This window comes from Lepidochelys olivacea, assembly GCF_965140295.1.
Source record: "Lepidochelys olivacea isolate rLepOli2 genome assembly, chromosome: 16".
Classification (NCBI taxonomy): domain Eukaryota; kingdom Metazoa; phylum Chordata; order Testudines; family Cheloniidae; genus Lepidochelys; species Lepidochelys olivacea.
Window position 1 is genome coordinate 6,864,352 of NC_140426.1, and position 111,282 is coordinate 6,975,633.

Here is a 111,282-nt window from a genome sequence, read left to right on the forward strand (position 1 = left end):
ACCAAATTGAGTCCCATGAATGAGCTCCCAGCCACTCATGAACCAATAAGGAGGCTTCAGTCAACTTCCCCCCAACTCCCCAGTCTTGCACCCCAGAACTCTACCTTCTTGCCCTGGTCAGAAGCCTGGCCAGTGTAAGCTCATTACCTAGTTTGCCACTTTGTCAAAGGAAAGTGGACATGCACCAGCCTTTGTAATCTGAGCTGAAATTTCCCCAAGCACTTCAACCAAAATACACTGTTTTAGGTTAAATATAAAACAGATTTATTAAATATAAAAAGATTTTAAGTGATGATAAATAGCAGGCACAGAGCTCAGAGTTGGTTACTTAAGAAATAAAAGTAAATTTGCAGTCTGTCTCACCCTGTCAGATGGTACAAGCAGGTTACAGTTCCTCAATACACAGGCTGGGACTACCTTCCCGCCTGGCACCAAACTTCCCCAGTTCAAAGTCTTTGTCTTCCAGACGTGCTTCCAGGTGTTGAGATGGGGGAGGAGGGGTGGAGCAGAAGGCCAAGTGATGAGGTCACTGTCTCCCTTTTTATACCTTTTTCCAGCTGTTAGAAAGCTCCTCGCTGTGACATGGAGGTCAGTCAGTCCCCACTGGTCAAGCCATCTCCATAGGCATAGGTGCCTTCTCTAAAGAGCCTCTGGGATAGGGAATTGTTTTCTTGATGGGCCATTAATGCTGTCTGGGCCCTCCTTTGTCGCAACTGAAAGGCTGGCTGTGGGTGTTCGCAACTGCACAACATATTTCAGTAACACACATAGCAACACTTCATAACTTCACATACAATAACAGTACACACAATTCAACAGGATGCTAATATTCAGCAGATCACGACTTTTAAAATGATACCTAACAAGGCATACTTTGTACATAACACATCATTATATCACAGTGGTGAATATGGGAGTTCCAGGGTGTTGCTTTGAGGTACAGCCTGTAACAGTGATCCTCTAGTCTGACCTCCTGTATAATACAGGCTGGAAAACTGCCCCAAAAGAATTCCTAGAGCAGAGCTTTTAGAAAACCATCCAGTCTTGATTTAAAAATTGTCAATGTTAGAGAATCCACCACAACCCTTGGTAGATAGTTCCAGTGGGTAATTACTTTCACCGTTATAAATGTATGCCTTATTTCCAGCCTGAATTTTTCTAGCTTCTACTTCCAGCCACTAGACTGGATTTCTCTGCTAGATTGAAGAGCCCATTAGTAAATAGTTGTTCCCTATGTCGGTACTTACATAGGACACGCTGGGATCCTGTTTTTATGAATGCAGTCACACTGCCCAATTACCTCCTCAAGTGCAGGTTAAAGGTGTCCATGTGCCTTCCTCTTGTACCCCCAAAGTCCCTTGTTTTTGGCCCGAGTCAGGATGAGCCCTGTGCTCCTTTCCTGGCTCCAAGCTGTCTTCATGTACTCCTGTTGACACTATATGCAAAATGGGCTGCCATTGTGTAGCTTATATTGCTTAATTTACATATGAACCTAGGTAGACTGGTGAATCTACATCCCTTTGTCTGGCAAAACCAGTTTGTGCAGCCTGCCTGGGACACAGACTCAGACATATTTTCAGTCACTGTACAGAACTCCTGACAGTTCATGAGCACATAGATTTTGCACCCATTGGGGATCAGTACAATACAAACTTTTATTAGGCACCTCATGGGGCCCTTTGTGGAAGAATACAATGGCAGCAGTGTGTTGGGAGTAGTGAGTTTGCCAGGCCTGATGGGAATTGCTGTAACAGACCAGTGAATCCTTTGCCAGGTGGCTCATAGGGTAGCGTTACCATACGTCCCACTTCCCCCAGACATCGCCTCTTTTTTGAGTCTCCGTCCTCTGTCCGGGCGGATTTTTCAAATCCCAGGCAATGTCCGGGAATTTTGCAGCGCAGACCCTGCAGCTCAGAAAGAGCCCCAATTGGCCTGCTTCCCAATAGATCCCTCCCTTCCCTGGCAGCTGATTGGCCCATTCCCTTGTAGCCATGGCTGCTGGCTCCCGCCCACCCAGGCCCTGGCTCTCAGCCCTGGGGAGGGGTCCTGCAGGGAGGCGCCGACTGACGGCTGTCTCTGCGTCCTGGGCTTGCACCAGCCACCATGAAAGGGAGCTACACTGCCCCCACCTCCAGTGAGCACCCCTGCCGCTCCCCCAACCGCACCCCGCTTCCGATCCCTCCTCTCTCCCCGTGGTGTCCTTTGTTGGGGAACCTGAACTCTGGTCTCCCTACCTTAGGGTCCCAGACACCCCACCCATCTTCTCTTTGCCATGAAGCCAGTGGGAGCCATGCAGCCTTCTCCCTGATCGCCGGTCCACCCGCACTGAACACAGAGGTGCACGGCCCAGCGGTTCACTCCCCAGGTTCCTGCCGGGAGCTGCATGTCTCAGGACGCCCAGGCCAGGGACCAGTGTAGGCTCCTGGTGGCCTAGCAAGCTTTGGGCGGCCTTATAAGGCAAATGGAGGTTGAGAAGCCCCAGCCTTGCCCTCCTGTGAAGCCCCCTGGCCCCAGGAGAGAATGTGCAATGGAGGAGCGAGGAGCACGTCCGCTGGCCCTGGAGGGCTGCGCTCACCACACAGCCCAGAACACAGCACGCCAGCGACCACTCATCACTCAGGTTTTGCTGAGGTGGTGTCATCACGATAGGGAGGTTCCAGCAGGAAGGAGACCAGAGGTCCTGGCATCAGGGGAAAGAGGGAATGGGGGCACACAGAGGCCCTGGCAGAGGGGGTCAAGGAGGGGGTTTGCAGGGAGTATCTGAAATAGGGGGGATGGGAGGCTGGCACCCAGGGAGTTTACAGGGGGGAATAAGGGGGATGCAAGGAGCCCCTGGGGGGAGGTATGTGCTTGGCTACCAAAGCCCCAAAGTGTGTGACCCTCTAGCTCTAGCATCTTTGTGTTTGGTAAGAAGAGGGGCAGGAAGGGCCACAGCTGAGTCAGCACTTCGGCAGGGTGGCACCCAGAATATACCTGCACAGATACAGGTGAGCATGTAACAGGGACTTCCATGCAGCCAGGAACAACCCCGGGGAGGAGGGAGGGAGGGAGAGAGGGGGCCAGTGGAACTAGGGATGCAGCAGCACCCCCGGCATGAAGTAATAATGGGAATCGCCTGCCTGGCATCCATCCTGCCCAGGGTTTACAGCTTTGGGCCATGGCTCTCAGCGCCCCACGATAAAAGCTGCCCCAGGGTCCAGCATGAAGCCGAAGTCAAGCCGGTTCTTGGTGCCATCGATCAGTTTGCAAACAGCCAGCAGGTGCGACCTGGCTAGCGCCCACAGGGCATGGCCCCTCATGCAGCAGCAGGCATTGGCAGCCCTTTGCTGTGGCCATGTCCCATTTCCCCGGAAAGCTGCCCTCGCTGTGTGGTGCTGGCGTAAGAAGCGTTTAATCTGGGGGCAGGGTGTGTGGCTGGGTTTTTGTTTCATGTTTTATGACATGACGTGAGCGTTAGGTCTCTGCGCACTCCTAGGAACGTCCCACTCGGACTGGTCTATGTGCCGGGTCTGCTACCTCTTGTATCTTATCTGGCCACATCTTATTTAGAGGACTCCAGTTCTATTCTACAATATCCAGGTTCTTATCCCATCATCGTCATTGCACTGCCTAAGCACCTTCCAGCTGTGCGTGAAGTGACGTACCTGCACATCTGTCACGTGGGCCGTTCTCACTCCTCCTCTCTCCCGGGGCATTGTGTGTGCAGTGCAGTGTTTTGGTAGGTAGGGTTTGTTGTTGCTGGATTTTATAAATATGTTCAGGCTGCTCCATGTTTCCGTTGGTGGTGGCTGGTCTAAGTCCCTTGGAGTGGGAGGTGGGGAGGTTTGAGACGGTTGGTTCCTGCGGGAGTTTCTTCCAGCCCCCAAGAAAGCTCCATCCTGCACGGACAAGCTGTGCTCCGTGCTGTGAGCTCCAGCAGGGACGCACAGTTCCTAGCAGGTATTGTGCAGCTGGCTGCAGTGTTTTGCACTGGTTTGAAAGGCATGAGGGGTATTTTCCAGGAATACTGTTGGTTGGGTTGGGATCTGTCTAGTTAAAGCTATTATGTAGGTGAAAGCAGAACTTTTGGATCTGAGCCAGTCCCAGAAATGTGCGTGATGACCCACATGTTCTCCCCCTCTCCATGTTGCTCGTGATCACAGAGGTTAGAAGAATGGTGTGGTGATTTTCCAGGGAGGCTGAGAGCTCTTCAGAGTACGTCTGTCCAGGAGGCTGCTTCTGTAGGACTCCCACGTCTCTCTTATACACAGTGACCAACTGGGGCTTTATCGTTCAGAGCCGACGGGTCTGACTGTTGCTCCTTAGGTTCCTCCTGGGCAGCTGAATCTTCTCAGTTCAGTTTCAGCTACAGACATCAACTGGCATGTGTTTTTCCAGCCAGAACCGGTGTGGATGTGGTGTGACAGCTGGAGGCCACTGTTCCCAGGCTGCGGTCTTCTGTCATTAGCTCTGTAGCTGGAGACAAACAGTCTGAGCGCAAGACTCTGTCCGGCTCCCATCAATTTGTGGCATCCTGAGAGCACAGGGAGTGTACTGGGGCTTGGAGGTGTGTTACCGGATTGCCTGGTTTCTTTGCTAAGTGTCCAGTGTTTTGCAGCCAGAGCTGGCTCAGGAAGGCCTTGCTCATCTTAGCACCTGTGAAGGACACTGATTTGGGAGGCTCTGTGGCCAGGGCCGGCTGTTCCATGCCCATGCTGGGTGTGTGGTGTCTGAAGCTGATGGGTGGCCACTTGGTGGCACTCAGGACAGCTGATGTGCTGGAGCCTTTGAGTTGGCTCTTTTCCCTGGCCCTGTATCGAGGGGGCTGGCTGGCATTTTAGGGACAGGTCTCTGATGGACACCCATTCAGTGATTCAGATGACCCCTGCCAGGGGAGAGACAGAACTGATCATCAGTTATACTCTTCAGAGCCTCTGCCTGGCAACCAGAGATGAATGTGGAGCCCTGTCCTCTCCCCAGAAGAGGCTGGGGCAGTGCTAGGGGGCAGGAGATCATTGCCAAAGCAGGAGAGTTTCTTTACTACTCCCCCTAACATATTAGTGCCTCCTACTGGGGGTTAGTAGTGCTGCAGGGTGACAGCTCCAGGCCATGCCCGTTCATTCCCTCCACACCCACACTCATTCTGGCCACGCTCACTCACTCCCATGCTCCATGGTCACCCACCCCTCACCAGTCTCTGATCCACCCCTGCACCACAGGCCAAAGGCACTGAGGTGCCTAAAGATGCAGCGAGGAGCCTAGTGGGATTTGCAAACACACTTGATCAGGTTGAGCACCCAACTCCCTTAGGTGCTTCAGTAAATCCCACTAGATGCCTCTGCATCTTTAGGTGCCTGAATACCTCTGTAAACCTGGCACCAAGTCTTCCACTGACCTACCACAAGTCCACAGACCCAGCTAGACTGCCTGGGTCTAGCCCAGAAGAAGCCATTGTGGCCAGCTAGTTTGGATGATACAGTTCAAGGGAGACCTGCTCAGGAACTCGTAGACTGAGGCCAGAAGGGACTATTGGGATCATCTAGTCTGACCTCCTGCACATTGCAGGCCACAGACCCTTATTCACTGCCTTTGAAGCCTGTGGAGCTGTGAAGAGTCATTCTCCGAGCCCCGCAGCTCTCCTCTTGCAGGTCTTAGAAGTTGGGCAGGACTTCCTTGTCCTTCTGCATGGGTGGGGAGATCTTGGGAGATCCCTGCCCCCTTAGCACTCCAGGCTACTCCTCTGGCTCAGGACTCCACCCTGGGACTGGGGGTTGTCAATTATTTTTTTGTCAGGGTCCAAATGTCTTGGTCAAGGTATAGTCAAGGTCCACACTCCAGAGACAATAACACAAAAACAATAACAGTAACTATAATAACAATAAAGAAAAAGATTTCAGGGTCCATTCAAAAGCATCAGGTGATCCAGATTTGGCCCATGTCTGCCTATTGACCCCTGCCTGGGACGCACAGGAAGTGACTGTGTTTAGCAGTGATCCATAATCCCTTGTGTGACTATGTCAGTGGAAAGAGCCAGGGTGATGTACTCATGTCCATGAGGCTGATGAACTACGTCCCAGCCCAGCAGTAACTAAGGAGGGTGCTAACCAGCATCTCCCAGCTAATAACAGTTTTGAATCAGCGGGGCTGGATAATTTGCACCCCACACTCCTAAAGAGCTGGCTGAGGTCTGAGGAGTTCTCTGGCCCACTGACATCTCAGAATACCAGGGCAGAGTACTAATCTCACACTGGCAAGGGGAAGTGGGATGGCCAGTTAGTTGGATATCAGTCTCAGGCTAAATAATGGAAAAGCCGCAATGGGAGTCAGGCAATAAAGAATTAAAGGTTGGGGATAGAATTAATGCCAGTCAATGAGGTTTTATGGAAAATGGGCCTTCTGAATCAAACCTGGTTGCATTTGTGATGCGATTACAGCTTTGGCTGATAAAGGGTCCTGCAGAGATGCAATAGACCCGGACTCTTGTATGGCATTTGGTACTCCAGGTGGGGTGCTGGAACAATGTGTATAGTGCGGGTGCTGAGAGCCATTGAACCAAACTGGAAACCCTGTGTATGATGGAAACCACTTGAAGCCAGGGGGTGCAGCAGCCCCCCCAGCACCCTTAGTTCCAGCACCTCTGACTACATGGCATTCAGAATGAAGAATTAGCACCATTGTACAATGTCAGCAAAGCCCAGGTTAAATGGGGACGAACAGGCAAACTGACAGGTCTCAAGCGGTAGATGTCAAGGGCTCAACACAGGGATGATGGGTGGCACTGTTTGGCCTGTCAGACACTAGCTGATCTAATGATCTCTTCAGACTTGTGCCTCTCGAAAGAGGTCAGTAATATCCAGGCAAGAAGAGACTCCTCGGATCACAGTCCCCTGGGGCAGCGCTCATGGTTTGCTCTGCTACCGGAGAGCAGCTGCCCTGGGGTACTAGACAGCGAGAGCATGGAGTAGTCTGGGAGTGGGGCAGTTACGCAGTGAAACAACTATAAAATTAGCATGACTTAGAAACAGCCATGGCCTGCAAGGTGTTAGAGCCTGGCCTCCCTTCACCCTGGGGGGTGCTCTAGCCTGGCCTCCCCATGCCCTGCAGGGGACGCTGTGGGTGCACTAGCCATGTGCTCGGGGCCAAGGAGATCAGAGAACTGCTGGCATTGGGAATGATTCCAAAGACCAGCAACATCAAGGGAGTCGCCTCCCCCTGGGGAGGCCAGCGGGGATCTGCCGTATCCGCCCCCCACTCTCCGTTTGTTCCCCCTACAGGGTGGAATGAGGAAGAGTTGCCCAGGATGAAGCTGGCAGCTGACTCTGGATGCCTGGGCTGCCTCAGCAGGGCGTGGGCTGGCCCAGGGAGAGGCTGCAACCAGCCAAAGGGTGCCGGGGAAGGGAGCACAGCTGTCACTAGTACAGCTCCCTGAGCAGAAGCCCTGGTGTGAGCCCAGGTCACAAGGAGGCAGTGCACAGGTCACTTCCTCGGCACTGTGGTCATTCCCTGCTCCCCACCCCTCCTGGGGCTCCTGGGCAGGGCCCCTGGCTACTCGCCTAACACCCTTTGCCATTTGTGGGGAAACTTCGGGGGCTCGGCCCTCATGGCCGCAACTCTCTGGGCTGCTCGCCATTTCCCTTCCGTTATGGGCAGTGCAGTGCGATTGGCAGGGGCCTCCCTTGCTCTCTCCATCCCTGCAGCCTGCACCCTCCCTTGAGCCGGGCAGAGGGAGGGAACTGCTGCGAGCCGTAGAGGGTGCGGCTGGCAAGGATGGCTGCGGGAGGAGCCAGGGGAGATCGGAGCCAGTGGGAGGGGCTGGGCTTCTGTCCTGACCCAGACACTGGCCTCATCCCACTGCTGTTGACAGCAGGGGAGTGCAGCCTCACGGAGACCTCTGAAATCTGCCCCACATTGTGTGTACACCTGGGCTGGTGCAGAGCTGCGCTGCCCTGTTTGCCCACCTGGATACCACCTACTGCTCATGGGAGGTGCACCTGGCCAGCTGTTTGAGAGAGGGACCCCAGGCTCGGAGTCCTCACGCCACCGGAGCACCTTCTACAGCCTGAACTCTGCACTCGCTCTAGCCTTAGCCTGGAAATGTCCTTTACAAACGCTGTCAGATATTTCCCGAGAAGCTTGCAAATGGCCCAGAAATCCCCCAGCCCAGCTTTCCCCGGGTCTCATCTCACCCCACCACTGGTTTCTACATAAAGTAGGTGGACACTGAGCAGAATACCAGAGGCCTCGATCCTGCAGGCAGACCTGATTGCGAGCGAGCGCCATATAGCTCAGCTTCCAGGATCAGGGCCTAAATAATTCCCCCATCAAGCTGTGCACCCCGTCCTCTGTGCTTTGTGGCTGGCTGGATCTGTCTACCTGCCCCACTGAGGAGGGGCTCCAGTAGAGAGCCCAGCCATCCTTCGCCCTCAACCAGCTGTTCCAGGGCTGGGCTCAGCTGGGCTGCTCTGCCCCCTGCTGGGCAGGCTGGAGGCTACAGTGCAGAGTGGCTCCTGGCTTAGCGGGTTTGAGAGCAGGGGGGCTGGGGAGGGGTCACAACCACCAGCCTCCCACCCAGTACCACCAGCTGCTCACCTGCCCCTCCTTAGGTAGTACGGAGGGGGGACCAGGAACCCTGGGGCTGCGTGGTGAGAGGAAGAATCTTTATTGGGGGGTAGTTCTGGGGGGCAAGGGGCCGTGGAAATGCAGGTGCAGGCTCAGGGAGACCTTAGGACAGAGGGAGACGGGGAGAGAGGCCCCGGGAGAGGGGAGCATGAGGACAGTACTGGGGAGACCTCAGGGTGAGAGACGTGGAAGGTACGTTGGGAGGCAAAGCTGGGGATTGCGGGGACTGAGGCAGGGGCTTGGGGGAATCCTGAGCCATAGGGGCTGGGGATCCAGGAGAGGCAGACGGGGCTTGTAGGCAGTGCGGTTTGCAGTGGGGTGGAGGGAGGGAGTGTATACCGTAGGGGTCACACGGCACATGGGAAGAGATTTACCCTGCAATGGTTGGCAGCGACTCCACTGCCTGCTGGAGAGCAATGAATTGCGGCATCCAAAATCAGAGCCCACCCCTGCCCCGCTCCATCTCTGCAGCAGAGTCCCGGAGGCAGAGCTTGGTGCAGGCTGGCGTGGGGAGGGGGCACACGGTGCTGCCCCATGCCCAACCTGTGCCCTGGCTGTTCGCTCAGGCATGCTGAGCTGGACGGTGCCTTCCCTCTGCGAAGCCCCGTTGCAGCAGTGGGGCTAACTGCTGAGGGAGGCCCACGGACCGAGGGAGGGGGTGGACGAGCCATGGGAATACGTCTGTCACTAACCCTAGTGGGAGAGTTCTCCTGCAGCCGCTACAGCGCCCACCTCGCCCCCGGGCACCGCAGGGCACGGGCCATGGGCACCTGAGTCCCACTGTGGAGTGCGGATGGGGACGAGAGGGACACGGCAATTGCCCACGGACACCCACATGTGAGCAGCGTGACCTCAGGGAGGTGGGGAGCAACCAGCCCTGCTGGCCCCTGGGCAGAGCCTCCTGGGGAGACACAGGTGATTCACGGGCTAAAATCAAACAGCAACAAGAGCAGGTGACTGCTGGGAATGGGGCTGGCTGCCCAGGGGCTGCACTGAGGGGCAGGGCTTCCTGCTGAGGGGTGGGAGTGGGGGGACAGGGCCTACCTGCTGAGGGGCAGGGGTGGGGGGTTGGGCCTGCCTACTGAGGGCAAGGCGGGGTGGGGACAGGGCTGCCTGCCGAGGCCAGATCTGAGCACTGTGGCTGGGCCTGTTTCTCTGACCCCACTTGTTCTCAGAGAGCCCCACAGCCTGCAGGGGAAGGACAGTGGGAGTGGACAATGGCTGGCAGCTTCCTCCAAGCTCAGAGAGCCCATCCCCGTTCCAGGGGCTGCGTGCTCTGGGGGGCAGGTGAGCTAGACCCAGAGAGCATTGTCCTACTGGGGAGCTGCCCCCCTTGGGGAGAGGTGGGAGGCCTGGGGGAGACTGGGTGAGTGAGCTGCTCAGAGGGCGTGCTGGGGGGCAAGGGCTATTGGGCCAGCGACCTTCCCTCCACAAGCCTGGGTGCCGCAGCTCAGCTGGCCCAGCGCCCCGTCCTGCTGCAGAGGGGCAGTGCAGACAAGAGCCGTGCAGGAGCTGGGCCCCTAGGAGCTCAGCAGCCGGGTTGCCCTGGTGGGGCTCCCTGGGGGAAACCCTCATGTCAGTGACGGAAGCTCACCCACTTTGGGAGGCTAGACAGGGCCAGGGTGCCCTGCTGCCTGCCCCAGGGATTCCTGTTTTGGGCCCAGGCCCCAGGGATGCAGGGCTAATCTAGAGCAGAGCTTTCAGCTGGCCATGGGGCACGTGTCTCAGAGAGGAAGGAGGCACCTAGGGTTTCTTTCAGTCTGGGCTCCCAGGCCAGAGCCCAGCTGGCTGTGTCTGCACATAGCGCAGGAAGACGGCAGCGCTGCTGGGACCCCGGGCTGCCTGCTCCCACTTCCTGGCCCCTTCCAGAGAGTCAACTACCCCACTGGCTGCTCCTGTTGTAAAGGTCAGGGGGCAGGAACTGCACGAGGCGACCAAGGAGCCTGCTCACCTCTTCCCCAGCCCTGCCCCATAGGCATTCCAGGAGGGGCACTTGCTGTGCCCAGTTACCAACAGTCTGCTGCTCCGAGTAGGGCCCGAAATGCCATCTGCCGAGCTGAGCTGTGCGTGCAAATGGCAGCAACTAGCTGCTGGGAGATCTAGGGCAAGGCCTGTCGCTAGGGGCTCCCAGGCTCGTGCTGGCTCAGAGTGCTGCCTGGCCCAGCTAGAAGCAGGGACCCAGCCCCACGCTGGGGGAGCCGGAGGACAGATCGGGGAGTGGGAGCCAGTTCATTGCACCATCTAGGCACTGCCTTGTGCCTGCCACTGCTTGGGCCATAGAATCGAGCTGTAGGACCCTGCTTGGCTCCCCCTGTGGGCAAAGGGACCAGCTGCTAGGGAACAGCTCCGGAGAGACGAAATCCTGCACCCATCCTCCCTGCTGAAATATTAATGCGCTGGTGAGGCCTCCCCAGCCCAGCTCCCTCTGGCAGTAGCTGCTGCTTCCAGAAGCGGAGACTGTGCGTAGGGAAAGCACATCAGCCATCGCAGCTGGCTAATCCAATTAAGAGAGCGGAGCCGCTAGTGAGCAGCCATTTGCTATATATAGGCACAAGCCAAGCCTGCCCCTAGGAGGAGCTGGGTGGAGTGACTGCTGCCCAGAGCCGGAAATGTCAGCCAGTCACCCCTGGAACTGGCATTCTGGGTAACTGCTTGTTCCCAGCTCTGCCCTGTGACCCGCCAGCTGAATGCAGCATGCTCGGATCCAGATTTGTGGGGCTGGGTTCTTGTCAACGCTCTGTGCTTCTGAGGGTGCCGATCTGTAGCTGCCCAGTCTTGCCCCTGCTCAGCCGCTGAGCCGAGCAGGCAAATGGAGGCGACTAGCTGCTGGGAGATCTGTTTACACTGGCAGAACAGGGAGTCCCAGGGTGTGGCTGCACTGTTAACAGCTGCTTCCTGGCTGGGTGGGTCTGTCCCCACCCAGCCCTCCTGCCTCTTTGCGTCGCTTGCTCCGAAATGTGCCTCTCCCAGGAGTGATGGCCAGAGATGGAGCTTTCTTTCCTGGCCTCAGTCCCAGGATGGGTCACGGACAGGAGGGGATAGTATCGAGCCACCCTACCTGCCTGCCATTGGTTTTCCTCCCAGTCTCCCAGTGCCACTCTCCCAGCCAGCTTCACCCACAGGCACTTGCTCCTCTTTTGCCTACCTCCCACCCTGGTGTCTATGTTGCCCCTCACCCACTTGGCCTGCTGCCCAGCAGTCCTGCCCTCCCTCCATGTGCCCTGGTGTGAAGCACCACCTCACTTCCAGCCCATAAGCCCAGTGTCCCTGGTAGGGTTGCCAACCCTCCTGGTTTTGCTGGGAGTCTCCTGGAATCAGGCTTGATCTCCCAGAGGCTAACAGTCCGGCGGTGCAGTGGGGCTAAGGTAGGCTCCCTACCTGCCCTGGATCCATGCCACTCCTGGAAGCAGCTGGCATGTCTGGCAGCAGCTCCTAGGCAGAGGCACGGCAATGGGGTCTCCACGCACTGCTCCCAAACCCAGCGCTGACTCTGCAGCTCCCATTGGCTGGGAATGGGGAACCGAAGCCAATGCGAGCTGTGGAAGTGGTGCCTGCAAGCAGGGACAGTGCGCAGAGCCACCTGGCCGCCCCTGAGCCTAGGAGCCGGACATGCCATTGCTTCCGGGAGCCGCCTGAGGTAAGCACTGCCCGGTTGGAGCCCTCACCCCCTGCCCCAGCGCCCTCCTGTACCCAAACCCCCTCCCACACCCCAACTGCCTGCCCTAGCCCTGAGCTCCCTCCCGCACCCAAACTCCCACCCAGAGCCTGCATCCCGCACCTCCTCCTGAACCCCAACTCTCTGCCCCAGGCTCAGCCTGGAGCCCCCTCCCACACTCCAAACCCCTCGGCCCCAGCCCAGAGCCCGCACCCCAGCCTGCACCCTAACCCCCTGCCCCAGCCCGGTGAAAGTGAGTGTGGGTTGGGGAGAGCAAGCGACAGAAGGAGGCTGGAGTGAGCAGGAGCAGGGCCTTGGAGAAGGGGCGGGGCAGGGGCGTGGGGCAAGGGAGTTTGGGTTTGTGCGATTAGACAGTTGGCAACCCTAGTCCCTGGCTGCACATGCACACCCAGGGAGCGAACGGTTCTGTGCAATGCCCAGGGGCCTCTTGCCTTTGCCACTGGAACAGCAAACAATGGCTGAGGCTTTTCCCAAACCCAGACAGGGCTGCCGGAGCTTATGCCACGAACCCCCCCCAGGCCTCTCCTGCTCTCAACCCAGGACTACCAGCCAGCCCTCTGGCCCCTGGGGCTGCATGCATACTTCCTCGGTGGTAAGGTCAGAAGTGACCATCCGGATGAGCTGGTCTCCAGCCCAGCATCCTCCTGCTGCAGGGGTGAAGGTCTCTGCTGCTGACTCTACAATGGCTGAGGTCTAAGACTTCTTCAGCTGCCAGGTGCCCAGACACAAAGATAGTGGGCACATTAGACAGAAGGCAAAGGGCATAGGGTGGGTGGATAGCCAGGGGAGAGAGGGGGTCTCTCGGCAGAGCTGAGCTCCATATGCCTGCCAGCTTTTGTGCTCTTTCAACCCCCTGCAAAGCCCTCTCCCAGAACTGCGAGCTGTGCTCGCCCCCTGAGCACCGGTGCAGCAGGGGCTCCATGGGTATGTATGGCGAGGCCACAAGCATTGCGCAGCACCCCACTCCTGGAACGCACCGCGAGGGGCACTGGGCTCAGCGCTGCTCTCCCAGCTAGGGTTGCCAGGTTTTTGACCAGAAAGTCCAGTCGAAAGGGGACCTGTGCAGTGTCCAGGCAGCAGTGCTGCGATCAGCCTCTGCCACAAGGAGGGCAGGAAGAGAAGCAACTATGGCTGGAGGAGGAGGGATCCTGACAATGCACGTTGCTTGGGGAGCAGGGTCGGCAGCTGGGCTTGCCACCTGTGATGGCCCATTCCACCTCCTCCGCCTCCCAGGGCCCCAGCTCTCTCTGGCCCCTCGTCCCACGGACAGACACCCCCCCACTTCGCTATGTCCTGGTTGGGCAGGCAGGCAGGCTCTGCATCCGCAGGTGGCAGGTGAGTCCCGGGGAGGGGGTGTAAGCGACCTGGGAGCCTGTAGTATTCGGTTTTGAAAAAATGGAAAGTTGACAATCCTGCTCCCAGGAGGCAGTGCCCTGTGTTTTGGGGAGTCCCATGAATGTTCCCAGCAGGGGTGGGGAGCTGCAGTGGGCCAGGAGCCCAGCAGCTGCTTTTGGTTTTCAGAAGAAGAAGAGCTCTGTGTGCCTTGAAAGCTTGTCTCTCTTCCCAACAGGTGTTGGCCCAGTAAAAGGTATCACCTCGGCCACCGTGTCTCACTCCTGTGCTGGAGTAGACTATCCCTGCCTCAGGGAGGAGGCTCAGGAGACTACATGTCCCAGCATGCAATTCTTCATTTAAAGGGAACTGACAGCACTGCATGCTGGGACTAGTAGTCTCTACAGGCTGCTCCTGCATAGTAAAGGTGAGGAGGTTGCAGACTGACTTTTGCAGCCTTGTGGGGTGCACCGTGGGCCCTGGGTTAGGATAGGCCAGTGCTGGTTGTATTCCCGCCCTTGCCTCCAGCTGTGCGGAGCGAGGTCCAGTTTGGGTGGGAGTGCCTCTGCTGGTATTGTGCGTGCGTATCTATGGGCATGCGAGTGTGTGTGCGTGTCCACATGTTGGGGTGCACGTGTGTATGCATGTGCACATGTCTACATGGGGACACGGTCCCGCCCTGCATCCCCGGGGACAGCCTTCATGGCTGGGAGCTGCCAGGGCACAGGGAGAGCTTGTCAGGAGCTCCTGGTGCAGGGCCCCAGCATGCAGCCTGGTGCCTGAGGAACTAGCTGCCCTTCCTGTGAGGGGAATTTCCTGGGTGCTGGGGGCCCTGAATGGGAGATGCAGTGGTAAGTGGCTCCAGTCCTTGGCAGGACACACAGTGCGGGAGGGGTAGTGAAGGGGTGTATAGCATGCTGGCAGGGGGCCTCCCGCCCCTGTAGTGGCTGGTCCATTGCAGGATAAGAGCAGGATGCTGCTGTCAGTTAACAGAAGCAGGGCTAGAGCCACCAAGGCAAAAAAAATGATTCGGGGGCTGGGGCACATGACTTATGAGGAGAGGCTGAGGGAACTGGGGTTATTTAGTCTGTGGAAGAGAAGAATGAGGGGGGATTTGATAGCTGCTTTCAACTACCTGAAAGGGGGTTCCAAAGAGGATGGATCTAGACTGTTCTCAGTGGTGGCAGATGACAGAACGAGGAGCAATGGTCTCAAGTTGCAGTGGGGGAGGTTTAGGTTGGATATTAGGAAAACCTTTTTCACTAGGAGGGTGGTGAAACACTGGAATGCGTTACCTAGGGAGGTGGTGGAATCTCCTTCCTTAGAAGTTTTTAAGATCAGGCTTAACAAAGCCCTGGCTGGGATGATTTAGTTCGGGATTGGTCCTTCTTTGAGCAGGGGGTTGGACTCGATGACCTCCTGAGGTCCCTTCCAACCCTGAGATTTGATTATTCTATGATAAGGGATGTAGGCGTTGCAACACTGAACATTTAGGTGGCCTCCTCAGCCCCGAGTGAGGTGCCCTGGATTGGGTGTGGTGGGGAGGGGCCTGGCTCAGATTCACAGGGAGCAGGAGTATTTTTGCGCACAAAGCTATAGTTCCCTCAGCTCTTCTCATGGCAGGGATGAGTGAGCCCTGCAGCCTGGGCCATGGCATCTCCTCCCCCCAGCCCTTAGCTCTGGACCCAGCAGCTGCCACATGCAGTGAAAGTGCTCTCTGCTCAGCCGGCTGCTTCGTGCATTGTTAATGCCCTATAACTCCAACCTGCCAGGTTTCAGAGTGACAGCCGGGTGAGTCTGTATCCGCAAAAAGAACAGGAGGACTTGTGGCACCTTAGAGACGAACCAATTTATTTGAGCATGAGCTTTCGTGAGCTACAGCTCGCTTCATCGGATGCATACTGTGGAAAGTGTAGAAGATCTTTTTATACACATAAAGCATGAAAAAATACCTCCTCCCACCCCACTTTCCTGCTGGTAATAGCTTATCTAAAGTGACCACTCTCCTTACAATGTGTATGATAATCAAGGTGGGCCATTTCCAGCACAAATCCAGGGTTTAACAAGAACGTCTGGGGGCCGGGGGGGTTAGGAAAAAACAAGGGGAAATAGGCTACCTTGCATAATGACTAAGCCACTCCCAGTCTCTATTTCCTACCCACCCCCCTCCCAGACGTTCTTGTTAAACCCTGGATTTGTGCTGGAAATGGCCCACCTTGATTATCATACACATTGTAAGGAGAGTGGTCACTTTAGATAAGCTATTACCAGCAGGAGAGTGGGGTGGGAGGAGGTATTTTTTCATGCTTTGTGTGTATATAATAAGATCTTCTAAACTTTCCACAGTATGCATCCGATGAAGTGAGCTGTAGCTCACGAAAGCTTACGCTCAAATAAATTGGTTAGTCTCTAAGGTGCCACAAGTCCTCCTGTTCTTTTTCCAACCTGTCAGGTGCTCATCCAGCGAGATGGCTGGGGATGCAGCACCCTGGGCAGGCTGGGTGCTCCCCTGGCAGCACATGGGCTCCCCAGCACAAGGGGCAGCTGTGGAGAAAGCCTGCTGAGAAGCCGGTGACTGCGGGCAGTGCACGCAGCAAGACGGATCTCAGCAGAACTGAGTAGCTTCCTCTCCCGAGTGCCACGAATGTGATCTGTGCTAGATCCTGGCACGGAGGGGAGCAGGGACTGGCCCCAGTGCCTAGGGTGACATGGCACCTAGGCTTTACTTTCCCCAGGCAGGAACCCAGTGCGGGTGGGCTCTGAAGGGCTGGCTGAGGCCCTGGCCAGGCAGTGGAACAGCAGGAGATGTTAACGGAGCAGCTGCTTCTCCAAGTTTGTGGCTAAACAGGAGTTTCCCAGGGAGCCCATGGCGGGGTGGGGGGATGCCTCTGTGTCACTCGGGTGGGAACATTAATGAGGAGCTGGGCACTGGACCCTGATTGTGCATGGGGAAGGGGCTGATCAGTGGAGCTGTCCCTCATTCCTTTCCCTACATGGTATGCCCGGAGGACGACTGGCCCTGCGCTACCCATGCAGATTGTTGTGTCCCCTCTGCAGGGAACGCAGTGACTGCCAGAGCCTGTGGCTGCCCTGCCCACTGATGCCGACACAGATGCTCTGAGCTTCATGGAGCCCAGCACCCCAGGTGGCCGCCTCACCCTCTCCGTCCCCTTAGGTACTGTCCCCTTTTGCTGGCCAAGGGGGGAGGAGTTGGCGGTCACTCCAGAAGCCCTCGGGGGCAGAGGGGAGCCGCAGCAACGCTGCTCCAGGGGGCAGAAGTTGCTGGACAGGATCGTAGGTGTGTCAGGGAAGTGAGACCACTGGCACTGTCCAGGTAAGGGAGACGGCTCGGGATTATGGTGCCATGAGACGGCAAGGGGATGGGCACAAGCAGCTGTCTGGTGCCAGCTCATGCTACAAGACAAAGCAGCCCTTCTAACCACCTGTGGGTCAGAGTGCTGTGCAGAGCCTCGCTGTAACCTCCCCTGGGCTCAGTACCCCTTCCTAGCCCCCTCCTGAACCTCTCCAGGCCTGGCCATCCCCCTTTCAGCTGGCAGAGTTCAGCAGGAGCTCAGCACTGGCCCATCTGGCCGGAGGGAGCTGCCTGTTCTCCCAGGGGCTGTGGAAATTCCTGCTGGAAGCACTGGGAACTTTAATCTTGCGCCTGGCGGTGTGATCAGACGTGGCTTGTTCTGCAGATCCATGGGTTGCGCTCACCTAGCCACGCCATGCAATTCTGGCAGCTGCTGCCCTGAGTCCCAGGCTCAGCTTGGAGCTGGGCACGTCACTCCTGAATGGCGCTGCTGGCTTGGCTCGCTTCCCAAACCCACTCACCGCTGGTCTGTGTCCGACCTTGTGGAACCACAGCCCCAGAGGAACTGAGGGATTAAAGGGGCTTGGATCACGGCCAGCTCTCCCTGGGGCATGCTGGGCCTGCTCTCAGAAAGGCTACAAGGAATGGACTTCCCGGGGCTGGAGTGCTTGGGGACTTTGCTTAGAGTTTTTCTTTCTCCTCCCCTCAGGGGATGCAGGAACTGGCTTCTCTCTCCTGAGAATGAGCTGTGGATAGATGTGTGGACAACAGCAGCCATAAACCCCCAGCTGCTTGTCTCTGCTGTGAAATGGAGCCTCAGGGGGTCGGGCTGGCTGGACCTGGGCCCCTGTGTTTATAAATCCAACCCAGGGGCCAGATTCTCCAGGACAGGAATCCGAAAGTGCCCCTGTCTCCGAGGAGCCATGAGAACACTGCCCTCTCTTGTGCTTTGCAGTCACAAAACTGCTGGGGAGGAGAAGGACCAGAGACCTGGTTCTCCACACCCTCAGGGCAGGGAATGCACTGGATGGGCTGTTCCTCCTAAAGACAAGTTCCTGTGCTTTCCCAGCCTGCCTGGCTAGAGCCAGGGTCTCCGCTGGAAAGAATGTCCGTTTCTTCTCTGCGTGAATCCTCTGCAGACAGGAACAGCATGTTAACAATGCTCCCAGCTGGTCTGGAAAAGGGAGGAGCTGCCCCCAGGGAGCCAGCACATTGCAGGGTGTCCGACTTGATGCCATGGAGATGGGCAGAGTCTGCCAGTGCCTGTGGTCCCCTGGGGAGCAGGGTCTCCGCAGCACAGGGTGGGCTGAGTGGGCGGGAACATAGGGATGCTGCCGGGTTTGAGCTCTGGGGAGTTGCTAAGGCTCAGACCCCACCTTGCTGGCACTGCCTTGCTCCTCCCGGCACCCACTGCAGCTCTAGGGGAGCAGGCATGCTGGTGGGGAGGGGTGGCACAGACAGGGCCCTGGGGGCAGGGGGGGAGCCCTTCCTTAGGGGAAAGGCAGCTCCGCTTTGTTACAGGATTAACCCTGGAACGACTGGCTGAGGGCTGGGGTGTACCAGGTGCCTCTCTCCTGCACCTGTGTCCAAGAGCTGGGCTAGGCACAACACTGACAGCTGGAACCAGCCAGGTTTTGACCTAGGGCTGGGGGTGAGGGCAGCCCCTGGAGTGAGGCAGCTGGCCTGGCTGGGATGAAGGCACTTGCCACAAACCACATGGCACCAAGGCACCTTTGTCCCAGGCTGTGTCCATGGGTGGGGCCTGCACTGATCTAACCAGCACCACGGCCAGCCCTGGATGGCTCACATGCGACACTGTGCTGTGGCTCCAGCAGGGGGCTTGGCCCAAGGCTGGAATTGCTCCATGAGGGTCCCTGGCCTGGGTTGCACAGCAGCTCAGACTGGATGGGCACAAAGTTCCCCTCTGTCCTCTACCTGTGAGTTCCCAGGAGCTCATCTCCCCCAGACTGATCCCCCCTCCCCAAAGCGTCTGTTTGCTGCAGTAGCTGGCTGGTTCCAGGCCGGTCGCCTGCCCAGTGGCCCTGCTGGCCTCGCATCCCTGCCCAGCTGGCTCCCTGTGCAGGAGCCCGCCAGCCCCGCGCAGCAGGGCCCATAGCGACAGGGAGGGCCCAGTTCTGAGTGGGATCCAGCGCTCAGGCAGAGGGGATGCCTGTACACATCCCAACAGGAGGCCACTCTCCGTGAGGCCAGCCTTGCCTGGGGGCTGCTCTCTGGTCGTGGCAAGCTGGAGCTCTTTTGCTGTGTAACCTGGGCCCAGCGGGAGTGCCGCCCTAGGCTGGGGGTTAGGAAGGCTGAAGCAAGGCACAGCGGTTCTGGGCAGGTGGGCCCCTGCGGAGGTTCCCGTGCTGCGGGCAGAGGGCTGTACTCTCACAAAGCCCTGGTTGCACAGGGGCGCTACCAATGGTGCAGGGGCATGGAACAGGCCCTGCTCTGACATTACCGTGCCCTTGCGGGAGAGCCGGGCAGCGCCGGCTCCCTTATCTCTGTGCAGGGAAGGGCAAGCAGGAGCCTGAAGGACACAGGCAGGGACTGGTGCCTGCGGAGGCAGAGCATGAGGCCAGCAAGCAGCTGGGGGCCAGGCAGGGCTGCTCCAGGTGTTGGCTCTGCGCTAACTGGCCCTTCTGTTGCTAAGAGCCATCGGTGCCACCTGGAGTGACCCTCCCCCCACCAAGGCACTGCAGAGGGCTGGGGGAGGGGGCACCTGATGTGACCCACTGGCTGCAAATGTTTAAACCAAGGAAATCAACAGCAGCCCATCAGAAGCCAGGATTTTCCTGTGCACATAGTAGAGTGCCGGGGCAGCTCGCCCTAAAGGGACTGTAAAAGGGCCCCGGCTCAGCAGAGCTTCCCTTCCCCAGGTGGATCAGGCTCAGAGCTGTTCCTCCCCCTCAGGTGATCTGAGGGTCGGCACTGGGGGGGCATAGAGCAGGGACTAGGGGAGGGTGCTGGGCTCATGCATTAGCATGAGAATTGTGAGATTCGGGGAGAGCATCATCTGTTCAGCCCCAAGGTCTCCCAGTGCTGCTGTCCCTGCCATGGGGCAATTGGGTCACGTGGATTGCTGGGGACCAAGCCCCTCTGCCTGCTGCATGCAGGAGGAGTGCCCAGCTGTACAGACAGGTAGAATAACCAGCCGGTCCTGTGTAGCAGCAGACAACGGGCTGGGAGCAAGACCATGGACACGGAACCAAGAGCTGCTCTGCTTTACAGCCTGGTTGCATCAAACAGCCTGGGTTTGTTAGGACGGGGGGTCTGTGGCTGGCAGTGTCCCAGACTGCACTGAACACGCCATAGCCCCTGGCCCTGTGAAGTCAGTTGCCTCCCAGCTGGCAATTCGGCCCCCTGCATGTTGGGCACCGCTCAAGGCTAGCGCACTGGCCTTCCATGCTTGGTTTAAATCCTTCCTGGTCACCCGGGCAAGGAGTTTGGTGGATCTCAGTATCCCTTTGCCCAGATCCCCAAAGAATTCAGTATGGTGGGCAGTGGCTGGGAAGCAGGAGCTGGTACTAAGGAAGACCAGAGCAGGGATAGAGGGGGCTGTAGGGTAGGAGGAAGGGGCAGTGGTGGGGGGAGGGGGAGGAACCCAAACTGGGCTGTGGATGAGGAGCACAGGGAAAGCTTGCAGAGCACCCACCCCTGTGCTGCCAACTGCAGCCAGTCCCTTCTGTCGCACTCACGGGCTCTGCACTCAGACAGATGCTTCTCAAGTCAATCGTTTGTATTTTCACAGTCTGAGCTTGAGGAAACAGAATCTTTTGACTGAACAAGAGAGGAAACCAGGCACGAACCACCCCTGGCCAGCCCAGCCCTGCCTTGCCGTGAGCTCAGTGCGTCTGCCCCACCTCTGCTCCCATGACACTGACTGATGTGGGCGGGCTGCAGGAGCATGGTACTGTTTGCCCTGGGTCACAGCTTAAACTCTGCGTTGGGACTGGCTGGCCCCGTGGCCTCCATTTCTGCTCTAGATTTGTCAGAGCTTGGCACCTCCTGCCTTTAGCGCATGTCTGGACCCTTTTGTGAGCAGAGAATCCCTGCCCCTCTCCCTGTGCACGGGCACTGGCATGGAGTGCCCAGGGGGGCCCTGCTGGTCCTCTACTTCCTTTTATTTAATACTTCCTTTTATTTAAAACAAACAAAAGGAAGTATTTCTTCACACAATGCACAGTCAACCTGTGGAACTCCTTGCCAGAGGATGTTGTGAAGGCCAAGACCATAACAGGGTTCAAAAAAGAACTAGATACATTCATGGAGGATAGGTCCATCCATGGCTATTAGCCAGGATGGGCAGGGATGGCGTCCCTAGCTTGTTTGCCAGAAGCTGGGAATGGGCGACAGGGGATGGATCACTTGATGATTCCCTGTCCTGTTCATTCCCTCTGGGGCACCTGGCATTGGCCACTGTCGAAAGGCGGGACACTGGACTAGATGGACCCTTGGTCTGACCCAGTGTGGCCCTTCTTATGATCTTAGCAGCAGCTGTGGCAGAAGCCCAACCCGGCTGGAAGGGCTTTCCCTGCAGCCCAAAGGGGCAAACTGAGGCAGGGCTAATGAGGCCTTGCCACTGAGCCCAGCTGTCTCTCCTGGCCGGCAGAGCGGGCCTGAGCACGGGGATGCTGGCCAGGACACCAGGGCTCTCCCCGGGGCTGAACACCTGCGACTTAGCCCTCCTGAGGGGGGTAGGAACACCCCCAGGGCCGCCCCCTCCGAGCCCCGCGCCTGCACCGATCGCTCCCCGCGCTCTGGCCTGGCTGCAGGGGCCCCCCGGGGTGGGGGCGGCTATTTGTCCAGGATGAGGAAGAGCAGCACGAGCAGCCCGATGGGCAGGAAGATGAGCAGCAGGCTGAGCGTCTCCGCCGCCAGCAGCGCGGCCAGCGAGAGCAGGTAGCAGCAGCGGCAGCGGCGCCGCAGGCCGCCCAGGCCGCTGACCAGGCAGGGCGGGTAGCGCAGGCAGGGCAGGCAGCCGAACGTGCGGCTGGTGTGGAAGCGCACCTGGAAGCGGTGCTCCAGGGCCCCGCAGAGCCCGGGCCGCCGGGGCGGCAGGGGGGCCGGCGCGGGCGGCGCCAGCGCGGGGGCCGGCGCGGGCTGGGCGTGCAGCAGCAGCAGCTCCTCCTGCAGCTTGCGGATCTCCCACTCCAGCATGGGCGTCTTCTGGCGGCACAGGGGGCAGCGCACGCGGCCGATGTCGGCGGCGCCGGCCCGCTCCAGGATGGCGCGCAGGCAGTCGCGGCACAGCACGTGGCTGCAGTTGAGCAGGGCCGGCGAGTGCCGCCCGCGGTCGTAGGGCTCCGTGCAGATGGGGCACTCCTCCTCGGCGCTGCCCGCTTCCGGCGCGGCCTGCTCGCCCGCCCCGGCGCGGGCGAGGCTCCGGCTCCGGCTGGGGGTCCTTTCCAGGCGGGGCTGCCCCTGGGGAGCTGCCGGGCTGGGGCTGCTGCCGGCCGCTGGCAGCGGGCTGAGTGGGGCTGACGCCGGGCAGAGGGGCCCCGCTACCAGAGGCGCGGTGCGGGGGCCGCAGGCAGCGGGCGCTTTGCGCTGGTCCAGGAGAGGCTCCCGCGCTCCCTCCTCGCCCCCCAGCTCCGGGGGCCCGCTGGGCGCCTTTCCCGAGGGCCAGGGCGCGGCCCCCGGCCGGGCGCCCCCTTCGCCTCCCCAGGCCGCCGGCTCGCTCTGCCCGGGGCGCTCCGCATCTCCCGCCTGCCCGGCCGCTTGCTGGTCCGCGGCGGCCGCAGGCGGCAGCTCGCCGGGCACGCCGAGGGGCGCCGGGGCGAGGGGCGGCTCTGCCCGCAGGACAGCGGCTGTCATGCCGGTGGCCGATGCAGGGCAGCTGTGGCCGCTCGCTGGCCCGGGACTGCGTCCCACGCGCCGAGAAGCGGAGCCGTCCCGCCCCCGGCTCGGCCACCGCCCCCCCCCGGCCCGGGGCCAGCCTCGCCGCCCGGCTGGTTTGGCGGCTCCACGGCCACGCCTCTGCTCAGCTTTGCTCCCGCCGCCCTTCCCGGAGCTAGCCCCAGCCCCCCGTGGGGCCGCAGCGGCTGGGACCAAGGGGCCCCCCGCTCCCCTGGGCTCGCCCTGCAGCCCGGCTGCTCTCCAGCCCTCGCCCACGGACCACCTGCGCTTGTCCAGGGGGCTGTGACTTCCCCCCCCGCCTACGGCTCCAGCCTCTGGAGCTCTCTGGCTTTGTGTCTGTCCTTGCTGATCTTACAGTCCCGCTGGGCGGCCCCCCTCGCCAGCCTGCCCCTGCCTTCCTCTTCCACATCCTCCATGGAACTAGGTCTGGCTTTGACCTGCCCCCTTCCCCACATTGCAGCCCTCTCCTCTGGGTGCCAGGCCTCAGGCCCCCTCGCAGTGCTCTGCCCACGGGAGGCTGCTGGTCCAGAGGCACCGTCTCCGCCATCACTAACCCTCCTTTAGGTCTCCAGTGCGGCACTTGGCTCCTGTCGCTGGAGTGGGGTGAGTTCTCCTCAGTCACTAGGGAGTTAGCCACGTGGTCTGACAAGCTCTGCCAGGCTGTGCTCTGGGTGCCCTCTGGGATGGGACACCCGTGCTGGAACCATGAATGCTCTGAGGACAGCTCACAGCCCACAGATGCGGCCCAGGGTCCACCCAGCACAGCCAGGGCTGCTGGGGCAGTGATAACAATGAATCAAAGCAAGGACTGATTGTCTCAGGGGCCAGGTGTCCATGTGAAGGGGCAGTTGCTGCAATCACCCCTTTGTCAACAACAGACACGCCAAGGCCTGAGTAGATGTGGAGAGGGGCTCCCCTCTTCAGCCCCAGGTCACCCCTGCAGGATACAGGGGCTCCAGGTCTGTCAAGCCAGCCCTTTTCAGCACTCACACTGGCTAACTGAAGGGGTGGGCAAGAGACCCAACCAACACTTCACTTCCTACAGGCCCTACCTCTAAACCAGCGGTTCTCAAACTGGGTTGGGACCCCAAAGTAGGTCGAGACCCCATTATAATGGGGTCTCCAGGGCTGGTGTTAGACTTGATGGGACCCAGGGCCAAAGCCAAAGCCTGAGCCCCATTGCCTGGGGCCAAAGCCCAAACCCCACCGCCCGGGGCTGAAGCCAAAGCCCTAGGGCTTCAGCCCTGAGTAGCGAGTCTCAGGCTTTGACTTCCCCTCCACTTCCACCCCTGGGCAGTGGGGCTTGGGCTTGGGCTTGGTCTCCCCTGCCCTGGGCAGTGGGGCTCAAGTGGGCTCAGGCTTTGGTCCCTGCTCCTGGGGTCATGTAGTAATTTTTGTTGTCGGAAGGGGGTCGCAATGCAATGAAGTTTGAGAACCTCTGCTCTAAGCAAAACAATACAAGTACAGAGTGATGCAGACCTTGGAGAGGTAACTATCCCTTGTATCTGCTGTCCCTGTGGCCACGGAAGGCCCTGCTGATCCAGGGTGGGAGCCCGCATGGGGATGACATTTTCACTCACTTCCCCTTCCTGCCTGAGAACATGCACACCCTGGCCCAGGGCAGCAGAGAGACCAGCTCAGAGCTCGTCAGGCTCCCAGCCTGGGGTCTGACTCACATCCAGGGAACTAATTACTGTTTACAGGGTGCCTAAGAATTTCAGAGAGCCAGGGGAATGGGAAAGGGCATGGCACCGGAGACACATGGAACCAGGCAACGTGGGGCAGAGGGACAATGGCAAAGGGGCCACAGCCAGAGAAAGCCAGCACCCACCTTGCTGAGTACAAGGCAAGTGTGTTTGCAGGATGCTTGGTAACCCCCTCCCCACTAACACTGGCCCCTACTTCTCCAGCTCTCTGCTAGTGCGGTCTCTAGTTACTGGTGGTAATTGGTGCTGTTTGGACCCGAGAAGGAGAGATTACTTATCTGTACAGTAACTGGAGTTCTTGGAGGTATTTTGTTTCAATGGGTGCTCCATGACAAGATGTGTGAGCATCCGTGCCCTCTCCAGTTCTTGTCAGCAGCACCTGTGGGTCCATGCCTGCATCCTTCCTAGACATCCTCATGCTCCAGCACAAGAGTATAGAGAGAGGGGTGAACCCACCACCACTCCTGCTCCTTCTCAGTCATGAAACCCAGAGGCAGAACTCCAAAGCAGAGAGGGAGGAGGATGGGCAGTGGAGCACCCATAGGGACAAAACACGCTGAAGAACTTCAGCTAAGATAAGTAACCTCTCCTTCTTCCTCGAGTCCCTACGGGTGTTCCACATCAAGAGATTCCCGAGCAGTGCCTCAATATGGAGGAGGGTGCTGAGGAGGTGGTTTCAGTAGAGATTGGAGATCAGCATCGTCAAAGGCCGCAGCTGCCCTGAAAGCAGTCAAGACTGCACAGTGCTTGGAAAACGTGTGCGCATACAACCACGTGATGGCCCTGCAAATGTCTGTGATGGGTATGTTCTCAAGTAGGCCTATGGAGGTGGCTTGAGCCCTAGTGGAATAGACAGTCACCCTAGGGCAGGGGTTCTCAAACTTCATTGCACCACGACCCCCATCTGACAACAAAAATTACTACACAACCCCTGCGCGGGGGGACCGAAGCCTGAGCCCACCCGAGCCCCACCGCCATGGGCATGGGAGCCAAAGCCCAAGTCCCACTGCCCAGGGCCAAAGCTAAAGGCTGAGCCCCTTCGCCCAAGGCCAAAGCCCCACTGCCCAGGCGGGAGGGCCAAAGCCTGAGCCTCGCCACCCAGGGCTCAAGCCCTCGGGCTTTGGCTCTGGCCCTGGGTGGTGTGGCTTGGGCTTTGGCCCTGGGTCCCATCAAGTCTAACGCCAGCCCTGGCGACTCCATTACAATGGGGTCACGACCCACAGTTTGAGAACCGCTGCCCTGGGGGGATGCACCCCAGAAGCTTTGTAATATGCCAAAACGCATCCCAAAACCCATTCTCACAATCTTTGAGTGGAAATCAGTTCTCCCTTCATTTTTTCTGTGAAAGAGAAAATCTGGGAGAAGCACTGAAGAGTCATACTGAGAGAGAAGGCAAGCACTCTATACATGCAGAGTATGAAGAACTTCTAGCAAAGTTATGAATTTAAACTCGCAGGCTCATCTTTTGAAAGTGTTGTTGACACTAAAAATCCTGGACTGAACAGAGACCCTGGATTTATGGCTTATTGCAACAATCTGTAACCCACTAACTGGATGTGGAAGCTGCGGCATGTACATGATCCTGGAGGGGGTACCTGAAAAGAGTTTTGTCTGCACGAAGTGCCGCCGGATAGAGCTGATGGAAGAAAAGATCCGAGGATTGGAGATGCAGGTGGAAACTCTGGTTGAGTTTAGAAGGGGGTTCGAGCGGAGACATGAGGCTGAAGAGAAAAGCTCAGACTTGCAGATGGAAGCAGGACCAAAGAACTCTGAGGGGATATTGCTGGGTGAGGAAAGTGGACAGTGGAAGCATGTGACTAAGAGAACCAGGCAGAGGAAAAGATGGGCTAGTGAAAGAGAAACAGAGCTCAGGAACAGGTTTGTGGAGTTGGAAAATGAAGAAGGGGCAGAGTAGGTGGTCACTGAAGGTGAGAGGGTAAGGAAGAAGAGAAGAGCAGCTAGTCCTATAGGAAGAGGGAAAGAGTCAGTGGAGATAACAACACCAAATATAAGCCCCAGAAGGATATGGGATGGGTTGCAGAGGATTGCAAGGGACAATAGGAATCGAGAGGACTTGCAGCCAGAAGGAACAGGGGATAGACTGGAGAATTGCACCATCACCAGGAAGAGGCAGGTCTATGTGATTGGGGACTCCTTACTGAGAAGAATAGACAGGACTGTAACAAGAGCTGATTCAGAAAACAGAAGAGGATCCTAATGGGAGAGGGAAAGAATCCACTGATTGTCCTTCATGTGGGAACAAATGATATGGCTAGATTCTCGCTGGAACGTATCAAGGGAGACTATGCCAGGCTGGGGAAGATGCTTAAGGAAATCAAGGCTCAGGTGATCTTCAGTGGGATCACCTGATGCGGGGAGGGTGGTAAAGCACTGAAATGCATTACCTAGAGAGGTGGTGGAATCTCCTTCCTTTGAAGTTTTTAAGGTCAGGCTTGACAAAGCCCTGGCTGGGATGATTTAGTTGGGGATTGGTCCTGCTTTGAGCAGGGGGTTGGACTAGATGACCTCCTGAGGTCCCTTCCAATCCTGATATTCTCTGATTCCATCATTCTGCCTGTTCCTAGAGGGCAACAAAGGTGTGACAAGATTATGATGCTCAGATGGCTTAGGCACTGATGCTGTAAGGAGGGCTTTGGGATGTATGGCCACTTGGAAGCACTCATGGAGAGAGGACTGTTCTCTTGGGATGGACTTCATCTGAGTAAGGAGGGAAATAGACTTCTAGGATGGCACAAATGATCAAGAGAGCTTTAAACTAGAAATCCGGGGGAGATGTCCAGGTAATCTCCACGCTGGATTTTAACACTGAGAGGGAAGAAAACAAAATAAGAAACGATAGAGCTGTGGGTAGGAGAATGGACAAAAGGAGGAAGGGTACCATACATACCAGTCTAATAGGTGATACTGGCGGTAGAATGTCTGTGCCTAATCAGGTACAGAATGTGAGTGAGGCCAAACGGCAAAAATGAAGATGTTTGTACACCAATGCGCGGAGCCCAGGTAACAAAATGGAGGAACTAGAGCCAGTGGTGCAGGAAGTGAAACCAGGTATTCTAGGGAGAACAGAAACACGGTGGATTAATAGTCATGACTGGAGTACGGGTATTGAAGGGGATGCGCTGTTTAGGAAAGACAGAAATAAAGGCAAAGGTGGTGGAGTCGCATTGTCTATCAAGGATGAGGTAGACTGTAAAGAAATAAGAAGCGATGGAATGGATAAGACGGAGTCTGTCTGGGCAAAAATCACATTGGGGAAGAAAGCTACTAGGGCCTCCCCTGGGATAGTGCTTGGGGTGGGCTACGGACCGCCGGGATCCGATATGGATAGGGACCCCTTTAATGTTTTTAATGAAGTAAATACTAATGGGAACTGCGTGATCATGGGAGACTTTAACTTCCCAGATATAGACTGGAGGACGAGTGCTAGTAATAATAATAGGGCTCAGATTTCCTGGATGCGATAGCTGATGGATTCCTTCACCAAGTAGTTGCTGAACCAACAAGAGGGGATGCCTCTTGTCAGGTCGTGACGATGCCCTGCTGGACAGGGAACTGAGTCTTGAGGATGCCCTGCTGCTGCCTCTGTCATTCTCAGACCCTCTTGAAACCCTATCTGGAACCTGCTTCCTGGACTGATCATCTTTCTCCAGACATGCAGTCTGCTGTGTCTTGTTACGTTTCCCAACACTTAACCCTCTCCCTGCACAGGTTTGCGATGTCCTTCTTATGGAGGTGGTTATAAGACATTTTCTTGCTGTTTCCTTTGACTTACCTTGTTTTACTGCTGAAAGTCACTTATTGCAAAATACAGTCAGCATCCCACTTCTCCCACCAGCTGTCGCAGATCCACAGTATCAGTGCTATGCCCCCAGCATTGGGACAGTTTCTAGGAGATACCACTTCAGTGTGCCAGACCCTCAGGAGGTCTCACTCTTCCTCCACATGGCCTGACCACCTCCTTAGACTGGACCTCTGGGCCTTCAGCTCCCTTGCTTCATGCCATGAGCTCTGTTCAGCAAGTTCAACTGAAATAGATTCCTAGTAGAGACTTGTCCACTCTGCAGGGACTAATGCACCTCAGCAAGCATTTGCAATGACACCCAAACAGCAAAACAGTCGGGTTTGTATTAGTCAACTGGAACACAGCATGGGACATTCTTAGGTTGGCAGAGAGAACTGAAGGTTAAAGCACAGAACATTCTAACTAGTCCAGAGCCCAGCCAAGCTGTAGTGAACCCCACTCTGTCTCTCTCAGTCTGACCTCCTTTGCCAGTTCCCAGGTGAGAGAGACTCCTTCCAGCAGCCAACTCTTATCCCCCACCTCACATCTCCCTAATCCTTTGTTCTTGAGCTGGGGCACTGCTCAGCTTCCCAGCTGAGAGATGCGGAAATCCATCGCCCTCTGGGGCCTTGGTTGCTAGGTGTCAATGTCCTGGTGACTGGATTTGCCTTTGTGTTTTCAGATTCTGCACTGATATGGGGCTGGCCTTAGCTAGTCCTTTTCAATGACCCATCCCAGCTCAGACAGCCAGATGACATTCATACCATTGTCTCTAAGCCTGCCCTAGGAGCAAACAATCCATTTCCACCCACCGGGTAACAACATAGCATACGGGGGAAATTGAGGCATACGTAGGAGTCATAAAAGTATTACACGAAATTCCCAGTTGGTCACAAAGGGTCCCTGAAGAGGGACAGGGATGAGGAGTGGACGGGTGGGTGGAGCTGAATTGGATGGACTATCCTGTTGAAACCACTTCTTGAATCCCTCTGTCTGAAATGATGAGATCCCAAGAAGGTAGGAAGTGGGAGAGATGGTTTCCATAGGGTCGATGGAAGGTGGCTTGGAGCAGCATAAGGCCCAGAGTAGGGGGTGATGCATGATTTTTTTTTTCAGGGGTGTATGCACGGAGGGCTCGCAGAGACACTCTAGAATCCCCAGGTGAGTGGGAGGATTCATCGGGGTCATCACTGAAGAGCTTGGCCCTTCGAAAGGAAGGTCCTCCATGGTATTTTGCATCTCCCTGGGAAGCTTGCAGCCGGAAGGCTTGAGGCGTGACAAAGGTGTGAGACTGTGCCTGTTACATCGAGAGAAGCCTGTAAGGAAGCTTTAGTGATTATCGGGCCTTCTGTGACGATCGCCTGAAATGGATCCCTTTGGGCCTGAGGCAAATGATCACTCCAAAGTGACAACTCGCTGTCATTTGGAAAGTCACATTTTCCCATCAAGGCAGGATAGTTGGCAGCTCTGAACTGGAGAGCAGCTGAGGAATGGCTCTTGCAGCCAAGAAGGCCCAAAAACTTGAGTTCTTTATTGGAGGGAGTTGATCTGGATTGACACTGTCCATTTGTTTCATTGAGAGCGTTGGCTACCAGGGAGTTAGGGGTGGGATGGGTACATATTATTTTTTGTCTGCCTTTTGGCATGTGGGTAGTATGGTAGCTGGTATATGCTATATCATACGGGCTGGTGAGAGTAACGCACCATTAATGAGCAAGGCAATCTTGCCTTGGGAAGAGGTATGTAAAATACTCAACCAGGGAGCATTGTATTTCTTGTATTTCCTCCGAAGGGATTGGCCAGGCTTCTGATATTCTATCATCAGCTCTTGAAAGGCCTTGAAATCCTCTGCATTGGGTGGGGGCCTCATCAGGTGAGGAAGAGAATTTGTTAGATAGCTGCATCTCGCTCTTACCTCCTGCTCCTCTCGGGGGTGTTCTCGGGAGGAGGGTCCTGAGGTACCAGTAGCTGCTGATTTTGGTGGGTCCTCTTGTGTGAGGACACCTATAAAATTGGTCACCATAAGGGTCCCAAGGGTTCCAAAAAGCCCACAGTGGTGGAGCACAGAGGAAAGGAGTGGAATCCCAAGGGTGTTCCTACCAAGGTTGATGGGTAAGACATTGGCTGGGTCCTGAGGTCTCCTCCTCAGACTATACCTCTAGGGAGAGAGGCTGGAATGGGAAAGTGGTGGAGTCTTGGACAGAAATTCCCAAGTCCAAGTGGTGTCATCTCCCATATCCAGAGGAAAGCCACTGGTGTTGGTACTGGGGGCCGCGTTGGTACTGGTGGTTGAGTCTTCGTAGCATCACTGGGGACTCTGTTTTGAGGGCAGGTGTTGGTACCAGCTGTCATCAGATGTTCAGCTGCATGTGTTCTTTCTGCATGCTGTACTGACTCTGGCCAGACAGCCCGTACAGCAGGCTCCGATTGAACGGTCCAGTAAATCCACAAACTTGGTTCATAGTGAAGGCACTTGGTCAGGTTTATTGTCAACGAAGCACAGTCCTAATGCCCTGGCTCAATGGTTACAGGTACACTAACACATGTATGCCCGTTGCAATGGAGTGGCTCAGTTAATGGTGGGACTTTCCATTATCCCCAGGCCAGCCAAAGACCTGCTTCTCCCTCTGAGATATCTTTTATACATCAGTACAAATGAGTTACACACTGCTCCTCTGATGTAGTTAGTTGACACCCTCTGACGTAGCCAGTTACCTCCCATCACCTTGTGCATCTCTATCCATCACACTGTCACCCTGACCTTATCTTTAGGATGGGTCAGTGTGTTCCTGTTCTCTTTGGGGAATGTGTTTGGCATCGAGGTGTTCTGGTACCACCTTTCTGGAATGTGCTTGTGTTTATATTCTTATGCCTAGCACCACTTAGGAGTGTGTTTCTGCAATATTAGCCCTGTTCTTGCCAGATGCTGTGAGCAGGGCTGCCTCTTGCTCACAACTTAACTTTGCTTTATAGCAGCAAAGTTTTGTCTACTTTAGCCCAGGCCTCAGGCCTCATACCAGGTTTCTGATACATGGGCTTGTGTTTCAGGCCTCTTTCTACTATGCCAGCAAGCAATCTTTGTCGGTACCCCTCAGCAGAGGGGATTCGGATTCTTCCATGACTCAGGGATCCTCACGGGAGAGCAACCTGGTTGGTAATGGTGAACTTGGACCCTGTTCCTGAGGGTGAAGCACGCTGAGCAGTGCTGGAGATGGTACAGATGAACAGTTCGCGCGCTCTCTGTGACTGTGACCCGGGGAAGATGATACCGGAGCATGTGTCTAAGAGGCTTCCTTTAAGCTGACCCCATGTTTGGAGGGCTGTGATCCCGGGGCTGCTTGCCAGAGGATTCCTATTGGTCCTATGGCTGGGAGAAGCCTCAGCAGTCTCCACAGCAGGATGTGAGGCCTCCTTGCTCCCTGGCCTTCGAGGAGACTTTTCCCTTCCTTTGAGTCTTTCTTTCCGGTGAATGGGGCCTTTTCCTCCTCTGAAGCTTCGAAGTATACTAAGCTGCACCATGAGCTCTTCAGCCACTGGAGTGCTCCCCAAGCAGCTACACCGATGTACGGGGGTGGAGGGGAGAGGAAATCAGACCCCACAGGTCTCAGGGAACGCTCCATAAGGAGCGACTTCCATAAGTCTTCCCTCAGCTCCCTGGATCTGCTCTCTAAGCTGGAGCAGCCCCTATACTTAGATGGGATGTGGGGCTCTCCAAGGTAGCGGAGGCAGCCAGAATGGTCTGTGATAGGTCTGGCGGGGTTTGAACCCAGGGGTTTTGGCCTAACCCACCTGGGAAAGGCCACCAACAAATAGGGCCCGAGGTCAAAGCAGGCCCTGCCTACAAAGAAAGGAGCGGGGAGCCCCTGAACACACAAGTCTGTGCTAAATAACAAACAAAACAAGAAGAAACACGTCCAGAAATAAAAGAATCGAAGTGAGCTGTGCAGCTAACCAGCAGTGCCGTAATGCTCCACCTCGAGCCAGAGACATATGGGAAGGAACTGACATGTGGTTGTACGTGCACCCCTCCCTCTGGCCCTTTGTCCTAGAGCATGAAGGTGTGTGGGGCACAGGCACGGATGTGCAGACGCTGCTTCCAGCCCCTTTTCTGCTTTTCAGTGCTTTCTGCCTGCACTGCCAGCAGGGACCCGTGTGCCAGCACCCCTGGAGCATAGGAAGGGGCTGGGCAGAACGTCCAGTGAAAGCACTGGCTACCTTCACCAGCAGCCCTCCACACAGCTGTTGCTGAGAGTGAATGTGGCTCCTGGAGAAGTCCTCCCTTCCAGGTGCGGCTGCATTTGATTGGGACTGGGCCCTTGGACCAGCTAAACCGCAGCCCCCACACCCCTCCAGATTCCAAGTGCAGGTCCTGCATAAATTCACTGGGTTTGTAGCTCCACTGGACAGCAGCCCCCTCCCTCCGCCCCGCTTTCAGCTGCTTGCATGGCACAGAACTGCGTGGGAGGAGGTTTGGCTGCTTGGGCTGCTAGCTCAGAGGTGATACAGGAGGCCATTGGGGACTGGGCAGGGAACCAGTTACTAATGCCCCATTTAAACTGTCCTTAGCAGGTGTCGGCTCAGCTCTGGAGGAATGGGGAAGCTCACTTTTCTCTGAGTCATGCGTTCACACTACTGGCAGACTCCGGAACATGACCTGGCGTCAGTGACACCTGGTTCAAGTATTCAAGGACTCGCTATCTTCCCTACATGACCCCACCATTCTGCAGTAGGAGGCAGACTCTCTGAGAGGAAATGGCTTTGTTTACATGGGCGGGTGACTGGGTATACTCATGATCCTGCCATGGACTCACTTAGCCTTGGGCAAGCCATTTCCCTTCTTTGTGCCTCAGTTTCCTTTCTAGAGATGGGAATAACGTGACTCAGCACTTTGTAAAGTGCTTTGAGCTCTGCCTAGGAAAGATGACAGGTAAAGAGAAACTTCCTGTTCTTGAAGAGAGCACATATTTACACAGCCCCTCGCTAACACCCCTTGGCCTCCAACTCCACAGATACCAGCTCGAGTCCATCAAACAGCTGTTCTGTGGCCAGCGTGAGAAGTCTGGGGCCTTGGCCTAGACAGGCAAAGCACCACCATGGCTTGGCAAGGAGACTGAGCACCCCCTCCAGGCCAGGGGTGAGGTGCGCAGGTGGACGGGCAGCGTGCGGGACACTGATGTTGCTGCTATGGGTGCAGGGACTGGTGTGGGGACAAACCCAGCCACATCCAGGACCGACACCCTGGCACCGGCAGGGCAACTGTGCCGGCTGAGATGCCCTCAGACTGAAGTGTGAGGCTGATACAAGGTGCTGACGGGTTTATTGGACGTTGTCTGTGCCTGGACACTCCCACATAGCTACAAGTATTCGGCTGGGTGGGGGAATGGCTAGGAGCAGGCAGTCCCAGGCCCAGCTTCAGGCTATGACCAGGTTTCCATCTGGAAGCGATGGGATCTCTCCAAGGCTGTTAGATACTCCTCAGCTTCTGAAGGGGACAGGTCCCCTTCCAACTGGAACATGGATTTTAGAGCTTCTGCTACTGCTGCTGGCATTTGCTTGGCATTTCTGGAAGGGAGAAAGTCTCTATTGTAACTGCAAAGCAGAACACAGGACAGTCTCAACACATCTGCCCTCCCTGCTCCCCCGTAAGACCAGTTCTGTTCATTCCTATTGCCGATGGGGCTGGGGCAGGGCTTTCTGTGCAGTCCTGGATACAGTTTCTGTGCTGGGCTGGATACAGCTCTCTCACTATAGCTACCCCTCCTACTGCAGAGCTGCACAGTAGGGGTTGGTTTCAGCTCTGTTGGCCCGGTCTTGGGACCAAAACCAGCTCTGCTGCCCTGACCAGTACAAGGCGAGCTTCATCGGAGCTACACTCAAGCCCTTTCTCCAGCCCTGCCATGAGCACACAGCTATTCCCAGCAGAACTAACCTGGCTCACCTGGATGCAACCCATTGGCTGCCTTGTGGGTCAGTCCCTGCACGGTGGCTTTACAACCACGCACAGCAGCATAGGGCCCATGGGCACATTGCTGGACACAAGCCCCCTGCAGAGCAGCTTACACTTTAACCAATGTGCTCGCCAGACAAGGGAGGGTCCGACACCCAGCAGGGAGTATATGCCCGTGGGTACTCAGCTGAGGCACATGGCTGCGAGCAGGGGTTCCCAGGCATTAGACTCCTCGGCACAATGCGGCAGCCTGCCTGGCTTTGCACTGAAGGAGGCTCAGGGGGCTACCCTGGATACACAGCCCCAAACAAAACATTGGGTTCTAAAAGCCCTTGTGTCCATTCCCTGGCAAACGGGGCCACTATCTCGCAGTTCAGCTCCAAGCTCAAGCACTCAAAAACAAGGACACAGCCAGCTACAGAGTCATGAAGCTCAACCCCCCCCACCCCATCACAAACCACAGTATAAAGCCATGCTGTTTCATCATAGCGCAGCAGTCTTAAAGCAGCTCTGTGGATTGTTGGTGCTTTCCAAGTATTAATTCATGTATATATGTAAACATCCATTGTCTTCAGAGAAGATCCTTGGTGATCAAAATCACTCTAAAGGGATTTGTTAGGTGGGAGATATCCCTCACTACTTAGTAATTTGCGGGGGAATATGATAGCGGCTTATCTAGGGCTGCCACGGATCTTCTGTAGCGCGCAGAAGAGGGTCAGGATAGCAGGAGAGTGTTGGCTTGTTTGGAGTCCATGGCTGCCCTTATAAACTCACATGGCTTTGGTTAGGCACCAGCATGGATTCTGGCAGGGAATCAATTTGCTGACCACCGTAAGAGCTGAAAGGCCTCCTGAGACAATCTACATTAAATCAGTCAGTCATCCAGCGTGGATACATAGACTCCCAGGATCCTGAGCAGAATGCCCATACAGGCAGGCATTCAGCGAAGACCCTTGGGACCATGGACAGGCTGTATGGTAGCACTGGGTAATGATATTGTCCACCCCTTACTATGAAGCAACGGTCCCCCTGCAAGCTGGGTGATCTGTGATGTCCTGTAAGGCCAGAGTGACGAGCTACTGAGGAGGATCTCAGGAGGGCATTAGGGAGGTTCGTGTCACTGTCTGGAACTTCAGATGTTTCCTGGACTTGGCCAGATGTCTGTATCCCATGATGGGGGGCAGTCCTTTCTGCGGAACTGAATACCTTCCATCAGCCCTTCCGCAGGAGTTAGCCAAGGTCCTTTGCTGGGTCTACGGTACCCTCATTTATGGGTACGGCCGCTGTATCCACTTCTTTGGGCTGCAGAATGTCAAAGACACTGTGGGATTTCTCTTGTATCCCATTCTGAGTCTAGGCCTGTGCAACTCTGCCAAGCAGCTGGTCAATGAACCTGACCCTCAAAATTTTAAATCCAGGTTGGGAAGTTTTCTAAAAGATCTTCACTAGGTTCAAACAGGAATTAATTCAGGGCAGTCCTATGGCCTGCGTTCTACAGGTCAGAATGGATGGTGATAGGTGTGACAGAATATACCTGGAGTGGCCAAACTTACTGACCCTCCAAACCACATATGACAATCTTCAGAACTTCAAGAGCCGGGACGTGTCTGCTGGGGCTCGGGGCTTCTGCCCTGCAGGAGGCACCAGCCAGGGCTTGGGGCTTCAGCTCTGTTCCAGCTGAAGCCCCAGGGCCTTGCAGGTGCACCCCGCAGGGCTGAAGCCCCGCCACCACCCTCCTTGCTGGGCAAAAGTCCCTACCCCACCACCCTGCTGCAAGGTAGAGGTCCCAAGTTCCCCGCAAGTGGAGAATGGGTGGGGGGTATGAGGGGCTCTGTGAGCTGTACTTTAACTGTAAAAGAGCCGCATGCAGCTCACGAGTCACAGTTTGGTCACCCCTAGAATATGCCCCTGTCCACTACTGTAATAATCTTTGTACACAGCATGCTTTGCAAAGTATCATTTGAAAGCTCATAATTTGCTGGTCATTATTGTCCTAGTAAAATATGTGTGGCAACATTGTATGTGAATTTGGAAGATTCCACTGTATGGCGTTACTCACACATGTTCCAAGTCTGAGGAGTGGCCAAACCAGTTCCTTGGAGACAAAGGGCGAGCTGACACCTCTGCCACGTGTAAACAAGGTCAATGGGCTAAGTCAACCTGCTAAGTGGCCATTCTTTAGCAGGAAAGAGGGCTGGTGTGAAAAATCTATATCTTAGCAGAGAAACAGCATGGACTTCCCATCCACTGAGTCTGCCTGTCCCCATGCTCCCAGCAGGACATGCTTCTCAAAGAGAGGACAGGATGATAAGAGAAGGGGCAGACACCGCAATGGATCCCCTCCTCCTCTCTCTTTCTGTGCATCGATTCACTGCACCAGAAGGAACAACAGACGCAGCCATTACAAAGAGGAAGGGGTCTTGGCTTAAGATATTTGGCCAGTAAGACTGTTGAGAGCATGTGGTGAGAAAAAATTCAAGTTGAGTTTAACAGAGTTTGTTAAGTTAGCCATTAGTTGTGTTTTATCATTATTTTTCTCGTAACCATTTCTGGCTTTTATGCCTCATTACTTGTATTTACTTAAAATCTATTTCTTTGTCGTTAATAAACTTGTTCTATTGTTTTATCTAAGCCAGTGTGTTTAAATTGGAGTGTTTGGGAAACTCCATTTGGGGTAGCAAGGTTGGTACATATCAAAATTTCTGTTAATACAATGACAGACTTTATATGAGCTTGTCTTGTCCAGGGGAGGGCTGGGCAGTACAAGACACACATTTCTGGGGAAAGCCTGGAGCTGGGAGTGTGCTGGGGTCATCCTGAAGTATAATGCAGAGCCTGGGCGTGACTGGCTGGCTGCAGGTAACATGGCTGAAGCTGGGAGTGACTTACCTTCTGGAGGCTGTTTGTGAGCTGCCGCAGCAGCAGAGCAGTGTAAAGGGCAGCCCATGTTAGAGGGCAGGGGTGACTCAGCTACTCGCTCGTCTAGATTGTGCCCGGGGTATGTCACAACAGGGTTCCCCACTGGCCTGGGAATCGATTAGCGTGGGCCACTGGGACACCTACTCTGGGGACTGTCTGGCAACACCAACCACCATCGAAAGACAAAACATGGAGTAGGGGGTGGTTACTACAGTGCCCAGACTCACGGATATGGGTGGCAGGAAGCGGCTGGGGCTGCCCTTGGGTTAGGGGCAGTAAGACAGCCAGGATACATGCAGCCCTGACAGTGCTGGTGACTTGCAGACTCTGGGCCCACACACACAAGGCATATGCCCAATCCTCCAGCAAACAGGTCTCCCTCCCCTTTGGGTCCTAGCGCTGGGGCCAGGTGCTGTGTTTCGGCTCCTCCGTTTGAAAACGGTGACCAGTTGTTCTTTGGGATGATGGAGTTCTGAAATGCTCCCTGAACCATCCAGTTTTCGGCCAGATGACCCTGCTCATCGAGGCAGCCAGCAGGAGAGGTTTCCTGGGGAGGATGCTTAGTCCAGGCATTTCCTGGGTGACCAAGGAAGACATAGTGTGTACTTCCAGGAATGCAGGGGAGTCTCACCCCCGGGATCAGCGGAGAGGTTCCTGTTCTTGTTGCGGATTGGCAGGAAGCTGAGGAGGAACAGACCCTCCTGCTATTGCTATTAAAGAGGACAGAACTAACGATGCTCCATGTTAACGTAGCACTTTACATGCTCCGGGTGCTGGACAGACATTACATCTGCCTTCCCTAGCCCCATTCACCCGCTGACCTCACCGCACTTCACAGACGCCAGCAATGCCACGTAACTTCCCTGCGTGCGAGACAGCAAGTATTACCCTCATTCAACAGATGGGAGAATGAAGGTGGACAGGTGATGTGACTTGGCCAAGGCCACCCAGTGAGGCAGCAGCAGAGCCAGGAATAAGCCCAGGTCTCCTGGCTCCCACTCCTTGCTCTCACCACTAGACCCCACTCTCTGATTAACAACTGTTGGGATTTGACTGGGCTCAGATCAGAATTCGTGAGCACTGGGTTCTGGGCAGAGATCTCAGGAGCTGTTTCGAGGCAGCTGCGCAACGTTTAGCCAGTGACAAAGCTCAAGCCTGTAACCTGGCTGTGACGCAAGGCAGTGATGGAGTCAGGCAGCACGTGCAGGCCTGGCCAGAGGTGAGGGAGGCTGCTCCAGGAAGTCATTCTCCCAGGAACTAACGGAGGGAGACAGGAGACTCTAAGGAGCTAGGAAAGCTCCTATTCCTAAGCCACAGCACAGAGGATTGGCTCCTTCTGTCTGACATGGCGCACTGACATGGGCTACTGGTGATTTGGAATCGGATTGGCTCTCCTATGAGACGTGGCTTTAATAGCTTTGTTCTTTCCTGAAGATTATGTTGGGCTCTTCCTTTCCCTGGGCTTTACCCTGGGGATCCCAGAGGGCTGTGTGTGTAGGGAAGGCCAGGTGGGCAGGCTTGGATGAAATACTGTGAGCTGCAGTACCACTGCTGAGCTGGACGGGATACTGACTGGCAAAGAGAAGCACACCTGTCTGAAGGAACTGGCAGTGACCACCAGGAACACATTGCCAAGGAGACTGGAAGTCTTAGGGTCTCGCTGGCTGTCTCTCCGCTCCTGTAGTCCCACACAGCAATGATGGCCCCTGCCAGCAGCTGGCAGATGTCCTCTCTCATCTCAGATGTGGGCCACATTGTGCTCACTTGGGTCTTTGTCACCCTCCGCCAGATTAATGTAGCTGTGTTTGGGGCTGAAAGCTTCAGCTGGTGCATGATGTGCCCGGGGCACACAGATAGGTATATTGTGTGTGCTCTGCATTGGTTGACAATTGACTGCTGCGTGCCTGTCAAGGTTCTGGCAGTTTATAAGGCCCTAAGTGGTCTAGGCCCCAGCAATCTCAGAGTTACATGGGCCAGGGTGCTCGGGTGGAACTCACAAGGAGCTAGAGAGGGGGAGGGTATTTTTGTGTCATCTCCTTAGTAATAATGCTGGCTCGCACTTGCACTACAGAGCCTCAAGTCACCACAGTTGGGGTACCGTATTCAGGCTCTCTCCCCTATGGGGACTATTGGAATTCGGTTTGCAATTGATCCCTAGCTCCCAGTCCCTTAGGCAGGTCCTCTGGCCATCAGCACAGTATGTTCCGTTCGGGGAAATCCCTGGACTTCTGAGTTCTGTACAAGGGGCTCAGATACCATGAGCATGGCCCTCAGAAATGTGTGTTCTCAGTTCATTAAATACTGCGATCCCACAGGGAGAGGTATGCAGGGTGGCTAACCCCAACCAACTGCTTCCAGCTACCAAACCGACCTACAACTCTACCTGACACCACTTCCTGCCAGCTCCTGAACCTGCCGGCTGTGCCAATGGCAGGCTGAGCCCACTTCACTCTGCTAGGGCCTCGCCTGGCAGCCCGTGCTGATGGGAGCTTCTTAGCTCCGCAAGGGCTTACCCTGCAGAATAGGGGAAGTAATTCCTTGTCTTTTGCTCTTACATGAGGCACCACTACCCTGTTAATGAGAGGAAAGATGGTGCCCAATTATAATGTGAACCAGGCTCCAGCATCCAGAGCTGCCGTGGGAGAGCAGCGCTCCTGGTGCAGCGAGATACTCACCCCGCCAGGTAGATGTGAGCGTTCCCACGGCTCAGTAGATCCCAGACCAGTCCTTTGTTCTCTCTAATTCTGTGCTGAACATAAATCTTCTCCTCCTGCAGGGAAACACACACCCCATGCTAGCCAGCCATATCCAGTTATTGGTGTAGACACCAGAACTAATGCACCTTGCCCATCCCTAGGGTGAGAGCAGGATCGCACTGGTCAGTTATTTAGTGTTTCAACAGGCCAGTTTATTCTATGACATCAGAAGGCATCAAACCAGGCACTTTGTAGGCTCTACAGAATAAGGCCTTATGATCTCTGCTCACACAGGAGATCCTCAAGCTCACAGACAGATAAGGTCCAGAGGGCCTGTGGCACTGGGAGATGGCCACACATGGATCACACATGGAGCTGAGTGGCTACCATAAATGGTTTCCTTTCAGGACACCGATCCCGTCCCTGCCTCTCCCCCTCAAGCAGCTGTTGGCACGGGCTGAGGTGCTGCTGGGCCATAAGTCAGAGAAGCTCCAAGGAGCAGGGTCCCTAGAAGCAGTCCCTTCTCCCGCAAGCCAGTGCTGAAATAAGCAGGCAGCGCTGCACTTCTTTAGACAAGTGCCCAGCAAGGCACTCCTGCCAGCGAGAGTCCTGCACCTGTCCTGACTGCAGCTCCCCTACCTCACCCCAAGTGCCAGTGTTTGAGACCGCTCCTGCTGGCATCTGCTCCATGGCCAACCCGGGCTGTGAACCCCACTGCCAGAATCTGCCCCAAACCCCACTCCCCTCTGGGCCTAGAGCTAGCTGGTGCAGCGGAGAAAGTGGGCAGGGCTGGCCTGAGAGGAGGGGGCCAGGCTGACTAGGAGATTACCGGATTCAGAGCATCTCCTAAGCAGCCTCCCTCCAGCTGAGCTCCTACGGAGCACGGGCAGGAATTTAAAGCTGCCCTCCCAAGGCAGAATTCCCAGGGGAGAATGACAGAAGCACCAATGCCTCTGATGCAGCTATGCCCACAGGAGACAGCCTGGCACCCATCAGCCCAAGCACAGCCGGGCACTCGGATATCAGACGTCTAACTGCTCGTGCTCCACCACTGCCTGTCTGTACGCAGCCTGGAGACACCTCCAGGGTGGGCCAGCTGGGTGAGGGAGAGCATCTCCGATGGGTTCCCTCTCTGCCACTAGAGAGGGCTGGAACAACCTCAGCCGGAGTTGGGAGGGCACTGGGTGCACCTTTCACACTTGCCAGGGGTCTTTGGCATTGGAGATATAGCTGGGTGCGAGCCCAGGAGATTGCTGTCTTTTGCCCCTTTAGTCTGGCCCTGTAATGGTTTCTGCTCTCAGCAGGGAGGCTGGTCTGGGCAAGATCCCCTGCCAGACATCCCTGGCTCAAACACCCTCCATGCTTTCAGTGACATTCCCCCAGCCACTACAGAGCACCCTGCAATGTCACACCTCAGAGTAACTCACAGAAGTGGAGCAAGGTCCCATGGGAAGAAAATCAAAGGGAAAAAGGAGTTCAGAAGAGCAGTTCCTCAAGGAGACAGTATTAAAGACATAACTGCACACTATTCAGATGCGAAGGAAAGACAGCAAGAATAGTGAGAGGCCAATATGGCTCCATCAGGAGCTCTTTAATGACCTGAAAATCAAAAAGGAATCCTACAGAAAGTGGAAACATGGCCCAACTGATAAGGAAGAGTACAAAAGAAAAGCACAAGTGCGTAGGGGCAAAATCAGAAAGGCTAAGGCACAAAATGAGTTACTCCTGGCAATAAGAGGTTCTTTAAATACATTAGGAGCAAGAGAAAGACAAAGGAAAGCAAAGGTCCTCTACTTAGCAAGGAAGGAGAGCTAACAACTGAGGTCATCATGAAAGCTGAGTTACTTAATGCCTATTTTGCTTCAGTCTTCACTGAAGAGATTAATGATAATTAGATACTCAATAAAATTAATATTGACAACCAGACAGAAGAAACACAAGCCAAAATAGGGAAAGAACAGCTTAAAGAAGGGGAGGGATAGCTCAGTGGTTTGAGCATTGGTCTGCTAAACCCAGGGTTGTAAGTTCAATCCTCGAGGGGGCCATTTAGGGATCTGGGGCAAAAATTGGAGATTGGCCCTGCTTTGATCAGGGGGTTGGACTAGATAACCTCCTGAGGTCCCTTCCAACCCTGATATTCTATGATTCTAAGAATGTTTAGATAAGTTAGATCTATTCAAGTCAGCAGGGCCTGAGTGAAATTCATCCTAGGGTACTTAAGGAACTAGCTGAAGCAAACTCAGAGCCATTAGCAATTATCTTTGAGAATTCCTGGAGGATGGGAGAGGTCCCAGGAGACTGGAGAAGGGCGCAAACAGCACCTGTCTTTAAAAGGGGGCTCAAGGAGGACCCAGGGAATTATAGACCAGTCAGCCTAACTTCAATACTTAGAAAGATACTGAAGCAAATTATTAAACAGTCAGTTCGTAAGCACTTCGAGGATAACAGGGTTATAAGGAATAGTCAGCATGGATCTGTCAAGAACAAATCATGCCAAACCAACCTAATTTCCTTCTTTCAGAGGATTACTGATGTAGTGCACGGGGAGAAGCAGTAGACATGATATACCTTGATGTTAGTAAGGCTTTTGACATAATTCTGCATGACATTCTCATAGGTAAATTAGGGAAACGTGGTCTAGATGAATTTACTATGAAGTGGGTGTGAAACAAGTTGCAATACTGTAATCAAAGAGTAGTTATCAATGGTTTACGGTCAAATTGGGAGGATGGATCTAGTGGGGTTCCACAGGGGTCAGGCCTGGGTCCACTACTATTCAATATTTTCATTAATGACTTGGATAATGGAATGGAGAGTATACTTATAACATTTACAGATGACACCAAACTGGGAGGGGTTACAAGCACTTTTGAGGACAGGTTTAAAATTCAAAATGACCGTGACAAATTGGAGAACTGATCTGAATTCAACCAGATGTAATTCAGTAAAGACAAGTGCAAAATACTTCAGTTAGAAAGGAAAAATCAAATGCACCACTACACAATGGGGAGTAATGGTCTAGGCGGTTGTACTGCCGAAAAGGATCTGGGGCTATAGTGGATCACAAACTGAATATAAGTCAACAATGTGATGCCGCTTCAAAAAAGGCTGATAGGATTCTGGGGTGTATTAACAGGAGTGTTGTATGCAAGATACTGGTGAGGCCCCAGCTGGAGTAGTGGTGTACCACAATTTAGGAAGGAAGTGGGAAAACTGCAGAGAGTCCAGAGGAGAGCAACAAAAATGATCAAAGGTTTAAAATCATAGATCATAGAATATCAGGGTTGGAAGGGACCTCAGGAGGTCATCTAGTCCAACCCCCTGCTCAAAGCAGGACCGATCACCAATTAAATCATCCCAGCCAGGGCTTTGTCAAGCCTGACCTTAAAAACTTCTAAGGAAGGAGATTCCACCAACTCCCTAGGTGACACATTCCAGTGTTTCACCACCCTCCTAGTGAAAAAGTTTTTCCTAAGATCCAACCTAAACCTCCCCCACTGCAACTTGAGACCATTACTCCTTGTTCTGTCATCTGCTACCACTGAGAACAGTCTAGACTCATCCTCTTTGGAACCCCCTTTCAGGTAGTTGAAAGCAGCTATCAAATCCCCCCTCATTCTTCTCTTCTGAAGACTAAACATCCCCAGTTCCCTCAGCCTCTCCTCATAAGTCATGTGTTCCAGTCCCCTAATCATTTTTGTTGCCCTCCACTGGACTCTTTCCAATTTTTCCACATCCTTCTTGTAGTGTGGGGCCCAAAACTGGACACAGTACTCCAGATGAGGCCTCACCAGTGTCGAATAGAGGGGAACGATCACGTCCCTCGATCTGCTGGCAATGCCCCTACTTATACATCCCAAAATGCCACTGGCCTTCTTGGCAACAAGTGCACACTGTTGACTCATATCCAGCTTCTTGTCCACTGTAACCCCTAGGTCCTTTTCTGTAGAACTGCTGCCGAGCCATTCGGTCCCTAGTCTGTAGCAGTGCATTGGATTCTTCCATCCTAAGTGCAGGACTCTGCACTTGTCCTTGTTGAACCTCATCTGTGAGGAAAGGTTGAAAAAAACCTGGGCATGTTTAGTCTTGAGAAAAGAAGATTGAGGGGGGACCTGGTAAGAGTCTTCCAATATGTTAAGGGCTGTTACAGAGACGATGGTGATCAATTGTTCTCCAGGTACACTGGAGGGAGGACAAGAAGTCATGGGCTTAATCTGCAGCAAGTGAGATTTAGGTTAGATATTAGGTAAAAGTTTCTAACTCTTTAAGGGTAGTTAAACTCTGGAACAGGCTTCCAAGGGAGGTTGTGGAATCCCCATCATTGAAAGCTTTTAAAAAAAAGTTGGACAAACCCCTGTCAGGGCTGGTCCAGGTTTACTTTGTTCTGCCACAGTGCAGGGGGCTGGACTTGATAACTTCTCGAGGTTCCTTCCAGCCCTACATTTCTATGATTCTATGTAAACATAGTAAAGGGGTAACAGGAGCTTTACCAAATGGTTAATCAAATCGAAGAGATTGTTAGAGAGTCTTGAAACCTTGGTCCATACCCGTCTGTAACACCATCTACTTATAGCCAGTCTACTAACACAGGCTACTCACGTGGGCTTATGCTTATAAGTGCCATAAATCATTTACTAACCCATTAGAAATTATTGATCTATGCAGCCTTAATGCAGTGAGACCCAATCCAGACACTATGACAGGTGACTGACACTTCATTTCCACACCCACACTGAGCCAGGCTCTTGCAATTTGGTACATAAGTACAGGAAGATATCCCACGCACCAACTTGACCTCTGATGACCTCTGATGGAAGGGCAATTTCAGGACCCCTTTGAGCTACAGTCTGGAGATCTGGAACACACTGTCCCTATGGGAGATGTCCCCAAAGTAACCTGTGATACTGGCTGGCACTGTGGCACGCCATCAGTGTCATGAGTACATCAGTTATGTCCATTCTTTCCAGCTGGGACCCATATTGGGCAGGCTGCTGTAAGGTACTCTGAGGTGCACAGCTCTATTGATAAAATTTTGGCCAAAAACTTCACTAAAGGCGAGTGAGCGTGTGGCAGCCATGGCCACCCAAAGCTCAATGTCAGCATCATTGATATGAATTGGTGAAGTCCTGACAGCAGTCCTGCCAGGCTGGGGCTCCGAACAGGTTCTTAAAACACCCAGAGCTAGCTGGGAACACCAGTATTCCGGGTGGATTGTAAGCACCTACATTACAATGCGTCTAAACCTGAATGTGGCACACTGAAAATAAGCCAGTCAGATGGCTTTGGATTGGGATCAGTCTCTTTCCTGCTTCGGAAGAGGCATGGATGGGGCTGGAGAACTAGGGAAATGAGAGGGTGGTTGTGACACGGAGCCCCATTGGTGCTAGCTGGCAAAAGGCTCGCTGTTCTTCCAAGCAACTCCTGTCTCAGACCTGGCAAACTCACTACACCTAATACACCACTTTCATGGTATTTATCCATAAAGGATAGCAGGTCTCCAATGAAAGCTGGTCACTTATCAATACTCATTGTGAGATGTGTGTACGGTTGTATTTAAGGAATAATGTAACTATATTGAAAATTATGCCCTTATGGTCTTGGAGGGAAAGTGAAGCAGCAGGGAATCCTATGTCTTGGTGATGGCCATTCAAGCAAGAAGGAATTGTCACCCCTCTCTGGCTAGGTAGTTGTGTAATGTATTGCTCAGTTGTCTACCACTGCAGCAACCCAGAAAAGTCGATGGAAAACCATCAAAGATAACGATAAAAGATCAAAACCACCTGGCAGTGAGAAGGAACAATATGACAACAAGGGGATGGCCTTGTCTATGAATAAAGATAAAAGACTGATTCAGTATATCACAGGGTGGAGAAAGACACTCTATATCCATTCACTGAGGAGACACCTGGACAAACAGGGGTACTTCATGAAAGACTGGGTCATGGCTCCTTGGGGCCAGCAAATGCTGTGAAAGTCTGAACTTTGGGGGTGAGAAACTACGCTATTAGCTAAGAAAAGGCACTCCCCTCCCCCAGCCTGGGTGACACCGACATCAGCCCAGCACGCTCCCACATCCTTCGGTGACTCCGGCACAGCCTCTGGGCTCTTGCTCAGCATCCCGCCAGCCACTCTCAGGGCTGAAGCGCGTCATGCGTGTCTCTGGAATCCTGCTCTCCCTTCAGCCCAGGGGCAGATCACACTTGAAATGCTGCACCAATGCGGCTGTCCCACTGTCGCACTTCAGTGGGGACACCCCGGCACCAACAGGAGAGCGTCTCCCATCGCAGGTTCTCCACCTTCCCCAGAGGCAGGAGCTAGGTCACAGGAGGAGCCGACCCAGCGCTGTCTGCACCGGGGGATACCTCGCTCGGGGGCAGAGGGGGGAGATTTTCACACCTCTGAGCGACACAGTCATACCACTCTCAGCCTGTAGCGTAGACCTGGCCTCAAATGACTGGGAAGGGCCACTGGGAAGCAAGGGCCCCTGCAGGCCATGTGAACCCTGGAAAGGCTGTCACATGGCCTGAGTGGGGTGTAGCTTGTGCTAGGGACAGCAGGACGGTGGGGACCTGCAGCTGACAGTGCCAGCCCCTCACAAGCAGAGGGAACGCCCTCCCTGAGTGCTGGGCCTGTCTCTCAGATGGCCCAGCAGAGAAAGAAAAGGTCCAGCAGGGTCTCAGCCACCTGCTGGCCAAGGGCAGATACCACAGGTGAGCAGGCAGCAGCAAGGTGCGGGGCAGTGCCCTGGGGAGAAGCACAGTGCCATTAGCTAGCTGCACAGATCCTGCACAGGGGCCTCTCCCAGGCCAGCTCCAGTGCCCATCTTTCAAACAGCCTCTGGCTAGAAGGGGTCCCCCCAGTGCCCCAGGCAGGCCCCTCCCAGCCTTCTCCTGCCCAGGGAGGGCTCCTTCTGAGGCTGCAGGTCCCCCCCAGCGTGCCATGCCTCTTGCTGCACCTTCCACTCTACCCTTCCAGGGCACACAGCTCCCTGGCGAGGACATGCACTGGCTGGTAATGTGTGACCACGCTCCTTTTTGCCTTGTCCCTGGAGGGGGGCTTTGGAAATGACTGTTGTGCACTGGAAGCATTTCCACTGAATGTCCAGGCTGATCCCCAACCTCGTCTCTCTCAGGACTCACCTCCTCCCCTTCCCACACCGCGTGTTTAACAGCAGAAACAACATGACACTTGCCCTCTCTCCCACTGTCTGCCTTCCCAACCTGCAGCAGAGAGAGCTTGCTTTGGTATGGGGGAGGCGATGAGACCCGATGCAAGGGGCTCTCTTTGTAAAGAAAAGAAGTTATTGAGGAAAAGCGAAGGGCACCAAAATGAGGTTTGTGTTTCACCCTGAATGGGGCTGGTTCTGCTGAACCAAAAGGGAGGGGAAGACACCAAAGCACTTTACAAGGGATTTCTGAAGGATTTGCTGCTTCCCAGAGGCGCAGCCCCGCTGGCTGGGATGTGCAGCTCTCTGGCAGCACACAACAAGGCTACGCAGTGCTTTAGGACAGGAAACAGAGGAATATCCTAACTAGAGGGGAAACGCAGGCAGGCAGAACAGCTCCATCCCAGCTAGAGTCTGGCAGACAAATCCACAGGACAGTCAGTGACTCAGCCAGGCCAAGTCATCTGGAGACAGGCAGCACCCACAGCCCAGTGCCCTCAACTCTCTGCTGGGCACTGGTTCATTTGTGATGGCACTTCACTGACAGCCTGCACTTCACGCAGCACAGGGCTAACACAGCCCCAGTGCCCCCCTCCTCCAGAGCTCGCCCCAGCTCTGCCCAGGAAAGGAGATCCCTTCCCCAAGGACTGGGCGCATCGAACCAGCCCTGCAGGCTCAGGGAGCCGGATTGCAGAATCCCAGCACTGCTCAAGGAGATGGGAGGTCACTGATTCAGCCTACAGCACAGCAGCCTAACTGGCCTGTCCAAACCACTTACAAGCACCAAGCCCCTTGTGCGACTGCCACGTCCCACAGGGAGGGGGGCCATGGTACTGGCCAAGGTCCAGGACACATCAGGCTGCAGTTCTAGTTTGGATGCAAGGCTCCCCTCTCCCCCGATCTGTGTCCTGCTCCAAGGTGTCTGCCATTTAGCAACGAGCCCCTGCCATCCTGCAGCAGGTGGGGGTGTGCTCTGCCTGTCACTCAGCAGGAGCTCAGCAAAGCCATCCCACACTGAGAGCCCATCACAGGGCACTGTCCCCTGGCCCTTGTCTGCACCCGCTGGCGGCCGCTCCTTGCACAGTTACTAACCTGGTCCCTGGAGAAGGCTGTAAAGAGAGTCAGGTGCCCGCTCTTCACCAGCTCCTGCCATTCAGCCCTGCAGTAAAAGTCCTTGGATTTCTGGCGGCAGCCAAAAAATAAATAGTTCCCTGCAGAGAAATCAAAGGGAAACATTGGAGTGAGCAGAGCTCCCCGAGGACTCGACTCTGAGCGGAGACACAGCCAGCCTCCCCAAGGGTGCGGGGAGGGGAGCAAACGTCAGGAGCCAGCCATGGAGGGCACTGGGCCCAGCCCTACAGGGCAGCCTACGAGATGCTCCAGAGAAGGCCCCGTCCAAAGCAGGACCATGCAGAAAATTGCCCAGGACTGGCTCTGGCCTACATGAACTGTTCGCTTTCATCCTTAATCCCAGGGGCCGTCTGTGGAGACAACAGGGCCCAGCATGCAATGCTCGCACTCCAGTCAAACCCTTGGGGCTCAAAAGGAAGCCTGCTGGGACCCGTGGACTCCATGGACTGCCGTTCAGACACAGGCAGCTCTGAGCATGTGTCCGATATTGCCCTTGCTCTGGCCTGCCCTGCTCTTTGCCATGGGACATAGGATAATTGACCAGCCCCCTTCTCCGAAGGGCCCAATACCAGGAGCCCCCAACCCCCAGCTCGAGGGCCACCCACCAGGGATTCCCCCAAGTCTCCAAGGTTCTGCCCCCCACCCACAGCCCTGAAGGGACATCAGAACTGCCCTTCCCTGGGCAGAGCATAGACCCTCCAATCTGAGGGGGGCCCCCCTCTTCCCATGGGGCCCATGTACCAGAGACCCGCCTCACAGGGCCTGAACTCCAGAGGCCCCACTTGTCCCACCCTGCTCCAGAGGCCTGGCTGCTGTCCCAGGGACACAGTCCAATAGCGCAGCCGGGGCCTTGTGCAGTCGCTATGTCCCCACGGACAATTTATTCTGGTCCACTTCTTGTACCCGATCTCCTGAGCCACACCCCTCCCCCTTGCCTTGGGCGCACCCCTCGGCAGCAAGGAGGGGGCCTGCAGGAATCATTCCCAGGCGAGCTCCTCACCCTTCCTGCCATGTGCAACGCGCTCTTGTATGGCTGCTCTGAAGGGTGCCACTCCCGTGCCAGGGCCAATCATGATTATGGGGGTGTCTGGCTCTGCAGGGAACTTCATTCCTCCCCTCTTCACCCACAGAGGCACCCGGACATCCCCTGCAAAAGGAACAGGCTAGGTACAGTCATGCCTCAACCACTGCAGGTCCTAGAACTGCAATTGCAATGTAAGTGACAGGCGTCCGCCGAGCAGAGCACTGCCCTGGGGGCAGCTCGGCCCTGTGCCAGCCAACCGTTATCCTGCGCTATAGGGAGAAGTACAGATGGAGCAGAGAAGGAAGCAGCAAACGGCATGTTATGGGCCCGAGGAACCCGCTAATTGCTGCAGCCCTGTGGGCACGCTCAGAGCGTTTGGGGAGATGGACTAAATATGACCCCATCGTTCTTCCATCCATGGAGCCAAATCTTTATTGTTCTACCAGGCGCTGGAGTGAACCCCAGAGACCATGCCAGCAGGTAGCAGCACCAGGGCCAGCTCCTCGCACAGACCTGGCCCCGGTGGGCGGGAGGGGCCGTGCTGGAAAATTGGTCACCCCGAGGATGGCATTCGGGGCGGCAGGATTGACCTCGGTGAGAGCAGCGTGGGAAGGTCCAGCTACCCTGACAGATGGATGACTTCCTGCCCCGCATCTCCTCCTCGGGGATCCCCGTGAGGGAGCAGAGGGCCACGCCCCTAGGGAGGGAGAGATGGACAAGGGTGATGCATTTAAAGGAAACACTTGCCTGCCCAGTGTCAGTGCAGGACCCTGGAGGCTGGACTCAGCACTTGTTCTGCAGGAGGGTTCGGAAGAGGGAGAGGAGCTCGGGTCCTTAGGGTGGGGACAGTCAAAGAGAGGCTGCGTGCCAAGGGGAAAGCAGGGCAGTGGGTCACTGTTCACAAAGTACCATGAAGAAGAGGGAGGCAGTGCGTTTGGCCTCTCGCCAAGCTAACCCATGCCCAACTCCATGCAGGCTCTCTCTGACACAGAAGGGGGCATGCCCATAGCCTAGGAGCAGTGGAGCACCCAGAGCTCTGCCTGTGATATCGAATGACCAGTTACCTTGCTGAGGGTTGAGGGATGCCAGCCAGGTAGAGCAGAGGCCACGTCGGGGTTTGCTGAGACGAGTCTTGTACTGCACCACAGCCAGGAGGATCTGGAGTCTGTTGGGGAGAGCCTGGGGGCAGAAAGGTGCAATGTGAAACAGTGGCCCAAGCCAGAGCAGCCTGGGTGCTGGGCTGAGCAGAGTCAGCCAGGCCCTCCCGACTAACACCATGGAAGACCAGGGCAAAGCCCCTCAAAGGGCACCTAGCCCAGCCAGAGATGAGTACGGGGGAGATGGTGCAGAACCAGAGGGACTGACGGACTCTGCTGATGCGGTAGGAGATGGGACACGGGAGCGGCTGGAGCACTGGTTTGCAGGAGGGGGCCAGTGGTCAGACTGGGGAGGCAGTTCCTGGGCCCTGTGCTCTCCCCACGCGGTTTGTACTTCCTAGCCTGAGGCTGCCATTTTGACAGCAGAACAGGGAATTCCTCCTTGAAAGTTCCGCTGTGACACCCTGACCAGCCAGCTCCCTGCACGCACAGGGCGCCTCGGATGCAGGAGAGAGTCCCAGGAGAAGCCCTCTTGACACAGGTAGACCGAGGAGACTTGCCAGCCCCGAAGGCTTAAGAACCCCAGGACGGAAGGGAAAAGCCAACTGGCTACTGGGCAACTCTTCAGCTCATCTTCACGCCCTCGCTCACCCCACAGGACAGGCTCCTTAGTCCCATCTACTGGTGGCAACAGGCAGCCACTACACCCACTGCCTTACCTGAACCATGCTGGCAATAGGGTACTACTGTCACACCCACAGCCAGAGGCAGGGCGGCCCAACAGTCCCCACGTGCGGCATGCCCAGTCCAGACACCCCTCACCGCAACGCAGCCTTCTGTCCACAGGGCAGGGGAAATAGCAGGGCCCATCCCTTTGGCTACATTCAATGCCAAAGCTCCTGTGGCTCCCAGGGGCGCAGGAGTGAGGAAACATGAGTGGCCAGAGCGGGAGGTTGGTGCCCCAAAGAATTAGCCATTCAACAGTCCCCACAGCAAGGGGCGGAGCCTGCGAGAGTTGTGGATGTCTGCAGGATACAGGAGCAGACAGCTCCTTCCTCTCTGGGCACTTGTTGGGGTCCCGAGCAAAGAGCCTTCTCGAGGCAGTGAGTTGTTAGTCCTAGCCCCAGCAACCTACGTGGGAGAACAGGCATGCTGGAGCTCCTTACCAGCATGGAGGAGGCGATGGAAAAGGCACGGGGCTGGATCCGGGGGATGATGTCTAGCAGGTAGTCAACTGGAACAGCACAAGCGGTGTGAGGGAAATCGCAGAGGACCTGGAAACACCAAAGAGATGTGAGAAAGGAGGACAGGACCAGGGAGATGGTCTGCCCTTCCTTCGGGATGGGCCCATGGAGAGAAACCCCTAAACCTGGCAGAAGCAGCCCTTTACTCAGCTGCCCAGTGCTGGCAATGACACAGATGGCATATGCCCAACACCCCTTCTACACAGGAAGGATGTTGACAAACTGGAGAGGGTTCAGAGAAGAGCCACGAGAATGATACGAGGATTAGAAAACCTACCTTAGAGTGACACTCAAGGAGCTCAGTCTATTTAGCTTAACCAGTCAATAAGTACCTAACTGGGGAACAAATATTTAATAATGGGCTCTTTGATCTAGCAGAGAAAGGTGTAACACGGCCCCGTGGCTGGAAGTTGAAGCTGGACAAATTCAGACTAGAACGAAGACAGACGTTTTTAACAGTGGGAATAATTAACCTTTGGAACAACTCACCAATGGTCGTGGTAGAGTCCCCATCACTGGCTATTTTTATATCAAGGTTGGATGTTTGTCTAACTGGTCTGCTCTAGGGATGACTGTGGGGCAGGTCTCTGGCCTGTGCGATGCAGGGGTCAGACGAGATGATCACAACGGTCCCTTCCGGCCTGGGAGTCTCTGACTCTACACACTGCTACCACTCAGTTCTCCTGGAAGGCAACCTGGGAGCGGGGCAGCCTGCAGCCGCACCCTCAGCACTGGTAGGTCCTCCCGATGTGCTTGTGCTCTGCCCCCCTCCACACCAGAGCCCTCCATGGGGTCCCGGCCTTGCCTCGTTCACAGAGCGCTCTGCACCGAGGAAAGGGCACCTGGGACTGTGGAGAGCGCTATGTACAGGACACAGTTTCAGCACTGGGGCATGCAAGCCCAACCTTGCTGCTGGTGTCTAGGGCTTCCTGGCCAAACAGTCTAAGCCCATAAAGAAGGTTCTTTTCTTGCCCTTCCTCCCCTGCATTAAAAAACCGGGAAATTCCATAGGAAAAAAATATGTGTGAACAAAGTTGCAAATTAAGTCCAAGTCAGGGAATGTCCAGGTCACGGTGCCTTTGTACATGAGCATTTACAGTGTGTGCATTACACCCCGGGTCTTTCAGCACAGGACCACGTGCATTGCACAGTTCCCTGTCCTCGTTCAGTGCCCAGCTAGGACAGCGTGAGGTGAAGGAGATGGGACTCCTCGTGAAAGAGCCCTTAGCCCTCCAGGAGGATAGGGAAGTGGGGCTGGGGTCTGTGCGAGGGATGAGAGGAGCAGGGGGGGAAGTAATCACGTGCAAGGAGGGCACAGCCTAATCCTCCACCACACTAGGACAACCCCCACCACTTTCTCTTTGTTTCCTCAACTTCCCACCCCTCCACTTGCCCCCCAGCTCATCCTACCGCACCCCTCTGCAACCCTCCGTGGCCTCCAAGGGCTGCCTGGGACTCTGCTCTTGGCTGTTACGGGGACTGCGCCAGAGTCACACTTCTCCACAAGGGCCGACCTGCTGCCCATCCAGGGCAACGCTGGAACAGGCACATGGCCCTTACTGACCCTCGCTGTAAAATATCTGTGCTTTACTTCATCTCCATTTGCCCAGCTTCAGGGAGAGGGGCAAGGCCAAGCAGAGCCAAGAACCCAGTGCAGCTCCCTACAGAAAGTCCCCACTCTCCCCGGCAGGTTCCTCCAGCTGCCCTACCTCCAGGGTGGTCCTGCGGGGCCGGCTGCAGTAGCTGCAGAGCTCCTCCTGGCCCTGCGCAGAGCTGAATTCCTGCAGCTTCTCACGCTCCAGTTCGTTTGGCGAGAACCAGGACAAGAGCTCGAAGAAAGAGCGACGGGGAACACAGGAAATGTCCAGGTAGCAGGCAACCAGGAGCTGGATGGTGCACGGCTGCGGCAAGTGGGCAGGAAGGGGGGTTCCTGCAAGGGAAGGGATGAGGCCAAGAGAGCTCTGGAGGCTGGCGCTGACCCAAGTAAGGGGCAAGAAGCCTGGCTGCACAGCTGCCCAAGGAGCTCCCCCCAACCCCGCCTAGGGCTGCCTCAGGCTTCGCTTCCGCTCAGAGCCCGACTGGAGCAGGAGAGGCTCTGCAATAGCAGAAGGCAGGTACGACGCAGCGTGGGAGTGATGCTGCAGCCAGCTGAAGTGGATTCTGTTGTTTCTAGGGGAGGCCAAAGCAAGAGTAACTGAGTCACCCCAGCAAATGGATTTGCCAGCACATGGGGGAGTTCAGTCGAGTCGAACCCAGTGGAAGCTCCCCAGGACAGGTGATTTACCTGAGCTGTAACTGAGCTTTGAGCTGTGGGTGCAGAGGTGTGCTGTACTCAGGTGCGTTTACACATAGTGCAGGAAGAGTCTAAGACGTTTTTCCTACAGCAGCATCTGTTAGGGCAACAGGCGCTTTGTGTCTCCCACGGCTATTTAAGGGTGGCACCAACCCAACCCCCCTCAGTTCTTTCCCTCGAGAGAGGCAGACTAGACCTATGAAGAGGGATGGAGCGTGGGTCGTGGAACACACGTCTGCATCCACAGCTCAAAGAACGACAGCGGCAGGAAAACCATCTCCCGCTCTCCATTCCCTAGATGCAGGCACACCTGAGTGCAATGCACATCTGCAACCGCTTGAGCAACCGGCCACAGCATTGTTCCTGCCAGCCTGAGGAGTCCTCACTGCTCTCCTCCCCTGGTCACCGGCACAGCCACCACTTCTCACCCCATACCCGTTTGGCCCATAGCCTGAGATGGGGGAGGCTGGGAGTGCTGCAGAGAAGAGTGGGTGCTGACCCACAGTAACAGTGATTTTCTTAGTGGTCTTGTGTTTGTGGATCTCACTCTCGATGCGCGGGCACCTCTGGGATGTGAGAGGTGAATCTTTGATCAGCAGGGTCTGTTGGCCTGTGACCTGCACATCCTTGTGCCCCGCCCGCCCGCCTGGGGGCTTGTAGGGCAGAGCAGCCCTGCCTGTCTCTTAGTCCCCTTGCTAGTTCAGAACCTTAGCAGAGATGGACGATGAAAGGAGCAGGGCTGGCGGGGTGGCTGGGGGGCCACACGGACAAACCACCTCAAGCAGTACAGCTACTGGAAGATCTGTCTCCTTCCAAGTTTCTGTCCGGGTGGGTCCCCGCTTGTGGTGGGGGACCTACCCAACCAACCGGCGGTAGCAAGGACTCCAGACCTGCTCTCCTGAGGCCAGATCTGGGCGATAATGTATTGTAAAAGTCTGCGCTGGGTTCTGCATAGAGTCTAGCCCTCTGGAACAGCTTCCCAACAGGAGGTGGGGGGGGGTGGACAAAGAATTAATTAGCTTCAAGAGAAAGCTGGACAAGTGTCTGAGTGGATTGTACGATGGGGTTGCTTGTGATGGTGGGGGGGGGGCTCAAACCAGAAGGGACCTGGCTGCTATGTCTTACGTACCTAAAACTCATGCATCAGGTCTTCAGCTGGGGGATGCTCCCCTCCCCACCCTGTACTCTGGGGTTTGGTTTCTTTCCTCTGAAACACCAGGGCTGGCCTGGCTGGAGATGGAACACTGGGCGGGGAGGGCCAGGGCTCAGAGGTGGCACGTTCTGTCTCTCAGGTGATTGGCTGGATGGATCTTGCTCACCTGCCTGGGGCCTGGCTGATTGCCCTATGTAGGCTCAGGAAGGAGTCTTCCCCCAGCTCAGATTGGCAGTGATCTCAGGGGTGCTCACCTTTCTCTGCAGTGCGTGTATGCAGGGCACTGCCAGGATTATCTCACTTAATCATTTCCCTGACACTGGTGCACCTGAGTCCCTCCTGTTCTCTGCCTGTGGGCTGTGACGCTTTGGTCTCATTGCGGCTGCTGCGGGTAGTGTGCACGTGCTGGTGGCCTGTCACGCACAGGAGGTCAGAACAGACGAGCCTGGGACCCCTGCTGGCCTTACAGACTCCCAGGACAGGAGCGCTCCTGAGGCAAGCTGAAGAGACTGGCCGGGCTCCAGCTGCTTGGGCTCTGACTTCTGACCACTAGGAGAAGAGCTGCACTAAGCACATGGCAATGGGCCGGGCTGGCCGGGGCGGGTCTCGGGGCGCGTGGCAATGGGCCGGGCTGGCCGGGGCGGGTGGCAATGGGCCGGGCTGGCCGGGGCGGGTCTCGGGGCGGGTGGCAATGGGCCGGGCTGGCCGGGGCGGGTCTCGGGGCGGGTGGCAATGGGCCGGGCTGGCCGGGGCGGGTGGCAATGGGCCGGGCTGGCCGGGGCGGGTCTCGGGGCGCGTGGCAATGGGCCGGGCTGGGTCTCGGGGCGGGTGGCAATGGGCCGGGCTGGCCGGGACGGGTCTCGGGGAGCGTGGCAATGGGCCGGGCTGGGTCTTGGGGCGGAGATGGGCTGGGCTGGGCTGGCCTCGGGGAGGAGATGGACCAGCCCAGTGCTGATTTCTGGGGCTCTTATGAAAGACAAAGGAGGAAGACTAGCTCCTGGGGTCTCACCGGAGGAGCCACTGGTGCCCGCTGGGGCTGAAATGCTAGACCAGAGGGGTAGTCTGGGCTGGTCCCCGAGTGATGCCGCTGGGGCAGTCCTGGGCCCTTGGGAGGGACGTGTCTGGGTGTTCCTGCGGCCCCCACACTGAACCCCTGGAGCTGACACAGGCGGTAAAGCGAGGAGCCCCCCGACGGGTCAGCTCTGAGGAGAGGCAGCTGTGATGCCGAGGTGGAGCCCAGAGCTCCGTCTCACCGCCCCGGTGCAAGGGGGAACTGAGGGGCCCGCTCTGCCTGTCATGCCCTGAGGAGAGGGGAGGGCGAGGACGCAGGCTGGACACTGCTGGTCAAATCCCAATCTCACACTTCTGCAGTGGGACCACACGGCCAGCGCTCTCACGAGACAGAGCTGAACAGTCCATCCATCAGTGGCTGACTAGCTCTCCTGCAATCTCCCAGGCTCCAAAGCACAAGAGAGCAGAGACGGGAGCTGGAGCAGAGCCGCCGAACGGGCGGCCCCAGCCTGGCACGGAGAGGAAGGAGCAGGGGGTGGGGAGCGTACCGGGCTCAGAGGGCTTCAGCACAAAGCATCTCTCTGGATCCAGGCGCAGAAGCTGGCAGAAATGCTGCACGTCCTCAGGGGCGTTCCGGGGCTGGACCATCAGCACGTCTCCCGCCTGGTACCTGCAGGGCATGCAGCACACATGCCAGCTCCCCCCCTGCACAGCCAACCGCAGCAGAGGGAGGGCAGGGAAGGGAGCTCAAAGGCCACTGAGAGGGCAGGGTCTGAAAGGGGGATTGCCAAGCAGCGGAAGGAAGGTGGAAGCCTGTTCCTCACTGCAGGGCCCCCCCATGTGTGGAATCACTCTGCCCAGCTCCCTGCCGCCTTGGTTTCCAACAGCAACAAACGAATCCCGATCAGTACATTACCCTGACCCAGACCGGGGGGCAGTGCCGTCCCAATCCCCAGTTCGGGCCAAAATACAGCCCAGCTTTCCACCACCTCTGCTGAGTAGGGAGCCAGCCCAGCAGGGGTTACATGGCTGGAGAGCAGGCACCACTGGGGCCGATTAAACCACGGGGCCCAGCATCCTTACAGAAACCTGGAGAGGAGTGGCCAGGGAGCGGGAAATGGAGCCTGCACGGCCTGGCAAACAGAGTCATCCCTTCCTGTGGGATCAGGTCAGCTCCCCTCCCGAGCAGCGCCTGCCTGGGGCACCACTCAAAGAGCTGTACAGTGGCAGTGAACCAGAGCGGTGGGGCCCACCGTTGCGCAGGTGGACGACTGACAACAGGACAATGAGGAGAGGTGCAGAAAGCCAAAGACTGATGGCCCTGCACAGACTGATAAACCCACTGAATGAGTCTCTGCTCCGGCCAGCAAAAGCCCCCTGGAGAAAGGAAACCCCCTTCTTCAGGGCAGTGATCCAGCAGGGACAGGGGGTGGCTGAGGTCACGGGGTCACTGCCACAGAAAAACACCTTCCAAAGAGCAGCAGCAGCTCCTGCTCTGTCTTGAGCACGGGGGCCACACTGGGGTGTGAAACTGTATGGAGGGCTGGGTAGGGAAGGCTGTGCCCCCCAAACAGCCTGGCCCCCGCCCCCATCCACTTCCCCCCCACCTCAGAGCCTCCGACCCATCCAACCCCCCCACCTCGCTCCTTGTCCCCTGATCGCCCGCTCCTTGCATCCCCTGCCCCTAACAGCCCCCCAGGACTCCACCCCCATCCAACCTCCCTGTCCCCTGACTGCCCCGACCCCTATCCACACCCTGTCCCCCGACAGGCCCCCTGGGCCTCCCACACCTATCCAACCCCCCTGTTCCCTGTCCCCCTGACCCCTATCCACACCCCCGCCCCTGAGAGGCCCCCTGGGACCCCACCCCCTATCCAACCCCCCCCGCTCCCTGTCCCTGGACTGCCCCCACAACCCCCTATCTACACCCCCGCCCCCTGAGAGGCCTCCTGGGACTCCCATGCCCTATCCAACCCCCCCATCCCCTGACCGCCCCACCCCAGAACCTCCGCCCCATCCAACAGCCCCCTGCTCCCTGTCCCCTGACTGCCCCCCGGGACCCCCTACTCAACTTCGCTGCTACACGCACATGCCACCCCCCCCCCTTACCATGCCGCTCAGAGCGGCAGGAGCTCGCAGCCCCACTGCCCTGATGGAGCCAGCCGCGCTGCCCATGTGGTGTGGCTGCGGGGGAGGGGGGACAGCAGGGGAGGGGCCAGGGGCAGCCTCCCCGGCCAGGAGCTCAAGGGCCGGGCAGGACGGTCCCATGGGCCGTAGCTTGCCCACCTCTGGTCTGGAGTCACTGTGAGCACAAGGAGGGGCCAGGGCAGCTCCCGTTCCACGCATACAATAGAAACCCAGTGGGCCTAGGGGTGACTCACTCAATCCCAGAGCCTGTGACATCAAACTCAATGAGCCGGACGTCCTGGAAGTGTGATTCCGCCGTGACCCTCTGGTTGGACACCATCTGGGCAGCAAAGGGGCGAAGCTCTGAGGGGGCCTGCCTGGCTGCCTCCTGCCGGGACTGGCCCCCGTCGCAGCCACTGGAGTGCTCCTCCAGAAAATGCAGAGTGAACTTGGAGGGTAAACTGCAGGGAAGAACAATGTGGCACAGTCAGCTCCATTGCATGACCTCTCTGGGCCAGGAATGGTTAGCACCAGTCACCCCCAAAGCCCGGAGCATTGCCTGGGTACCATCTGCAGGCTACTCCCAAACTCAGAGGGATTCAAATGTGCCCCAAACCGCTGACAGGAGCCAGGCTAGCTCTGCAGTATGAGCACAGACTGAGGGCAAACGGGACCCTAGACCCGCAACCATGCAAAAAGAGAGCAAAACCCAGCCAGTCTGCCAAGTGGAACCCCCGCAGCCAGATCCTCCACAGGGAGGAACCAAGGCCAAATGCATTCTGGGGCAGCCAGAGCCGGGCTCCAGCATCAGATGGTCCTAGAGAGGCCACAGTAAATCTGCAAGGTTTCCAAGCACGCCACGGACGTGAGGTGTGCGGACAAGGTGCACAGAACCCCTGCAGAGCCACTCCCAGGCTGCTGACACATGGACTAGACAGCAGGAAAATGCCTGCAGCAAAAGCCCACCCCGGAACACAGAGAGTGGTGCAGAATCCACCATGGAGCCTTTCCCACATGGGACAGCAGAGGAAGCTCTCCCTTCCAGAGCTAAAGGAGAATGGACTGGCATCCAGAAGGCCCCAACCGTGGAAGTAGCGGGACTCCCCTGCTGGTGCCCCAGTGTTCCCACACCAGAGAGCAGGACTCCTGGGCTGGGAACACAACCCATGGTAGAAATGCAGCATGGCAGGCGGTTGACTGCACAGTATCCCATAGCCCCTCTTCTGGGGCAGAAGTCAGGGTCCCATGGAACAGTAACACAGCCCCAGGCTGCCTGAGCCCTCTTCCCCTGCATACATCCCCAGCCAGGCCTCTGTGCAGTACTGAGGAAGGGGAGACTACCAAGCTGAGCCCCAGTTCCCTGTGGGAGGGTCCCCAGGGCAAGGATGAGACCCACAGAACCAGACTTTATGAAATGCTTGTAGGATGCTGCATGTATTGAGCTCACTTAACACCTGTACCCCATGGTATGAGGTTATATTAAGAGTTTGCAGTGTAAACCTGTGGGACTGTGTAGCTCACCAAACAGGAAAGAAGCATTAATTAATGTAAAGGCTGGCTTCCTACAGCCTTCCTACAGTTATTCTGGCCCCCAAGACGGCCCACATGAGCCATCGTGAAACCTCAGAGGACAAAGACTTTAGTGATTGCTCCCCCCACACTCATGAAGAGGAGATGCACACAAGGACTCATCCCATTAGCCTGAACTCTGGGATAAGGGAATAAAAATCCTTGATAAGAAGAAACTGGGTCTCTGTGCTACTGGACGTGGAGAGGGAAAGATTTCTAAGCATAAGCAAGGGACCCCCAGTACTTGGCGTGGGTTAGCCCTAGAGGACATATAGAGTTTGGGTATCCAGCAGCTTCTATTACCCATTGGAACCTAAGGCCTGGTCTACAGTACATGCTTATTTCGCAATTAGTCGACTTAATTCGAAATAAAACGGATTCCGTCCATACAACCAAACCGTTTTTTCCGATTTAAAGGGCTCTTTAATCCGATTTCTGTACTCCACCTCGGCAAGTGGAGTAGCGCTAAAATCGAGATTGCAGTTCTGGGTTACAGGTACTGTGGACGCAATTCAATGTTATTGGCCTCTGGGAGCTATCCCAGAATGCTCCCTTGTGACCTCTCTGGACAACACTCTCAACTCCGATGCACTAGCCAGGTAGGCAGTAAAAGCCCCGGGAACTTCTGAATTTCTTTTCCTGTTTGGTCACCATCAGCACAGTCCAGGCAAGAGACCACGCAGTCCTGGATTCGCAGACGAGCTCCAGCATGGTCTGAACGGGAGGTACTGGATCTCATTGCATGTTGGGGAGACAAATCTGTTACGGCAGAACTACGTTCCAAAAAAAGAAACGCAAATACGTACATTAAAGTCTCCAGGGCCATGACGGAACGAGGCTACTCCAGGGACACAGAGCAGTGTCGTACATAAATCAAGGAGCTCAGGCAAGCATACGAAAAAGCCAGGGAGGCGAACGGGCGCTCTGGATCACAGCCCCATACATGCCGCTTCTACCGTGAGCTGCATGCAATTATGGGGGGTGACGCCACCAGTACCCCACCACTGTCCATGGACACCTGCAAGGGGGGAGTTGCATGGAGTGAGGAGGATGAGTTATTGGAGGACAAAGAGGAGGAGGAGGACAGTGCACAGGTGGCAAGTGGGGAATCCGTTTTCCCCCTTAGCCAGGAACTAGTCTTAACGCTGGAGCCAACAGCCTCCCCCACTCCCAAGGCGGGCTCCTGGACCATGACCCTGGAGAAGGCACTTCTGGTGAGTGAGAGCCTGATCGGAGCCATGCGGTTGGGGGTGGGGGGGAAAACCCAGCTGTGCTGGGCTGTTCCCGTTTAGTTTAAAGGGTTCATCCCTGCTCAGAGCCTCATCGAAGCCATGTGGTGGGTGCGGGGGGTGGGGTGGGGGATGTTGTATGAAGCAATCATACTAGAGAGCCTGCAGGCCCTCCTTTTATATGGCAAACCCACCAGGCATTGCTTGCTATGGGAAAGGGGGCCCCAGCAGTTTGAAAGCATTGAAATGAATGCGGAAGAAGCAGAACCCCGCATGCCCCTGGGGCTTACCAATGGCTGCCTGCAAGCTGAATTCTGTTGCCCGGCTGCGTGTGATGGCTTACTCACACCAAAGTGGCAGGCACTTCAGTATAAGAGGCAAAATGTGACCTTGTACAGAAAGAACATGTGCTGTGTACTATAAATTGCCTGTTTCACTGAGAAAGAGTGTCCTTTTTGTTTCTAAAATGTATCCTTTAAAATATTACCCTCCCTTTTTCTCCTTCCGCAGGTGCAAATGTTTCAACGCGGCCCCTATCTATTCCGTCCCAGAGGCTGGTCCAGATTAGAAGGTGGAAAAAACAGGCTTGGGACAACATGTTCGTCAAGCAAATGCAGTCCTCCCACACTGATAGGACCCAGTTGAATGCATGGAGGCAAATAATTGCGGAGTCGCGTAAAGCATTAAATTAACATGAAGAGAAGAGGGATGCGCGCGATGAGAGCAGGCAGGATGGTATGGTCAAGCTCATGGGGGAACAAACTGACATGCTCCGCTGTATGATGGATCTAATGCGGAAAAGGCAGCAAGACCACAGACTGCCGCTGCAGCCCCTGTATAAACGCCCTCTCTCCTCCCCAAGTTCCATAGCCTCCACACCCAGACGCCCAAGAACACGGGGGGCGGGGGGAGAAAGGCTACGAGGACCCATATACTCAACCCCAGAGGATTGCACAAGCAGCAGAAAGCTGGCATATCCGAAATTTTGATTTGGTTTCTGGACTTGTCCTTCCCTCCTCCTCCACCTCCCTAACCCAATACCCCCCACTCCCCCGGTCTACCTTCTGATTTCTCTCAATATGTTGTGGAACAAATAATAAAGAACATTTTTTAAACAATTGTGACTTTATTTCCTTTCATATATATAGGGGGCGGGTAACTTCAAGAGAAACAAACACAACTGTCAGACCATACCCTGGCTAGTCATGAAACTGGCTTTCAAAGCTTCTCTGATGTGCAGCGTGCCCTGCTGCGTTCTTCTAATTGCCCTGTTGTTTGGCTGTGCAAAACTGGCCTCCAGGCAAGTTGCCTCAACCTCCCACCCACCATAAACATCTCCCCCTTACTCTCACAGATATTGTGGAGCACACAACAAGCAGCAATTACAACTGGAATATTGGTTGCGCTGAGATCTAACTGAGTAAATTGCGCCAGCGCGCTTTCAAACGTCCAAAAAGCACATTCTACCACCATTCTGCACTTGCTCAGCCTATAGCTGAACTGCTCCTTACTACTGTCCAGGGTGCATGCGTACGGCTTCATGAGCCATGGCATTAACGGGTAGGCTGGGTCCCGGAGGATAACTATAGGTATTTCAACATCCCCAAAAGTAATTTTCTGGTCTGGGAAGTAAGTCCCTTCCTGCAGCTGTTCAAACAGACCAGAGTTCCTGAAGATGTGAGTGTCATGCATCTTTCCAGGCCATCCCACACTGACGTCAGTGAAATGTCCCTTGAGATCCACCAGTGCTTGAAGCACCATGGAAAAGTACTCCTTGTGGTTTACGTACTGATCGCGCCGGTGTTCCGGGGCCAAGATAGGGATATGAGTTCCGTGTATCATCCCGTCGCAGTTAGGGAACGCCAGCGCAGTAAAGCCATCCACAATGGTCTGCACATTTCCAAAAGTCACTACCCTTGATAGCAGCTGGTCAATGATTGCATTGGCTACTTGCAGCACAGCAGCCCCCACAGTAGATTTGCACACTCCAAACTGATTCCCGACTGACCGGTAGCTGTCGGGCGTTGCAAGCTTCCACAGGGCTATGGCCACTTGCTTCTCAACTGTGAGGGCTCCTCTCATTTTGGTGTCTTTGCGCTTCAGGGCAGGGGATAGCAAGTCACAAAGTTCCATGAAAGTGGCCCTATGCATACGAAAGCTTTGCAGCCACTGGGAATCATCCCATACCTGCAACACTATGCTTGTTTCCCGGGCCCAGAATCAGCATTCCACGGCATGAACCTGGCCCAACGCCACCATGATCTCCCAATCACCACATGCCATGCTTCTAGAAACGTCTGTGTTCATGTCCTTATCAGTATAGTAATCACGCTGTTGTCGCTTTCTCACCCGGTTTTGCAGGTACTGCACATGCTGCTGGATAATGCACGAGGTATTTACAATGGTCAAAACTGCAGCGGAGATCTGAGCGGGCTCCATGCTTGCCGCGCTATGGCGCCTGCACGGGTAATCCTGGAAAAAGGGCGCGAAACGTAGGAGAGCAGAGTGGCAGCGGAAGAGGTGCTGTTCGGTTCACGATAACCGAAAAGAGGCAGGAAATGGTTGTCTTCTGTGGCTTTCACGGAGGCGGGAGCCCAGGACAGACAACATGGAGAAGCTCGGTAGCGCGGTAAGAGCGGGAGAGCAGAGTCGGCGGCGAAAGCCGTGCTGCTCGGTTCACGATGGCTGAGCAGAGTTGGAAGCGGTTGATGAGGTAGAGAAAGAGCAGATACTTACAGAGATTACGTAGAAAGACGAGAAGAAATGTGAGGTGGATTCATAGTACCAGGAGAGAAGCGGTGCACCGTACTGCACCATCTGCTGAAAGCAGTATGGCGTCTGCACGCCAAAAAGAAGCAAAACCATTATCTGCCGTAGCTTTCACAGAGGGAGGAGCGACTGACGACACACACCCAGAAACACCCACAAGAATGTTTCTGCCCCATCGTTCGCTGGGAGCTTAACCCAGAATTCCAGTGGGCGGCGAGGACTGCAGGAACTGTGGGATAACTACCCACAGTGCACTGCTCTGACATTTGATGCTAGCCTCGGTACTGTGGACGCACTCCACCGAATTAACGCGCTTTAGTAGGGACACACAAGACCGAATGTATAAAATCACTTCCAAAAATTCGAATAGAATAATTTCGAAATAATTTTGTGCTGTAGACGTAAGACTGTAACTCATTTGTGTGTGCACATTTACCTGCTTTAACCTTGTAAATAACGCTCTCATTCCTTTTTCTTAATAGTTAATAAGCCTTTAGTTACAGTAGAACCTCACTTATTTGAGCCTCCATTATCCAGCTCTCCGTATTAACCGAACCGGGCGGTGGGGCTTAGGCTGTCAGCCCCAGGCGGCAAGGCTGGTTATCTGAATTTTTGATTATCCAATCTGGTACCGGTCCCAATGAGATCGGATAAATGGGGTTCCACTGTAATTTATTATAAGATTGGCAACAAGTGTTGTCTTTGGTGCAGGATCTAAAGGTGCAATTGACCTGGGTGACTGGTCCTTTGGGACTGGGACTAACCTGAATATTGTTGTGATTTTTGGTGTAAGGGACCATTTATCAAAAAGGCAGGCTTGCGCGGGTGGCAAGACAGACTGGAGTATCTGAGGGGACTGTCTGTGACTCCATGCTAAGGCTGCTGTGGTGCCTGAGGAGTTCACACTTGACATTTGGTTGGTGAAATCTCTGTATAGAACTCACAACCAGTTTGGGGGGGTGGGCCCTGCTCCTTGACAGTCTGCCCTGAGATTGGTACTCATGTCCCTGAGCCACTCCAGATAGCCTGACACCTTTGTTCTCTACTGTGTGCTGGACGGGTTGAAGCAAGGCTCCTCCGTCCAGGGTGTGTCTGGGACTCTGGCAACCAGGGCAGAAAGCTTCCTACCAAGCACACAGGGCAGAGCTCTGTGCCCACAGGGACCAGCCTGGGAAAGCAGCATTTCAAGGCACCATGTGCAACCAATCAGCTTTCCCCTAGCCAGCAGTGGCTGGAAGGCAGTAGATGGTCTGCGCCCACCCTTGGTACTCACAGGACATCAGGGCCGATAATGCCAAGGCCAGGAGGCAGAGGGTACAAGGGTAGGATCCTTCCCCACAAGTCCAGAAGCCAGGGATCAACCACTGCATCCAACCTGCAGGAGATAAATACAAACTTCAGCAGGGCTTGCATCATTGGGCTGGGGGACTGCTGGGACCCTGTCCTGCTGCTTCCCTGTGACTCCCAAACTTCAGAAACCTCCTTCCTACAACGCTGCCCCACTGGGGCAAGCGGGGTTCCTTCAGTCAGCCAGAGGGGGCATCAGAGAGATGCGAGCCACCAGCTCCCAGCTCCCAGCCCCCACAACCCAGCTGAACAGGGACTGCCCGAGGAATGGCACGTGGCAGTGAAGCTACGTAACTTGGATGTCCCTGCTGGCGCTGAACATCAGTTCACTTCTCCCTGCATGGAGGGCTGGTCACCAGGCTGGGCCCTCCGCGTAGTCCACTTGGAGGAGCAGCAGTAGGCAGAGGTGACAATACAGATGCCTGACAGGTAGGTGCTGCCTAGCCGGTCCCTGTGGGAGGGGGTCACACGGGCAGACTGGAACAGTGACAGCATTCTAGGGAGGACTCTCAAACCAGGCCCTGAGTTCAGAGAGGAGACTCTTCAGACCCAAGTGCAGTGGCCTCCCATGAGCTCCCTGAAGCAATGACACATGCACATGCAATGAGCCTGGGTGTAACACCAAGGCTGCAGGGGCTCTTTCCCGTGGGCCAAGAGCTCTGGGTTACCTGGCGATAGTTCTGCAGTGGGTTAGGTGCACATTCTGTAGAGGGTCTCGGCAGCTGCCCATGCTCGGTAGGCACACTTGAGTAATCAGTGCCCTCTGGACAGGACAGCCGACCCAGTTAGAATATGAGGGTGAGATTTTACTTCAGCGTGAACTGGCTTCTATCATGGGTGAAAATCAGTGCAGCAGGTTTCAGCCTGCCAGTGTGACAAAACCACAAGACTGGCTGGGATAAGGGGGCAGTCTGGCCAGGACTTGAAGAGTTGGTGGGGCTGCAGGTCAGGAATGGGAAAACCAGCAGTGCGAGGTGGGACGGAACGGGGGGACCCAGGATTAGAACTGAGGGGGTGGGCTGCACGCCAGGTGTGCAGAGCATTAGCAGAGACTGAGGGGAACAGGCAGCCAGGCCTGGAAAGCCAGGGTTTGCAGGAAAGGACTGAGGTGTGTGTGGAGAGCAGGAGGGGATGAACAGCAGCGGAATACAGGTAACTAAGCAGAGCTGTGGGGAGGACCCAGGCCTGGACCAGCAGAGAGTGCAGCTAGTCAGATTTCAGGGGCAGGAGCAGAGCTGTTGCAGGGTGTGAGCCAGCCCTGGGGAATCAGAGCGTGCTGCCTTGCCCTACAGGCTGAGCTGGGGCTGCAGCACCAGCTGGAGGACCAAAGCCACAGGGGGGATCCTTACAGCAGCCCCTCCCCCAGGCAGTGAGCTTACCCCAAGTCATGCTGGTCGTCTCCCAAGGCTACTGGCAGGATGGGGCTGGCCCCGAGTTGCTGCAGCCGCTTGTGCAGCTTCTTCGCAACAAAATTAAACCTGGGCCAAGAAGAATCAGAGACACAGACACAGTGGGGGGGGGGGCTTTACCATTGGGAGCCCGCAATCCCACTGCTGCTGGGGCAGCGAAGCAGTGGGGCTGGTTCCTGCCCCAGCCCCCCCACAAACCTGATAGCCCATGGCCCTGGTTGCTTGGCCCCACATCCACGTTTCTGACCTGTTGCCGAGCCGACACGACTGACTGAATTCCCCCAGTCGAGGGGGACGGACCGGTGCGCAGCACGTCCCCAGGATCTGACTTGCTCCCAGGGAGGGGCTGGCTGGTTTTCAAGGATTTTTTTAATGTCAATACAAAAGAATCTCCCACCCTCCGATCAGCCTTTGAATGCACAGAAAACAGGCTCTCGCTCCCATGCACAGCTCCTTCCCCACATTTCTCCTGCCTGCACACAGGTCCCGCAGGAGAGAGCCTCTGGGCTCCAGCCACACCTCTGCTGCTGGGAATTAGAAGGGAAGCACGGCATGGGCTGCCCTCTCCCTGGGTGTGCTGTGCAGCTGACACACAGCACAGGCTGCCTTCTCCTCAGGCGCACCACTTGTCCCCCCCACAGCACAGGCTGCCCTCTCTCCGGGCACATCACTTGCCCGACACAGGCTGCCCTCTCCTCGGTGTCCTACAGACCCAGCAAAGCGTGCGACCCGCTAGTGACTTTGAGCTTTTCTAATAAGACTTTTTTAAAGCATCACCGGTTGATTTACACAAAGGGTCTCAGAACAGCTCTCTTCACCCCAAAGCACTCAGTGCTGGGAAGGGAATGATCAACACCTTTCAGCAGGCCTGGATGGGAACTCAGTGTGTAATACAGCAAAGGGGCCGTGGGACAAGCCACTCACTTGGGATAGGAGGAGTCTCCGAGGCCCAGCACGGCATAGTCCATCTGGCAAAGGGAGGCGGGGGGCAGGTTCTTTCGGAAGATAAACCGCCAGAAATTCTACAAGCAAACACAGTCAAGTATCACATGGCTCCAACATGCACCCTTCCCACAGGCTGCTCTGCCCTCCTGCCCCGCACTGCCCTGAGGGCCCAATCCGGCTGGGGCGGGGCCGTGATCAACTGGGGTCTCTCTCAGTTGGGCGATCAGTTCAGCGGAGTCCTTGGAGATGCAGAATATGATGAGTTCTCTGGTTTATCCAGCAAACTGACACTAGGAAACAAGCAACAGCCAGCCTTGCCATGGTGTCAGTTGGCAGGGAGCACTCGGCAAGCACAAGGCAAGCCCTGCCTGGCCATGACAGCAGGACAAACCCAGGCCATCATCACTCAGCAAGCTGCTGAGATCGCACCCCCTTCCACATTCATGTCCCAGCAGAAGTAGCGGACGCTTCTCAGCCCCGAAGCCTCCCAAAAGAAAGGCTGGGAGAGGACTATTGTCACATGAGGACCCCAAGGTTCTGCCCTCAATGGGAGGGCACATCCACAGGATAAAGGACAAAGCAGCTCTGAGTACAGGGACTGGGGGGCATCTGTAGCCCCATGATCCCCATCACTGGCTCCCCTCCTGGTCCCCGTAACTCCTCCACTACTCCCTTCACATCCACCCTGCCCTCCCCAAATCGCTGCAGGCCGGCGCCACGTGCTGCTGCCTGCCTGTTTAGGAAACAATCGGTTCTCGCAGAAACACAGTCACAGGAGTCAAACCGGGGGTAGAAACAATCACCAAAAAGAAGAGTCGTGGCCAATGGCACATCCTACCTTCATGTTGTCAGGCGGGTCCCCTTGGCCGGTGGTTGCACACACAAATACCACCAGCAGCTCCTGGATCAGCTGCGCCTGCATGCACAACAAACATGGACACACATGGTTAGGGCCAACAACCTTCAACAGCCACCGGCAAACTGCACAAGACAGTGCACAGCGCCCATCGCCCCACACCCCTGCACAGCCCCAGACCCACACACACACCCCCACATAGCCACAGTCCTATCCACCGGATCCCCTCTCTCATAGCCAGACCGCACCGCACAGCCCCAGTCCTACACACTGCCCCCCGCACAGCTACAGCCCTCCACACGGCCAGACCCACCCGCACAGTCTGAGCCCCGCACACCATCCCCTGCACAGCCAGACCCCCCCCACAGTCCTAGCCCCGCACACTACCCCCCCCAGCCAGATCCACATACTGACCCCCTGCACAGCCCCACACAGCTCCAGCCCTGCACAGCCATGCACACCGCCCTCCCACACAACCCCAGCCCGCCCCCCGCTGCCCTCCCGCACAGGACACCAGCAGGGAGGGCATTCTGGGAATAGGCAGGCAAGTGAGCAGAGGATGGATCCTCCCCACAGCAGGATCTCATCCAGCAGCTTTAACAAAGCCTGGGTTTATGCAGTACAGCCATGTGCTCAGAAGGGCCCGGCGCACTTTGTCAGAGCCTCTCGGCCCACCCAGCACAGCACGAACAGCAGGTTTTAACAAGACCCATTTGTGGTTTTTGCAAGTGGCTTTGTTTTATCTTATGCTGGCCCCAGACACCCCCAGTTTCTGCAGGACACGCTCATGCTCTTCATCCTGTAGAAACTGGCTCTAAGTAAACCCAGGGTGGCACCAATTTGTGCTGACACAGCTAAAGGCATGTTTCACGCCTTCACCAGTTCTTAGTCTTTGCAGCAGCGTAGAGCTTGAGCACCTGCAAGGGGGCTTGGAGGCCAGCGCACAGGCCTTGTCAGAGGGCAGGCAGCTGCCGTGCGGCCGGCGTGCTATCCAGCGCACCCTGAAAGGAACTCAGGGGCAAGGGAAGAACGTAGAAGCTGCACAGAGCTCTTCTCGGCCTCAGCTCTCCGTTTACCCCCATACTCACCACACGGTAACTGTCCAGGGCCTCGACCCGGCAGCGAAAGTGGCGCCGCTTGGCTTCCCTGCCAATTCTCTCAGCTGTATCTTGAGCTGTCCCAGTCTGGCTGCCAAAGAGCACGAGGAGCCTCCGTTCCGCCATCTGAAAGAGACAAAACTACTCAACAGAGCCCAGGGAAGCTGAGCGCTCTCTAATAGCTCAGGGGCACAGTGATGCTGGGAGCCACTCTGGGGAGTCACCGGGAGCTGCAGCAGGATTCTGTTCGGGTGTAGTTCCAGGGAACTGTGCTTCAGCAGATAGCAAATACCAGGGTGTAGAACTGTCTAACGGTTAGAACAAGGCACAAGCAATCAGGGATTCCGGGCTCTAGTCCCAGGCCCGCTGCTGCCTTGCTGGGCAGCCTTGGGCCAGGCATGCCCTCTGGGCTGCAGTTTGCCCATCTGCAAAATACATGTGGAAATAGGTGCCTACCTCATTGGCTGAAAGAAGGGTGCTGAGACTCACTTAACCTTTGAGAGTCTCCAAAGAGAAACACCAAAGGGGGGCAAAGTAGCATGATTACTACTGCCAAGCCCCTCCATAGGTAAAGGGACTTGGCAGCAGCTCCAAAATAAAGGGACTCTGTTGGCTCAAAGTCGAGCTGACTGCAGACAGAAATTTCAAAGTAGTGTCAGTCCCCAGCCAACTGCTGTTGATTTGCAATCCCACTTTCCTAGGCTTTCAAATGTTTCCCACCCCTCGTTGCTGTGTGAAGGACCCACACAAACAGGAGAAGTGACTCGCTGTCTAGAATGGGAACAGTAACACTAGCTAGACACAAAGTGTCACCAACTGTACAAAGATCTGACCAGAGAATTTTCCCTCCCTAATCTCTTTCGGTGCCGGGGATCCTGTGTGCATGGCACTCATGTTGGTAACACATCACAAACCCAGGTCAGACTGAAGCCTGAGGTTTAAGTTGACAGTGTCCCAGGAATGACTACAGGGTGTATCTTGCTTCCAACCAAGGGGAAAGCGAAACTCCCACTAACTCCAGTGGGGACAGTATCGGGCACTTATTTGCTTTTTTAAAAACGTCTATGGTACCTGCCCATTGCTGTAGTATCAGGGTGCACGGTCATCGGCCAACAGCAGAGTCATCCCCCTATAGCCCCAGGGCCAGACACGTGATTCCAAAAGGGTTAGGGGGCCACAGTCAGCACTTTGGGGCAGACCCTCTGATCCATACCACGCAGCCAGCATTGAGAGCAGAAACACCCGCCAGACCTGCTGGAGATTCCCCTGCTTTGAGGGAGGGGAGTCTCCAGTGGGCATAGAGCCAGTATGTTCCCACATCACCGTTCCCACAGTCCTGCGTGCAGGTGGCATGTTGGGGTTTAGAGGGGCACATCAGAAGTGGAAGGGGCAGTGGCTGTTGCAGGCTGTGCTCCAACCATCCGCAGCCCCAGAACTGCAGCAGGGAGAGAGAGCTAGCAGGAGTCCTCTCCCCTGCCATAGCCCCGGGGCAGCTTGCACCCCAAACCCTTCATCCCTGGCCCCACCCCAGAGCCCTCCCCCCCCAGCCAGAGCCCTCACCCGCCCCGCACACCAACCCTCTGCCCCAGCCCTGAGCCCCCTCCCACACTCCAAACCCCTTGGCCCCACCCCCACATGAATTTTGTTGTGGGCACCAATATGGAGGTGATGTGTCAACAGGATCATGTCATACATCACCTCCATATTGGTGCCCATAACAAAATTCATTCCGCACATGTGTGGTAAAAATTAGAGGGAACACTGGTGTGGGAGCAGGGAGCCATCTGGTGCCCAAGGCTGCCCTAGGCTCAGGCAGAGCCAGTCAAGGCCCTGCCCTGCCCAGTTCTCCCTGGGGCTCCCAGCAGAGAAGCAGTTGATTGAGCAGCTGGAGCTACTCTCTTCCCCCCACCTCAGTGCAGCAGGCAGCCGAGGGGGGGGGGGCAGGGTCTGCTGAGCAGCTGCAGCAGGGAAGGGGCAGCAGGTTCTCGGAGTGCCCCTGAGGCTTCACGAGAAGCAATGAACCCAATCTCCTCCCCATAGCGATGGGGATTGAACCCATTGCCTCTTATCCTGCCCACAGTAGCAAGAGAGAACAACTTTTCTCCATCTTTTTTATGGCTGCCTTTCAAATATTTGAAGACTGCTTTCGTGTCCCCCCTTAATCTCCATTTTTCCAAACTAAACGTACCCTGTCCCTTCAGAACTTTGCTCACATGCCCAGCATTCCATCCCTTTGATCATCTTTGTTGTTTGCCTCTGGATCCTCCTCAGTTTCTCTACAGCCTTTCTATACATTGGTGACCAAAATTGGACAGTCCTCCAACTGAGACTTAACCAGCACTGAGTAGTACTCTATCATCTCCCGTGACCTGCTCTGTTAAAGCAACCTAAACTTGCATTTGCTTTTTTTGCAACAGCATTGCACTGCTGACTATGTTGAGGTTGTGATCCACCACCGCTCCCAGATCCTTCTCAGCATTGCTGCTGCCAAGCCAGTTTCCCCACTTTCTGTATAGGTGCATTTGGTTTTTCTTCCTTAAGTTAGCACCTGACATTTGTCTTTGTTGAATTTCATTGTGTTGTCTATAGCCCAGTTCTCCAATTTATCAAGATCCCTCTGAATTGTAGCTCTATCCCCTTGCTTTTTGTCATCTGCCAATTTGATCAGGATGCTCTCTAGACCTACATCCAGGTCATTAATAAAGATGTTAAACACCGGACCTAGAACAGACCCCTGTGGGACCTACTTGAGACCTCCCTCCAATTTGACATCATCCCATTAATAGTTAATCTTTGTTTGTGGTTCTTTAACCAGTTATGTATCCACTTAATGGTAGTTCTGCCAAACCCATATTTCTCCAGCTTACCTATCAGAATGTCATGTGGGATTGTATCAAAAGCCTTGCTGAAGTCCATGTACATAAATTATGTCCACCACATTCCTCCTATCCCCCAGACCAGGGGTCTGGCTGTTTGACCAGGTAGTAAGTTACCAGGATGGCTCCCATCCACCTCCTCCCACTTATGTGTAGCCAGGAGATTCTGACAACTTCATCTGGATGAGGATTTTGCAATTGCCATCTATGCCTTTGTCACCCCAAGACTAAACTGGTGCAGTGTGCTATATATTTTAAATCCATCTGAAAACCGAATATGACATAGAAGTCGACCACCTGTTTGTGAAGTATCTCACTATGGGATCTGCCTCTGTGAGACACCCGTCTTCTCTCCCAGAGATATTCTGCCACAGGGACCGTCAGCAGAGGGGCTTGAGCTAGAGTCTCCTAGAGATAAATGAGAGGGATTTGCTGACAGGGCATTCTCCATGAGGGGCTGACACACAGAGGTGGCTCACTGCTCTATGGCAGCAACACCTGTCAGGCCTGACATACACACTACACCTAACATACTGTTGCTATGATATATACCCCAAATGATACAATGTAATATACCACCAGAAAACTCACAACTCACTGATCATTAATATTAGTGTGTGGTGTATCTTACAGGAAAAACGCAAAATTACAAATGTGCTGAAACTATGTTCTTACGGCGGGCAGGCAGGACATAGGGTATCCCAACCTGGACAACGGAATGTGGTTCTGCCAACTTTACAGTGTCTCCAAGGTTAACCTCAGAGGTCAAGAAAAACAATGTTTCTTCCTCCCCCTTGTAACAACCTTTTACATACTCGAAAACTGTGAACATTTCCCCTCTCAGTCTTCTCTTCTCCAGACTAAACAAACCCAATTTTTTCAATCTTCCCTCATAGGACATGTTTTCTAGACCTTCAATCATTTTTGTTGCTCTTCTCTGGACTTTCTCCAATTTGCCCACACACTTCCTGAAATGTGGCACCCAGAACTGGACACAATACTCCACTTGAGGCCTAACCAGAGTGGAGTAGAGTGGAAGAATTACTTCTTGTGTCTTGCTTACAACACTCCTGCTACTACATTCCAGAATGATATTCACTTTTTTTGCAAGAGCGTTACACTGTTGACTCATATTTAGCTTATGGTCCACTCTTACCCCCAGATCCCTTACTGCAGTACTACTTCCTAGGCAGTCATTTTCTACTTTGTATGCGTGCCACTGATTGGTCCTTCCTGGAGTACTTTGCATTTATCCATATTGAATTTCATCCTATTTACTTCAGACCATTTCTCCAGTTTGTCCAGATCATTTGGAATTTTAATCCTATCTGCCAAAGCACTTGGAACCGCCTCCTCCCCCAAGCTTGGTATTGTCCACAAACTTTATAAGTTTCAGAGTAGCAGCCATGTTAGCCTGTATTCGCAAAAAGAAAAGGAGTACTTGTGGCACTTTAGAGACTAACCAATTTATTTGAGCATAAGCATGCGATGAAGTGAGCTGTAGCTCACGAAAACTTATGCTCAAATAAATTGGTTAGTCTCTAAGGTGCCACAAGTACTCCTTTTCTTTTTGCAAACTTTATAAGTGTATTTTCTATTCCATTATCTAAATCATTGATGAAGATATTGAACAGAACCGGACCCAAAACTGATACCTGTAGGATCCCACTCGTTATGCCCTTTCAGCATGATTGTGAACCACTGATAACTAGTCTCTGGGAACGGTTTTCCAACCAGTTTTGCACCCACCTTATAGCAGCTCCATCTAGATTGCATTTATTTATGAGAGATTTATGATAGATGCTTTTTTATTTATAACAGATGCTTTTATCTTTTTGTCCCTCTACAAAATGAAATAAATAAACCTAGAGTTAAGTTTGGTAGGTGACAAAGCCATTACAAACCCCCTTACCAGGAAGCCCACAGCTAAGAAAGCGTGAGTATTAAAGTACAGAAATGATAAGTGAAGTTAAGGTAGGTGATGGCCGGACAAACCTTTGTGACAGGGGCATTAAGGCAGAGAGCACATATCAGCAACTTGAAGGCAAAACTCCTTACAGAAACGTTGCAGTTAGTGTAAAGAACAGCAATGCAATGCTCCGCCCCCGTCTGCCCTGACCTATCTACCGCTTTTGACACAGTTGGCTGGGGCCCGGTATTTGTACCGGTAGCGTGGGCCCCTTCTGAGGGCCTTAAGCACCACCTTGACCCTGCCTCTCTCCACTGTGTAACAACAGAGCTAATGACAGGTCTCAGAGTAGCAGCCGTGTTAGTCTGTATCCGTAAAAAGAACAGGAGGCCTTGTGGCACCTTAGAGACTAACCCATTTATTAGAGCATCAGCTTTCGTGAGCTGCATCCGATGAAGTGAGCTGTAGCCCACGAAAGCTGATGCTCTAATAAATGGGTTAGTCTCTAAGGTGCCACAAGGCCTCCTGTTCTTTTAACAGAGCTAATTTAGCCTCAAGTAAGGGTCTTGTTACACGCGGCCGGGCTGCAATCGCTGATACCGAGGTCTAAGCAGTAGGGAAAAACCTACAGACTCCTCTTCTGAACTCCCTGTCCCGCCTTGGCTTGTGACCGTCCTCCCTGGCTCCCCCCCGCCTCCGCAATCGGTCCTTCAGCGTGTCCTCGGGCGGATCCTCGCCGCCCTCCCACCAGCCCTCGGCAGGGGCGCCCCAGGGCTGCGTCCTCGGTCCGCTCCCTACCCAGGGGCCCTGCCGGGAGGACACTCAACCGCCCACCCGCTTCAGCGCCGGTTGCTCCGCCGGACTCGCGGCCCTGCCTCTGCGCCCGGAGCGCCCTCCCGGCCCGGCTGCGCCCGCCGGGCTGCCCCGCGCTGCCACCCCGCAGGCGCGCCGGGACCCGCCCGGCCGGACCCACCTGTGCGGCCGGCGGCGCGCGCCTTCCGCTTCCGGTGACGGCATCAGCGTGCGCCGCCGGGGGGGGCCGGAAGTCAGGGAGCGACGGCGGCCGTGGGCGGCCTGTCCGCGGGCCGGGCTCTGCGCTGACCCGGGCCCAGGCTGGGGCCGGGCCGCGGCGCGATGCTGTTCTCGCTGCGGGAGCTGGTCCAGTGGCTGGGCTTTGCCACCTTCGAAATCTTCCTGCACGTCCTGGCGCTGCTGGTCTTCTCCGTCCTGCTCGCGCTGAAGGTGGATAACGGCGGCGCGGAGCTGTCCTGGTGGAAAGTTTTCATCCCCTTCTTCGCTGCCGACGGCCTGAGCACGTACTTCACCACCATCGTCTCCGTGCGGCTCTTCCAGGACGGGGAGAAGCGCCTGGCGGTCCTTCGCCTCTTCTGGATCCTCACCATCCTGAGCCTCAAGTTCGTCTTTGAAATGCTCTTATGTCAGAAACTAGTAGAGCAGACCAGGGAGCTCTGGTATGGACTCATTATGTCCCCCGTCTTCATCCTGCTCCAGCTCCTCATGATCCGAGCCTGCAGAGTAAACTGAAGAACCGGGGCACCGAGGGTTTGAACCTGCTACCCCAGCACGGAAGTATTCACCCCAACCGAAGAGTTAATCGAGCTTTGCGGCTTAGTTTTTGGCAACTTTGTAGTAAATCTCTTTGGCCATGTAAATCTGAGGTGTGAGAAGACGCTTTTGTACTTCGTTAAATTATTACATAATATTGGCCCTGTGTTTCCCCAAAACATATATTTATGTTGTGTCATTCATCTAAGGTGCATGTCACACCTTGGTGTTAATGTTAAAATGTCACTTGTTTTGTAATAAAAATGTATAGATGATATTTAGTGGTCTCATTTATAAGCTCTCTTCTTTAGAAAGCCAGTACTTGTAACCATTGCCTGGGAATGTGTGTAACTCTAGGGCTGACTATGTCTTGACCAAGAAATTTGGAGCTTGACAAAAAATAATTGACTACCCCTGCTCTGGGTTAGTTAAATCTGCCACAGACTTGATAGCTGAAAAGCATATGCAGCTGTTGGTGTACCAGTCCCACACGATCAGTTTGTGAAAACCTGTGCTCCAACATGTATGCAGGGTTCATGACCTCAGACAGGAAAAAAACCCAGTCTTTATAGAACAAGAACTGAAGCAGTTTGACAGGGGTGTTTTCTGTGCAGATCAGTGTGTTGAATATACAAGAATAAGAAACTCCCAGTACAGGAGACTCTGAATTGCCAAATAGCCTGATGTTCTGAAGTGTGTGTTCATCCCTTACTCTGCTTTGAGAGTCTCATAATTGCAGCCAATGGGAATATTTCCCCCATTTCATAGCTACTTCAGTGCCTAGGGTCAGTGGACTATAAAGTAACTGGCTGTTTTCCTGTTTGCTGGGAATTTGAGATAGCCCTCTACCATTATTTTTAGTGTCATTCATTCTGCGTACTGCATTTCTGTTTGGAGGATGGATCATGTTCTGCTCAGCTGTTGTGGTGCCTCTCAACTGATGTTTGATACTGCACTTTCTTACTGCTTAGTAACTGTTCCTATGTGCAACTGTGGATATGTCACTCTTCATATTTGGGAATATAAACTTTGTTTGCATGTTCCCAAAATTTTAAAAATGTGGTCTATGTTAATTTCCTTTGATTTTGGAAGGGTTCTGCTTCCCCGCCTCTCCCCCACTGTGCTCTTTCAAACGGGGTGAGTGAAGGATACAGGATCTTAAGTTTTGTTGCAACTCCAATTCTTATTTTCTTTGTTTTAAAGTATTTATTCTGTTCCTCCCCCTCCAGCCTTTTTTTTTTTTAAACTGGTTCCAGGTGCATCTAATACAGGAGGCTGTGCAGCTGTGTATATTCCTGTAGTTTCAGAGTAACAGCCGTGTTAGTCTGTATTCGCAAAAAGAAAAGGAGTACTTGTGGCACCTTAGAGACTAACCAATTTATTTGAGCATGAGCTTTCGTGAGCTACAGCTCACTTCATCGGATGCATACTGTGGAAACTGCAGCAGACTTTATATACACACAGAGATCATGAAACAATACCTCCTCCCACCCCACTGTCCTGCTGGTAATAGCTTATCTAAAGTGATCATCAAGTTGGGCCATTTCCAGCACAAATCCAGGTTTTCTCACCCTCCACCCCCCCCCACACAAACTCACTCTCCTGCTGGTAATAGCCCATCCAAAGTGACAACTCTCTACACAATGTGCATGATAATCAAGATGGGCCATTTCCTGCACAAATCCAGGTTCTCTAGTGTTTTTCAAGGCAGTAACATGCAGGTCATCAGCATCTCATAATCTTTATTTCATGCCTGTGAACTGCTGAGGAAGAGTACTAATGTTGCCTTAGTACCCAAGGAAAACAAGCTGAGATTTTCCAACTAGACAGAGAAAGTTTCATGGGCCTGAACTAAATGGAAAGCCCTGCATTGGACCAGGTAAACATATCTGAGAATGGTACATGGGAGAGATGGAAAATGACCTATTAGAATCATAGACTATCAGGGTTGGAAGGGACCTCTGGAGGTCATCTAGTCCAAGCCCCTGCTCAAAGCAGGACCAATCCCTGATTTTTGCCCCTGATCCCTAAATGGCCCCCTCAAGGATTGAACTCACAACCCTGGGTTTAGCAGGCCAATGCTCAAACCACTGAGCTATCCCTCCCCCCAATACAATACACCCAGGCAGTCCTGTCCCCTCGCAGGGATGGGGGCTGTATGGGATTGGACTGCCAGGCAGTCTGGCCCCCTGACTCAGCAGGGGCTGTGTGGGATTAGTCAGTACCCCTCTGCTGTCACATCGGTGAGCATGTCCTGCTTCTGCACCCTGCTATTACACAGTTGAGTCCTCAGCCCAGTGGTGCCATGCAGTCTTTGCTAATAGATCTTGGCTGTGTGGAATTCAGAGGGACCCCTTGATGGTAGTGCTTTGGTTCGCATACCACAGGATGTGCACGGGATTAATACCTTGATGGCTGGATGATCTTGATAAAGCAGAATTCCAGTGTGTCCGAAAGGTTTCCACGCATTGTTATCAGAACTAACCAAACACTACCTGGTGAGTGCATTTGAGTATGCATGGTGGTCACATTAATTTTCATTCTGCAAATACAGACTCTTGTTAGCCCCCACTTCAATGATGCCTACAAGGACCTAACCACCTAACAACAGCCAGGTAGCAGGTTAACTTGGGAAAGTGAAAATATCTGTATATCATTTGAGCTTTGTAGTGTCAGGATGTGGCAAATCATTAGCTCTTCCTGCATCTCCAAACTCTCTTTCTGTTTCCTTCAGAGTCTAAACTCTTTGGGACAGAGGCAGATCTTTTGTACAGCAGCACACTGATGTTATCCAAAACAAACACTAAATCCTCCTGCTTTGAAGAAATTTCTGTGCAGCTGAGCATAATTGGTCTGTGCAGGTGTGCAAAAGTCCCTGTGCTCAAGACTCACTAACAGGATCATATGCCTCCTGCAGTAAACAAAGGGCTGTTTTTCTACCTTTCCTGTATGAGGAAGTGAAACTGCTCTTGTTTAAGCAGCAGGCTGTATCTGGGAGTGGCTCATTAAAGACTGCGGGTGCTGAAGCAGGTACCAGTACAAAGATCACTCATATAACTTCATGCAGACACATGCTGTCAGCTCCCCCTGCAACCTCTCATGTATTGGTAAGATTTCAGAATGGATTGTACATAAGAGGGCTCAGATAACTGGAGTTATCTGCTGCATGGCCAAATGATTACATAAACTCCTGATTATCCAAAGAAATTTGGTGTCAAGGATAATAATGCCTTTACTACAACTGGAATGCCAAAGGCTGGTGCTGTATGTTCTGGTGTATGAATAATAAAAAATGCATGAAAGGTCAAATGTTTCCTGTTTTCCTACATGTTAATTTCCAGCAGCATTTTGCTGACCCAGGGCACAGGAAGACTTTGCCTTCATTCCCACCACTGCTGTTCAGGTCCCACAGGGTGCTCCTCTCTGCCATTATGGTAAACAGCATCCACGGCTGGAGACATGCTTGCGCCATCACAGGCTTGACTCCAGGAGACACACCAGGGAGCTATGGCATGCATAGAAGTGAGGCCTCTGGTGGCCTGTTTACACTCTCACCTGTACAGACTGGAAGCTGAGGAGAGCGCCTCTTGGGGGCACATGTTGGAGCAGCCTGTTCCTCATCATGCTGGCCAATCAGAGACCAGAGAAGGTGTCTGAGAACCTGTTTCCCTCCACCTTCTTTCGAACAGAAGGGTGTCGGGTTTTCAAGCTTGGTGTGCAGTACACTTTGGATGGGCCAGGCTCAGGAGGTGTTGATCCTACAGAGCTAATTCTTATATGCTTGCTCTGGGTTTAAACCTTAGAAAAATGAACTGAGGCCAACATTTTCCAGTTGGGATGTCCCAAGTCAGGCACCTAAATGAACGGGATGATACTTGGAAGTGCTTAACCATGCCTCAGCTCCCTTTGATGGGAATGATACCTCCCATTGGCCTAATGTGAAAGGTACAGAGTTCAATTATTTAGATCCCTCAAGATATATATATATATTTTAAGAGAAGTGGATTTCCAGAATCATTTAAGCAAGCTTGGAGCACAAAGTCCCAGAGACTTCTAATGGGGTATGCGCTCCCAACACTCTGGGGTGCTGTTGAAAATCTCACCCCTAACTCTAGGCACCTGTGGTGGAAAATGTGAGACTTAATCTTTTTCTAAATGACAGTTGGATGGAGCAGTCACTTTATTTCTTCCACAGCATGCTGTGTACTTATTGCCCATTGTCTCTTCTCTTCTTTTAGTCCAGGGAAATGAGCCCTCAAAAGTTAGCCTTCATCAGCCAAGGTGGCTTCCTTTTAACCCCTAATGTTAGTGGGTGGGTGCAGATCTGGATTTACAGAACCTTGCAGGAGGTTTTTCAACAGTAAAAGAGCTAGTATGTGAAGGAGCAGAGCAAAGAGCAGGTTTCAGGAGCTGACTCTTCAAGTTACACTCCAGGGGTGCAAGGGACCATCCTGGCCAAGGAACTTGCAGGATCAGGGCCTTTGTTTGCAACTACTAAGTATTTCAGTGGAGCTGTGGAGGCTGAAGTTAAGGAGAAATGTTCCTTCTTCAGGTCCTTTGGTGCTGGTACAGAGGCTGTGTGCAGAGTCACCACTAATGAGACAGTCCACCCATTTGGTTACCAATGTCCACTTCAGCTTGATTCCTGTTCTGCACAAAGCCACTGAAAATGTCTCAATTTCCCTTTGAAAATAGGCTGCTGGCTGGCCGTTAGGGCTTGTCTACACATGGAGTTAATCCAGAATAGCGATTATGCTTTAAATCCACTCTCTACCTTAATCTGAATTAACTTTCAAATGTAGACAAGCCCTTTGAGTTTGTGTTTGGGGGGCTATGATTGTCACAGTCTAGTTTTCTCTCATGTGAAATGTATCTTTGTACCACAAAACAACCATTCCATTTCCTTAGAAGATAAAGAAGGCTGTTAAATAAGCAACGGACCTTTCCCAGCAATACAGCCCAGCTCCTTATGAAATCTGGTCTCTCCAGTAAATAAGAATCATTAGGACTCTGAGCCTAGTCTACACTAGAACGGCGGCTCTCCCCTCTCAGGAGGCTGACTGGTCTTGCGGACCCCCAAGTTTCTCATTTTTCCACAGAAGTATAAAATAAATCCATTGGAATATAAACATTGCACTTACCTTTCAGCGCGTAGTACACAGAGCAGCATAACCAAGTCATTGTAGGAAGTGTTAGTTCATAGAATCATAGAATATCAGGGTTGGAAGGGACCCCAGAAGGTCATCTAGTCCAACCCCCTGCTCAAAGCAGGACCAATTCCCAGTTAAATCATCCCAGCCAGGGCTTTGTCAAGCCTGACCTTAAAAACCTCTAAGGAAGGAGATTCCACCACCTCCCTAGGTAACGCATTCCAGTGTTTCACCACCCCCATAGTGAAAAAGTTTTTCCTAATATCCAACCTAAACCTCCCCCACTGACTTCGCACTGACTTCGCCATGTAGCCTGCTGTAAAACTAGGGAAACGTCTAGCTGGGTGGATGTGCCCCCGAAAGACCTCTGCGCCCATTAGGGCTACACGTTCCCCGACTGAGAGCCCCTGCACGCGTCGGACAAGCTCTCGATTCCAGTACAGCTACCCCGGGAATCCCTCCGAGCGGCCAGGCATCTTGGGCGGGCAAAAAAGGGCGACTGCCCCGGTATAGCGGAGCGAGCGAACCCAGCTAGGAATTCAGATTTTTTTTTTTTTTTTTTTTTTGCCGTTAGACCAGCCTGTCCGATCGGGCTGCGGCCAGCCTAGAACTCTCCGCCCCCCGGCTGAGCGGACACACGCTGGCCGCGGGGGTCGCAGCAGCCCGGCACCGGCTAAGGGGCCTTTCCGTACGTGGCCCCCCGGCCCCCGGGGCTCTCGCTGCCGGGGCGAGCCGCGCTCCGGGCACACGGCCCCGCGCCGGAGCCGCCGGGCAGCGCAGCCCGGTGGGAGGGGGCAGCGCCCCCTGCCGTGCACACAGGGAGCGCGGCCGCCGGACCGGGGACGGGGGGCGACTCCGCCCCGCCCTCCAAGACACGCCTCTCCCCCGCAACTGGCAGCCCAATGGCCGGCCTCGCCGTGCCGGAAGTGCGGCCCAATGGGCGGGGTCGCTCGGGCGCGAGGGGGCGGGGCCGCCGCCACCGCCCAATGGGCGGGCAGAGGGCGGGGCCGCAGGTGGGGAGGCGGCCGGCGGGTCGCGCGGGGCCTGGCAGTGCTGCCCAGCGCCCCGCGCCGCTGGCACGATGGAGCCGCCGCTCTCCGCGCCGGGCGGGCCGGCGCTGCCCGTGTGGAAGCGGGAGATCCTGGAGCGGAAGCGGGCCAAGCTGGCGGGCCCGCCCGCGGGCGGGGAGCCGGAGCCGGGCGGCGGGGGCCGGGCGGGCCCGGCGCCCCCGGAGGAGCGGCTGGTGCTGGCCGACAGCCTGGGCCCGCTGCGCGAGAACCCCTTCATGCGGCTGGAGAGCGAGCGGCGGCGGCTGCGGCAGGGGCTGCCCGGGGGCGGGCGGCGGGGCGCGGGGCGGCCGCTGCAGGAGCTGCTGGAGTTGTACAGCGCCGTGCCCGGCATCCGCACCATCCGCGCCGACAACATCCTCATCATCGAGTCCCAGCCCGACGCCGACGCCGCCTGCTTCGCGGCCGGGGAGGGCGCCCGGGACCCGCTGCCTGCCGCCTCGCCGCGGGGCCGCGACCCGCTCCGGGACCTGCTGGCCCGCAAGGGCTCGGCGCTCACCGAGATCCGCGCCGCCCAGGTCTTCGTCTACGAGCCGACCGAGCCCGGCCGGGTCAGCCGCCTGCTGCAGAAGTTTGACCAGTGGCCGCGGGGCCGGCGGCGCCGGAGCAGGGACGCAGAGCCCGGCCCGCTAGTTGCGGTGCCAAACTCCCCCGTCAGCCCCCCAGCCCGGCCGGCCCCGGTCCCGGGCTCCGCGGTCAGCACCGCAGCCCCACAGCGGGTCCCGGTCCCCGTGGCCATCCCTCCAAACCGGCGGGTCCCGGGCTCCCCGGTCAGCGCCACCGTCCCCCGGCCACTCCCGCTCCCGGGGTCCCCGGTCAGCCCTGTTGCCCCCAGGCCGGTCCCAGTCAGCCCTGCTGCCCCCCGGCCAGCCCCAGTCCTCCCAGCCAGCCCTCCAAACCGGCAGGCCCCGGGCCCCCCAGTCAGCCCTGTTGCCCCCCAGCCGGTCCCGGTCAGCCCTGCTGCCCCCTGGCCAGCCCCAGTCCTCCCAGCCAGCCCTCCAAACCGGCAGGCCCCGGGCTCCCCAGTCAGCCCTGTTGCCCCCCAGCCGGTCCCGGGCTCCCTGGGCATCTCCCAGGCCTATGGCTTCCTGCACAAGATCGGCTCTAACTCCTTCACTGTCACTCCCCGGGGTCTCCGTCCAGGCAGCTGTGCCCCACTCACCAACGGCCCTGTGGAGCACAGTGCCGGCCCAGGGGGCAGGAGCCCCTGTGTTAAGGCGCCTCTGGAGCCATCGCCAAGCGTTTCCCTTGCCAGAGACAACATAAGGCCAAAGCCGGAGAGGAGCGAAGAGATCCAGCCATCCCAATCCAGTGCCACCCCCAGCCCTCTCCAGCCGCTCTCTGCGTCTGCCCTCCGGGACGGGGGCTCCTTTGAGATCTGCCCAGCCCCCAAGCCAGACCTGGCCACCATCCCTGCCCATGATCTCCAAGCTCAGGCACTGGCCAATCTGCGCCTGAACTCACGGAACTCCTTCCTCTTTGTGCCCCACCACGGCCGGGGGCAGCGTCTGACGGAGTCTGCAGGGGCCATGCCCCCCTCGAAGCCTCAGCGTGAGCAGCAGGGGGAGCCCATAACCCCCCCACAGGCCCCTCAAAAGCTCTTGGTGCCTGTGACTTACATTGATGATGATATTGTGGAGCTGGACACTGGGGGCCTGCCCCAGGAGATGGACCCAGCTGCAGGACTGAAGGACTCAGAGCAGCCCCAAGAAGCTACCTCAGACTTGAGAATGGAGACTTCTGCTATACCCCTGTACATACCCCACCCTGCCTCCTCCGCCTTCCAGCAGAGAGGCGGCAATACGTTCACCGTAGTGCCCAAAAGGAAGCCACCCAGCTCTGGGGTGGAGGTGGACAGTGGAGCCAGCAAAGCCCAGCAATCGGAAGAGGAAGACAATGAGGAAAGCAGAAGCAAGGGCAAAACCTTGGGGAGCCCTGGTGCGCCCCAACTGGATCTTGGGCCACTGCTTAAAAAGCGCTACCCCACTGTGAATGAGATCGAGGTGATCGGCGGCTACCTGTCCCTGGAGAGGTCCTGCATGAGCAAGATGGGCTGTCGCCGCAAAAAGGTAACCTGATGGGAGTGCTTGGAGGGTGGCTTTGCTCGGAAAAGTGACTCCATGCGGCTCCTGGTCCCAGCTGCTGTGTGTGTGGTAGGAAGGCAATAGAAGTGGTAACGGCTTCTGCTCCTGTGAAGCCAGCACAGCCCTTGGGAGACTGAGAAGGGTTCTGTTTCATTACGTACATCCTCAGAGCGGGAGACAGCCCTTGGGGTGTGCCACAGTCACTTTTCCCAGTCAGGCTGCATTTCAGATGCCTTTTAAACCGAACGAATTAAGAACATTCACAGGAACGAGTAGAAAGTGAGGAGTCAGATAGCGAGGTGGGTTGAACCTAACTTTTTTCCAGCGCTGCAGGCTGTGTTGAATGTGCGCTATAGCACCGCGCTTCCCTCCCTGAGCTCGCTACCAGTTGCGGCTCTAATGAGGCGACATAAACTTGGCTTCTTGTCTGAGTTAATGAGGTCTTGTTAGTGGCTCAGGGATTAGTATGGCCACACCACTGGGCAGAGCATGTGGGATGTCAGCACCGTCTTAATTCCTTTTGAGATTAGACCCCCGTGCCTTCTGTTTAGGATGGAATCTACATACAGCTCTGAATAACTCCAAGAAATACATATGCCAGCCTGGACTGCTGTCAAGTGGCTTTGAAAGACATAGTGACTGCCAGATCTTTTTACCAGTTGGGAGCTGACTTTGCCCTTGTGGGGCTGGGATTCAGAATCATGTCACAGGGATAGTTATATTGATATAATGGTCTAGACCAGGAATGGGCAAACTTTTTGGGCCAAGGGCCACATCTGGGTGGGGAAAATGTATAGAGGGCTGGGGCAGGGAGTTGAGGTGCAGGAGGGAGTGTGGGGTATGGGAGGGGGTGCGGTGTGTAGGAACGGGCTTGGCAAGTGATTGGCTCAGGGGAGGGGGTTGGGGCTCAGGGGAGGGGGTTGGGGCACAGGAGGGTGCTGGGATGCAGGCAGGGGGCTTGGGGCGCAGAGTTGGGGGGCGTGGGGTACAGAAGAGGTTCGGGCTCCGGCCTGGCGCCACTTACCTAAAGCGGCTCCGGGGTGGCAGTGGTGCATGCCAGGGCAGGCTCCCTCCCTGCCTGCCCTGGCCCCAGCCCTGTGCCACTCCGGGAAGCGGCCGGAACCCCGTCTCTGTGCGGCCCCTGGGGGAGGGGAGGACACAGGGCTCTGTGTGCTGGCCTTGCCACGCCTTCAGGTATTTCCCCCAAGCTCCCGTTGGCCGCGGTTCCCGGTTCCTGGTCAATGGGAGCAGTGCGGAGCGGTGCCTGGAGGCAAGGGCAATGCATGGAGCCCTCTGCCCGCCCCTGGACCCCAGGTACGTGGTGCTGGCTGCTTCTGAGAGTGGCGCGGGGTCTGCGGCACCACGGGGGGTGATCCCGCAGGCCGGATCCAAAGCCCTGAGGGGCAGGATCTGGCCCGCAGGCTGTAGTTTGCCCACCCCGGTCTAGAGCTTTGGTTCCCAAACTTTAACCACCTATGAACCTCTTTCACTAAAATGTGAAATCTTGCGAACCCCCTCCTAAAAAGGAATATTTCCAGGGATTTTCTCCTTTACCTGAGTATAAATTATGAAAGCAGGGACCTTGGAAATATAAAATTTGTTTTTATGACATGCTTATTACACACTATTATTATTTCATTACAATATTTGTATTACATTATGTAAATGGCAACACTCTTCCAAGATCTCACTTTCGTAGCTTGTATCACTTTGAATAAGCCTGTTATAAGACAAGGCTCCTAGGTTTCATCAAGGAGTATCAGTGTGAAACAGCATGAAGGGATTTAAGAAGCCAACTCAGAGTTCCTCCTACACAAGCATTCAGGTCTTGAGCAGTCCAGGCAAACAACACATGTTACAACAAAGCTTAAACTTGTTCTTCATAATTTTAAAATCAATACTAGCTGCCTATTTAATTTTAAAAACAGCAAAAAATATCCACCTCCCTTTTTATTTCTTATAAGGAGTCTTGAAGTTTAAATCTCCTCAGTGTGATAGATAGGCTTGCTTTGATCTGCTTCGGTCCTGGAAATCCAGGGGCTGCTGGCCCAGTGCTGCCCCGGGGTCCCATAGCTCTGTCCGCCATTAGGGAATTTTTCCCTGAGAACCCCCTGTAACATTTTGTGAACCCCCAGGAGTACACAAACCCCAGTTTGGGAACCACTGATCTAGACAGAGGAGCAGGCTTGAATTGTTACAGTATCTAATGCTAAAATACATTGTTGTATTGCCTAGTAGTGAAGCGCTTATAATGTCACTGACTTCTAGGTTTGAAACATGCTACCAAATAGCTTTTGTCTTTACCAAACCAAAGTGGGAATTACAGTAGGAATACATCTCGCTTGCTAAACCTCTAACCCTAACGCAGATTTTGAGGGAAATAGTCCACAGGGTGGCCCAAGCAGGTGTAATCTTTAGAGGAAACTTCTGAATTGGATGAATTGAATGTGGAAAATTAGCTAGAGAGTACAGCAGCTTTGGTATTTTTCACTGTTTAATGTTCATTGTCCTGGACAGCATACAGTGGCACAAACTTATCAGTTTATAGAAGACGTAGGACCTAACAAAGTTAGATGAATGGACAGCAGGATGACATGAAACTCACTGTTGATGAATGCAAAGTAACACGTGCTGGAGGGAATAACCTGAACTACTCAGACACAGAGCTAGAGTCTAAATAAAGCACCTGAGAGAGAGCTCAATGAAGATCTCTGCTTAATGTACAGTGGCAGTCAAAAAAGCAAACTAGTTGATGTACAGAACATGATAGAAAATGGTACCTGAAGGCACTGTAATATTCTCAGAAGTCAATAATATGCCCTTATGTGGAATGTCTTCAGCAAAGTAAGCTTACACTTGGTTCAGATCACCCTGTTGCAAATGTTTTAGTAGAGGCAGACCGCAAAATCTTTTTATTTACTTGTTATAATTATTTTCTCTGGAGTCTGCACCTTGCCTATACCTTGACCAAGAAATTTGGACCTTGACAAAAAATAATTGACTACCCCTGCCCTGAGGGGTCATGACCCCCAGTTTGAGAACCCCTGAATTAGAGGATGGGGTGGGTGCATCAGAGATGGTGATAAAATTGATGAGGCCTAGAGAGAGACTTATGACAAGACTGGGACTGAAAAGGAGAAGGGTCATGAAAGAGACATAAAACAAAGCATAAGAGAGAAGGTCAATCAGGCACTCCAGTTTACCCTTTCCTAATACAAGAACAAATATATTTGGTGAAATTGAAAGGGAATAAATGTATACCAGGAAATAAATTTCATAATACATAGCTAGCTTGTGGAACTCACTACCACAATAGGGTATTGAAACAAAGAGTGTACAAGGATTTGGAAAGGACTGGGTACTTATATGGATAATGAGAACCTCCAGAGATAACTTTAATGCTATAAACTCTCCTGCTTCGTGACATAAGCTAAACAATATCTGACGTAAGCTAACCAATACTGGAAATTTTCCCTGTGGACAAGCTATATCAAGCTATACCCCCTCCACCCCTGGGGGGTCTTTTACACCTTCCTCTGAAGCGTGTGCTGCTAGCCACTTTCAGACGGGGTACAGGGCTGGACAGAGCACTGATCTGGACTGGTCATTCCTGTGTTCCTATGAATGTATGTGGTGTCTATACCTTGGAGGTTTCTGCTTTTGACAGTCTAACTATCAGTGAGTTTTGTCTCTTTGCTTTTGATGACTACAAACTAGCAGTGTATCTGAACAAGTGCAGACCTCAGTCTCTGCTGCTAACTTACCAGTGAGGAGGTTGCTCACAAGACAGTTTTGTCAACTTTCACTTGCAGTTTGTGGAAGAACAATTTATTTCTTTAGATGCCTAAGCTCCATTCCTAGGTGCCACTCAAAAACATTGACAAAGGACTGGACGTAGGTAGATCCACCTGAGCTCACACCCTCCTTACCAGGGAAGGGGAGAAAATGTGCTTTGTGCTGTGCCCAGGAGGTTAACAAATCCAGGCTGTGGGTGCTGCAAGTTCCAAAATTTGAGCCCCTACCAGCAGCTTCTTCTCATTTATATTTAGGGAGCGTAGCACCTCTGATCTCGGCTTTGGCAGTATATTACAGGGGGAGAGTGCATCTCAGCACCTTGTGTACCAGTGGCTTCCTCACCATGGGCTATGGAGAGCTGTATTTTCTTGGTTCTTGCTGCTGCTTCAGGTGTCCTGGCTTTTCATGGACTGGAGGTCTGTAAAAGCAGTAGGAAATAGAAAGAACCAGCTTAGCTGCTGCTTCTGGAGGCCACACAGCTACATAGGAGTCCACCGGAGTTAACTTGGGGGCTGGTGCAAGAAGGGTGGCATTGTGTACGAGGAGAGAGGCCTGAGCAGGGAGAGGAACTGAGCAATCAGCAGCAGGAGATGTCACTCGGCCTGCGCCGCTTCCCGCAGCCCCCATTGGCCTGGAGCAGCGAACGGCGGCCAGTGGGAGCTGCGATCGGCCAAACCTGCGGACGTGGCAGGTAAACAAACCGGCCCGGCCCACCAGGGCCTTCCCCTGAACAAGCGGCATCCCTCGTTTGGGAAACACTGGTTTAGAGGACAGGTTTTTTCAAGAGAGTCCCTTTCTTGGCAGTAGTTTGGTTCCATGCCTAGTGTGCGCCTTCTCCTTCTGGTCCCTGTTGTGCTTTGAACACTTCATAGATCTGCACTGTGTTCACTGGTGCCTCTGGTAAGCATTCCTTGGCACCATGCGCATGCATGTTTGCATGTCCAATGTCATATCTTCTCCCTTTGTAGGAACTTAGACTGATCAAATTGCCTCTTGATCTTTTCTTAGATCTTGAGCTCTCTATGATGAGATTACTGGTTCTGTGGATTAAGGGAAAGCAGTGGATGTATTGTTTCTTGACTTTAGCAAAGCTTTTGACACGGTCTCCCACAGTATTCTTGTCAGCAAGTTAAAGTAGTACGGGCTGGATGAATGCACTAAAGGTGGGTAGAAAGTTGGCTAGATTGTCGGGCTCAATGGGTAGTGATCAATGGCTCCATGTCTAGTTGGCAGCCGGTGTCAAGTGGAGTGCCCCAGGGGTCGGTCCTGGGGCCGGTTTTGTTCAATAACTTCATAAATGATCTGGAGGATGGTGTGGATTGCGCACTCAGCAAATTTGCTGATGATACTAAACTGGGAGGAGTAGTAGATACGCTGGAGGGCAGGGATAGGATACAGAAGGACCTAGACAAATTGGAGGATTGGGCCAAAAGAAATCTGATGAGGTTCAATAAGGATAAGTGCAGGGTCCTGCACTTAGGACGGAAGAACCCAATGCACAGCTACAGACTAGGGACCGAATGGCTAGGCAGCAGTTCTGCGGAAAAGGACCTAGGGGTGACAGTGGACGAGAAGCTGGATATGAGTCAGCAGTGTGCCCTTGTTGCCAAGAAGGCCAATGGCATTTTGGGATGTATAAGTAGGGGCATAGCCAGCAGATCGAGGGACGTGATCGTCCCCCTCTATTCGACATTGGTGAGGCCTCATCTGGAGTACTGTCCAGTTTTGGGCCCCACACTACAAGAAGGATGTGGATAAATTGGAGAGAGTCCAGCGAAGGGCAACAAAAATGATTAGGGGTCTGGAACACATGACTTATGAGGAGAGGCTGAGGGAACTGGGATTGTTTAGTCTGCAGAAGAGAAGAATGAGGGGGGATTTGATAGCTGCTTTCAACTACCTGAGAGGTGGTTCCAGAGAGGATGGATCTAGACTGTTCTCAGTGGTAGAAGAGGACAGGACAAGGAGTAATGGTCTCAAGTTGCAGTGGGGGAGGTTTAGGTTGGATATTAGGAAAACCTTTTTCACTAGGAGGGTGGTGAAACACTGGAATGCGTTACCTAGGGAGGTGGTAGAATCTCCTTCCTTAGAAGTTTTTAAGGTCAGGCTTGACAAAGCCCTGGCTGGGATGATTTAATTGGGGATTGGTCCTGCTTTGAGCAGGGGGTTGGACTAGATGACCTCCTGAGGTCCCTTCCAACCCTGATATTCTATGATTCTCTAAGCCTCTCGTTGTCTTGTGGATCTTGAATCATTATTGTAGCTCTTAGCACACTTCCCCGTTTGTCAACACACTATAAGGCTACATTTTAGTCACGGGTATTTTTAGTAAAAATCATGGACAGGTCACGGACAGTAAACAAAAATTCACGGCCCATGACCTGTCCATGACTTTTTTTTTACTATGTACCCCTAACTAAAACTTGGGCGGGGGGCCATGGGTGCTCTGCAGGGGACGGTCTGGGGGCGCCGTGACTGGTGCGGGAGGTGCCCCGGGACCCTGTGGGTTCTGGGGGGAGGGAGGCGGGCAGTGGCCTGGGCCCGCCACTGGTGCTGGCGGGGGGGAGGGTTGGTGGGGCTGGCAGGGGCTCTGTGTCCCTGCAGCTCCTAGGCGGCGGAGGGGTCAGCTGGCTGCACAGCTCCCGTTGGCTGGGAACCACAGTCAAGGGAGCTGCAGGGGCAGGGCCTGCAGGCACCCCCATGCCTCTCTGCCTAGGAGCTGCAGGGCCATGCCAGTGGGAGCCAGGGAGCCCCCCACCCTGAGGTAAGTGCCCCCCATACCTCCCAACTCCTAGCCCTGAGCCCCCTCTCACTCACACCCAAACTGCTGCTGCTGGCCCAGGGGCTACCCGAGCCAGGCAGCCCCTAAGCCAGCACCAGCTGCTGCAAAAGTCATGGAAAGTCACAGAATCCGTGACTTCAGTGAGAGACTCGCAGCCTTAACTATAAGGAATGAGCACCAGGCCTGGACATGGTTTCCAGGAATGCAGGTAAAGTGACTTCCCTTTTAACAACTTACAATAAACTTGATCACAGTGAAATTCTGCTTTTCTAGTGAATGGTTTGTGTGGGAAAAGTCCTTCTACAGGAGAGGAACCTCTCTCTGACTTTGAAGTAATATATTTTCATGGTAAACGTGCCCTTCTGTGTGTTCGCCGTAAAATCTGATGGAGCTGTTTGTTTAGTGTTATACTTAGTTTAATGAGTAATATTGAAACAGTAAGGATAGGGCCTGCATTACTGTGCCCGCTGTGGAATGTGCAGATACAGCCATATCTCTGCAGAATGCATAGAATCTCGACAGCTTGTTTCCTGCTCTGACGTATTTTACAGGCATTTTGTGATTAGCTGATCTCATTCTACTTGCTGGCTGATGGGAGACGGAGTATCCTTCCTTGTTGCCATGCTGTCATCCATACCCAAAGATGGCATAGTGCAGTGCTCAGCTGAGAATTAGATGACTGGACCAGGGCCACCCTTTCTCTTCCTGCCCCAGACCTGAGGTGGGAGAGGGGGGAAGAGAAATTCACCTGGGGGCTTGTTTATCTGCGGTTCTGTTTTTCTTCTGATTCCATAGAGCTTGTTCCCCTGAAATAAAGGCTGAGATGACCTTACAATAACATGTGGTGTTTTGGGTGCCACATAGGTGCAGGGTCTGGCACATGTGAGTTGTTTCCTGTTCCTGTACAAGGGTCCTTTAGGCCTTACCCAGGTAGTTCCAAAGTATAGCAAATGATTTTAGAGTTGGATGTTTCAACCACACTTTGCATCCTAAAGCCAGAAAGGCTCAAGCAGAGCCGTCTAGCAAAGTGCAGTGTGGCAAGTATATTCCATCTGAACCCACAAGTCGGGCTATCTGCTCATACAACCGGCTCACCTGTGAGATGCTGTGGTGAGGAGCAGGCTATGTGTGCTGAGAGAGGAATTAACTAATTTGATTATTCTGGCAGGCTGGGGGTGTTCTCCTGTCCTTAACAGATGGCTTGTCCTTTCAGCATAGGGTGTCTCATACGCCACGAGCCTAGAAGTGGTACAAGGACCTAAACAGAATAGCAGGCCGTTCAAAGAACAGCAACTTCAGGAAGGAGAGCTGGGCTTCGCTGCAGGATGTGGATCCTCTGGGCTTTGCAGGGAAGGGAGGGATATTGGATATCAAATGCCTAGGAGATGGTGGGGTAATACCTATCCCCAGTGAGCTCATGTGACCCAATCTCTCTCTGAGGCTGGTCATCCGCCAAAGCCAAGATACGAATCTAGGTTTCTCTCAAGCACCTGATCGTTGACTGTCATGTCTGTGCTAGCTGACAGCAAGGATTGCAAGCTGCTTAAGAAAGGGGGAGGCCTCTGTGGGAGGGAGATGTTAGTCTTGTTTTGAAGACTTCCTTTTTCCTCTGGCTGTGAGGCTGCCTGTAGGTCGTGGTGTAGAACTATGTATTCGGAGGTTTGTGTCTCCAGCTCTGGAGCTGCACCCTGAGTCTTAGGAGGTGTCTGGTCCCCAGTGAGCATCCAGTCCTTGGGGGTACTGCTGGAGAGCCTGTCTCTAACTAGGCACCAGGCCATCTGAGGATTGGTGAGTGATGAGCAGGACTCGGAATGGCTGGAGAGCCAGCAGTGGTCCCAGCATTAGTGTGACGTGTTCTGTTTTTCATAGTGTGGAGCTTGCGGCATTGGTTGAGCTGCAGCCATGTACAGATACAGAAGTGAGATCCTTCAGATTTGAAACCATCTAAACCCTCTGCTTTCCTACTGCTGCTTGTGAAAGGCTCTTCTTGGAGATAGTCCGTCTCCCTGCAGACATGCATGCCACATTCCAACCTGCTGTATTTTCTAATGTCACTGCACTGCTTAAAATGTGGAATGCAAATGTCCATTTAGGATTAAAATGTTCCCCTTCGTGGAATGAGGAACAAGTATTTTGAGGACCATGCTATGTAACCCTGTTCAGAGCAGGTCTGCACAATGGTGCTTCGACAGTCAATCTGTCCTTCAGTTGCTCTACCACAGTGGTTCTCCAACTGTGGGTTGGGCCACCAAAGTGGGTTTTTAATGGGGTCACCAGGGCTGGCGTTAGACTTGCTGGGGCCAAAGCCCAAGCTCCGCTGCATGGGCAGCAGGGCTTAGGCTTGGGCCCTCCCACCCAGGGCAATGGGGCTTGGGCAAGTTTTGGCTCCGGTCCCCTCTCCTGGGGCTGTGTAGTAATTTTTGTTATCAGAAGGGGGTTGTGGTGCAATGAAGTTTGAGAACCGCTGCCCTACCAGGTATCCCCAGCAGAACTGAATCAGTGGGACATGCTGGAGCTGTCATGCAGGCCAGGTGCTGGCAGCCACAAACCTCGAAGCAGCGTTGTGCAGACCTGCTCTTAGCAGAGTTACATGACATGGTCCTTAAAATACTGGTGGCCTCCTGGAGTCCTTCCTGCAGCTTGTAATGCCAATGGAGCTGAACAGTTGGTAGCTGTGTTGGCAAATTGTTCCCTCCAGCCCTAGTGTACACGACCCCCTCTGCATGATGGAGCCTCACAGGGTGATATGAAATGTGACCTTAGCATAGTGCGGCTGCCCAGGAATGGATTCCTACCATTGCTCTGCTGCCTTGCAGGCACCAGTACAGCTGACTAAGGTTCCTATTACTGCTGGGAAGAACACACCTACTGCCTGCAGGGTCAAGGCTGTAATACACACCAGAGGGTGAAGTGGGTTGTAAAGCGGAGTGATGAATGGGCTCTGTGGTCAAAGTCCGGTTTCAGGAGAGATCCAGTTCCGGGTGGGCAGACTCCCGATTTGCTGATCTCAGTCATCTTAGCCAGTCACACCAGCTGTGGGTGTGTAATTGCAGTGTAGACGTACCCTCGGAGTGCCTTTCCCAGACCCAAAGAAGCGCTCTGTGTAGCTCGAAAGCTTGTCTCTCTCTCACCCATAAAAATTATTACCTCCCGCACCTCGGCCCTCTTAGTCAGTTGTGAGCCAGATGCCGTTTTGCAGGAGCAGCCGCTCTGCCCGCTCTGCTCTAATGCTGCTGTTCCTAGGTTGTGATGTGAGAGAAGGGGGAGTTCATGAAACAGGCACCCTGCTGCAAACCCCAGCCAGCCCCTGGCTCTTGGGCCTAGGAGCGCAGTGGGAGCGGTGCATTCGGCCCTCCTTGGCTTGGAGGACCGAGAGGAAAGGAAAGGGGGTATGTTGCTACGGTAGCTCCCCTCTGCCAGAGGGAGGGTTACTGTAGCCCCGGGAGTAGCCTTGGGAAAAGGGCTCCTCCAATAAAGAGCAATTAAGATGACTGTCTGCATTCTAGAAGAAGGGCTGTTACCCCGCATCTGCCCACAACCCCCTTCTCTCTGCCTACTGCCTGCCCTGCAAGGAGCTGTTACACAAAGAGGAGGCTTCTCTTTTGCTTAGGCAACTTGTGATGCTCACCATGGCTCAGCAAGACCCTGAGGCAAGAGCTGGCTTCGAGTGGGGACTGAAAGGCCCTGGTGCTGCTGGATTACGTTTAAAAATATCTCTGATCTGTCTCCTTAATCCCTGGGCTGGATCAGACCCTCTCTCTATTGGAAGAGGTTGGCATGCCCCCTTCCTCAAGTGCTCCATTTGACTGTCTTTCTCTCTAGTCCCTGCTAACAGCCCTCCCCAGTGCGCTCAGAACCCTGCATTGGCATGAGTGCCAGCAAGTAGGAACCTCTTCCTTGCCATCTGCGCATGTAGGAAACAAAGGCAGAGGTTCAACAAAACCCATAGCTCTTATGTCAGCAAAGAAAACCTGAATGTAACTGCTGCAGGGCTGTCTTAGTCTGCAGCTGGCTCCAGTGTGTTGCTGCTGGTCAGCCTCTGCAAATGCGGCAGGGTGAACACTGACCTGTTGAAAAACGACTCTTATAAAAACCAAGTTCCTGCTCCTGTGCAGTGGGATGAAGACATGCCGCTAAACTGCAGTATAATCCCTGGGCCGTGGGTGTGTGGCTAGCTGTTCCTGGAGAAGTGAAACCTTTAGCAGCCATACTGTGTGTCTTTGGGGAGATCCTGGGTAAAGATGAAGACAGATTGATTCAATGAGATTCCTGGTCTGCTCTCTGTCCTTTTGACTTGTATTGGGCATGCTACAGGAGAGCACCATCCTCTTGTCCGAAAGCCGAGCAGTATTAGCCTGCAGCCATCTGAGCGAGACCTCTCAAAGGTTCTGTTCTGAGACAGTTAGATTTCCTAAGCAAACACCAAGAAAACTGTATGGCTTGTAGTTGAAGCAGCAGGTCTGAGGACACACCTGGGAGCTTCCAATGCAACTTGGGAGACTCGCTGGCTTCCCCATTAGGGAAGCATCTTTTTGTTTCTTTGTAGAACAAACATCCAACATATCACTTCTGGAAACTCTCCAGTGAGGTTATTCCATTCATGACGCGCTCTAAGCGCCCCCCCCTTTTTTTTTGAGGGAACCCTCTTTCAAAATGCTGAGACAGGCACCTGTCTCCTTTAGTTCTGGACACTAGGAGAAGCTCCTCTCCAGTATAGGAAGGGGATTCTATTCCCAGTATTTCCTAGAACACAGGAGGCCTCTATTCCATTCTAGGTCTCAGAAGGCTCCGGTTCATCTGTAGATTAAAGGTCAGAATGGTGACCCTCTTAAAGTCTCCTTCTCTGTAAAGGAGCCCTTTGGGGTGTTCCGCCTCATGGTTGTGTTGTTCCTCATATCGATGAGCCCGGCACACAGGGAGTACCTCAGACTGGTCCACAAGCCAGGATCCTTCTTTAGCTGTACAGAGATCTCCATTTCAGGCCTGTCTATGGCATCAAGCGTCTTGGGGCTTGTCCGCAAAAGTTGAAAGTTCATTTGGATTAACGTAGGGTGTGAAGTTACAGTGCCATAGTTCTTCCAGAATAACTCCATGTGTGGACAGGCTCTGGGCCAGGATAGCAGTTCACTCTATCCTGCTTTCTCTGTATTTGGATGAGATCTGTTGTTTGGAAGTGGAGAAAGGAGATGTTTACAAGTTGCACAGACATTATTTGCATTAAACGGGTAAGTTACTGACTCAGCTGCCGAAGACACTAGTCCAGTTTCCTTTCTGCAGATCTGCCCGGGAGCGTAGTCATTCTCCTGAGGCTTGGTGAATAGCCACACTGCAGCGCACAAGTAACAAACTCCATTTGCCCAGTGGAGCTGTGAGGCTGTTGGAACACAGCTTGGGCTGATATTGAGAGAGTGCTGAGTTCTGACAGACCTCTGCTTCCTGATGCCCTCGATGCCTCTCTCCTTGCACTGTCTCTTCTCACCAGGAATTTGAAGCGCTCTTCCCTGTGTCTTCTCTTACGTGAAGTTTAATATTTCGAGTCTGGGTTCCTTACTCCCATCTGCCATGTGCTTCAGTGTATGGATTACACCAAGCAGCTTTGTGGCTTGGCTTTGTAAGGGGAGATTCTCTTGTTGAGCAGCATGGCATGGGAATTGGTGTCTGATCCTACAGAGACTCTCCTCTGTCAGCAGCCCAGCGCTCCCTGGCGTGCTAGCCAGTGTAAATCTTGGGATTACTTTGTGCAGGTAAAAACACTGACTTCAACTGATGGGGCAAAAGAGTGTTAGTTACTGAACAGAACTTGCTCTTGACAGACTCTTCTGGGATGACATCATAGTAGTCTAGCAAGGAGAAACTAACTTCACACTCACACCTTTCCTGCCTCAGCAAAGAGTATGACAGGAAAATGCTTGTTGCTCAGTGGTACTGGCAAAATAATCCAGGAAGAGCCCTTACAGGGACCTAAAGCGGCTGCTGGAGATGCAGTCCTAGTGGTGCAATCTGTACCCTGTGATGGCAGAACCGGTTCCAGGCTCTTCTATCCCCACATTACTGTGGGCTTCCACCACCTAAGACACGGAGCCTGCTTTTTAAATCTAAAATGAGATTGAACCATCTGCCCTTGGTTGTCCATAGTCTTTGTTTTAAATTGGAAGGGTTTTAATCTTGTGACAGCCATTCTTAGATTCCCCCTTCTAGTTGGGCAAAACTCCTCTTTCCGAGAAGGTGGAGGGCCATAATCTGGATGGCTCTCCTGGGACCACTGCAAATGCCCTGCTACCACAGGGCTGCTGCTAGGGATGTAAACTCCCAGCTTCTCCAAGGCTGTTCCAAGCTTCCATAGATGAGGTTCTACCAGCACTTAGCTGCTCTATAATCACCATACTTGGGTCATCACCTGTCACAGTAACATAACCTCCCTGACGCCTTCTGTCAAGTAACCCTGAGGGGACCAGCCTCAGTGTCTCTAGTCTGCATGAAAACCTTCTTGGCGTATGTCATGGAGTCCCAGGGTCTGGTCTATGCCGAGCCCCGTAACCAGTCTCTTGAGAGTGACCCGTTTAGTATGCTGGGTTCCCAGAACCCAGGCACTTCCACAGGGGTAGGCCTAGGGTTTCCAAGACCGGGCCTTCGGCACCAGCGATCCCTCTCTCTGTGGCTCTCTGCAGCGAATCCAGCCCAACTGGGCTCCTGCTGGAGGCTTGTAGTGTGCTCCTTCCAGGTGCAGTGCTCTCAGAGAGCATTTACCATGACACAGGCAGCCTTTTCAAAACCAAGGTAACCATTTGTTAGTCACCTGGCTACATAATGTGACAGTCCTTCCGTGGCACAGAGAGGCAGAGGTTAAGCCATAGTCCACCCTGGTCAAACCAGTGCCATGGTGAGCTGGCCAAGCTGTGATGGATTCCATCCCTTGCTCTCTTCCTTGCCGGTCTTCTCAGGGTTTTCTGGTGTCAGGTGTGGCTGGTTCACTCGGTGGTTTTTGTCTTGCTGGATGCTCTGTTGATTCGGGGTCAGTTTCAGCCAGTTGTTTTGTGACCCTATTCATCCCCTCTAGACAGCCAGGTGACACCCCAGACCGCCTGCGAGCTGCGCTGTTTGAGCAGGAAACTTAAACTTTTTTCCAACAATGCAAAGTGCAGAGGGAAACTGAGGCACACCTAGGATTCCTACAGATACTTCAGAAAATTCTCATTTTGTCACAGGTTCCTGTGCAATTCACAATGGGACTGCATTGTCCTTAGCTGTTGAGTAAGTAGGTGGTATGGCTAGCTGGTGTCAGTGAAGGCTCCCATGTAGTTACATGCCCATACGTATAGAGCTGCCTGTTCTGAGATGCTGCAATCTAGGGTATGGCACCTGCCCTTGCTCTGTCACGCATTGCCTTCCAGCTGGCAGGAGATGACAGTGAAGTGGGAGAGTCTGGAACTGAGAATTTGGATCAGTACCTGCCCCTTCAGCTGTGTTTGTACTGCACAGCTGAACAGTCTGGAGCCCCTGTCAATTTGCAGGAGAGGGCCGAGTAGGGGGATAGGTGCAGAAGGCTGGACTGGGATCATGGTGGTATCTGCACTTTCCATGACAGATGACCCCAAACTGCTTCCCCTGCAAAAAGCGCAGGTAACAGAATACACTCCCCTGCTGCCACGGTTCTGAGATAATTGACAGCTCTCACCTCAGACCTGCTTGGCACTGGGCAAGGTGGGTGAGGTAGTATCTTTTATTGGACCAACTTCTGTGGGTGTGAGAGACCAGCTTCTGCGGAGCTCTAGTCTAATATTCTGGGGCTGACACGGCGACACCACTGCTCAGCACTGTTGGCACAGGTGGGGGATCATCGTTCCCTGCCTGTGGAGACACATGTCCCATCCTCCACCCCATCCCTGGACTAGCAGGTTTAAACTAGCTGACTATATTTCCACACAACCCTAAAGCTTCTTCAGAGGTGGGAATCTTTATCTCCTGAAGTGTTAGTCTGCTTCAGAGCAGCCACTAGCTGTCCCTGGTTAGACTTGGATTCAGACTCCTTTATGGAGCTGTGATATGTATTCAGTTTGCAGAATGTTACGTTTTGTGCAGCCCACGCGGGGGACTGGCGAATGCCTGAGCAGACCATAAAGCTGGGGTTTGGGCAAGGCTGCTGTGACGCGCCCTGCCTAGAATGAACACTGAAGTGTGGTTGGGACTCTGGTGCATTCACCCATTCAGCACTGCCCGAAACTATGGGGCTGGATTTCTTTGTAGATTAAAAATTGTTGTTGGATCCATGTGTGGCTGTTATGCTGCCTGCAGGCACAACCTGCTCCCCTCTGGGATCAGACTGTGCTCTGTTCTCAGTACTTTGGAAACCTTGGCAAGTAAACAGGTTACTTACCATGGATACAAACATCACCTGGCTTACCAGCACTGTGTGCCTCCCTGAGAGCCTCATTCTCACTGCTCAGTGGGGGATGGCTTTCATCCCTGGATGAAGCATTAATGCTCAGACATGTTTCTGTCTAGGATGTGGAGTTTGTGGCATAGGTCTGGGTAAAGCAACTGGTGGAATGAAACATGCAGACATTAGCACCTGCAGTTAAGATATAAGAGTAGAACTTGAGTCAGCTACACCTGGTGTGGGACATCATTCTGCTCCCTTCTGCTAACGGCGCTTCAGCACCGGGGGGTTCACCGCTGAAATGTACAGACTGGTAAGCTCCTGTGGCCAGGCCCTGAGTACATTTGCCCCTGGGAATAAAATTGTCTGAAGCAAACTGGCTGCTGGTACCTTTGGACTTTCCTTCTGAAGCCTGCGTATCCCAGGCAGAGGCTAGCTAGAGGCTTTGCATTGGGATTCCACAATCTAGAACCCGTTTCCTGCATTGCTGCTGTTTGAACACCTTATGAAGAATGTGAGATGTTCTCCCCCCAGTCCCATGTGTTCCACCTTTCCTTGGGGTGTAAGGCTCCAAGATAAGCCTACACAGACACTCCCTTTTTTCTTTCTAGCCATAATGTAACCATCATGAGAAAACTGCAGAAGGATAACTTTATTGCTAAACACTGCTGGGGGGAGAGAGCAAACTGTTCTTGGAAATACCTGTCTGCAGCTCCCAATTTAGCAAATAGACTTACGGCGTCTGCTTTAGAAGGCCCAGTAAAATTCCAGTGGCCCGCGGCGCTGTACGCTAGTGTAATCTCTGCTCTGTACACCAAGTCTTGTGCAGCGTGCAGGCACCGACCACCCCAGCCTGGCTAGTACTCGCAGTATGGGGCCGCACTGGCTGAGTGCTACCCACGATGGAGAGCTGCGCAGAGGGCTCCTCTTGGAGAAACCAGTAACGGGGGGTCAGGGTTGTCTCTTGCTCTCATCTGTTTAGTCCTGTTTCCTTGAGCAGCAGCTGGAAGCCTTCTTGGCTGCAATTGCCAGTAGGGAACTCCCACCCCATCCCGACTCTTTGCTTCTCTTCAGGGTCCCAGAGACTCCTGCTTGCTCATTCCACCTGCTTGGCGCGCAGCCTCTGCCTGTGAGAACCGGTTAGTGGCACGTGGAGTGGCCTACAGAGGTGAGCTTGAGTCTTAACCTCCCCTATCCCCCGTGACTTTCTGGGGGACTACCTGTTTTGTGCCCACACTTCCCATGGAGTTTGTCCTGCTCACTGACCTTTCATAACAAGCATGGGGGCAGGAATTCAACATCCTGTGTTGGAGGAAGGTCAAAGCAGCTGGGCTGCACCTGGCTGTCAAAATGCTGCTCAGCTGGCCAGAAGCAGAGACAAGTTGCGACATGGGAAAGTCCCAAGTCTGGTAATGGCTCCCAGGAGCCTATGGTGTGAATGCAGATGCCTGGGGAAGTCATTCTGCTCTTAGTCCTTAAGGGTGAATATCGGACACTGGCTGACACGCTGCTTGCACATATGTACAATGAGTCTGACAGCAATGCGGTACTAGTGAGTGCCTAGCATTCCCTCAACCCCATCTTCCACTTCCTGGCCGCTGTTTCCCCTAGGTCAGTAACCCTTCTGAACCCTAATAAGGCTTTCTCCAAGCGGAATCAGCCCTACTGTTCCTTGGTCCTAATTGTAAAGGGCCCCTATTGCCACCAGCTCCATAGTTCTCTCTAATATCATCTGCTTCCGGGAGGATTTGAGTGTCCACTCAGTCACCAATACAGCAGTGTCCCTCCAGTCCATCTCTGAGGACTGCCCCACCATAGGCCTGTATCTCAGCAGTTCTCGCAAATGAAGCTGTGGCAGGGCAAGCGTAGTAAGGCTGGCCAGCACCGTTCATCTTGCAGAGCGATCCCTGTCTGTCGCTAGGGCTCAGCTCCAAAGAGTCCCGCCACCTGAGGCGAAGGGGAACCAGTCAGCCTAGTATCCAGCTCAGGCAGTCCTGCCTGGTGCTCCTGCCCAGCCTCAAGATTTCTCAGGAAATCTTCATGTTCTACTGCTCTCTGCTTACTCCCTGGGTTCTGCCCTCCACATGAAGCTTCTCTGCCCCCCTGCACTGCTTACTGCTCCTCACCTAATGTCTGGTGTGCCCCCAAAATGACGCCCTTATGCCCTTCCTGAAAGTGCACCAGGAACAGCCCCCGGTCCCAGGAGTACTGCAGCTGTGGGCATTTTGGCCACTGTTTTCTCTCTTCTCAGAGTTCTTTATGCCACTTAGGGCACCTTGCAGTCTTGCACAAGTGGCTTAGCTAGTCTGTCTCCAGCTGTTCTTTTGACATGGAATTATGATTGGATTTGTTCAGTTGCCTTCCTCCAGGGTCTACCCCATCCAACAGTCTGAGTCCCTCTGTCCTTGTCAGCTCCAGGTTAACCGCTGGAGACTGGCACCTCTCCTCCCCTTGGGATCTGGCATATTCAGGAGCAACACTGGCTAACTCACTGGCTCTGTAAGTAGCCTGTGCAGAGCAGCCGGATTGTGGGGTAGGGCTCCGGAGCTTCTTAAGATCGCTGAACCCAAATGTGGGATGGAAAATGCCTGTCTCCAGGCCAACGCAGGATTGTTCTGGAGTACAGCTCTCAGTGTGGGAACTGTGGTACCCCGCTGTGCCATCCTGGATCTACTTGGGCCATCTAGTCAGTCTCCTGCTGCTGGCCAAGTCCAGAAGCAGGAGGGTTCCCATCCCTTCCCAAACTTCCGCTTGTCATAACTGGCTGAATGTCAATAGGGCATCTTTTATTCTAGCCTCCTCCTTCTCCATGCCCCAGTCTGAGGCCATCTGGTCCCTGCTCAGGGCCTCCTTTTGCACACCTGTTAGCAATTGCTGTTTGTGCCTAGGGAGGCTGGGTGCAAGTTGATGGTGAGCATAGGGACCAAGCCTAAGTAGCCACATGATGCCAGATTCTGTGTGCAGCAATGCCATCCCCTCTCCTTCAGCACCTTTCCCGTCAGCCCCAGGGCCAAGGGGTCACAGTCAGAGCAGGAACACCCGTGATTCCTGTGGTGCGGGGTGGGGGGGCTCCCCCATGGACGAAGAACTGGCGCGTTTGGTTCTGACCTCAGCACTCCCACAGCCCTGGGTCCAGGTGGCATGTTGGGAGGGGCGCATCAGAAGTGGAAGGGGAAGTGGCAGGCTGTGCTCCAACTTTCCCTAGCAGGATTGGGGTCCCCAGGGTACTGATGCCAGCTGGTGCGGGTTAGGGTAACCCCCCAGGCTGCTCTGCCTGGGGCTGGGGCAGAGAATCAGGAACTGGAACTGCTGGTTGGTTTCACCTCTCCCGGGGGCTGCGTGGGGGCAGGGAGCCATCCAGTGCCAGAACCTGCCCTAGGCTCAGGCAGAGCTAGTCAAGCTCCTGCCCAGGTCTCCCTGCGGCTCCCTCAGCTGGTGGGGGCGCTGCTGAGCAGCTGTAGCAGGGAAGGGGCAGCAGGTGCTGGGGGCACTCCCGGCCCATGTCAGAGCTGCTCCTGGGCTGAGGGGAGGCAACTGAGGGGGAGGCACTGCCCCCCAATAGCTACAGAGGTGATTAAAACACTTGGACGTAGAAATCTAAGTACAGCTAGGGAGCCCCTCCTTGTGACCAGTCTCCTGGCAAGTTGGAGTCTGGACACTAAGTGGTGCCCTGCTTGCCTGGAATGTGCTGAGCAGTGATGGAATCTTGCCATCAGCTGGCTGCCAGCTGGTGCCTGCTGAGCTTCCAGAGAGGCATATAATACATAGCTGCCAAAGGGGAAGAGACTCTGCTGGGCACGCTAGCACATAAAGGGTAGGGCAGCCTGCCCTCCATGGAGTGGGCCCTCATGCCACCACAGCTGGAAGGTGCTTTCTCCATTCTCAGACCTTGCTGGAAAGATGCAGGTGCCTCTGGGGTGTCATGCTGGCTCAGGCTAAAAACAGGAAGGGCAAGGCTGGTGTCGTGGGAGGAAAGTGGGGTGCCAGCCTATCGCCTGCTCTTACAGGCTAGCAGTAAGGTCCCCTCCTTGCCCCCATGGCTGCTATGATTAGGGCAGGGATCTCTGCTGCTTCCTGGCCTCTGTCTTTTGAGATCCCCTCCCTGTGAACAGTTCCGGTCACTGCTGCTTGGAGCAGGAGCCGAGATAATTGGATCAGACTCTTTGCTTCCTCTGCTATCCAGAACGGCATTGGGGAAACTGACCAGAGATGCCTGTGGGCATGTTGGGGAGCCCGCCCTGCAGCGGGTCTCTCTAGGTTCTAGCCAGCAGTTTGGCCTGTGCAGGAAGTTGCTAATCTTCCCTTGGAGATTCCTGCTGGCTCCAGGCAAGGGCATTTTTGGGCTCTCATTGCGAAGGATTTGGCCATTCCCCCATTACTCAGTGGCCTCATCTTGCTGTTGGATAGGCCTATAGTGCCTCAGATGCCTCCCTGGGGCTCTGTAGTTATATTCGTGGATGGGTCCTTTCCCAGCCTCGCTGTGGGTCCTGCACATGATGGGGCAGTCGAGTGCCTGGGCAGAGACGAGGGGCCTGTGCTCTGAAGTCTCAGGCTTTTCTGTGGCGAATTGCCCTGGATGTGCATTTTCATCGTGCTGGCAGTCGCCGTGAGAAGGGGTGGAGGGAGCTGTTGGTGTCTCACTCTGGAGTTCAGGCCCTTCTGTAGCTGCACTCTGGGGGTGCGCTGGGGGTGGCCCAGTGCTATGGGAGCCGAGCCCCCTGTGGGTAGGGAGTCACTTCCTGATTTTTGGAGCAGGGGGGCTGCTCCCCTGTGCCCATGGAGGGGGAGTCCCAGATGACTGGGTTGCTGTAATGCACTGCATGCATGTGAGCCCCCGCCGCCAGAGCTATGCTTGACGATCTGTTGGGGGAAAGGATGCTCCTTGCAGGAAGCTCTGAAGGTGATGCTGCTTCTGGCTGGGATTTGAAGATCGGGTTTGACCCAGAACCTGTTCGGTGCTCTGGGGCCTGGCTTGCTCTGAGGGCTTCCTCCCTGGCGGTACCATCACAGGCAAGGAGCCCATGCTAAGAGCATGAGGCTCAGGGAGGGGGCTCTGGGCTGCACGTCCTGCTCCCGTTTGCTGTCTGCCCTTTAAATAGTGCTGTGAAGCTGGATCTGTGAGCAAATCAGGGGTCACTTTGTAGGGCAGGTGCATCTTAAGGCAGGAGCAAAGTCATAGCATCTGTCCTTGTACTTTGCTGGCAGCTGGCAGCAACCTGGCTGAGCTGGGGTGGGTAATGGTGGCTCGGTGGCCTGGTTCCCAATGACTCTCCTTCTTCTCCAGATGAAGATCTCTTTCAATGAGACAAGTCTGCAGACCACGTTCGAGTACCCTTCTGAGAGCTCGCTGGTGGAGGAGGAAGAGGAAGAGTCTTCTTCAGAAGCGGAGGACGATGAGGAGGACAAGCCCTCTTCCCTGTTCATTCCACGCCCGACCTGCACCATGCATGCCAACGTGCCCAGCTCAGGTGAGCCGGGCAATCTGTCGCCAACCTGTTCCCGCTCCAGACCTGCCCTACGGATGGGCTGAGCTGGGAGTGCTGGCTCTCGGGGACTTGCCAGGGTTTAGGCAGCACACGCTTGGCGTAGGCTCTCTGCAGCCAGCCCAGCAGAACTGACCCCACTCCCAGATCAAGGCGGATTTGGGGAACAGGAATAGGCAAATGGCTGCAGGGCTCCTGAATTCCCTGTGAGCAGCGGAGCAGAAGTGGGCGTTAAAAGGAATTTAATGTGGACAAGCCCCAAACAGGGGGAGGGGAATCCCAAGCTCCTCCCACTTGAGATGGCCCTCTCGGTGGATTGTGCAGTGTCATGCTTGCCTTGCTGGCTCCCCCTCTGAGTGTAACCGCAGGGACATCTGCAGAGGGGGCAGCTGCAGCCACTAGAGCCGGGGCAGAAGCTGCTCGACCCCACCCTAGGAGCCCAGGCCTCCACTAGCCCCTGTATGACCCCCTGACGGGAGCCTGGCAGTGAATCCTCTTCCCGTGTGCATGAGGCTGGGCTGGACCCTGCGGGTTGGATGACGCGGCCCAGAGGAAATCCCCCTTTTGGGAGGGGAGCGGCTGGGCTGGCTGCTGGAGTCCTGCTCTGGTCAGTAGCTCTGAAGCGTCTGTGTCTCCTCCGTGCAGGTTTCTCCAGCTACACTCCAAAGCACGCCGTGGAGTTCAGCAGGTGGCAGGAGCAGGAATACGAGGAGCAGCCTGCCAGTGCTGCCGGGCCCCCCCTGAAAGAGGCCAATGCCCCAGGGAACCAGGTCACGGTGAGCGTTCAGAGCGAGGTGGGGGGCGTGCAGAGTCCCGTGCCCTCCCGGCTTGCCCAGTCCGTGTGCGGGGGGCACTGGGCAGGCAGAGGCAGGATGAACAGCCTTTCTTTTCTTTTCTTTTTTTTTTTTTGGAGGGTGGGGGTGGAGGAAGGGTTCTGCTTTCCAGGAGGGGGGGGCCACCTTGCAATCAGCAGACATGGTTCAGAGCAGTACTTTCCTGAGCCCACTTACTGTGGTCCGGCTCCTGGCCTAGTGCTGGGGTGCAGAGGAGAGGGGGAGATCCTGCCACGCCGCATTGTGGAGCGGGGAGCCCACAGCAGAGCCAAGGGTCAGACAGGCTAGCAGATGCTTCCGCTGCAGCCAGTGGCCTCCTGCTGCCTGTATGCATAGGGGAGACTAATGCAGCTGCCAGCTTGTCTGCCTTCCTCTGGGAACTGATAAAGCATGTTCAGCACAGAAATGGGGCATGGCCATCAGTCACTGCCATCCCAAAACATCGGCACCCCTGGCCATAGGACTCGCAAGGCTTCCACTCCCCAGCTCCTCTCTTCTCTCCTGTAGCTTACCCCGGCCGATCAGAGTGGCCTCTCCGACTTCAGCAGTGAGCCTGCCCTGTACTTCTGACTCCTGGGCCATGCCACCTGCAGCACTCCTGCCCAGCAGGGAACCTGGCAGCTTTCCCTGTGTTCTGTTCTCAATGTCCTCGGATGCACTTCGTGGGATGGAGACTTTCTGAAGCACCACAGAAATGGGCTGCTGGCCGCAGCCACTCCACTTTGTCATGGGCCCTGCTGCCTGAGGGGGACTAGATGCCACTGGGTATTTTGGGAGAATATTTGCACTGGATTCTGGGGGACACCTGCTAGTTCCAAGGTAGCTGACATGTTCTGCCTGTGGCCTTACACATTCCTTCTTCAAGAGCAGCTGCCAATAGACTTCTGCGAATGACTTAGTGAGAGCAAGTCTCTAGCCCCTTGGTACACCCAGAGTGGGCTCTAGAAAGGCTTGGAGACTCTCTTCTCAGTGGGGAAGCTCTGGTTGAAAGTCTCTGCTGTGTGAGCACCTGAGGGATCTCCGGGGTTGTCTGTGAATCAGGTTAGCAGTTGGACCCAGGAAAGCATCTGTGGTCTGAGAGCTGCGTTGCAACAGGAGCCACTGCTGCCACTTTGGTGTTCAGCTTGGAGGCTGCTGGAGATGAATAGCGAAGTCCCAGCCCAAGCATATTTCTGGGCCTGATATGCAGCTGTTGTGGAGCCCGGTGAGTCGGCCTGGTTGGCTGAAAGCAGGGTATGCACATGGCGGGTGAAGCGTGGTAGGAGAATGGGCAAATTGTTCTCTGCTGCAGATCAGTAGGAGAATGATCGATAAAAGCTGGAGTGTCCCCAGCCTACAATGCTGGTTCGCTCCCTGTGGGCAGCTGGACCTGCATGACTTGGCCCCTTGAAAGAGTTCCCAAGCACTGGCGATAGCTTTGATCTTCCCTCGCTCAGCTGTTGGTGTCTCAGCTCTAAGCACTGTGACTCCTGCTGTGATTTGCCTGTTCTCCACCCGGCTGTGGTTGGCTTCTGACCCCAAGTGCCAACGGCTGGGCCCAAGCCATGTCCAGTGCCTGTGCTCCTGGCCCCGGAGCAGGCCGCAGAATTGAGAACTGCCCTGTTAAACCTGCACCTGGCCTTTCTCACGCCTCTGCTCCAAAGTGCAAAAGGGCCATTTCTCTGCTTTCTTCCACAGGGGCCTGAACAAGAAATATGCTATTCTCTGTGGGGTTCCTATAATTCGCCTTCACTAATTGGTAATGCAAGCTAATATGCAATGCCGTCTGCTAGGCTCTGTCACTGCTGGTGGACACATCTCTAGTACTGTAGACTCAAGGTCAGAATAGTGCGCTCTGTAAAAGACCAATGTTCGTGAACTGAACATTGCTGCTAATGTGACTTGTACTCCTGGGATTAAAGGAAATGTGGCCAGCATAGAGTTGGCCTCTTTGGGCATTGTGGATGGGAGGGCGGTATCTGAGCCCACCACCTCCTCCAAAGGACCAAGCTCGTGTCGTTCTGATTTAAATCTACTGATGCATTTGTTCGTTTCTGACGGTGTCCAATCAAGTTGTCTGTGATTGTGTCTGAATGGAAAATCTTTTGTGTACCTTGCACTTACCTTGATAATAGCATATACAAAGCAGAAGGGGAGGGTGTGTCTATGTACCCTCTGGCATTCATGACCTAACTGGGAACTGCTTCTTCTGAAAACTCAACTGCTCCACTGACACTTTGCCAGGTTTGCTGGAGGAGCCCAGTACTCCCCCCCCCCCCCCCAGCCCCCTTTCTGCCCTTGTAACACTTTGTGCTTCCAAATCGGATGAAAGGACCCATGTGACTCCCACGTGTGTTGTTGCCTGGTGATTTGTAGTACTTTGGAATTACAGAAATTCAGAAGAACTTTCTTGGTGGTTTGATAAATGGGATCCAATAAATATCATGGCAGTGAGCTCTCTGTGCTGATGGTTGTCCCTGCTAACCAGTGGTGAGGTGTTCAATGAAATACACACTCTGTTGAGATAAGAGCAGGAGCCCAAGAGATCCTCTTCATTCTCAGAAAGGGTATGGGGGCAGCATATGCTATTGCCAGTGCGGGGCCCTCTAAGCTTTTTAGGGGAAGAGGAATGGGAATTCTTACTGACTGCACCCCGGTCCAATTGCCAAACACTAAGCATGTTGATGTGCGTAGTAATTAGCCACCTGCTGTGCTGAGTGCAATGGACAGATGAGCCTTTCCCTATAGGCCATAAGGGGAATTAGTTTGGGGGAGTCAGCAGAGGAGGGTTTAGGGGAGTTAGTGACCATGGGAGGATCTTTGAAGGGGCTGCAGCTTGGAGAGCCTCTAAAGCAGAAAAAGGGCCAACAAGCCCCTGGAAAGATCACCAGGCCCAATCTCCAGAGCTGGTGCTGAGAAGGAATGAGGGGTGGCTGGTGAGCAGGGTGAGGACAGGAGTAGATTCACCCGGCCCAAAGGGGAGAAAAACAGGAGCTGTAATGCCAGCCCAGCCCCTGAACTTGCTTCCTTTGTCATACACCCTCCAACTTTTTTCCCTGTCTTCTGCTTCCCACGCAGTCACTCTTTATTGTGCGGAAAGGGGAGTTCCACTGAGAACTTGGACAGCATAAACTAGTGGTTTTCAAACTGGGGTATGTGAGCTCTCGCCAGGGGGTATACGAGAAAAATCCTGTACTAGGGAACAATGCATTTTCTTTAGTAAGACTTGTACCTATGGATAGATGGGCATATGCAGTAGACTGTTACTTGGAAAGATGTATGCAGCCTAAAATGTTTGAAAAATGACTGGCATAAATCAAACTACATTTAATCTGCAGTTACCAGGAGGTCTATAGGGCATGAGAGCGTGGCAGCAGCATTCCTAGTAGCCCACAGATGCTTGGCTGGAACCAGGCAGATCTTTCCGCCATGGACCAAAGTGTGACCCTGTTGAAATGGCGAGGGCGCAGGGAGCTTGTTCAAATGGAACCCCCTGGGGAGGTGCTTTCCTCCTATTCTGCTGCCCAGAGCAGTCCTGCTGGAGACCTTCCTCCTTGCTAATCCTTGGAACTTCCCCTGGAGCTGCAGTTCAGCAAAACCTCCAGCAAGGGGAAGGAAGTTGCTTAGTTGAATTTTAAGTTATTAACTCATTGAACTGGCCCTGACTCCAATTCTGACAGGGCCGGGAGCCATGTCAGCCAGTCACCAGTGCTCTGCCCGTGACTTGCATGCTGCTGTTTTACAGGTACAAACAGATCTAGTGACTCCAATCTGGCAAGAGTACTCGGGGCAGATGCCCAGCTCGTGGTATGCAACTGCTCACGGCCTTGGCTGCATGCCTAGTTCTCCCCCCACCCCACCCCCTGCCAAAGTCTTGTTTCAAGCAGGGCCCTGAGGCTACTATACTTCTCGGTCCAAAGCGGGAGTTCTCAATCTTTTTATTTGAGGCCCTCCTCAAGATGCTATAAAAACTCCAGGGCCCAGCAGGGGAGGGGGTGACTTGGGGCTCCAGGCTGGGTGAGCCCTTGGGTATAGGCATAGTTTGACTTCTATTTTGGGGGGCAGGGGTTGGCGGGGCTTGGGCCAGCTCTGCACAGCAGGGTCCAGGAAGGCAGCACCACCTCCATCCCCTGACTCACCTCAGCAGGCCACCTAGCCTGTCTGGGTTGTGTGTGGTGGGGGTTCAGCTCAAAAAGTTTGAAAACTGCTCAGAATGCAGGGAGAGGGTAGCTAGGGGCTGTGTGCAGGCAGGGGGTAGCTCAGGGTGCAGGGAGGAGGTAGCTAGGGGATGTGGGCGGGCTGGGGGGTAGCTCAGGGTGCAGGGAGGAGGTAGCTAGGGGATGTGTGCCTGGAGGGCTCCCCTGTGGTCGCTGCTCCCCAAGGGCTCTGCTGGCCACAGAGTGGGGTCCCCCTACCTGGGCAGCTCATAACTGCTGCATGAGCTGAGGAGCAGCCAAAACTGCAGGCACCAACAGCAGATGGGGAAATGCCATGGCTGCCTGCTCCAAGACACCAGCCAGGGAAGCAGCTGCCCACACTGCCCAACTCTGGCTTCCCTCCTCTGACCTGGCCAGGGGCTGGGGTCTTGAGAACAGGGACAGGAGGAAGAGGGGGCATGGAGCTTCCCCTGGGACTGGCCTGCTCTGGCACTGCAATGGGGGGAGGCAACCGGTGCTCGGGGGTTTGAGGGCTCAGGGATTTCAGCCTCATGGGGTCCTGCAGCCCCCCCTGAAAGGGCTTATGGTCCTGCAGGGGGCTGCAGACCCCCAGTGGAGAACTGCTGGTCTAGACTTCATTCCTCTCCAGCAGGGCTGGGGGTTGTGATCTAGGGTCTCTTGGGAGGGGGAGGTGCTGCCTCCCCTGGGAGCTGCCATAGCTCCGAGTGCTTCTGCTCCCTGTCTTGAAGGGCTACCCTCCTAGCTCCAGGGTGTACTCTGCTGCTGGCACCTCCCAGCCAGCCCCAGCTTCTCCATCCCCTCCCTTCCTGCTGCATCGTGGGAACATAGTGTGCCCTGCTCCCTCCACTGCTCCTGTCAAAGCAAACCATCCACTGTCTTACTCCGGAGGGAATTTGGCGCATAAAAATTACATGCACAATATTTTAAAATTCTGCAAATTTTATTTGTCAATAAATAAATGTGGCTCCAGCATGGAACTGGGGAGCACAGACTGCTGCCTGCATGGAGGTGGGTCATCACCCTGAAGCCCTCACCTCCCCTAGTACAGGGACTTGGCAGTGAGGCTGCACCTAACCCTGACACAGTGAAAGGGCTGGGCCTGCCCCTCTGTGCCAGGTGCACAAGGTGTGGGTGGGCAAGCTCAGCCCAGCAGGATCCAAGTGTGGAAGGGCTTACTGTAGGGGAGATCCAGATGTGGGGTGAGAGGTTTCTGTGTGGGGCAATCTGGGTGCAGGCAGCTCAGTGGGAGATCTGGATGCACAGGGCTTACTGTGGGGTTCTGGGTGCAGGAACAATGGGACTCTGCAGGGGATCCAGGTGAAGGTGGTTGGGGCTCAGTGGGGGAGTCTGGGTGGCAGGCTTGTCAGAGGGGTCCAGGTGTAGGTGGGGGTAGGGCTTGTCAGGGTGAGGGTTCGATGGGCCTGCTTAACAGGGGAGCCCTAGCTGCTGCTGAGGGGACACTGCATGCCAGGCTCCGGCTTCCCCCTGCGATTCCCCTATTCCCTTTTCTTCTCTCTCTCACTCCCACAGGCCCCTGCCCCTGCTCTATTCCACCCCCTTCCTTCCCTACTGTACTGCTTCTTCCCCCCAGCCGGCACTCACTGTTGCACAGAAAACAGGAAGGCTCCCAACACACACAAGGGGAACCCGACTGACACTAGGACCGAGGAGGTGGCGTTCAGCTGCAGATTCAGCAAAGCCTAGAGGCAGCCTCCTTCAGCGGGGCAGCTCTGTGGGAGGGGGCAGTATCATGTAACCCTGTGCCTTGCCTTGCCTCTGGTTTGGGGGGGGGCAAATCTCCCCCAAAACTGCACCCATGGTCATCCCTACATCCACCTCTCATTTTCTGCAGGGAAGCACAGGAATTCTGCAGGGTGGTATTGTCTGCG

At 54.6% G+C, this 111,282-nt stretch overlaps 4 protein-coding genes across 11 annotated transcripts; 2 read left to right on the plus strand and 2 right to left on the minus strand.

Moving 5' to 3' along the window:
* Positions 1–20,648: 20,648 nt before the first annotated feature.
* On the minus strand, positions 20,649–22,821 carry LOC311532149 (ring finger protein-like). Its single transcript, XM_084650366.1, has one exon. The coding sequence runs from the start codon at positions 22,734–22,736 to the stop codon at positions 21,717–21,719; it is 1,020 nt and encodes a 339-aa protein (XP_084506492.1). The 5' UTR covers positions 22,737–22,821; the 3' UTR covers positions 20,649–21,716.
* Positions 22,822–33,586: 10,765 nt separating this feature from the next.
* On the minus strand, positions 33,587–80,882 carry NDOR1 (NADPH dependent diflavin oxidoreductase 1). Of its 7 annotated transcripts, none has more exons than XM_084650258.1 (16): positions 80,807–80,882; positions 72,488–72,598; positions 69,306–69,440; positions 68,200–68,277; positions 67,341–67,438; positions 66,387–66,485; positions 64,934–65,035; positions 58,348–58,554; positions 56,515–56,636; positions 53,219–53,439; positions 51,432–51,539; positions 50,233–50,347; positions 49,145–49,291; positions 48,106–48,224; positions 39,828–39,922; positions 33,587–33,848 (listed from the first exon to the last, which is right to left on the minus strand). In XM_084650258.1, the coding sequence occupies exons 3-16, from the start codon at positions 69,438–69,440 to the stop codon at positions 33,704–33,706; spliced, it is 1,791 nt and encodes a 596-aa protein (XP_084506384.1). In that variant the 5' UTR covers positions 72,488–72,598; positions 80,807–80,882; the 3' UTR covers positions 33,587–33,703. The 7 variants fall into 7 exon arrangements, with proteins under 7 accessions (XP_084506384.1, XP_084506381.1, XP_084506382.1 ...); XM_084650255.1 differs by lacking the exon at positions 80,807–80,882 and adding an exon at positions 75,073–75,118; XM_084650256.1 differs by lacking the exon at positions 80,807–80,882 and adding an exon at positions 74,934–75,057.
* Positions 75,125–75,942, plus strand: TMEM203 (transmembrane protein 203). Its single transcript, XM_084650262.1, has one exon. It carries the CDS (start codon positions 75,234–75,236, stop codon positions 75,642–75,644), a length of 411 nt encoding a protein of 136 aa, XP_084506388.1. The 5' UTR covers positions 75,125–75,233; the 3' UTR covers positions 75,645–75,942.
* Positions 80,883–81,850: 968 nt separating the features above from the next.
* TPRN (taperin) lies at positions 81,851–107,669 on the plus strand. Of its 2 annotated transcripts, XM_084650367.1 has the most exons (4): positions 81,851–83,951; positions 104,205–104,388; positions 105,049–105,179; positions 105,744–107,669. In XM_084650367.1, exons 1-4 carry the CDS (start codon positions 81,897–81,899, stop codon positions 105,804–105,806), a joined length of 2,433 nt encoding a protein of 810 aa, XP_084506493.1. In that variant the 5' UTR covers positions 81,851–81,896; the 3' UTR covers positions 105,807–107,669. The 2 variants fall into 2 exon arrangements, with proteins under 2 accessions (XP_084506493.1, XP_084506494.1); XM_084650368.1 differs by lacking the exons at positions 104,205–104,388; positions 105,049–105,179; positions 105,744–107,669 and adding an exon at positions 99,995–100,120.
* Positions 107,670–111,282: the final 3,613 nt, after the last annotated feature.

Excerpts from the sequence above, each read along its gene's own strand:
- LOC311532149 (XM_084650366.1), bottom strand. The coding sequence starts at position 22,736 with ATGACAGCCGCTGTCCTGCGGGCAGAGCCGCCCCTCGCCCCGGCGCCC.
- TMEM203 (XM_084650262.1), top strand. The coding sequence starts at position 75,234 with ATGCTGTTCTCGCTGCGGGAGCTGGTCCAGTGGCTGGGCTTTGCCACC.
- NDOR1 (XM_084650258.1), bottom strand. The coding sequence starts at position 69,440 with ATGGCGGAACGGAGGCTCCTCGTGCTCTTTGGCAGCCAGACTGGGACA. Across the intron at positions 51,540-53,218 it reads CCCGCAGGACCACCCTGGAG|GTCCTCTGCGATTTCCCTCA; the intron begins GTAGGGCAGCTG and ends TGGTGTTTCCAG. Across the intron at positions 50,348-51,431 it reads CCATCGCCTCCTCCATGCTG|GCTCTCCCCAACAGACTCCA; the intron begins GTAAGGAGCTCC and ends TTCTGCCCCCAG.
- TPRN (XM_084650367.1), top strand. The coding sequence starts at position 81,897 with ATGGAGCCGCCGCTCTCCGCGCCGGGCGGGCCGGCGCTGCCCGTGTGG. Across the intron at positions 83,952-104,204 it reads TGGGCTGTCGCCGCAAAAAG|ATGAAGATCTCTTTCAATGA; the intron begins GTAACCTGATGG and ends CTTCTTCTCCAG. Across the intron at positions 105,180-105,743 it reads CCCCAGGGAACCAGGTCACG|CTTACCCCGGCCGATCAGAG; the intron begins GTGAGCGTTCAG and ends TCTCTCCTGTAG.